This window comes from Oncorhynchus kisutch, linkage group LG7 (assembly GCF_002021735.2).
Source record: "Oncorhynchus kisutch isolate 150728-3 linkage group LG7, Okis_V2, whole genome shotgun sequence".
Classification (NCBI taxonomy): Eukaryota; Metazoa; Chordata; class Actinopteri; order Salmoniformes; family Salmonidae; genus Oncorhynchus; species Oncorhynchus kisutch.
The window spans coordinates 40474616-40600417 of record NC_034180.2 but is presented as its reverse complement, the minus strand read 5'-3'; the positions used below and the strand labels follow the sequence as shown (position 1 = coordinate 40600417).

General features: G+C 43.7%; 3 protein-coding genes and 2 long non-coding RNA genes across 11 annotated transcripts; 3 read left to right on the top strand and 2 right to left on the bottom strand.

The window, feature by feature from the left end:
• Nucleotides 1-7506: 7506 nt before the first annotated feature.
• Nucleotides 7507-29638, bottom strand: LOC109894616 (mitogen-activated protein kinase kinase kinase 7-like). The gene is made up of 15 exons (XM_020488227.2): nucleotides 29414-29638; nucleotides 29162-29258; nucleotides 27846-27956; nucleotides 27530-27595; nucleotides 27272-27317; nucleotides 26743-26881; nucleotides 17170-17294; nucleotides 16877-17005; nucleotides 16566-16696; nucleotides 16274-16361; nucleotides 15941-16074; nucleotides 15710-15866; nucleotides 15473-15534; nucleotides 15128-15243; nucleotides 7507-9987 (listed from the first exon to the last, which is right to left on the bottom strand). The coding sequence occupies exons 2-15, from the start codon at nucleotides 29225-29227 to the stop codon at nucleotides 9819-9821; spliced, it is 1539 nt and encodes a 512-aa protein (XP_020343816.1). The 5' UTR covers nucleotides 29228-29258; nucleotides 29414-29638; the 3' UTR covers nucleotides 7507-9818.
• Nucleotides 29639-29812: 174 nt separating this feature from the next.
• rab3gap2 (RAB3 GTPase activating protein subunit 2 (non-catalytic)) lies at nucleotides 29813-72128 on the top strand. 6 transcript variants are annotated; one of them, XM_031829102.1, is made up of 35 exons: nucleotides 29813-30381; nucleotides 31521-31603; nucleotides 31726-31846; nucleotides 32009-32090; nucleotides 33438-33485; nucleotides 33635-33710; nucleotides 33801-33902; nucleotides 34038-34137; nucleotides 38572-38592; nucleotides 38844-38942; nucleotides 39169-39317; nucleotides 39781-39860; nucleotides 40241-40330; nucleotides 40531-40670; nucleotides 41046-41241; nucleotides 41372-41515; nucleotides 43207-43289; nucleotides 43404-43468; nucleotides 43564-43654; nucleotides 43780-43907; nucleotides 44080-44293; nucleotides 44416-44513; nucleotides 44673-44778; nucleotides 44906-45066; nucleotides 45202-45376; nucleotides 45534-45707; nucleotides 45802-45908; nucleotides 47611-47677; nucleotides 47763-47833; nucleotides 68332-68367; nucleotides 68495-68569; nucleotides 68866-69081; nucleotides 69433-69714; nucleotides 70677-70841; nucleotides 71348-72127. In XM_031829102.1, exons 1-35 carry the CDS (start codon nucleotides 30273-30275, stop codon nucleotides 71498-71500), a joined length of 4107 nt encoding a protein of 1368 aa, XP_031684962.1. In that variant the 5' UTR covers nucleotides 29813-30272; the 3' UTR covers nucleotides 71501-72127. The 6 variants fall into 6 exon arrangements, with proteins under 6 accessions (XP_031684962.1, XP_031684959.1, XP_031684961.1 ...); XM_031829099.1 differs by having other exon boundaries at nucleotides 68495-68641; XM_031829101.1 differs by lacking the exon at nucleotides 38572-38592 and having other exon boundaries at nucleotides 38847-38942; nucleotides 68495-68641.
• Nucleotides 72129-72500: 372 nt separating this feature from the next.
• Nucleotides 72501-91029, bottom strand: iars2 (isoleucyl-tRNA synthetase 2, mitochondrial). 2 transcript variants are annotated; one of them, XM_031829105.1, is made up of 22 exons: nucleotides 90618-91029; nucleotides 90222-90344; nucleotides 89910-90063; nucleotides 89433-89581; nucleotides 89260-89309; nucleotides 87031-87231; nucleotides 86807-86922; nucleotides 86548-86717; nucleotides 85658-85748; nucleotides 85394-85545; nucleotides 82595-82755; nucleotides 82414-82516; nucleotides 82209-82302; nucleotides 81636-81716; nucleotides 80732-80834; nucleotides 80495-80597; nucleotides 80238-80363; nucleotides 79894-80132; nucleotides 79600-79745; nucleotides 79321-79511; nucleotides 79018-79162; nucleotides 72501-73246 (listed from the first exon to the last, which is right to left on the bottom strand). In XM_031829105.1, exons 1-22 carry the CDS (start codon nucleotides 90876-90878, stop codon nucleotides 73101-73103), a joined length of 3105 nt encoding a protein of 1034 aa, XP_031684965.1. In that variant the 5' UTR covers nucleotides 90879-91029; the 3' UTR covers nucleotides 72501-73100. The 2 variants fall into 2 exon arrangements, with proteins under 2 accessions (XP_031684965.1, XP_020343815.2); XM_020488226.2 differs by lacking the exon at nucleotides 81636-81716.
• A 2136-nt stretch (nucleotides 91030-93165) lies between these two features.
• LOC116374702 (uncharacterized) lies at nucleotides 93166-94854 on the top strand. Its single transcript, XR_004210655.1, has 2 exons — nucleotides 93166-93428; nucleotides 93946-94854. It is a non-coding gene; the product is annotated as an uncharacterized LOC116374702 (long non-coding RNA).
• Nucleotides 94855-108437: 13583 nt separating this feature from the next.
• LOC109894613 (uncharacterized) lies at nucleotides 108438-110902 on the top strand. Its single transcript, XR_002255892.2, has 2 exons — nucleotides 108438-108690; nucleotides 109404-110902. It is a non-coding gene; the product is annotated as an uncharacterized LOC109894613 (long non-coding RNA).
• The last annotated feature ends 14900 nt before the right edge of the window (nucleotides 110903-125802 follow it).

Sequence of the window (125802 nt, the reverse complement as noted above, 5' to 3'; positions counted from 1 at the left end):
CATTTCAGGCTTCAAACATAAAGATATAAAACTGTATTTTTTTGTGAAGAATCAACAACAAGTGGGACACAATCATGAAGTGGAACGACATTTATTGGATATTTCAAACTTTTTTAACAAATCAAAAACTGAAAAATTGGGCGTGCAAAATTATTCAGCCCACTTAAGTTAATACTTTGTAGCGCCACCTTTTGCTGCGATTACAGCTGTAAGTCGCTTGGGGTATGTCTCTATCAGTTTTGCACATCGAGAGACTGCCATTTTTTCCCATTCCTCCTTGCAAAACAGCTCGAGCTCAGTGAGGTTGGATGGAGAGCATTTGTGAACAGCAGTTTTCAGTTCTTTCCACAGATTCTCGATTGGATTCAGGTCTGGACTTTGACTTGGCCATTCTAACACCTGGATATGTTTATTTTTGAACCATTCTATTGTAGATTTTGCTTTATGTTTTGGATCATTGTCTTGTTGGAAGACAAATCTCCGTCCCAGTCTCAGGTCTTTTGCAGACTCCATCAGGTTTTCTTCCAGAATGGTCCTGTATTTGGCTCCATCCATCTTCCCATCAATTTTAACCATCTTCCCTGTCCCTGCTGAAGAAAAGCAGGCCCAAACCATGATGCTGCCACCACCATGTTTGACAGTGGGGATGGTGTGTTCAGGGTGATGAGCTGTGTTGCTTTTACGCCAAACATAACGTTTTGCATTGTTGCCAAAAAGTTCAATTTTTGGTTTCATCTGACCAGAGCACCTTCTTCCACATGTTTGGTGTGTCTCCCAGGTGGCTTGTGGCAAACTTTAAACAACACTTTTTATGGATATCTTTAAGAAATGGCTTTCTTCTTGCCACTCTTCCATAAAGGCCAGATTTGTGCAATATACGACTGATTGTTATCCTATGGACAGAGTCTCCCACCTCAGCTGTAGATCTCTGCAGTTCATCCAGAGTGATTATGGGCCTCTTGGCTGCATCTCTGATCAGTCTTCTCCTTGTATGAGCTGAAAGTTTAGAGGGACGGCCAGGTCTTGGTAGATTTGCAGTGGTCTGATACTCCTTCCATTTCAATATTATCGCTTGCACAGTGCTCCTCGGGATGTTTAAAGCTTGGGAAATCTTTTTGTATCCAAATCCGGCTTTAAACTTCTTCACAACAGTATCTCGGACTTGCCTGGTGTGTTCCTTGTTCTTCATGATGCTCTCTGCGCTTTTAACGGACCTCTGAGACTATCACAGGGCAGGTGCATTTATACGGAGACTTGATTACACACAGGTGGATTGTATTTATGATCATTAGTCATTTAGGTCAACATTGGATCATTCAGAGATCCTCACTGAACTTCTGGAGAGAGTTTGCTGCACTGAAAGTAAAGGGGCTGAATAATTTTGCATGCCCAATTTTTCAGTTTTTGATTTGTTAAAAAAGTTTGAAATATCCAATAAATGTCGTTCCACTTCATGATTGTGTCCCACTTGTTGTTGATTCTTCACAAACAAAATACAGTTTTATATCTTTATGTTTGAAGCCTGAAATGTGGCAAAAGGTCGCAAAGTTCAAGGGGGACGAATACTTTCGCAAGGCACTGTATGTGTGAAAACGTTTCATCACGGTTAAGACATTTACAGTGTCTTCAGAAAGTTTTGATTTATTCCACATTTTGTTGTGTTATATCCAGAATTCAAAATGGATTACATATCTGTTTTTTCCCGCCCATCTACTGTCACGGCCGTCGTAGCGAGGAGACCAAGGCGCAGCGTGGTATGCGTACATCACGCTCTGTATTATAAGAATGAACACTGAACAAAACTAACAAAACTAACCGTGACGCTATACAAAGAGTGCTGAACAGGCAACTACACATAGACAAGAACCCACAAATACCCTAGACAAAAAAAACGAATATACCCACCCTAGTCACACCCTGACCTGACCAAAATAATAAAGAAAACAAAGATAACTAAGGTCAGGGCGTGACAGTACAGGACTTACTGGACTCTGGAAGCGCACTGGAGGCCTGGTGCGTGGTGCCGGAACTGGTGGGACCAGGCTGGGGAGACCTCAGGGCGAGTGCGGAGAGGAGGCACAGGTTGTACTGGACTGTGGAGGCACACTGGAGATCTGCATCGTAGAGCTGGCACAATGCGTCCTGGCTGGTTGCTCACTTGAGCCCGGCAAGTGCGGGGCGCTAGCACAGGACGCATTGGGCTGTGCAGACGCACCTTAGACACAGTATACAGAGCCGGCGCAGGATATCCTGGTCCAAGGAGGTATACTGGAGACCAGGAGCACTGAGCCGGCACCATCCGTCCTGGCTGGATGCCCATTCTAGCCCAGCAACTGCGAGGAGCTGGAATAGAGCGCACCGGGCTAAGAATGTGAACTGGAGACACCGTGCGCATCTCTGCATAACACGATGCCTGACCAGTTACACGCTCCCCACGGTAAGCACGAGGAGTTGGCTCAGGTCTCCAACCTGACTCAGCCAATCTCCTTGTGTGCCCCCCAATTTATTTTTCTTGGGGGTGCCTCTCGGGCTTCCTTGCTAACTGTGTCCCTCGTATCGTCGCCGTTCCTCCTGTGCTGTCTTGTCCCCTGCCATTACCTCCTCCCAGGTCCAGGATGTCCTCCACTCATCTTTCTCCCCGGTCCAGGATGTCCACTCCTCATTTACACGCTGCTTGGTCCTTTTATGGTGGGTTCTTCTGTCACGGCTGTCGTAGCGAGGAGACCAAGGCACAGCGTGGTATGCGTATATTCTCTTTATTGTAAGAATGAACACTGAACAAAACTAACAAAATGAACCGTGACGCTATACAAAGAGTACTGAACAGGCAACTATACATAGACAAGAACCCACAAATACCCTAGATTCAATGGCTACCTAAATATGGTCCCCAATCAGAGACAACGATAAACAGCTGCCTCTGATTGGGAACCAATTCAGGCCACCATAGACATACAAATACCTAGACTTACGAAAACAAAAGTGAGAAAAATGCCTGCCATGGATGTTTCCCAGTTGCTTTGAATGTTCAAAATCATAGTGTCATTGGCAGTTTGAAGTGACTCAAAATGTTTTTCATATCCAATTCAAATCTGTTCTGCTTCCTGCAGTCTGAACAGCCAAAAAGCACAAGGAATCAGATATTTCAAACCACATTTCAAACCTCCTTCTTAAGTGGTTTGAAATCAGATTATAAATCAGATTCCTGGCCATGCAACTGATTTATTTGCTCTTAAGTGGTTTTTAGACTGCTATTTGGCATATCTTGTTGCTTGTTATCGACTCTGTTCACAGTTTGACAAGAACATGTGGTAGCTAGCTAACTAACTTGTTCATTATTTGCAGACAAATTGGTGAATGCTAGAGAGCTAAACAGCTGCCTAGCTAGCTCGTTGACTGCTGTGGCTTGTTTTGAAAGTTGGATCAATGTATCCTTTGAGGCTTTAAAAGTGTTCTTACACTGTGATTTTGAACACCTAAAGCAACTGGGAAACATCCATGGCAGGCATTGTTGTCAACGTATCAGCTTGCTAGCTACCTCACTTCTGAGCGATGGGAAGCATGAGCACCACAACCAATCATCCTACACCACTGCGCACACACCCACCATGACAATTAACGTAGCCATGTAAACAAATGACTGCTGGCTGAACACACACCAACCAGATTTAGTCACTTGCAGTTTGGGCAGTCAGTTTTTCAAAACGGATTTCAAAAACAAAACTGAGCATTTGAGCATTAAGCCTTTGAGCATTAAGGCCTGTGAACAAGGCTTTAGTCACCCACAGTGAAACATCCAGACAACCTATTTCAAGATAATTGTTCCAGGCTGTAAGACAGAATGTGTGAGTCTCCACCAGAACAAGAATCTCACCTGGACAAACAACAGAGCTACATTTCATATGAATGATCAATTATAGACAATCACTATTTCATTCATTATTTATGGCCATGTGTTACATAATTAGACAGATATGATTCAGAGGTTGAGAGAGTGTCCTCTCCTCTGCATTATGCAGAAACATAGGACTATTGGTTCAGTACGGAGGCTGCATTAGTCAGACAGAGAGAGCGTGATTTATAATATAGAGACAGCAGATCCCCAAGGAGCTGGCAAGCCATTACTTTTTATCAGGTTGCCACAGACTTGCTGCTGCTGGAGCCCATTTATTTTCCCTGGGTGGTATTCAGATCAGCCCACATTCTCAATGTCAAGTGGTATAAATAACCAAAGCTGATTCTATCTGCTCAACAGCAGGAAATGATGTACAAAGTGGTAATGCAAGAAGCCAGTGATGGGGATAATCACACAATTTACCTATGCTTCAAATGCAGTGTAAAATGGACAAGGAAGAAACACAGATTTTGCTTTGCTAGTCATGTCCCATATACGCTACTGCCAACAATGCATTTCTACAACAGATACTGGAGACAAAATAGACAGGGAGACACAAGTACACACAGTCAAACTGACAAGGCTCTCAGAAAACTAAACAACAGGAGACCATTGCCTACGTTTGAACATGACCTGATATTGAACAAGACATTTCTGCAAGTGAAAGAAAATAGGAGAGCTCTCGATTAAAGGAAGTGGAAGACTAGGCTTAGCCACACTGGGGGGCTTTGAGGAATTAGTCTGTCACCAAACCATACTGTCAATTCCCTCGTTTCCTCTACTCCTTTCTTTTTAAAGTAGAGATTACAGATGACACAGCAGTGACAGACAAGCTTGTTATTTGTCTTGATGGAAACATGTAGGATACATTCCTGCGTGGGCAGGTTGGTGGGTGGGGCCTTGGGTTCAAACTCTGTGCAAATGTTTAGTTTAAGACTGAATGATTGTATGGTCGCTTTCATACACAGAACTTGAAATTGAACAACCAAATCAAATTATTGCATCTAAGATTATCATACTCCAGTTTTGACCTAATCAAGCTACTGAAATATGATGGTAAATTTTGAAACACTTTCAAGTAACTTGGATTTGGAAACATTATGAACACAATATCTATCAAACATACTTCACAACATAATGTTGTAGTTTTTGGATATAACTTCATACTCGGAAACAAGTCAATGTAAGTATATTTATTCACCATGCAGGGTATATTCCTCAGGTTAAGGTCAGGCAGCTCATCATGCTGTAGCCACAACATTTACCTTCCAGAGAACAATATAACATTTACAGGAAAGAAACAACTGAATGCTCCATGTGATGAAGATACTGTAGTAGGTTTCTTACTTTAACTTTATTTTCACAGTAGCTAGCTTGGTGTAACAGGAATGCCAGGAATGACAGTGAGTGGGATCATCAGTCTTCTTAACCGTCACAAGCCAGTCATGTTAGTCACTAGTCAGTGATATAGCCGTCATCCTCACTGCACTGCAGACAAAGCAAACCCCATCTATTGTCACTGTGCTGTTTCAACTGGGAGACACAAAAACATACTTCAGAAACATAAAAATGCTTTCAGATTTTGTTCCATACCTTCCTCATATACTAAATTTACACTGAACAAAAATATAAACGCAATATGTAAAGTGTTGGTCCCATGTTTCATGAGCTGAGATAAAAGATCACAGAAATGTTCCATACGCAGAAAAATCTTATTTCTCTGAAATTTTGTGCACAAATTTGTTTACACCCCTGTTAGTGAGTATTTCTCCTTTGCCAAGATAATCCATCCACCTGACAGGTGTGGCATATCAAGAAGCTGATTAAACAGCATGATCATTACACAGGTGCAACTTGTGCTGGGGAAAATAAAAGGCTACACTAATATGTGCAGTTTTGTCACATAACATTGATGTAATGGTCGACGTATGAAGGAGAGGACCAAAGCGCAGCGTGGTAAGTGTTCATCTTGATATTTAACGTGAACACTGAAACAAAAACAATAAACAACAACGTGAAATAACTAAACTGAAACAGTACCGTTTGGACCAAACACTGACATAGATAACAAAACACCCACAACTCAAAAGTGAAACCAGGCTACCTAAGTATGATTCTCAATCAGGGACAACGATTGACAGGTGCCTCTGATTGAGAACCATACCAGGCCGAACACAGCAATCCCAAATCATAGAAAAAATAACATGTCACCAAACCCACCCAACTCACGCCCTGACCATACTAAAACAAAGACATAATAAAAGATCTAAGGTCAGAACGTGACAATTGATGTCTCAAGTTTTGAGAATGAGAGCAATTGGCATGCTGAATGGGGGGAATTTCTACCAGAGTTGTTGCCAGAGAATTTAATGTTAATTTCTCTACCACAAGCCACCTGGCAGTACGTCCAACCGGCCTCACAACCGCAGACCACGTGTAACCACGCCAGCCCAGGACCTGCACATTTGACTTCTTCACCTGCAGGATCGTCTGAGACCAGCCACCCAGACAGCTGATGAAACTGTGGGTTTGCACAACAGAATAATTTCTGCTCAAACTGTCAGAAACCAGGGAATCTCATCTGCATGATCGTCGTCCTCACCAGGGTCTTGTCCTGACTGCAGTTCGACGTCGTAACCGACTTCAGTGGGCAAATGCTCACCTTTGATGGCCACTGGCACGCTGAAGAAGTGTGCTCTTCACGGATGAATCCCGGTTTCAACTGTACCGGGCAGTTGGCAGACAGCGTGTACGGCGTCGTTAGAGTAAGTGGTTTGTTGATGTCAACGTTGTGAACAGAGTGCCTCATGGTGGCGTTGGGGTTATGGTATAGGCAGGCATAAAGTACGGACAACAAACAGAAGTGCATTTTATTGATGGGAATTTCAATGCACAGATACCGTGATGAGATCCTGAGGCCCATTGTTGTGCTATTCATCCAAAGGTATCACCTCATGTTTCAGCATGATAATGCACAGCCCATGTCGCAAGGATCTGTACACAATTCCTGGAAGCTGAAAATGTCCCAGTTCTTCTATACTCACCAGACATGTCACCCATTGAGGATGTTTGGGATGCTCTGGATCGACGTGTACGACAGCTTGTTCCAGCTCCTGACAATATCCAGCAACTTCGCACAGCCATTCCACAGGCCACAATCAACAGCCTGGTCAACTCTATGCGAAGGAGATGTGTCGCACTGCATGAGGCAAATGGTGGTCACACCAGATACTGACTGGTTTTCTGATCCACACCCCTACCTGTTTTGAAGGTATCGGTGACCAACAGATGCATATCTGTATTCCCAGTCATGTGAAATCCATAGATTAGGGCCTAATGAATTTATTTCAATTGACTAGTTCCTTATATGAACTGTAACTCAGTCAAATCTTTTAAATGGTTGCGTTTATATTTGTGTTCCGTGTAGCTTTAAAGGAGTTCATAACTTTACTCAGTAGGTTTGAGAAGCACACATGTGAACAGGGGCTACCAAAATGATTTGTTATGCATCAAGCGCATAACAGAGCACAAAACTGAAATAAAGGAGATTAAAAAACAGTGCTCAAAGGGTGTCACCAAGTGGTTTAAAGAAAGGGACAAGTCAATTGAAATAAAGGACATTTGTGCAGATATTATTCTACAGAATATACAGAATATACCAAAACCATTGAAATCGTAGATATTAGGAACTGTTTTATGCACTTAAGTATACAGGCATTTCCGATACACTGAGTGACACACAAAGTGCAAATTAAATCAAAAAGATATGCTAGGGCAACATTATATTAGCGATGTCCTTTATACAAATAATGTAAAAATAGCCTTTTCTTGTGTGCATTACCTTTTATTTGAGTACTTTTGAAATTCTTAGATATACAGTGAGCTCCAAATGTATTGGGACAGTGACATCTTTCATTTGAGGGTAAATCCATCCATATACGGTGAACCGTTTAGAAATTACAGCACTTTTTGTACATCGTCCCCCCATTTACAGTTCTATTGGGCACAAAATAACCTGAAACAACCAAAACAAAGATCAAATACATCCAACAAGTGACTCCAAAATGACACAACACATTATTTACCATTAATTTCTATTGGGCACAAAACAATCTGAAACACAACCAAAACAAACAGCTAATTATTTTCAACAAGTTTGTAGAGTCACAAGCTTGATGTAATGATTGTGTGCTAGGAATATGGGACCAAATACTAAACATTTGACTACTTTAATACACATACAAGTGAATTTGTCCCAATACTTTTGGTCCCCTAAAATGGGTGGGTGGGGGGTAAAAATTGATGTAATTTCTAAACGGTTCACCTGATATGAAAATAAATAAATACCCTCAAATTAAAGCTGACAGTCTGCACTTCAACCTCATAGTCATTGTGTCATTTCAAATCCAAAGTGCTGGAGTACAGAGCCAAAACAACAACAAATGTGTCAATGTCCCAATACGTTTTGAGCTCACTGTACATTCAAAAGTGCATTGACGACATCTGGTTTTGCAAGTCAAAATGCTATTTAAAAAAATACAGTACAGAAAGTGAGATATAGCCTAAGGCAACTTGTGAACACGCACGCGCACACAGAGGGCAAATAAAGCGAACAGAAGTGTATAACACATTTCTGGAAGTGCTAGAACAAGACCAAACACTTAGTCCACAACCAGCACATACACATTTAACACTATAGGGGTGGATACAAAAGTCAAATAATTGACTAAATGAACACAATATAAAAAAGAATACTTAGTGGTGGTGGCATTCTACATTTAGAGAATGAGAAAAGAAATATCTAAAACATCCAAGAAAGATCTCAAAACAAATGTAAAACTTTGCTGATTCACCGAACATGGAAAAGTATAGGCTATATAAAAATCATAAAAATGAAGATCCATTTAAAATAGTGTCCTTACTTCTCAATGAGCCAGTGCATATGAAAAGGGGAAAAGATATAAGAATGCCATAGAAATGTTAAAAGACGCAAATATATATGAAATGACAGCCTTTTGTGCATATCTTAGTCATCTCCATACAAAGCTAGCTGTCACAGAGAGGTCAGAGCCAGAGAAGAACAACAAGCTGAGCCACTTCTTTCAATACTAGCACCTCTACAACAGCCCTGGGGAGGGGACAGACATCTGCCGCAAGACAGGAAACACCTCAAGTCGTCTGAGGTGTTACTGCAAGTCATACACCTTAACAACACCAACAACACTCTGATACTTCCTGGAAGCCACACTAAGAGCATAAATTAAACGTAGGCACAGATCTAGGATCAGCTTGTCCTCCTCAAATCCTAACTTTAAACATTGGGGAGGGGAATACAAAACTGACCAAAGATCAATCTCTAGAGGCAACTGCATTAGGAGAAGATGTTACAGGGCCTCCAGGCTTCCCTTGTTCAACGAGTCCACTGTTCCTCTGGCAGAATAGAATAACGTCTTTGCGAGACATGCGTGCAAATGAACTGAGCTGTTAATGAGACATCTTGCACAATATTATTGTTGTACTGAATGCGGCAGAGTATCTTAACTGTACAGCGCATTGGGGAGCAAGGACCTGAGGGGAGACCTGCTGTGTGCAGTCTGCTGCTGACTGTGGATCAGTTGAGGATCTACAAAACATTCATAATAGTATGGCTTTCCTCTTTGGCCAATGATCCAAGAACAGTTTAAGAGCAACAGGGAAGTGTTAACAAATTGCCAGTCTCTTTAGCTGCTCATCCAAAAACAGTTGATGAGCAATATGAAGGATTCATAACAAATATGGTAGGTATATTTGGCTGCAGCTGATCCCAAAACAGCTGAGGGTCAACAGAAGAGACATCACAAAATGGCCACTTGACAGACAGTGTCTTCGGCTGCTGCTGATCTGAGGACAATTCTAGTGCAACAGGCACACATCAGGAGGCATTCTAACTCGTCTGTTGCTGACTCTGGATCCGCTCCAGCTTGTTCTTACAAACGTGGAAGTAGGTGGAGAGACTCTTGTTCTCGTCCAACAGTTTGTTATGTTCCTGAATCAGACGGGACGTGTTCTGCTGCTGCCTCTCATCCTGGTGCAGCTCAGAGATCAGCTCCTTCCTACACATCACCACCACAAAGGGAGAGAGAACATGTTTAGCGTTTAGGTAGCCTATATTCACTGTAACTGTACAATAAATGACTACACAGTAAAATACTATACAGTTTTGGAAACAAATTCTAATGAATTTACTCATGTTTAGAGTAACTGGTATCACAACAGATACAACAAGTAAACCAGTAAGTCATTAGTCACACTAGAGTACAGTGCCATCTGAGGTACAGTGTCTGCAAATTGAATGAACATCTTCTGTCAAAGCATAGGGAGGCTGGTAAATGTTTATTTATTTGAAATTGTGCAGGATGAAAACTCGAGATGCACCATCTCTTTTTCAAGAGTACCCCCCCCCCAAAAAAAAACGGTTCCAAGAATAATATGCAATTACTGTTTAACAATAATAACAATGAAATAATAATAATAAGGAACTGAAACTTACATTTACACCATAAAAAGTTGTTAACTACTAATAGGCCTAAAACGATTAAAAACAACTGCTACAACTACTAAGAAAACTAAATACCTATAATTAATATACATAAATAATGTGACTTAAGTGACTGTGAATATATACAGTGCCTTCAGAAAGTATTTATACCCCTTGACATATTCCACATTTTGTTGTGTTACAGCCTGAATTCAAAATTCTTATTTATTTTTTTAACCAGGTAGGCTAGTTGAGAACTAGTTCTCATTTACAACTGCGACCTGGCCAAGAGTAGAGCAAAGCAATTTGAAACATACAACAACACAGAGTTACACATGGAACAAACATACAGTCAATAATACAGTACAAAAGTCTATATACAGTGTGTGCAAATGTGGTAAGATAAGGGAGGTAAGGCAATAAATAGGCCATGGTGTTGAAGCAATTACAATATACCAATTAAACACTGGAGTGATTGATGTGCAGAAGATGAATGTGCAAGTAGAGATACTAGATACTATAAGATGTACTGTACAGTAGTGGCCAAAAGTTTTGAGAATGACACAAATATTAATTTTCACAAAGTAGAGATACTGGGGTGCAAAGGAGCAAGACAAATAAATAAATTCAGTATGGGGATGAGGTAGTTGGACCGGGTATATTACAGATGGGCTATGTACAGGTGCATTGATCTGTGAGCTTCAGTGATTTTTGCAGTTCGTTCCAGTCATTGGCAGCAGAGAACTGGAAGGAAAGGCGGCCAAAGGAGGAATTGGCTTTGGGGGTGACGAGTGAGATATACTTTCTGGAGCGAGTGTTACGGGTGGGTGCTGCTGTGGTGACCAGTGAGCTGAGATAAGGCAGGGCTTTATCTAGCAGAGACTTGTAAATGACCTGGAGCCAGTGGGTTTGACGACGAGTATGAAGCGAGGGCCAGCCAATGAGAGCGTACAGGTTGCAAGGGTGGGTAGTATATATGGGGCTTTGGTGACAAAACGGATGGCACTGTGATAGACTGCATCCAATTTGTTGAGTAGAGTGTTAGAGGCTATTTTGTAAATGACATCACCGAAGTCGTGGATCGGTAGGATGGTCAGTTTTACGAGGGTATGTTTGGCAGCATAAGTGAAGGATGCATTTTTGCGAAATAGGAAGCCGATTCTAGATTTAATTTTGGATTGGAGATGCTTAATGTGAGTCTGGAAGGAGAGTTTACAGTCTAACCAGACACCTAGGTATTTGTAGTTGTCCACATATTCTAAGTCTGAACTGTCCAGAGTAGTGATGCTGGATGGGTGGGCAGGTGCGGGCAGCGATCGGTTGAAGAGCATGCATTTAGTTTTACTAGCATTTAAGAGCAGTTGGAGGCCACGGAAGGAGAGTTGTATGGCATTGAAGCTTGTCTGGAGGTTGGACACAGTGTCCAAAGAAGGGCCAGACGTATACAGAATGGTGTCGTCTGTGTAGAGGTGGATCAGAGAATCACCAGCAGAAAGAGCGACATCATTGATGTATACAGAGAGTTGGTCCGAGAATTGAACCCTGTGGCGCCCCCATAGAGACTGCCAGAGGTCCAGACAACAGGCCCTCCGATTTGACACACTGAACTCTATCAGATAAGTAGTTGGTGAACCAGGTGAGGCAGTCATTTGAGAAACCAAAGCTGTTGAGTCTGCTGATAAGAATGTGGTGATTGACAGAGTCGAAAGCCTTGGCCAGGTCGATGAATACGACTGCACAGTAATGTCTCTTAGCGATGGCGGTCATGATATTGTTTAGGACCTTGAGCGTGGCTGAGGTGCACCCATGACCAGCTCTGAAACCAGATTGCATAGCGGAGAAGGTACGGTGGGATTCGAAATGGTCGGTTATCTGTTTGTTAACTTGGCCTTCGAAGACCTTAGAAATGTAGGGTAGAATAGATATATGTAGCAGTTTGGGTCAAGAGTGTCTCCCCCTTTGAAGAGGGGGATGATTGTGGCAGCTTTCCAATCTTCGGCAATCTCAGACGATCCGAAAGAGAGGTTGAACAGGCTAGTAATAGGGGTTGCAACAATTTCAGCAGATAATTTTAGAAAGAGAGGGTCCAGATTGTCTAGCCCGGTTGATTTGTAGGGGTCCAGATTTTGCAGCTCTTTCAGAACATCAGCTATCTGGATTTGGGTGAAGGAGAAATGGGGAGGCTTGGGCGAGTTGCTGTGGGGGGGTGCCGGGCAGTTGACCGGGGTAGGGGTAGCCAGGTGGAAAGCATGGCCAATGCTTATTAATTATAATGGATTTATCGGTGGTGACAGTGTTTCCTAGCCTCGGTGCAGTGGGCAGCTGGGAGGAGGTGATCTTATTCTCCATGGACTTTACAGTGTCCCAGAACTTATTTGAGTTTGTGCTACAGGATGCAAATTTCTGTTTAAAAAAGCTAGCCTTAGCTTTCCTATTGGTTCCTAACTTCCCTGAAAAGTTGCAAATCACGGGGGCTATTTGATGCTAATGCAGTACGCCACAGGATGTTTTTGTGCTGGTCAAGGGCAGTCAGTTCTGGAGTGAACCAAGGGCTATATCTGTTACTGGTTCTACATTTTTTGAATGGAGCATGCTTATTTAAGATGGTGAGGAAGGCACTTTTAAAGAATAACCAGGCATTCTCTACTGACGGGATGAGGTCAATATCATTCTAGGATACCCCGTCCAGGTCGATTAGAAAGGCCTGCTCGCTGAACTGTTTTAGGGAGCGTTTGACAGTGATGAGGGGTGGTCGTTTGACCGCAGACCCATTACGGATGCAGGCAATGAGGCAGTGATCGCTGAGATCTTGGTTGAAAACAGCAGAGGTGTATTTTGCGGGCAGGTTGGTTAGGATGATATCTATGAGGGTGCCCGTGTTAACGGATTTGTGGTTGTACCTGGTAGGTTCATTGATAATTTGTGTGAAATTGAGGGCATCAAGCTTAGATTGTAGGATGGCCGGGGTGTTAAGCATGTCCCAGTTTAGGTCACCTAGCAGCACGAACTCTGAAGATAGATGGGGGCAATCAAAAATGGATTCAACAGATTTTTTTCTCACCCATCTACCCATCTATGCACAATACCCCATAATGACAAAGTGAAAACATGTTTTTAGAAATGTTTGCAAATGTATTGAAAATGAAATACAGAAATAACTCATATAGATAAGTATTTCCCACCCCTTTTCTATGACACTCCAAATTGAGGTCAGGTGCAAACGATTTCTAGAGTTTCCAAGAGCACAATGGTCTCCATCATTGGGAAATTGAAAAAATATGGAACTACACAGACTCTGCCTAGAGCTAGCAGAAGGAGTTCAGGCAGGGAAGTGAGCAAGAACCCAATGACCACTGGCTAAGATGGGAGAACCTGCCAGAAGAAAGTCTCCACAGCACCAATCTGGGGGTTTTGGGAGAGTGGCCAGACAGAAGCCACTCCTGAGAAAAAGGCACATGACAGCACACCTGCAGTTTGCAAAAATTTACTTGAAAGACTCTTGAGATTATCAGGCAAAATATTCTGTGGTCTGATGAGACAAGAATTGTACTATTTGGCCTGAATGCACAGCACTATGTCTGGAGAAAAACAGCCACAGCTCTTCACCAGTCTCTCTACCGTGAAGCATGGTGGTGGAAACATCATGCTATGGGGATGCTTTTCAGTGGCAGGAAATGGAAGACGGGTAAGGATAGAGGGAACAATGAATCGAGCCAAATACAGGCATATACTTGGATAAGAACCTGCTTCAAAGTGCAAACAACTTTATACTGGGGCAACGATTTACGTTCCAACAGGACAATGACCCTAAGCATACAGCCAAAGCAATGCTGGAATGGCTTCTGAAAAAGATCTGAAAGTCCTTGAGTGGCCTAGCCAAAGCCCAGACTTGAATCTCAAAGAAAATCTGTGGAATGGATTGCTGTTCACTGCCACTCCCTATATAATTTAACAGATCTTGAGAACATCTGCAAGTAAGAATAGGAGAAAATCCCCAAATTCAGATGTGCAAAGCTGATACAGACATACCCAAGATGACTCAAAGCTGTAAATTGCCTCCAAACGTGCTTCTACAAAGTATTAACTCAGGGATGTGAATATTTACAGTACCAGTCTAAAGTTTTATACAAACCTACTCATTCTAGGGTTTTTCTTTATTTTTACTATTTTCTATATTGTAGAATATTAGTGAAGACATCAAAACTCTGAAATAACACATATGGAATAATTTAGTAACCAAAAATATTAATGTTACATTTGGAGGTGGAATCAATGTACCATTTGCCTCAATGTTTATGTTTTCTTCCATTAAGTTGATTGCTGGTCTAAGTATTAACAAATAAAATAAATTTGAGATTCTTCAAAGTAGCTTCACTTTTCCTTGATGACAGGTTTGCACACTCTTGGCATTCTCTCAACCAGCTTCATGAGGTAGTCAAATAAAGATGAACCCTGGAATAAGTATGTGTGTCCAAACTTTTGACTGGTACTGTATGTAAAACATATATTTCTGTATTTTACTTTCTTTTAAATTTGCTCAAATTAAAAAAGCATGTTTTTTTACTTTGTGAATATGGGGTATAGTGTGTAGATGGGTGAGAGAAAAAAAGCAATTTAATCGATTTTGAATTCAGGCTGTTCGACAACAAAATGAATAAGTCAAGGGGTATGAATACTTTCTGAAGGCACTGTATATATGGTAATATGTGACATACTTTCTTTGGGTGAGAAGGGTGATTTCAGTCTGCACTTTAAGGTACTCCTGGGCCATTCTGCAGTGCTGCTCAAACACAGCCATGGACTCTTTGGAGTTAGAGAATGGGGCCAGGGGCTAAACACAACCCAGAAACACACATCACCGTCATGCACTTACAATTTATCACATTGTTCTTATTGTAAATTACTTAACTTCTTTAACATATTTCAAGTAGAGGACACATGAAATCCCCGAAAAGGTAGTAAGTAAGCTTTTAGATAGTGTATCAAATGTGACTGGTTGGTTATCAGTATCAGTCAGTATTGAAGATGAATGGAGAAAGATCTCCCCATTCCTGCAGTACCTGCAGCTGGTGATCCAGTGTCAGATATGCCATGGGGATGGAGCTGTCCAAACCATTCATATCTGAAGACATAGAAAACATACTGGTAAGTATGACATGTTTACTGTATGTTGTATGGTACTGCCCCCTGGTGAACACTGCAGTGACAATGTGTCAGACATACAGTAGATTCCGGTCATATAACATATTCTGTAAGCTGGCTCTATTACGACAACCAAAAGTAAATAGGGCCCATACCTGTGGGACTGATAGAAACCCTCAGCTCTGGCCCCGATTGGCCAGCACATTGCCCTTTGATCTCAGTGGGGGCAGGACTCTGGGTACGCTCACGATCAGGCAGGCTCTCCACACTAGCCCTTCTGGACGAGGGCAGGCTGGGGCGTAATGTTCCCCCCTGAGAAGGAACATGAACAGCATGAACATTGGTATGGATGAGATAACTTAATACTCCAACTATATCTGCATCACCTTTGATTGTTTAAACTGAAGTGGAAATCTAGCTTCAATGCTTTTCAGGGTGTCATCTCTCCCTTGACAGTTTGTTCTGTGTTCCATGTTGCTTTCAGTTCGGTAGGTGTTGATAGTGTTGTCTGCATAGGAACCTACAGAAGAGACGATGGCGTTTTCAATCTGTTTTTACAGAAACTGCTGCAATAACAGAATCTTCTGAATTTCATGAATATGCATTTTGAAAGCAATTACTACATAGCACAATGTTAGTACAATGTAAAGTGATACTTGTCAACAACTGTTAATAAAATCCATCAACCTTCACAGAGTATTTAAATCTATGGGACTGGCCTGTGCTTGTGGCTGAGGATGAGCCACTCCTACTGTTGCCTGGACACTGGTGAGGGTACTGGAGAGGCTCATCAGATCCTGGGAAGTACTGCATACACATGGAGGAAGAGTACACAATGCTAAACAGGAATCGCAGATCTAAAATCAAACTCTCATAAACTGTGGAAGAGACACCATTTGATAATAACTAAGAAAGAAGCTGCAGGTTTTTACTAACATCTATGGGTTATTATTAGTGCTGTGAATGTGAAGTTCTGACCTCATGGGTCTGTGGGGTTTTCCAGTACTGTACCTTCATGAGGCTTGCCATGGTGTTCCTGACCTCCTCCATGGAGGGCCTCTGGGAAGGGTCTTTGTCCCAGCAGTGTGTCATCAGATTCTCGATGGGCTCCGGGAGGTCCTTTATCAGGGGGGGCCGAGTCCCTGATAACCCATACAAGAGAATGGCATGTCAGTGGGGGAATATAAATAGCCTAAAGTGGCTTCCTCTACTCATCTTCATCTAACAAACCTATAGTCCACTTCACTACACAGACATTTTGGGGTTTCGGTTTTATTCCTCTGTGTGTATGTAACTACACTAAGCGTCTATTAACCTCTCACCTCTGTGCACGGCCCACATGATGCAGAAGGCCGATCCTCCAATCTCGTCAAAGGGCTTTCTACGAGTGATCCCCTCCCACAAGATGATGCCCCAGCTGAACACATCACACTTCTCACTGTAGTTACTGCCTGGACAACAGAGTCACAGAGAGATACAGGTGAGTGAAGGAATACAGGTTAGAGTGAGATCCTAGATTGTTCTATTGGTGAAACAGAGAGACTTGGTGCTTGGTCCATTTTGGTCTTCTGCTTTTGAATGAAAGGAGGAAAACCCCTTGCTAAAGGTTACTTGCCTTCAAACACTTCTGGTGCCATCCAGGCTGCACTTCCTTTGTTGTTGGTCATGTGTGTCTGGATGTCACATGCTGTCCCAAAGTCGCAGATCTTCAACACTGTGCCACCCTGTACAAGTAGCAGACTGAAACACGTGGCTATGGTTTAGGTTCAGAGAGTACAACCTCATTAACCTCTAGAAGTCTAAGCTGTTGGGGGGAATTGTTTTGCGAAGGTGGCCTTAACATGGATCATTTAGCTACTTGATTTTGAATTTTGCCTTTACTACTACTACTACAGCCCATAGAAACACATTGAATAACACACACATTTTAAAAAAGACTGTCAAACAAATAAAACATAAGCAATAAGGTTTTGAAGTGTCTGTCCTATATCTAGGAGATATAAGAAAGCTCAGAAAATATTTTTGTTTTTTTGGACACATATTTAACCCCTTATTTTTTGTTGGCACAAAACTACCTCCATTTGTTTGTATGGGTTACCTTCAGACGAGTCCCATGGCACTTGCGGGGGTCATAGAGCAAACGTGAGTCTCTCCTTTCCATAGTGGGGTCATATTAGTTTGTAGCGCAAATGGTTCAGACGCTACAGACAGAAGTTGGCACATCAGCGTTACCAACTTCAGATGAGTCCAGTGACACTTGTGGGGGTCATAGAGCAATGAGAGTCTCCCCTTTCCATAGAGTGGTCATAATAGTTTGACGATACAGACATTTCGGACGCTTCTGACATTTTAGTGAGACTACCGATTTTCAGGATGTCTCATGATCTGAAAAACACAGCTGTAGCTCGGCCACTTTCCACCCCAGATGCAGAAGGCTGACATTGGTGGATGCAGTGGATTGAGACGCAGCCTATGCAAAAAAACTGATATCTCTAGCTTAAACTGACAGATTCTGATGGGATTTTAAAAAATGTTACTTAGATGTGTTAATAGACTCTTCAGGATTAAATATACAGTACCAGTCAAAAGTTTGGACACAGCTACTTATTCAAGGGTATTTCTTTATTATTTTTAAAACTATTTTCTACATTGTAGAAAAATATTGAAGACATCAAAACTATGGAATAACACATACAGAATCATGTAGTAACCAAAGAAAGTGTTAAACTAATCAAAACATATTTTAGATTCTTCAAAGTAGCCACCCTTTGCCTTGATGACAGCTTTGCACACTCTTGGCATTCTCTCAACCAGCTTCACCTGGAATGCTTTTCCAACAGTCTTGAAAGTGTTCCCACATATGGTGAGCACTTGTTGGTTGCTTTTCCTTCACTCTGCAGTCCAACTCATCCCAAACCATCTCAATTGGGTTGAGGTCGAGTGATTGTGGAGGCCAGGTCAGCTGATGCAACCCTCATCACTTTCCTTCTTGGTCAAATAGCCCTTACACAGCCTGGAGGTGTGTTGGGTCATTGTCCTGTTGAAAAAAACAAATGACAGCCCCACTAAGTGCAAACCAGATGGGACAGCGTATCGCTGCAAAATGCTGTGGTAGCCATGCTGGTTAAGGGTGCCTTCAATTCGAAATAAATCACTGACAGTATCACCAGCAAAGCACCCCCACACCATCACAGCTTCTCCTCCATGCTTCACGGTGGGAACCACCCCTGCAGAGATCATCCGTTCACCTACTCTGCGTCTCACAAAGACATGGCGACTGGAACCAAAAATCTCACATTTGGACCAAAGGACAGATTTGCACCGGTCTAATGTCCATTGCTCGTGTTTCTTGGCTCCAGCAAGTCTCTTCTTCTTATTGGTGTTGTCGTGATGTTGGTACCATTAATGCGATGACGATTATTTTATCAAATCAATTAACTATGTTTAATTATTACGATGATTAAACTAATCATGTAACAATGAACTCATTAGCAATCTGGGGTCACCACGGAAAGTTTGTTTAATGAGTTACCGTTTCCCAAATGAACTCTACAGATATAAATATATCGTTATACCAGTCATCCATTAATTATCATTATTACCTCAGTCTCATTCAGAACGTCGTTGACTTCAAATCTGCACCAACTCTAGTCTCCAGGATGAATCAGCGATACACAAATTGGCTTAATTATTTATTTACTAAATAAATAAATAACACAGAATTACATAAACACACACAGGATAGATTATACATTGGTTACTAACATGATGCAATGAAAAGTCCCCTAGTGGACTAACCCGATATGATGGCTGGTTACATAATTTTAATTTTTTTAAATTAATTTTTATTTAACCTTTTTTAAACTAGGCAAGTCAGTTAAAAACAAATTCTTATTTAAAATGACAGCCTACCGGGGAACAGTGGCAGAATTACAGATTTTTACCTTGTTAGCTCAGGGATTCGATCCAACAACCTTTTGGCTACTGGCCCAATGCTCTAACCACTAGGCTACCTGCCGCCCCAATGAAAGGGGATGGGAAACGAAAGAGCGGGAGGAAAGACAAAGGGATTCAACTATCATACATACAGTTGAATAATATGCTCATTGTAAATGTGGATATTTAGCACCCTAACAACCGCTCATTCGGATTTAGAAATACAAAGTACATATTTACGCTTGTATGTCTTTGTCGTCTCACTCGATCAGTCTGTGGAGAGTAGTTCATCAGAAAGTCTCTGGTTGTGTAAGTCTCTGGTTGTCCACCAGAGGTCACCATGTTCTTTGTAGTTGTAGTAGGTTGGTCTCAGAGTGTCTGATAGAACGCATCTTCCAGAGGTGTACCACAGGGTGTTCAGTGGGCCTTAGTCTTCACTCTGTTTGTTTAGAATAGATACCCCAGTTTGGGAATACCTGTTCTAGGGTTTGTGCAATGCCGTTGGGGGTACGCCAAATAAAAATGTGATTCACATATTTTTTTTAATAATGTTTGTTTTTTCCTTCACATTTTCAAACAGTATATTTATATTTTCCAACGGGGCTATACATTTGGGTGAGTTCTCTCTCACCTGAGTAGCCTCGTTTCACTGGCAAAAATCTAATTAAACCATATAGTGTTCAGTGTAATAACAACACAATGTCAAATATAGCTAGCCTCTTCAAATAATTAACATCCAATCACATTAACCGTAACTCTCTCGCGGGAAACATTCACTCTTGCACAGATATTTAGAAATGAAACATGACCATTTGAAAAATAAGTGACGGGAGTTTGAGTGAGAATAAAGACAACTTTCGAGTAGTAAGACATGTATAAAAGCAACAGATACCATTTTTTGTACATATTATTTTTATTTAACTAGGCAAGTCAGATTTTTACCTTGTCAGCTCGGGGATTCGATCTAGCAACATTTCGGTTACTGGCCCAATGCTCTAACCACTAGGCTACCTGCCACCACATTAACCGAGTGGCTAGGACAGGCAAGCTCCATACCATTGTGGAGGACGTCATTCTTCCTGCTTCCACGGATATGGCTGGGACAATGCTGGGGGAAAAGGCCCAAAAAACTATAGACAATGTCTTCATCAAACAACACTGTTTCACAACGCATCAGTGACATGGCAGGAGATGTTTTGAAACAATTGCTGCTTCGCATACAAGCCAGTGAATTATACGCATTACAGCTGGATGAGTCAACAGGCGTGGCGGACCTGGCACAGCTCCTGGTAAATGTCTGTTACGTTTATGGGGGGCCAATTAAGGAAGACACCCTTTTCTGCAAATCACAGAAAATCAGGACAACATGAGAGGATATTTTTAAAGTACTGGACATCTTTGTGACATCAAATGGACTTTGGTGGTCAAGACGTTTTGGTATCTGTACTGATGGTGCAAAAGCCATGTGCCACGCCCTGACCATAGAGAGCCTTTTATTCTCTATTTTGGTTAGGTCGTGGTGTGACTAGGGTGGGTAATCTAGTTTGTTTTATTTTTATGTTGGCCTGGTATGGTTCCCAATCAGAGGCAGCTGTTTAGCGTTGTCTCTGATTGGGGATCTTATTTAGGCAGCCATTTCCCCACATTTTTTTTGTGGGACCTTGTTTTTGTGTTGTTGCCTGTGAGCACTCTAGAACATCACGTTTAGTTTATCCTTTATTGTTTTTTTGCGGTTCACTTCAACTAAAATATGTCGAACTGATTTCCCACTGCGCTTTGGATCGAGTGTGATTAGGACGATCATGACAGAAGATCTCACCACAACAGGACCAAGCAACGTGCCCAGGAGGAGAAGGTATCCTGGGCTTGGGAGGAGATCAAGGAGAAGATATCCTGGATTTGGGAGGAATTTATGGCAGAAGACAAAAGCCCTCCTTGGAAGCAGACGCAAGGAGAGAAGGGAGGACAGCGACGACATTCGTGATGCACGACATTCGTGTTATCAGTCTGATGCCACATGAGTCAGCTCTCTGTACTTGTCCCGAGGAGCGTGCTATCAGTCTAGTAAAATCTGTCCCAGATCCACGCACCAGGTCTCCAGTATGCCTCCACAGCCCAGTACGTCCTGTGCCAGCTCCCCGCACTCGCAGTGCGACGTGTGTCATCGTTCAGGTACAATTTGTGCCGGCTCCATGCACCAGGTCTCCAGTGCACCTCCACAGCCCAGTACATCCTGTGCTAGCTCCCCGCACTCACTGTGGGAAGGTTGTCATCTGTTCTGTACCAATTGTGCCGGCTCCACGCACCAGGTCTCCAGTATGTCTCCCCAGTCCGGTACGTCCTGTGCCTGCTCCTTGCACTTGAAGTGGGTGTCACCTATGCCGTCTCCACGCAGTAGACCTCAAGTGCGCCTTCCCAGTCCGGTACGTCCTGTGTCTCATCCTCGTGCCACCTGTGCCGGCTAGATGTGCCACCTGTGCCGGCTAGATGCCCACCTGGACCCTCCCCTATAGAGTCAGGTTTTGCCGCACCTTTGGGGGGAACTGATTTCACGCTGCGCTTTGGTCCGAGTGTGATTACGACGATTGTGACACTATGACAGGGATACATAGTGGAGTGGTAACGCGCGTGCAAGCAGTTGCTCCCGACACCACTTGGGTAAACTGCCGCATCCACCGAGAGGCTCTTGCAGCCAAGGGAATGCCTGACAGCTTGAAAGACGTTTTGCACACTACAGTGAAAATGGTTAACTTTGTTAAAGCAAGGCCCCTGAACTCTTGTGTATTTTCTGCATTATGCAATGATATTGGCAGCGACCATGTAACGCTTTTACAACATACAGAAATATGCTGGTTATCAAGGGACAGAAATGTGATATGTGCTGGTTATCAATTCTTTTTTTGCTGAGTTTAGGATTTTACATGTATTTTTTTTCTCACCTTTATTTAACCAGGTAGGCTAGTTGAGAACAAGTTCTCATTTACAACTGAGACCTGGCCAAGATAAAGCAAAGCAGTTCAACACATACAACAACACAGATTACAGGGACTCTCCACAACTATATTCAATGTGCGGGACAAAATTGAGGCTATGATTAAGAAGTTGGAGCTATTTTCTGTCTGCATTAACAAGGACAACACGGGTCTTTCCATCATTGTATGATTTTTGTGTGCAAATGAACTCAAGCAATTACGCAGGTACTGTCCCGAAATGGATGACACAAACAACTGGTTTCTTTATCCCTTTCATGCCCTGCCTCCAGTCCACTTACGGATAGCTGAACAAGAGAGCCTCATCGAAAATGCAACAAGCAGTTCTATAAAAATGTAATTTAATCAGAAGCCACTGACAGATTTCTGGATTGGGCTGCACTCAGTTTCTTACCATGGCAAATTGCGCTGTTAAGACACTGACGCCCTTTACAACCACGTAACTATGTGAGAGTGGATTCTTGGCCCTCGCTAGCATGAAAACGAAATAAAGGCACAGACTGTGTGTGGAAAATGATTTAAGACTGAGACTCACTCCAATACAACGCAACATTGCAGAGTTGTGTGCATCCTTTCAAACACACCCTTATCATGAACCTGTATTGAGTTATTCACCATTTTTGATGAACAAATAAACTTTTATATGCAAGAGGGCTAAATAAAGAGCAAAATGAATGACAGGCTTACAATGATGGCAAAAAAAATACATTTGAGAGTGCGCTGACCCTGGTGCTGGAGGGGGTACGCAGCTGAATGTTGAATGTTTGAAGGGGTACGGGACTATAAAAAGTTTGGCAATGACTGCCCTAGAGATACCTATAGTGGTGAGAGAAAATTGTTCTTTGTCTCTCGTCTTCAGTCCAGTTTCCTAGGCTAACAGTGCATAAATAGCTGCAGAATGAATGCTCTCGTGTAGTCTTCTTCTTCGATTTTCAGAGGGTCTTACCATTTTCTGGTATTGTAGTTTCAAACCATTTTGCCATATCCAGCTCACGCTGTACTTTGGCTGGTCTTTAGTTTTAAACCATTTCTCAGCAGTTTAGCCACCGCTTCACGCTGTCTGGTCTGGTAGAGATTTTCTTCTTGTCTGTTGAAAGTTTCAGAGTTTCTAACCATTTCGTACCTTTCAGCTCACGCTGTTGGTCACGCTGGTCTAATGTAGTCTAACCATTTTACACGTCCGGTTTACCGTCCGTATACTGGTCTGTAGATATTCCAACCATTTCAACGTGTGGATGGTCCTCACGTTCTCTGGTCGAATGTACATTTTGTTAGAGGTCTTTTTATGCCTTTGCCTTGGAGGGCGGTTCCATCACGTTGCTAAAAGGTCTGTGCTCACGTGGGCGTGGTTACTAACTGGGTAAGCCTTTACATGAAAAACAACTCTTATTTAGAAGGCTAAAATCACAATTCATCTTCTCACAAATAGTTTCATATTTAATCATATATGTTCCACAACATTTAGATGTAAATCTGATAACTGGGACATATACATTTGTAGAGTTAACGTTATTTGGTTATACCATCCTTAAAGATATCAAACAACAACTTATTTGACGTGATTATTGTTTTGAGCTCCACAAACCGTTTTCCACATTCTTTTTTTTAGGAATAGTGTGTCATAATCCACATTCGGATGTTGTCGTTTTGGCGGGAGGAATCTCCTTGTAACAAAAGGGTTCTTTCCCCTCAATCCTGCAGAGCCCAAAGGCAGAGTTTCGGCAAGGTAATCTCAGCAAAAAAAGAAACGGCCCTTTTTCAGGACCCTTTCTTTCAAAGATAATTCGGAAAAATCCAAATTACTTCCCAGATCTTCATTGTAAAGGGTTTAAATACTGTTTCCCATGCTTGTTCAATGATCCATAAACAATTAATGAACATGCACCGGTGGAACGGTCATTAAGACACTAACAGCTTACAGATGGTAGGCAATTATGGTCACAGTTATGAAAACTTAGGACACTAAAGAGGCCTTTCTACTGAACACCAAAAGAAAGATGCCCAGGGTCCCTGCTCATCTGTGTGAACGTGCCTTAGGCATGCTGCAAGGAGGCCTGAGGACTGCAGATGTGGCCAGGGAAAAAAATTGCAATGTCCGTACTGTGAGACGCCTAAGACAGTGCTACAGGGAGACAGGAAGGACAGCTGATAATCCTCGCAGTAGCAGACCACGTGTAACAACACCTGCACAGGATCGGTACATCCGAACATCACACCTGCGGGACAGATACAGGATTGCAACAAAAACTGCCCGAATTACACCAGGAACACACAATCCCTCCATCAGTGCTCAGACTGTCCTCAATAGGCTGAGAGAGGCTGGACTGAGGGCTTGTAGGCCTGTTGTAAGGCAGGTCCTCACCAGACAACACCGGCAACAACGTCACCTATGGGCACAAACCCATCGTCGCTGGAACAGACAGGACTGGCAAAAAGTGCTTTTCACTGACGAGTCACGGTTTTGTCTCACCAGGGGTGATGGTCGGATTCACATTTATCATTGAAGGAATGAGCATTACACCAAGGCCTGTACTCTGGCGCGGGATCGATTTGTAGGTGGAGGGTCCGTCAGGTTCTGGGGTGGTGTGTCACAGCATCATCGGACTGAGCTTGTTGTCATTGCAGGCAATCTCAACGCTGTGTGTTACAGGGAAGACATTCCCCTCCCTCATGTGGTACCCTTCCTGCAGGCTCATCCTGACATGACCCTCCAGCATGACAATGCCACCAGCCATACTGCTTGTTCTGTGCGCGATTTCCTGCAAGGCAGGAATGTCAGTGTTCTGCCATGGCCAGCGAAGAGCCCGGATGTCAATCCCATTGAGCACGTCTGGGACCTGTTGGATCGGAGGGTGAGGGCTAGAACCATCCCCCCCCCCCCCAGAAATGTCTTGGTGGAAGAGTGGGGTAACATCTCACAGCAAGAACTGGCAAATCTGGTGCAGTCCATGAGGAGGAGATGCACTGCAGTACTGGTGGCCACACCAGACACTGTTACTTTTGATTTTGACCCCCCTTTGTTCAGGGACACATTATTCCATTTCTGTTGGTCACATGTCTGTGGAACTTGTTCAGTTTACGTCTCAGTTGTTGAATCTTGTTATGTTCATACAAATATTTACACATGTTAAGTTTGCTGAAAATAAACGCAGTTGACAGTGAGAGGACATTTATTTTTTTGCTGAGTTTATTTAGCTGTGGGAGAGAGAGGGCGCTGTAGAGCTGACCCCCTGTAACCTGATCCTTCGGATCTGCACAGGAAAGTCATGAGTGTCCTTTAGTTGTGGTTTCTTTGCAGCAGTTCGACCATGAAGGCCTGATTCACGCAGTCTCCTCTGAACAGTTGATGTTGAGATGTGTCTGTTACTGGAACTCTGTGAAGCATTTATTTGAGGTGCAGTTAACTCTAATGAACTTATCATCTGCAGCAGAGGTATCTCTGGGTCTTCCTTTCCTGTGGGTCTTCCTTTTCCAGACCCTTTCCTGGGTCTTCATGAGAGCCAGTTTCATCATAGCGTTTGATGGTTTTTGGAACTGCACTTGAAGAAACTTTAAAAGTTCTTAATTTTCCGAATTCACTGACCTTCATGTCTTAAAGTAATGATGGACTTTTCTTATTTGAGCTGTTCTTGACATAATGCACTAGGTCTTTTACCAAATAGGGCTATATTTTGTATACCAAACCTACCTTGTCACAACACAACTGATTGTCTCAAACACATTAAGGAAATAAATTCCACAAATTAACTTTTAACAAGGCATACCTGTTAATTGAAATGCATTCCAGGTGACTACCTCATGAAGCTGGTTGAGAGAATGCCAATGCACAAAGCTGTCATCAAGGCAAAGGGTGGTTAATTTGATGAATCTCAAATATATTTTGATTTGTTAAACACTTTTTTAGTTACTACAAGATTCCATGTGTCATTTCATAATTGTGATGTCTTCACTATTATTCTACAATGTAGAAATGAGTAAAAACCCTTGAATTGGTAGGTGTGTCCAAACTTTTGACTGGTACCATATATACATTTTTTTTAAGTACTGTAAACAGATTGCAAAATTCTGGTAACTTTGCCACAATTCCCTGGTTTTCCAGAAATCTTGGTTGGAGGACTCCTGAATTTTCTGCTTATTCCCTCGTAATTCCAGGGATCTTCCCACCAGGATTTCTGGAAAACTGAGGAAATTTGGGAAAGTTCCTGGAATTTTGCAACCCTGAAACAGGCAGTTAAGCAACAGCACAAACAAAAGGGCCATACTTGGGTGGTTTGAGGTCTCTGTGAATGAGGGCCTTGGGTTTCATGGCGTGGAGATAGGATACACCCTGAGCACACTGCAGACACCAGCTCATAGCGTGGGATGCACTGTACTGGGGCAAGGGCTCAGCTCCATGCAGCACTTGGAATGGACAGACAACACAGTCAAGAGAGAGAGAGAAAGAGAGAGAGAGAGAGAGAAAGAGAAAGAGAAAGAGAAAGAGAAAGAGAGAAAGTCGGGTGGGGCACACAGAACAGACAGAGATACATTATTAACATGGTAACTGGCACAGACCCTCACAGATGAGGATGGAACAATGACATACAGTAAGAATCCCTTGCACAAGACACCACACTGAACTAGACAGAAATATAGTGGGAGATTGATACACTGTTAAATGCACTTCGACTAAGATGAGGGATTCAAGCTATGGTTGGCAAATAGAAGTACTAACAATACACTTATTGAAATAGCTAAGAAATGACATGAAAGAAAATACTATGTTGAAATTAAGCTGAATTGATTTCTTACCATTGTATAAGGAGCCACCCTCAGCATATTCCATAACAAGACACACCTGTGTGAGAATGTTACAATCATTTTGATAAAAAGGGAAAAAACACTTAGTGTATGAGATTGCAAACATGGTGTTAATATAGAGGAAAATCTGTAGACCTATTAAATGAATAATAAATCACTAATAAATGAATAATTACGCATGGGCCTAAAGTATATAATTGAACACCAGGCAAATCATACTAAGAAGACAACTCTCCTGAATGTACTCACTGGATTATCACATGAGCCATAGAGCTTGACAATATTTGGGTGATTTACTCTGGAAAGCTGGCGGAGCTGGATGAAGAAGGAGACATGGATAAGTGAAACGACTCTCACTATCTTAACATTCATGTATTGCTTAATTTACATTGTACCTGGATATCATTTGACTGCTGCTACCTAATATCAAAAGAGTCCATAAATGTTAGCGGGAATTTTTATATTGGGATAACAAAACTTATTTCAACAATAGACTAGACCCCAAAAAACAGGGTTAAGCGAAAAACGATGCTTTACAGCAGGTAAGGAGAGGAGGTTCCTGTACCTCTACTACAAAAGCTTTCCTCTCAGATTCACTCTCTATGGTCTTGATGGCCACATCTTTGCCTTTCCATTTAGCCTTGAAGACAACTCCAAATGTCCCTCTGCCAACAACCTGGAGAAACACAAAGAAACAAATGTCACATAAAACACAGCAGCTCTAGTCTAGTAACATGCTTTCAAGGAAAATGTTGTGTTTTCACAATAATGTATATAAACCCTGGATTGCTGATGCTATGTATTGGCCAATGAGAGGCTTTGATGCAGCCAGAAGAAGCAGTCATCCATAGGAATGAATGGAATTCTACAGTATTTCAATTAAATGTTTCAAGGTCAAAAATATAGAGTAGCAGTCAAAAGTTTGGACACACCTACTCATTCAAGGGCTTTTCTTATTTTATACTATTTCCCACATTGTAGAATAATACTGAAGATGTAGAAAATGTAGAAAATAGTAAAAAGAATGAAAAACCCTGGTATGAGTAGGTGTCTAAACTTTCACCTTAGTACTGTATTTTTTATACGTTAAAGAAAATATTTCTATATTTTGTTTAATGTTTAACTTACATAGTACAATTTGAAACTATGCATTAAGGTGTCTGTAATAGAATAAATATGGAAAAAACAAATGTAGACATTAATAAATGCATTTCTATAGCTTCTAAAAATTTTTTTTTTACAATGGTGGGGTAGTGCCAAGATGGAGACGAGGTGGTATATATAAATAGTGAGTTTATAAATAATTGTGTTTTAATTTCTGTCCCTTCTGTGAGTCCTGGACAACGGGTCCTCTTCTAGGTTATAATTTGACATGTTGCTGAGTGGTGGTCGGTCTCTAAATTTTCTGTATAATCTACTAAAGCAATAAAGCCAGAGGAAGTATGGTATATGGCTAATATACCACGGCTAATGGCTGTTCTTAAGCACAACACAATGCGGAGTGCCTGGACACAGCCCTTAGCCGTGGTGTATTAGCCATATATCACAAACCCACGAGGTGCCTTACTGCTATTAAAACTGGTTATCAACGTAATTAGAGCAGTAAAAATAAATGCTTTGTCATACCCGTGGTATACGGTCTGATATACCATGGTTGTCAGCCAATCAGCATTCAGGGCTTGAACCACCCCGTTTATAAAAATCATTAGATACTGCTGGTGTTTTGAAAGAGGTAGCCTATCTTGGCTCCATAGTTGAAACTGACACAGAAGTGGCATGGATGATCACAACACTAAACTTCTATTCAACAAGGTTACTGTAATTTCCCCTCACAAAAGGCGAATTGTTTGGTACTATAGGCAGCTATCATACGACACTTACCTCTTCAACTTCTATGTCCTCATATTCTATTTCTTCGAAGGGATAGCCAGGAGGAGTCTCAAGCATCTTGAAGGCTGTAAGGATTCCGCAGAGCAAGCTAGAATACAACAGACTGTATTAGCATACTGTCTGCCGTTAAACTGACCAGTCAGTTACAGGATATATTTTCATGTTGCAGCGCTAGATATTTCATGCCACAAACTGGGTTGCACAACCCCTCCATAATAATTTCCATTCGCTGTTGAAACATACATCAGGAAGTAAGAAGCTGTCCACTCCAGCAAGCCGCTGTTTCGAACACTCAGGACGAAGAGTTACATTGTATCAAAAGCGATAAACTAGGACAAGCTGTTTATCATCATTATGTATGACGTTTTGTTAGATCCAACGTGGAAAAATCAAATGGCATGAACAGCAAATTAGAACGAGTTTGATAATGTCAGAGTCATAACAAATGCCGTTTGCGCAGTGAAATGTTCGCAGGCTTGTGGTGCATTCAAGAACAGTACACGGTTCATATTATGCAAAAGCCGGTGTGGTCCTCTCAAGATGCATCCCAGGTTTAAACCCCGTGTGAAAAGGCAGCACCAATAGATTTCACATATTATTATTTTACTGGCACCAATGTAATTATCGATTCAAGCCTGAAGGGTAGGCGTTTTTTGCTGTGTTGAATTGTCAACCTTTGCTGACCTTGAACAAAGCTCAATTTTATTTGTTGAACCTGCCTTCCTGAGCCATAGAGGGCGACGTACACGAAATCGTCTCTAAAAGTGCCTCGAGATTGTATTTTATGGTTAGCGATGTGTCATCACAATACAGTCAGTCATTGGTCATCACCAAAACACTTGAAGTAAAGGGTTGAAACGGTGCAAATATTAACGAAATCAACTGACAGCAACACCTTGTACATGTATTTGTTTACTAACATTCATGGAAACGATACATATTTCAACGCAAAGGATCCCTGAGGAGTCTTGTCTTCTTGATTAGCGCTAACTTCATCATACTGCAACGTTGTTGTTTCCCCGTTGGACTGCAGCTGCAAGCTAACGTTAGCTTAGCTGGCTAATTCCCTGTATCCCCTCTGCCTCGTCGGGACGGGGTCGAAATGTCCTGCTGCCTGCTCGAGTTCTGCCGGGTCCAAGAACTCAAAGCAGTCCGGGAGTTCTTGTTCCAGAACCAGCAAAACAACCCTTCTTTGGGGGACAAGAAAACAGGTAAGTTAACTAGCTAACGCTCAGCTCTGGGCGAGCTGCTAAATTGCTGGTTATGACCAACTTGTTTGATTGCTTTGAAAAAAAAAAGAGACGAGGTATACAAACAGCTAAATTTGCTATAGACTTGTATAAATTGTGTGTAAAAAAATTGAGACCAAATAATGGTTCACAAATTGCACAACTTGTTGACAATCCAGTTGAAATTAGACTGTAATTTGTTCTATGGGCTACGTCACTTGTCATCTCATGCCTGCAAAATCTGACAACTCTCTCTGACAACTCAAGTCGCAAATTTTGTTCCAGTGATCTAAGTGCTACAAATACCAGGGAGTGTAAAGAATGCACGTATTCCTATGTCTCTTTAAATCTTTGACCTGTCACATCATGAATAATAGAATTAGAGATTATAGCAGTTGATGAGCGCAAGGTGTAGTGCAGGTGAGACCTGGATAGCTGCAGTACCAGCGGGAGGCAGATGAAGATGGAAAGAGGGAGGAAGGAGGGGGGATTTGCCCTTTGTCATATGAGTCATCCTACAGGAGGGCGCTTGAACAGATTACCGCATGATGCTGGACAAAGGAAGACACACACTCACACACATAAGCATACATACACATACTCAAAGCCCTGAGCCATTGTACATGGATGTTGCAGTCAGACTGTGTCAACAGGAGTCCCACTGTCAATGCGAGTTCTGTTAATCTCTTTCCTTCCCCCACTTACTGATATTTATTGCATCTCCAACTTCATCCCTTCTCTCTTTGGGTCGGGGGAGGTCTCTTGTACTTGATGCTCAGCTTTCTCTCCGCCTTCTTTGTTAGTTTGCCCCTGCCAGTCCAAAGATGTGTGTACAAGTGTGTATCATGCATCACCTGATTTTAATAAATGTTTAGCTTTATAGCCTAACTATTATAATAATAATAATAATATATGCCATTTTGCAGACACCTTTATCCAAAGCGACTTAGTCATGTGTGCATACATTTTACTTATGGGTGGTCCCAGGAATCAAACCCACTGCCCTGGCATTAAAAGCACCATGCTCTACCAGCTGAGTTACAAAGAACCACTAACATTTTAACTGACAATTGACTCTGGATTGCACCACCTAATAGTTGTGATTGATCTCTCTCGCTCAGAGAATGAGCTGGCCTGGGACGACTCAGACTGGGGGTCATGGGATAACCCTGAGGCCAAAGAAGATGGCAGTGGCACCACCACGGTCAGTTTGTCTGTCTCTTACACTATTTATATTCTTTAACTGAAGACTAGCCTAAATCAGACAGCACCCTTCCATAGCCCTCTGTGATCTATAAGGTTTGGTCCTGTTGTTGTGTTCCTTAGGGGGTGGTGGAGGACAGTGCTGCAGGGAGTGCCCCCTGGCTGCAGGACTGTGTGGTTTCTCTGTCTCCCTGCTCAGACCTGATGGTCGTTGCCAAAGACCACAAGGCTGTGTTTCTCTCAGGTATGTGTCCCAAAACACAGACACGCATGTTAATGTACACACAAATGCTCTCTACCCTACCCTTATTAAAGCTACATGAAACAAAGTCAATGTCCTCAAATACATAAACATCTCCCCAATGACACATACACTGCTGTTGGCATTGTCTCCTCTTTCTTGCAGCGAAGTGGCGGACAGATGATGGCGGCCGAGAGGAGATGACCCTGGCTGTGTCCTGGAGTGGAACTCTCAGCACAGAGGAGGGGTGAGAGAACAGGGGGAGGAGGGAATGAGAGAACGGGGGGGAATACAGGGGGAGGAGGGGTTGGAGAGAACAGAAGGAGGAGTGGGGAGGGAGAGAGGGAGGAGGGGGGGAGAGAACAGGGGGGGGGGGAGAACGGAGGAGGAGTGGGAAGAGAACGGAGGAGGAGTGGGAAGAGAACGGAGGAGGAGTGGGAAGAGAACGGAGGAGGAGTGGGAAGAGAACGGAGGAGGAGTGGGAAGAGAACGGAGGGGGAGTGGGAAGAGAACGGAGGAGGAGTGGGAAGAGAACGGAGGGGGAGTGGGAAGAGAACGGAGGGGGAGTGGGAAGAGAACGGAGGGGGAGTGGGAAGAGAACGGAGGAGGAGTGGGAAGAGAACGGAGGAGGAGTGGGAAGAGAACGGAGGAGGAGTGGGAAGAGAACGGAGGAGGAGTGGGAAGAGAACGGAGGAGGAGTGGGAAGAGAACGGAGGAGGAGTGGGAAGAGAACGGAGGAGGAGTGGGAAGAGAACGGAGGAGGAGTGGGAAGAGAACGGAGGAGGAGTGGGAAGAGAACGAACAGAGGGAGGAGGAGGGCAGAACAGAGGGGGAGAACAGAGGGGGGAGAACAGAGGGGGGGAGAACAGAGGGGGGAGAACAGAGGGAGGAGAAACAGAGGGAGGAGAACAGAGGGAGGAGAACAGAGGGAGGAGAACAGAGGGAGGAGAACGGAGGGGGAGCGGGAGAGAACGGAGGAGGAGCGGGAAGAGAACGGGAGGAGGAGGGGGGGAGAGAACGGAGGAGGAGGGCGGGGGAGAGAACGGAGGAGGGCGGGGGAGAGAACGGAGGAGGAGGGAGGGGGGGAAGAGGATGGGCGGGGGAGAGAATGGAGGAGGGGCGGGGGAGAGAATGGAGGAGAGGGCGGGGGAAAGAGCGGGGGAGAGAACGGAGGAGGGTCGGGGGAGAGAACGGAGGAGGGGGGGGGGGGGGAGAACGGAGGGGGGGGAAGATAACGGATGAGGGGGAGGGGGGGAAGAGAACGGAGGAGGGGGGGGGAACGGGAGGAGGAGGGGGGGGGGGGGAAACGGAGGAGGAGGGGGGGGGAAGAGAACGGAGGAGGAGGGGGGGGGGGGTGGAAGAGAACGGAGGAGGAGCGGGGAAGAGAACGGAGGGAAAGAAACATAAGGGTGGATGAATGAGAGAGGGGGTTAGACTGAGAGAATGTGAGGAAAGGAAAGGACACAGAAAGAAGTCAAGATTAGATTCCAGATTCAATTCAATTGACTTTATTGACATGGCAAGTTCATTATTACTTAACATTGTAAAAGTATACATATTGACTGTGTGTGTGTGCGTGCCTGCCTCTTTACAGGGAGAGTGTGAGCAGTGTCATCTGTATACCTCTGGCCAGCCAGAAAAGGTATGCCATCTAGTATGTCCGACACTGTCTGTGTGTGTGTCCATCCTCCATGTATGATCACTTGTGTGTACATATCAATGTGTATGTAGGTTTGTGTTCTAATGATAAGTATTAACTCTGTCTGTCGGTCTGTCTGTGTGTGTGTTCAGGAGTTCCACAGGTCGGCCAGACTGGACTTGTATTGTAGTGGGCTTCTCATCTGGTTATGTTCGCTTCTACACAGAGGTGCAGTACAGCAGTATTGACTTGTTACCTGGAAGTCTGGCTGGTGTGTTAATGTTATTCTAACAGTGGTGTTTTGTGTGTTTTTGTCAGAGTGGGGTCCTACTCCTAGCCCAGCTGTTGAATGAGGATCCTGTCCTGAGGCTCAAGTGTCGCACCTACGAGATCCCCCGCCACCCTGGTGTCACCGAGCAGGTACGGCTGTAGCACACACCAAAACACTGATAGCTGTCTGGGCCTGGGTATCAAGGTTCTTTTCATGACACTTTGTATTTATGAATTTCTCGCTCTCTCACTCTCACTCTCACTCTCTCTCTCTCTCTCTCTTAGCATGAGGAGCTGAGCATTCTTTACCCAGCAGCCCTGGTCACTATTGATGGCTTCAGTCTCTTTCAGTCTCTACGCGCCTGCAGAAACCAGGTGGCTCGAGGTACTGCTCTGTGTGTGTGTTTTGTGTCTGTCGTGGTACTGCTCCGTGTGTGTTTTGTGTCTGTCGAGGTACTGCTCCGTGTGTGTGTTTTGTGTCTGTCGAGGTACTGCTCCGGGTGTGTGTTTTGTGTCTGTCGAGGTACTGCTCCGGGTGTGTGTTTTGTGTCTGTCGAGGTACTGCTCCGGGTGTGTGTTTTGTGTCTGTCGAGGTACTGCTCCGGGTGTGTGTTTTGTGTCTGTCGAGGTACTGCTCCGGGTGTGTGTTTTGTGTCTGTCGAGGTACTGCTCCGTGTGTGTGTTTTGTGTCTGTCGAGGTACTGCTCCGTGTGTGTGTTTTGTGTCTGTCGAGGTACTGCTCCGTGTGTGTGTTTTGTGTCTGTCGAGGTACTGCTCCGTGTGTGTGTGTTTTGTGTCTGTCGAGGTACTGCTCTGTGTGTGTGTGTTTTGTGTCTGTCGAGGTACTGCTCTGTGTGTGTGTGTTTTGTGTCTGTCGAGGTACTGCTCTGTGTGTGTGTGTTTTGTGTCTGTCGAGGTACTGCTCTGTGTGTGTGTGTTTTGTGTCTGTCGAGGTACTGCTCTGTGTGTGTGTGTTTTGTGTCTGTCGAGGTACTGCTCTGTGTGTGTGTGTTTTGTGTCTGTCGAGGTACTGCTCTGTGTGTGTGTTTTGTGTCTGTCGAGGTACTGTAGTAGCAGTAGAGGTACAGTGCTGTCAAAAAGGCTTTTCCCCTTTTTGACAGCAAATTAGAAATAATTTTCTCGATAAAAAAAAAAAATCTTTGATACTGAATGTTGTCAGATCTTCAACCATAACCTAATATTAGATAAAGGGAACCTGAGTTTACAAATAACAACAAAAATTGATACTTATTTTATTTATTTAATTAACATGAAACACCCAATTCCCCTGTGTGAAGAAGTCATTGCCCCCTTACACTCAATAACTGGTTGTGCCACCTTGAGCTGCAATGAATGCAGCCAAGTACTTCCTGTAGTTGTTGATCAGTCTCTCACATTGCTGTGGATTAATTTTTGGCTGTGGATTAATGTTCTGCTCGTTTAAAGTCCTGCCACAACATCTCAATTGGGATTAGGTCTGGACTAGAGGTCGACCGATTAATCGGACTGACCAATTAATTAGGGCCGATTTCAAGTGTTCATAACCATCGGAAATCTGTATTTTTGGGCACCGATTTTTATATATATATATATATATATTTATATTTAACTAAGCAGGTCAGTTGAGAACACATTCTTATTTTCAATGATTGCCTAGGAACGGTGGGTTAACTGCCTTGTTCAGGGGCAGAACGACAGATTTTCACCTCGTCAGCTCAGTGGATCCAATCTTGCAACCTTACAGTTAACTAGTCCAACGCTCTAACCACCTGTCTCTCATTGCACTCCATGAGGAGCCTGCATGTTACATGAATACAGTAGAAGCCAAGGTATGTTGCTAGCTAGCATTAAACTTATCTTATAAAAAACAATCAATCAATCATAATCACTAGTTATAACTACACATGGTTGATGATATTACTCATTTATCTAGCGTGTCCTGCGTTGCATATAATCGATGCAACGCTGGGGGATGATTTAACAAAAGCGCATTTGCGAAAAAAGCACAATCATTGGACAACTGTACCTAACCATAAACACCAATGCCTTTCTTAAAATCAATACACAGAAGTATATATTTTTTAACCTGCATATTTAGCTAAAAGAAATCCAGGTTAGCAGGCAATATTAACCAGGTGGAATTGTGTCACTTCTCTTGCGTTCATTGCACGCAGAGTCAGGGTATATGCAACAGTTTGGGCCGCCTGGCTCATTGCGAACTAATTTGCCAGAATTTTACGTAATTATGACATAACATTGAAGGTTGTGCAATGTAACAAGAATATTTAGACTTAGGGATGCTACCCGTTAGATAAAATATCGAACGGTCCCGTATTTCACTGAAATAATAAACATTTTGTTTTCAAAATTATAGTTTCCGGATTTGACCATATTAATGACCAAATGCTCATATTTCTGTGTGTTATGTTATAATTAAGTCTATGACTGATAGAGCAGTCTGACTGAGCGATGGTAGGCACCAGCAGGCTCGTAAGCATTCATTCAAACAGCACTTTAGTGCGTTTTGCCAGCAGCTCTTCGCAAGCACAGCGCTGTTTATGACTTCAAGCCTATCAACCTAATGGCTGGTGTAACCAATGTGAAATGGCTAGCTAGTTAGCGGGGTGCGCGTTAATAGCGTTTCAAACGTCACTCGGTCTGAGACTTGGAGTGGTTGTTCCCCTTGCTCTGCATGGGTTCGCGGCTTTTGTGGAGCGATGGGTAACGCTGCTTGGAGTGTGGCTGTTGTCGATGTGTTCCTGGTTCGAGCCCAGGTAGGGGCGAGGAGAGGGACGGAAGCTATACTGTTACACTAGCAATACTATAGTGCCTATAAAAACATCCAATAGTCAAAGGAATATGAAATACAAATGGTATAGAGAGAAATAGTCCTATAAATACTATATTAACTACAACCTAAAACCTCTTACCTTGGAATATTGAAGTCTCATGTTAAAAGGAACCACCAACTTTCATATGTTCTCATGTTCTGAGCAAGGAACTCAAACATGAGCTTTTTTACATGGCACATATTGCACTTACTTCTCCAACACTTTGTTTTGGCATTTTTTTAACCAAATTGAACATGTTTCATTATTTATTTGAGGCTAAATCGATGTTTATTGATGTATTATATTAAGTTAAAATAAGTGTTCATTCAGTATTATTGTAATTGTCATTATTACAAATACTTTTTTTATTTTTTATCGTCCGATTAATCGGTATCGGCTTTTTTTGGTCCTCCAATAATCGGCATCGGTGTTGAAAAATCATAATCGGTCGACCTCTAGTCTGGACTTTGACTAAGCCATTTCAAAACTTCAAAATTGTTACTTTTTAATAATTTTCATGTAGACTTGACTGTGTTTTGGATCATTGTCTTGCTACATGACCCAGCTGCCCTTCAGCTTCAGCTCACAGACAAATGACCTGACATTCTCCTATAGAATTCTCTGATACAGAGCAGAATGTATTCTTTATTCTTGACCGTTGGTATAAGGTTTTTACTGTGGAACGCAGTGTTTGGCTTTCGCCAGGCATAATGGGACCCATGTCTTCCAAAAACATATACTTTTTACTTATCTGTCCATAGAATATTCATCCTAGAGTTTTGATGATCATCCAGGTGTTTCCAGGTGCTTTTTGGCCATCTTGAGTCAACTTTTTGGATGAGATGAGTCCCATTTATGTCTGGCGAAAACCAACAACTGCATTGCACAGTTAGTTACGACAGTGCAGCAATATCTAACAAGTAATCTAACAATTCCGCAAAAATGACCTTGTACACACAAATCTAAGTAAAGGAATGGAATAAGTATAAGTATAAATATATGGATGAGCAATGACAGGGTGGCATAGGCTAAGATGCAATAGATGGTATAAAATACAGTATATACATATGAGATGAGTAATACAAGATATGTAAATATTATAAAAGTGGCATTATTAAAGTGACTAGTGATCTATTTATTAAAGTGGCCAATGATTTCAAGTCTGTATGTAGGCAGCAGCCTCTCTGTGTTAGTGATGGCACTGTGTTGCCATACCAACGGTAAATCATGGTGGTGGTAGTGTGATGGTTTGAGGATGCTTTGCTACCTTAGGACCTGGACAACTTGCCTGAATAGAAGGAACCATGAATTCTGCTCTGTATCAGAGAATTCTACAGGAGAATGTCAGGCCATCCGTCTGTAAGTTGAAGTGCAGCTGGGTCATGCAGCAAGACAATGATCCAAAACACACATTCAAGTCTACATGAACATGGTTAAAAAGCAACACATTTGGAATAGCCTAGTCAAAGTCTAGACCTAATCCCTATTGAGATGTTGTGGTAGGACTTGAAATAAGCAGTTTATTATTGAAAACCCACATATGTCACTGAGTTAAAGCAGTTCTGCATGGAAGACTGGGCCAAAATTCCTTCACAGTGACGTGAGAGACTGATCAACAACTACAGGAACCGTTTGGTTGGAGTCTTTGCAGCTAAAGGTGGCACAAACAGTTATTGAGTGTAAGGCAATTACACACAGGGGCATTGTGTGTTGCATAACTTTGTTTATAAAATATGTATGTCATTGTTGTGTTATTTGTACACTCATGTTCCCTTTATCTAAAATGAGGTTTTGGTTAAAGATCTGATAACATTCTGTATAACAAACTGCAACAGTAGAGAAAATGAGCAAGGGGAAATACTTTTTCACAGCGCTGTAGGTTAGTGTTCGTAGTTGTAAAACTAGTTGCAGTACCATAGTAATTGTGCTATAAAGGTTACATGATGTTTAATAGAACCATGTTCTCTATTTGCTGGCTGGGTTGACAGAGTTCGCCAGAAAGGATGCAGGTACTGACACACGTACAAAAGCTAGTATTTGACACTTAGAGTAGTACATGTAGTATTTTTGGGGGTATATTTTGTGTATTGTGGCTTGAGGTGATTTAGTCATTCTACACCATTTACTCAACTCTTTCCTTCATCTCCTCTTTCTCTGGCAACCCTCACTTCCTTAACCTCTTTCTCCAAACCCCTTCTCTTACTCATTATTCCTAACTTTCTGTGTCTTTACCTCTCTCTCTCCCTACTCACCCCCTCAGCAGCGGCAGCAGGCAGTGAGGTGGTCCATCCTCCTCCTCTGGCCTATAAGAAGTGGGGTCTACAGGATATGGACACCATCGTAGACCACAGCAGCGTGGGTGAGAGAGTCGAGGAGGGAGGGTCAGATGGGTGGAGGGGCACAGGGAGTGGATGGGGGGGGCTGGAGGGAGAGGGGCAGGAGGACAGGGAGTTGGGCAGGAGGACAGGTGCATGGTGAGCAGAAGTTGGAGAAGATCATGGATTCTGGTTGACAGACAGTGAAAGTGTAGCTATGTTCGCCATTATAACGGTACTCTCTCTCTCCGCCCCTCCCTCCCTTGTCAGGTATAATGACGCTGTGTGTGTTTGACCAGATGAAGAATGCGTCTATCCTGGGGGGTTTCCATGCCTCTGTGAAGGGCAGCCCCCCTGCCATGAGTCAGTACATAACTGTGGGGGGAGGACCCTACACAGGCTTCTACTATGCCATTGAGGTGTGTGTTGTCCATCTTTTTCTTCACCTCATGCCTGTCTATTTATCTCCTTGAGAGATTGGTAGTTACTCTTTAAGAAGTAAGCACAGTCGGCATTAGTTCAGACCAGTGGCAGTGATTTTTGACATTTCTATTCTCTCTAGAGCAGAGATGGGCAATAATTTTGGCTCGTGGGCCACATCAGGATTTCTAAATTCAGAGGAGGGACGTTATTTTGAAAAAGGGCAGTTATTTGAACATTTATAAAGGTCCATTATAATTTCGACATACTTTCTATCTAGCCTGTAGTGTTATTTTAACCTAAAATAGTTTACCCCCCACCCCCAAAAAATGGTTTTCACTCAAATCTCCCGCCGACTGGATTGCCTTATTTTTCCCACCCCTGCTGTAAACAGAGCGGTGATTTCCACCAAATCAGCACGAAAATGTCCAGTCATAAAATATTGTTTTTATCTCTCTCCAGGGTAGCTCCCAGCCTCTCCTCTCCCATGTGGCTCTGGCTGTGGCGAGCAAACTCACATCGGCCTTGTTCAGCGCCGCCAGGTGCGTGTGTGTTTTTCTTGGTGATTGTATGTATGAGTCTTTTCCCGGTTGTCAGTATCTTGGCCTCCTGCTCCCTTTAATCATGGTGAGTATTCCCTGTGGTGCTGTGTGTGGGTGTGTTGATACGGCTGGGCCTTCACTGAGCCATGCTACCTCTGATACAGCCACACAGGACACAAAGCAGCAACATCAATACACTGATATATAGCCTCTCTTCCCTGACAACTAATTAATTATAACTCTTTATGTCCTCTCCCTCTTCTCCCTCTGTCTATCTTCTGCGTGGCTTCTTTCTTTCTGCACTCTTTCTCTCCCCTTTCCTTCTCTCTCTCTCCTATCTTGCCTTTCTTTCACATTGATCTCTTTCGCTCTCTCGTCAGTGGGTGGCTGGGCTGGAAGAAACAGAGTGAGGAGGAGCCAACTCAGAAACAGAAGCCCAAGGTGGAGCCGGCCACGCCCATGGCAGTCAGGTGACCAACACCATCCCTTTTGTCAGAAGAACTAGGGAACTGTTTGTGCTGCACATGCAATCTACGCAGTCAAATTGCCAAGTTATCTTTTTATTAACTTTAACATGAATCAATTAGCCTTTTTTAAAAATTTTTTACATTTCTCACTTAACTGATTGGCTAGCCCAAACTCCTTCCTCCCTCTCGTGTCCCGCCCTCAGGTTTGGTCTCCCAGACTCGCGGCGCCACGGGGAGTTCATCTGTCTGTCCCCCTGTAACACTCTGGCTGGGGTCACGGACGACTTCGGCAGGGTCACGCTGCTTGACGTGGGGAGAGGCATAGCTATCCGCATGTGGAAGGGTGAAAGAGAATTCTCCCTTCAACACTCAACAGTAGGGCCGGAACGATATCAGTATCGTGGCAAGAAAACAAAATATGAAAACAAACATCATTATGTCATCCAGAGTCACATTAATTTATTTCCAAGCTATAGTACACAATATTCAACATATAGCAGGTTTTTAAAGGACCAAAGAGTTTGGTCTGCTTCTTGTTTTCATTTTTTCCATGGAAAAAATATTGCAATACTGGTATCATCACAGCCCAACTCATCAGCAAATGAATTATCTGGTTTAGTATAAAGACAGCTAATGTTGAGTAGGGTCTAGTGTTTGACTTGGAAAAAGGCCCTACTTATTTATCTAGTTATAATAACCTATTTCTGTGTTTTCCCAGGATACCGGGATGCCCAGCTGGGTTGGGTACAGGTGTCTGAGGGGCGGGGCGAGCGCGAGTCCTCACCCTCTGCGCCCCTCCCTCGGCGCCACGCCCAGTTCCTGGTCATCTATGCACCCAGGAGAGGCATCCTGGAGGTGTGGGGCACACAGCAGGGGCCCAGAGTAGGAGCCTTCACTGTAGGGAAACACTGCAGGTACACACTTACACACACACACACACACACACACACACACACACACTCCGTTCTAATCGTATGTTTCTAAAGCATTTGAACTACTTTAACCAGTAACCATTTCCTTCTCTCCTATGTGTGTATGTGTCAGGTTGCTGTATGCAGGCTACCGGCTGATGGGGGTGAACAGTGTGACTAGTCAGGGCTGGTTGCTCCACACACAGCAGGTGTGTCTGTTTGACCCTGCTACTGGAGCGCTACGCACTGTCACTGTCCCCTTCCATCTGGCCCTCAGGTGACTTTTCACACTAACACACACTTCGTAGTACAGTTGAGACATCTTGGGAAGATCAGGAGTACAATTCTTGTATTGTGAAAGATTCCACATATATAGTGCATTCGAAAAGTATTCAGACTCCTTGACTTTTACCACATTTTGTTACATTACAACCCTATTCTAAAATGAATAAAATCGTTTTTTAAATTTTTGCAAATTTATTACAAATAAAAAGCTGAAATATCACATTTACATAAGTATTCAGACCCTTTACTCAGTACTTTGTTGAAGCGCCTTTGGCAGCAATTACAGACAAGTTTTCTGGGGGGTATGACGCTACAAGCTTGGCACACCTGTATTTGGGGAGTTTCTCTCATCCTTCTCTGCAGATCCTCTCAAGCTCTGTCAGGTTGGATGGGGAGCGTTGCTGCACAGCTATTTTCAGGTCTCTCCAGAGATGTTCGATCGGGTTCCTGCCCGGGCTCTGGCTGGGCCACTCAAGGACATTCAGAGACCTGTCCCGAAGCCTCTCCTACATTGTCTTGGCTGTGTGCTTAGGGTCGTTGTCCTGTTGGAAGGTGAACCTTTGCCCAGTATGAGGTCCTCAGCACTCTGGAGCAGGTTTTCATCAAGGATCTCTCTGTACTTTGCTCCATTCATCTTTGCCTCGATCCTGACTAGTCTCCCAGTCCCTGTCACTGAAAAACCTCCCCACAGCATAATGCTGCCACCACCATGCTTCACTGTAGAGATGGTGCCAGGTTTTCTCCAGATGTAACACTTGGCATTCAGGCCAAAGAGTTCAATCTTGGTTTCATCAGACCAGAGAATCTTGTTTCTCATGGTCTGAGAGTCCTTTAAGTGCCTTTTGAAAACTCCATACGGGTTGTCATGTGCCTTTCACTGAGGAGTGATTTCCGTCTGGCCATTCTACCATAAAGGCCTGATTAGTGGAGTACCGGTAGAGATGGTTGTCCTTCTGGAAGGTTCTCCCACCTCCACAGATCAACTCTGGAGCTCTGTCAGAGGGACCTTTCTTGGTCACCACCCTGACCAAGGCCCTTCTCCACCGATTGCTCAGTTTGCCCGGGCGGCCAACTCTAGGAAGAGTCTAGGTGTTTCCAAACCTCTTCCATTTAAGAATGATGGTGACCACTTTGTTCTTGGGGACATTCAATGCTGCAGAAATTTTTTGGTACCCTTCCCCAAATCTGTGCCTCGACACAATCCTGTCTCGGAGCTCTACGGACAATTCCTTCGACCTCATGGCATAGTTTTTGCTCTGACATGCACCGTCAACTGTGAGACCTTTTATATAGACAGGTGTGTGCCTTTTCAAATCTTGTCCAATCAATTGAATTTACCCCAGGTGGACTCCAAGTTGTAGAAACATCTCAAGGATGATCAATGGAAACAGGATGCACCTGAGCTCAATTTCGAGTCTCACAGCAAAGGGTCTGAATACTTATGTAAATAAGGTATTTCAGTTTATTTTTTTATACATTTGCAAACATTTCTAAAAACCTGTTTTCTCTTCGTCAATATGTATAGATTGATAAGGATTTTTATTTATTTAATCAATATTAGAATAAGGCTGTAACGTAACAAAATGTGGAAAAAGTGAAGGGGTCTGAATACTTTCCGAATGCACCATACACAGCCTGTGTAGTTTTACCAAAGGGACATAATGATTATGTTCCCTATGTCAGTGATAAGAAGAGTGAGAGGGCGAAGGACATGCACCTGCTGAAGAGACTGACCACACTACTGAAGAGCAGAGAGGTGGAACCAGGTACGACAGAGATGGAGGGGGGAAATTAAAAGATGGGAGGATACCCTTTACGGAAGTATTTGAACAGGGCAAACCAGAAGAACTCTTTCTTACTTTTTGACCTCCTCTCTACAGATATCCTGGAGAGCGAGGCCCAGAGTGTACTGCTGGACATCAAACACCCTGCCGTTAAGAAACAGGTCAACACACACACACACACATGCATACATACATAGTGGGGTCAGTACACCCAGGGAATGTTGTGTACTACTACTTACTGCTCTCTGTCCTTTAGGCCCTGGAGTCTTTGCTAGCCAATAAGAATGCTCCAGTCTCCTGTCTGACCAACATCACCCGAGTCTTACTGGCCAGTCTCAAAGGGCAAGGTACTGTGTATTTCTGGATATGTATTGAGGTTGAATATTATTAAACCGTGTACAAATAGGTGTCTTAATGTCTGTGTGTGTGGGTTAATGCCTGTGTGTGTTGCCCGTGTGCTCTGTCCCTGCAGACCCTGAGGCGGTAGATGAAGGTTTGTTCCAGTTGTGTTCCTCCCAGCTGAAACTGCTGCAGCTCTACACAGACATCCAACAGCTCCACTCTACTGGGGAGGCCACCACAGACACACACACTGAACCTGTGAGTACAACAAACACCACTGGTTGTACAGCAGTCTGACACTGAATTAACTAGCTACATTCAAGGCAGTAAACGGCAGGCCATTGCTGAGTTGTCAGCAACACTCACCAATTTGGAATCTAGAACCGCTCTTCTATTTTCTCTTGTTCCACATCCGCCTCTTCCTTTTCAGACGGAGGTTGCAGGTATAGAGGAGGAGCTGGCCCGTGTCTCCCCTACCCTGCAGCGCTACGCAGAGCTCACATCCGGCTCCCGCCCCTCCGTCTCTTTCGCCCTGGACTCCCCCGACGCATCACTTCCTGTCCGGAGCTTTCTGTCCCAGATGGAGTGTGAGGGAGAGGAGATCAGAGTGGTGCCAGGGCCCAACGCAGACTGGACACAGCTTGGTAGAATGAAAACGCACACACACACGACACAAAGATGCGCACAGACACACGCACACACACACACTATTACCTATAAGTGTATTAGAGGTTAGTTTGTGTGTGTGTGTGTTTTTCCCCTGTAGGGAGCTTTCTGTTCTGGGGCTGTCTGACAGGAGAGAGCCCTCTACAGAAAGTCTGTACCACACTGCAGAAGACCGGCATCAGCCCACAGCAACTACTGGTGAGGAGAGGTGGGAGAGAGGGTGAAGAGGTGGTGGAGGAATAAGAGGAAGCCAATTCTAGAAAGGGAGGATTTGGGTATGGGAGGAAGAATGGACTGTTTGAAATAGAATGAAATGTTACTCATCCATCTTGTCTGTTCGTGTGTGTTTTCCCTCAGTCTCTGCTGCTGAGTGTATGGCTGCACAGAGAGAAGGAAGTATTGAAAAAAACAGAGGCCGTCAGACACCTACACACACTGCTCACTGCCCTCAGCTCCATGAAAGGTGTGTGAGCACATCTTATTTCCAATGTGGTCTGTGCTGTGATGACATTGAGTTAGCTTGTGGTTAGATGGTATGTGGCTAGACTCCCATTGACTTCTGTAGACTGCTGTGTTCCTCCTCTCCCTAGGTGCGGTGGAGGAGTCGTGGGACATGCAGTGTGTCTCCCCCTGGTGGCAGCAGGTGCGGTCTGCGTGTGTCCAGTCCCACAGTTCTGCTGCCGCTCTGTTGGCTGCAATAGTGGCTCACCGCGCTGCTAAAGCTAACATTACCATCCTGGCTGAAACCAAGGTCACACACCACACACACACACACATATAATCACCTGGCTCTGGCAAAGGAGAGGGTGAACACACACACCCTAGCGCACACACACACTGATATGTGTGCTTCGTCACTGACTCTGTGTGTGTGTGTGTGTATCAGTTCCAGTCGGAGTGGGAGGCGGTGTCGTTGGAGCTGGAGCAGTGGGCGGTGTGTGTGAGACAGCTGGAGGACGTGTTGTCCCTGCAGACACTGCTGTGTGTGCCTCCTCCTCAGGGAACACCAGGGAGCGCCACACCACACTGCTCAGTCAAAGCCCTGCTGGAGGGGGGCCGAGGTACTGGATACGTACTATAAGAAATAAAAAGTCCATAATCCCTGAAGGAATCTCAGATCTGAGAGGGTTGGGATTGGTGAGAGTGATACAATACAATCACATATACAGTAGATCAGTGATTACCTACGCTCTCTCTCTCCCCTTCGTCCTCTCTCAGGTGGTATAGCAGACAGCGTGGCTAAGTGGGTGTTCAGGCAGGACTTGGCCCCTGAGCGGCTGAAGGACATGCTGCAGAGGAGGGGGGAGGCCGAGAGCACGGAACAGTCCTCCCAGCCAGAGCAGGGGAAGGGAGAAAAGAGCCAGGAGGATGCAGCCTTCAACAGGGCAGCAGGTGAGTGTGTACTCCTGTGGTCACTAACCTGATTCCTTCATAGGGAAGTGTATTTGTTGTTGTTATATTAGTGCGTGTTCCTGTGGTCCTCCAGAGCTGCTGGTGTCTGTGTGTCAGCGTTTCCCAGACTCCCTCTCTCCTGACCTGCTGTTTGCCCACTGCTGCTGGGAGTACGTGGTGCAGTGGAACAAAGACCCAGAGGTGGGGCTCTGTACAGTACCGGCACACAGACTTTCACATCCAACACACTCACATCTATACACACAGACATCCATACATATCTATATACACACTCACATTTACACACACAGACATGCACATACATACACATCTACAGCAGTAAAAAGTTAGGACACTTCTTAAACAATGGTTTTTCTTTATTTGACTATTTTCTACATTGTAGAATAATAGTGAAGATGTCAAAACTATGAAATAACACATGGAATCATGTAGTAACCAAAAAAGTGTTAAACAAATGAAAGTATATTTTAGATTCTTCAAAGTAGCCACCCTTTGCCTTGATGACAGCCTTGCACACTCTTGGCATTCTCTCAACCAGCTTCACCTGGAATGCTTTTCCAACAGTCTTGAAGGAGTTCCCACATATGCTGAGGACTTGTTGGCTGCCTTTCCTTCCCTCTGCGGTCCAACTCATCCCAAACCATCTCAATTGGGTTGAGGTCGGGTGATTGTGGAGGCCAGGTCATCTGATGCCTCACTCTATCACTCTCCTTCTTGGTCAAATAGCCCTTATACAGCCTGGAGGTGTGTTTTGGGTCATTATCCTGTTTAAAAACAAATGATAGTCCCACTGAGCGCAAACCAGATGGGATGGCGTATTGCTGCAGAATGCTGTGGTAGCCATGCTGGATAAGTGTGCCTTCAATTCTAAATAAATCTGACCGTGTTACCAGCAAAGCACCCCCACACCATCACAGCTTCTCCTCCATGCTTCACGGTGGGAACCACACATGCAGAGATCATCCGTTCACCTACTCTGCGATTCACAAAGACAGAAATCTCAAATGTGGACTCATCAGACCAACGGGCAGACTTCCACCAGTCTAATGTCCATTGCTAGTGTTTCTTGGCCCAAGCAAGTCTTCTTCTTATTGGTGTCCTTTAGTAGTGGTTTCTTTGCAGCAATTCGACCATGAAGGCCTGAATCACGCAGTCTCCTCTGAACAGTTGATGTTGAGATGTCTGCTGCTTTTATTTGGCTGCAATATGAGGTAGAGAAATGTTAATGAACTTATCTTCTGCAGCAGAGGTAACTCTGGGTCTTCCATTCCTGTGGTGGTCTTCATGAGAGCCAGTTTCATCATAGCGCTTGGTGGTTTTTGCGACTGCACTTGAGTTCTTGAAATATTCCGCATTGACTGACCTTCATGTCTTAAAGTAATGATGGACTGTCGTTGAGCTGTTCTTGTCATAATATGGACTTGGTCTTTTACCAAATATGGCTATCTTCTGTATACCACCCCTATCTTGTCGCAACACAACTGATTTAGCTCAAACACATTAAGGAAAGAAATTCCACAAATTAACTTTTCTTTTAACAAGGCAAACCTGTTAATTGAATTCCATTCCAGGTGACTACCTCATGAAGCTGGTTGAGAGAATGCCAAGAGTGTGCAAAGCTGTGATCAAGGCAAAGGGTGGCTACTTTGAAGAATCTCAAATATAAAATATATTTTGATTAGTTTAAAACGTTTTTGGTTACTACATGATTCCATATGTGTTATTTCATAGTTTTGATGTCTTCACTAATATTCTACAATATAGAAAATAGTAAAAATAAAGAAAAGCCCTGGAATTAGTAGGTGTGTCCAAACTTTTGACTGGTACTGTATATACAGTTTGAGGTGTACAATCAAATGTTTTGTTGTCTCTCACTCTGTAGGAGGGGAGATATCTTAGTTGGGCGGTGGAACATCTGAAGCTAGTCTCAAGTCCTCACATCCAGCTGGGTGAGACTATGCTTCACGTTATGCAATATTCACTCAGTGTGTCCCTTCGTTTGTGCTATAAGATGGTTCTCTCTTTCTCCTGCAGGCATCTCTTCAATGATGTGGAACACGTTCATCGTTAAATGTTTCTCAGCTGCTGCTTTCCTTATAGAGAAGGTGAGCAGAATATTAGGGATGTAAGATCGTTCCCTTTCAACACGATTCGATATCTAGATGCACGGGCTCCGATACAGGAATGATACGTTTTAGTTTGAAAGGAATCGATGTGAATTGGTTTGCATAAACACATACATTTTCCATTACAAATTAAAATCTGCAGATGGATCTGAAGAGCTAGGACTCTGAGCTGTATCTGTCTGAGCTGACTTCTTTCTCTCTCTGTGTGTGTGTGTGCTATATCTGTCTGAGCTGACTTCTTTCTCTCTGTGTGTGTGTGCTATATCTGTCTGAGCTGACTTCTTTCTCTCTGTGTGTGTGTTATATCTGTCTGAGCTGACCTCTGTGTGTGTGTGTTATATCTGTCTGAGCTGACCTGTGTGTGTGTGTTATATCTGTCTGAGCTGACCTGTGTGTGTGTGTTATATCTGTCTGAGCTGACCTCTGTGTGTGTGTGTGTGTGTGTGTGTGTGTGTGTGTGTGTGTGTGTGTGTGTGTGTGTGTGTTATCTGTCTGAGCTGACTTTCTCTCTGTGTGTGTGTGTGTGTGTGTGTTATATCTGTCTGAGCTGACCTCTGTGTGTGTGTGTGTGTGTGTTGTGTGTGTTATCTGTCTGAGCTGACTTTCTCTCTGTGTGTGTGTTATCTGTCTGAGCTGACTTTCTCTCTGTGTGTGTTATCTGTCTGAGCTGACTTTCTCTCTGTGTGTGTGTTATCTGTCTGAGCTGACTTTCTCTCTGTGTGTGTGTGTGTGTGTGTGTGTGTGTTATCTGTCTGAGCTGACTTTCTCTCTGTGTGTGTGTGTGTGTGTGTTATCTGTCTGAGCTGACTTTCTCTCTGTGTGTGTGTGTGTTATCTGTCTGAGCTGACCTCTGTGTGTGTGTTATATCTGTCTGAGCTGACCTCTGTGTGTGTGTGTGTGTGTTATCTGTCTGAGCTGACCTCTGTGTGTGTGTGTTATATCTGTCTGAGCTGACCTCTGTGTGTGTGTTACATCTGTCTGAGCTGACCTCTGTGTGTGTGTTATATCTGTCTGAGCTGACCTCTGTGTGTGTGTGTTATCTGTCTGAGCTGACCTCTGTGTGTGTGTGTTATCTGTCTAAGCTGACCTCTGTGTGTGTGTGTTATCTGTCTGAGCTGACCTCTGTGTGTGTGTGTTATATCTGTCTGAGCTGACCTCTGTGTGTGTGTGTGTGTTATATCTGTCTGAGCTGACCTCTGTGTGTGTGTGTGTGTGTGTGTGTGTGTGTGTGTGTTATATCTGTCTGAGCTGACCTGTGTGTGTGTGTGTTATCTGTCTGAGCTGACCTCTCTGTGTGTGTGTGTGTGTGTGTTTTCTGTCTGAGCTGACCTCTCTGTGTGTGTGTGTGTTATATCTGTCTGAGCTGACCTCTGTGTGTGTGTGTGTGTGTGTGTGTGTGTGTGTTATATCTGTCTGAGCTGACCTCTGTGTGTGTGTGTGTGTGTGTGTTATATCTGTCTGAGCTGACCTCTGTGTGTGTGTGTGTGTTATATCTGTCTGAGCTGACCTCTGTGTGTGTGTGTGTGTTATATCTGTCTGAGCTGACCTCTCTGTGTGTGTGTGTGTTATATCTGTCTGAGCTGACCTCTGTGTGTGTGTGTGTGTGTTATATCTGTCTGAGCTGACCTCTGTGTGTGTGTGTGTGTGTGTGTTATATCTGTCTGAACTGACGTGTGTGTGTGTGTGTGTGTGTGTGTGTGTGTGTGTGTTATATCTGTCTGAGCTGACCTCTGTGTGTGTGTGTGTTATATCTGTCTGAGCTGACCTCTGTGTGTGTGTGTGTTATATCTGTCTGAGCTGACCTCTGTGTGTGTGTGTGTGTGTTATCTGTCTGAGCTGACCTCTGTGTGTGTGTGTGTGTTATCTGTCTGAGCTGACCTCTCTCTGTGTGTGTGTGTGTGTTATATCTGTCTGAGCTGACCTCTCTGTGTGTGTGTGTGTTATATCTGTCTGAGCTGACCTCTCTGTGTGTGTGTGTGTGTGTGTGTGTGTGTGTGTTATCTGTCTGAGCTGACTTTCTCTCTGTGTGTGTGTGTGTGTGTGTTATATCTGTCTGAGCTGACCTCTGTGTGTGTGTGTGTGTGTGTGTGTTGTGTGTGTTATCTGTCTGAGCTGACTTTCTCTCTTTGTGTGTGTTATCTGTCTGAGCTGACTTTCTCTCTGTGTGTGTGTGTGTGTTATCTGTCTGAGCTGACTTTCTCTCTGTGTGTGTGTTATCTGTCTGAGCTGACTTTCTCTCTGTGTGTGTGTGTGTGTGTGTTATCTGTCTGAGCTGACTTTCTCTCTGTGTGTGTGTGTGTGTGTGTGTTATATCTGTCTGAGCTGACCTGTGTGTGTGTGTGTGTGTGTGTGTTGTGTGTGTTATCTGTCTGAGCTGACTTTCTCTCTGTGTGTGTGTTATCTGTCTGAGCTGACTTTCTCTCTGTGTGTGTGTGTGTGTTATCTGTCTGAGCTGACTTTCTCTCTGTGTGTGTGTTATCTGTCTGAGCTGACTTTCTCTCTGTGTGTGTGTGTGTGTGTGTGTTATCTGTCTGAGCTGACTTTCTCTCTGTGTGTGTGTTATCTGTCTGAGCTGACTTTCTCTCTGTGTGTGTGTGTGTGTTATCTGTCTGAGCTGACTTTCTCTCTGTGTGTGTGTGTTATATCTGTCTGAGCTGACCTCTGTGTGTGTGTGTGTGTGTTATCTGTCTGAGCTGACCTCTGTGTGTGTGTGTGTGTGTGTGTGTGTGTTATCTGTCTGAGCTGACCTCTGTGTGTGTGTGTGTTATATCTGTCTGAGCTGACCTCTGTGTGTGTGTTACATCTGTCTGAGCTGACCTCTGTGTGTGTGTTATATCTGTCTGAGCTGACCTCTGTGTGTGTGTGTTATCTGTCTGAGCTGACCTCTGTGTGTGTGTGTTATCTGTCTGAGCTGACCTCTGTGTGTGTGTGTTATCTGTCTGAGCTGACCTCTGTGTGTGTGTGTTATATCTGTCTGAGCTGACCTCTGTGTGTGTGTGTGTGTTATATCTGTCTGAGCTGACCTCTGTGTGTGTGTGTGTGTGTGTTATATCTGTCTGAGCTGACCTGTGTGTGTGTGTGTTATCAGTCTGAGCTGACCTCTCTGTGTGTGTGTGTGTGTGTTTTCTGTCTGAGCTGACCTCTCTGTGTGTGTGTGTGTGTTATATCTGTCTGAGCTGACCTCTGTGTGTGTGTGTGTGTGTGTGTGTGTGTTATATCTGTCTGAGCTGACCTCTGTGTGTGTGTGTGTGTGTTATATCTGTCTGAGCTGACCTCTGTGTGTGTGTGTGTGTTATATCTGTCTGAGCTGACCTCTGTGTGTGTGTGTGTGTTATATCTGTCTGAGCTGACCTCTCTGTGTGTGTGTGTGTTATATCTGTCTGAGCTGACCTCTGTGTGTGTGTGTGTGTGTTATATCTGTCTGAGCTGACCTCTGTGTGTGTGTGTGTTATCTGTCTGAGCTGACCTCTCTCTGTGTGTGTGTGTGTGTTATATCTGTCTGAACTGACCTGTGTGTGTGTGTGTGTGTGTGTGTGTGTGTGTGTGTGTGTGTGTGTGTGTGTGTTATATCTGTCTGAGCTGACCTCTGTGTGTGTGTGTGTTATCTGTCTGAGCTGACCTCTGTGTGTGTGTGTGTTATCTGTCTGAGCTGACCTCTCTCTGTGTGTGTGTGTGTGTTATATCTGTCTGAGCTGACCTCTCTGTGTGTGTGTGTGTGTGTGTGTGTGTTATCTGTCTGAGCTGACTTTCTCTCTGTGTGTGTGTGTGTGTGTGTGTTATATCTGTCTGAGCTGACCTCTGTGTGTGTGTGTGTGTGTGTTGTGTGTGTTATCTGTCTGAGCTGACTTTCTCTCTTTGTGTGTGTTATCTGTCTGAGCTGACTTTCTCTCTGTGTGTGTGTGTGTGTTATCTGTCTGAGCTGACTTTCTCTCTGTGTGTGTGTGTTATCTGTCTGAGCTGACTTTCTCTCTGTGTGTGTGTGTGTGTGTGTGTGTGTTATCTGTCTGAGCTGACTTTCTCTCTGTGTGTGTGTTATCTGTCTGAGCTGACTTTCTCTCTGTGTGTGTGTGTGTGTGTGTGTTATCTGTCTGAGCTGACTTTCTCTCTGTGTGTGTGTGTTATATCTGTCTGAGCTGACCTCTGTGTGTGTGTGTGTGTTATCTGTCTGAGCTGACCTCTGTGTGTGTGTGTTACATCTGTCTGAGCTGACCTCTGTGTGTGTGTGTTACATCTGTCTGAGCTGACCTCTGTGTGTGTGTGTTACATCTGTCTGAGCTGACCTCTGTGTGTGTGTGTTATCTGTCTGAGCTGACCTCTGTGTGTGTGTGTTATCTGTCTGAGCTGACCTCTGTGTGTGTGTTATATCTGTCTGAGCTGACCTCTGTGTGTGTGTGTTATCTGTCTGAGCTGACCTCTGTGTGTGTGTTACATCTGTCTGAGCTGACCTCTGTGTGTGTGTGTTATCTGTCTGAGCTGACCTCTGTGTGTGTGTGTTATCTGTCTGAGCTGACCTCTGTGTGTGTGTGTTATATCTGTCTGAGCTGACCTCTGTGTGTGTGTGTGTTATATCTGTCTGAGCTGACCTCTGTGTGTGTGTTATCTGTCTGAGCTGACCTCTGTGTGTGTGTGTGTGTGTGTGTTATATCTGTCTGAGCTGACCTGTGTGTGTGTGTGGTGTTATCTGTCTGAGCTGACCTCTCTGTGTGTGTGTGTGTGTGTTTCTGTCTGAGCTGACCTCTCTGTGTTTGTATGTGTTATATCTGTCTGAGCTGACCTCTGTGTGTGTGTGTGTGTGTGTGTGTGTGTGTGTTATATCTGTCTGAGCTGACCTCTGTGTGTGTGTGTGTGTGTGTTATCTGTCTGAGCTGACCTCTGTGTGTGTGTGTGTGTGTGTGTGTGTGTGTGTGTGTGTGTGTTATATCTGTCTGAGCTGACCTCTCTGTGTGTGTGTGTGTTATATCTGTCTGAGCTGACCTCTGTGTGTGTGTGTGTGTGTGTGTGTGTGTTATATCTGTCTGAGCTGACCTCTCTGTGTGTGTGTGTGTGTGTTATATCTGTCTGAACTGACCTGTGTGTGTGTGTGTTATATCTGTCTGAGCTGACCTGTGTGTGTGTGTGTGTGTGTGTGTGTGTGTTATATCTGTCTGAGCTGACCTCTGTGTGTGTGTGTTATATCTGTCTGAGCTGACCTCTGTGTGTGTGTGTGTGTTATATCTGTCTGAGCTGACCTCTGTGTGTGTGTGTGTGTGTTATCTGTCTGAGCTGACCTCTGTGTGTGTGTGTGTTATCTGTCTGAGCTGACCTCTCTCTGTGTGTGTGTGTGTGTGTTATATCTGTCTGAGCTGACCTCTCTGTGTGTGTGTGTGTTATATCTGTCTGAGCTGACCTCTCTGTGTGTGTGTGTTGTGTGTGTGTGTGTTATATCTGTCTGAGCTGACCTCTGTGTGTGTGTGTGTGTTATATCTGTCTGAGCTGACCTCTCTGTGTGTGTGTGTGTGTGTGTTATATCTGTCTGAACTGACCTGTGTGTGTGTGTTATATCTGTCTGAGCTGACCTCTGTGTGTGTGTGTGGTGTGTTATATCTGTCTGAGCTGACCTCTGTGTGTGTGTGTGTGTGTGTGTGTGTTATATCTGTCTGAGCTGACCTCTGTGTGTGTGTGTGTTATATCTGTCTGAGCTGACCTCTGTGTGTGTGTGTGTTATATCTGTCTGAACTGACCTCTGTGTGTGTGTGTGTGTGTGTTATATCTGTCTGAGCTGACCTCTCTGTGTGTGTGTGTGTGTTATATCTGTCTGAGCTGACCTCTCTGTGTGTGTGTGTGTGTGTGTGGTGTTATATCTGTCTGAGCTGACCTCTGTGTGTGTGTGTGTGTGTTATATCTGTCTGAGCTGACCTCTCTGTGTGTGTGTGTGTGTGTGTTATATCTGTCTGAACTGACCTGTGTGTGTGTGTTATATCTGTCTGAGCTGACCTCTGTGTGTGTGTGTGTGTGTTATATCTGTCTGAGCTGACCTCTGTGTGTGTGTGTGTGTTATATCTGTCTGAGCTGACCTCTGTGTGTGTGTGTGTGGTTATATCTGTCTGAGCTGACCTCTCTGTGTGTGTGTGTGTTATATCTGTCTGAGCTGACCTCTCTGTGTGTGTGTGTGTGTGTTATATCTGTCTGAACTGACCTGTGTGTGTGTGTGTGTGTGTGTGTGTGTGTGTGTGTGTGTGTTATATCTGTCTGAGCTGACCTGTGTTGTGTGTGTGTGTGTTATATCTGTCTGAGCTGACCTCTGTGTGTGTGTGTTATATCTGTCTGAGCTGACCTCTGTGTGTGTGTGTTGTGTTATATCTGTCTGAGCTGACCTCTGTGTGTGTGTGTGTGTGTTATATCTGTCTGAGAGCTGACCTCTGTGTGTGTGTGTGTGTGTTATCTGTCTGAGCTGACCTCTGTGTGTGTTGTGTGTGTGTTATATCTCTGTCTGAGCTGACCTCTGTTGTGTGGTGTGTGTGTTATATCTGTCTGAGCTGACCTCTGTGTGGTGTGTGTGTGTGTTATATCTGTCTGAGCTGACCTCTCTGTGTGTGTGTGTTATATCTGTCTGAGCTGACCTCTCTGTGTGTGTGTGGTGTGTGTTATATCTGTCTGAACTGACCTGTGTGTGTGTGTGTGTGTGTGTGTTATATCTGTCTGAGCTGACCTCTCTGTGTGTGTGTGTGTGTTATATCTGTCTGAGCTGACCTCTCTGTGTGTGTGTGTTATATCTGTCTGAGCTGACCTCTGTGTGTGTGTGTGTTATATCTGTCTGAGCTGACCTCTCTGTGTGTGTGTGTGTGTGTGGTGTTATATCTGTCTGAACTGACCTGTGTGTGTGTGTGTGTGTGTTATATCTGTCTGAGCTGACCTCTGTGTGTGTGTGTGTTATATCTGTCTGAGCTGACCTCTGTGTGTGTGTGTGTTATATCTGTCTGAACTGACCTCTGTGTGTGTGTGTGTGTGTTATATCTGTCTGAGCTGACCTGTGTGTGTGTGTGTGTTATCTGTCTGAGCTGACCTCTGTGTGTGTGTTATATCTGTCTGAGCTGACCTCTGTGTGTGGTGTGTGTTTATATCTGTCTGAGCTGACCTCTGTGTGTGTGTGTGTTATATCTGTCTGAACTGACCTCTGTGTGTTGTGTGTGTGTTATATCTGTCTGAGCTGACCTCTGTGTGTGTGTGTGTGTTATATCTGTCTGAACTGACCTGTGTGTGTGTGTGTGTGTGTGTGTGTGTGTGTGTGTGTTATATCTGTCTGAGCTGACCTCTGTGTGTGTGTGTGTTATATCTGTCTGAGCTGACCTCTCTCTGTGTGTTGTGTGTGTGTTATATCTGTCTGAGCTGACCTCTCTGTGTGTGTGTGTGTTATATCTGTCTGAGCTGACCTCTCTGTGTGTGTGTGTGTGTGTGTGTGTGTGTGTGTTATCTGTCTGAGCTGACTTTCTCTCTCTGTGTGTGTGTGTGTGTGTGTTATATCTGTCTGAGCTGACCTCTGTGTGTGTGTGTGTGTGTGTGTGTTGTGTGTGTTATCTGTCTGAGCTGACTTTCTCTCTTTGTGTGTGTGTGTGTTATCTGTCTGAGCTGACTTTCTCTCTGTGTGTGTGTGTGTGTGTGTTATCTGTCTGAGCTGACTTTCTCTCTGTGTGTGTGTGTGTGTGTGTTATATCTGTCTGAGCTGACCTCTGTGTGGTGTGTGTGTGTGTGTGTGTTGTGTGTGTTATCTGTCTGAGCTGACTTTCTCTCTTTGTGTGTGTTATCTGTCTGAGCTGACTTTCTCTCTGTGTGTGTGTGTGTGTTATCTGTCTGAGCTGACTTTCTCTCTGTGTGTGTGTTATCTGTCTGAGCTGACTTTCTCTCTGGTGTTGTGTGTGTGTGTGTGTGTGTGTGTTACTCTGTCTGAGCTGACTTTCTCTCTGTGTGTGTGTTATCTGTCTGAGCTGACTTTCTCTCTGTGTGTGTGTGTGTGTGTGTGTTATCTGTCTGAGCTGACTTTCTCTCTGTGTGTGTGTTTATATCTGTCTGAGCTGACCTCTGTGTGTGTGTGTGTGTGTTATCTGTCTGAGCTGACTCTGTGTGTGTGTTATATCTGTCTGAGCCTGACCCTCGTGTGTGGTGTTGTTACATCTGTCTGAGCTGACCTCTGTGGTGTGTGTGTGTTACATGTGTCTGGAGGCTGACCTCTGATGTGTGGTGTGTGTTATCTTGTCTGAAGCTGACCTCTGTGTGTGTGTGTTATCTGTCTGAGCTGACGCTCGTGTTGTGTTTATATCTGTCTGAGCTTGACCTCCTGTGTGTGTGTGTATCTGTCTGAAGCTGACCTCTGTGTGGTGTGTTACATCTGTCCTGAGCTGACCTCTGTGTGTGTTGTGTTAATCTGTCTGAGCTGACCTCTGTGTGTGTGGTTATCTGTCTGAGCTGACCTCTGTGTGGTGTGTTATCTGTCTGAGCTGACCTCTGTGTGTGTGTGTTATCTGTCTGAGCTGACCTCTGTGTGTGTGTGTTATCTGTCTGAGCTGACCTCTGTGTGTGTGTGTGTTATATCTGTCTGAGCTGACCTCTGTGTGTGTGTGTTATCTGTCTGAGCTGACCTCTGTGTGTGTGTGTGTGTGTGTGTTATATCTGTCTGAGCTGACCTGTGTGTGTGTGTGTTATCTGTCTGAGCTGACCTCTCTGTGTGTGTGTGTGTTGTGTTTCTGTCTGAGCTGACCTCTCTGTGTTTGTGTGTGTTATATCTGTCTGAGCTGACCTCTGTGTGTGTGTGTGTGTGTGTGTGTGTGTGTGTGTTATATCTGTCTGAGCTGACCTCTCTGTGTGTGTGTGTGTTATATCTGTCTGAGCTGACCTCTGTGTGTGGTGTGGTGTGTGTGTTATATCTGTCTGAGCTGACCTCTCTGTGGGTGTGTGTGTGTCTTATATCTGTCTGAACTGATGTGTGGGTGTGTGTGTGTGTGTATATCTGTCTGAGCTGACCTGTGTGTGTGTGTGTGTGTGTTATATCTGTCTGAGCTGACCTCTGTGTGTGTGTGTTATATCTGTTGAGCTGACCTCTGTGTGTGTTATATCTGTCTGAGCTGACCTGTGTGTGTGTGTGTGTGTGTGTGGTGTGTTATCTGTCTGAGCTGACCTCTGTGTGTGTGGTGTTATCTGTCTGAGCTGACCTCTCTCTGTGTGTGGTGTGTGTGTTATATCTGTCTGAGCTGACCTCTCTGTGTGTGTGTGTATATCTGTCTGAGCTGACCTCTCTGTGGTGTGTGTGTGTGTGTGTTATATCTGTCTGAGCTGACCTCTGTGTGTGGTGTGTGTTATATCTGTCTGAGCTGACCTCTGTGTGGTGTGTTATATCTGTCTGAGCTGACCTCTCTGTGTGTGTGTGTGTGTGTGTTATATCTGTCTGAACTGACCTGTGTGTGTGTGTTATATCTGTCTGAGCTGACCTCTGTGTGTGTGTGTGTGTGTTATATCTGGAGCTGACTCTGTGTGGTGTGTGTGTTATATCTGTCTGAGCTGACCTCTGTGTGTGTGTGTGTGTGTTATATCTGTCTGAGCTGACCTCTCTGTGTGTGTGGTGTATATCTGTCTGAGCTGACCTTATGTGTGTGTGGTGTGTGTGTGTTATATCTGTCTGAACTGACCTGTGTGTGTGTGGTGTGGTGTGTGTGTGTGTGTGGTGTGGTGTTATATCGTCTGAGCTGACCTGTTGTGTGTGTGTGGGGGTGTTATATCTGTCTGAGCTGACATCTGTGTTGTGTGGTTATATCTGTCTGAGCTGACCTCTGTGTGTGTGTGTTGTGTGTTATATCTGTTGAGCTGACCTCTGTGTGTGTGTGTGCTGTGTGTGTGTTATCTGTCTGAGCTGACCTCTGTGTGTGTGTGTGTGTGTTATATCTGTCTGAGCTGACCTCTGTGTGTGTGTGTGTGTTATATCTGTCTGAGCTGACCTCTGTGTGTGTGTGTTGTGTGTGTATATCTGTCTGAGCTGACCTCTNGTGTTATATCTGTCTGAACTGACCTGTGTGTGTGGTGTGTGTGTGTTATATCTGTCTGAGCTGACCTCTGTGTTGTGTGTGTGTTATATCTGTCTGAGCTGACCTCTGTGTGTGTGTGTGTTTTATATCTGTCTGAACTGACCTCTGTGTGTTGTGTGGTGGGTTATACTGTCTGAGCTACCTGTGTGTGTGTGTGTGTTATCTGTCTGAGCTGACCTCTGGTGTGTGTGTTATATTCTGTCTGAGCTGACCTCATGTGTGTGTGTGTGTTATTATCTGTCTTAGCTGAGCCTCTGTGTTTTGTGTGTGTTATCTGTCTGAACTGACCTCTGTGTGTGTGTGTGTGTTTATATCTGTCCCTGAGCTGACCTCTGTTTGTTTGTGTGTGTTTTATATCTGTCTGAACTGACCTGTGTGTGTTGGTGTGTGTGTGTGTGTGTGTGTGTGTTATATCTGTCTGAGCTGACCTCTGTGTGTTGTGTGGTTATATCTGTCTGAGCTGACCTCTCTCTGTGTGTGTGTGTGTGTTATATCTGTCTGAGCTGACCTCTCTGTGTGTGTGTGGTGTTATATCTGTCTGAGCTGACCTCTCTGTGTGTGTGTGTGTGTGTGTGTGTTTGTGTGTGTTTATCTGTCTGAGCTGACCTTTCTCTCTGTGTGTGTGTGTGTGTGGTTTATCTGTCTGAGCTGACCTCTGTGGGTGTGTGTGATGTGTGTGTGTTGTGTGTTTTTATCTGTCTGAGCTGACTTTTCTCTTTGGTGTGTGTGTGTGTTATCTGTCTGAGCTGACTTTCTCTCTGTGTGTGTGTGTGTGTGTGTTACTCTGTCTGAGCTGACTTTCTCTCTGTGTGTGTGTGGTTGTGTGTTATATCTGTCTGAGCTGACCTCTGTGTGGTGTGTTTGTGTGTGTGTGGTGTTGTGTGTTTATCTGTCTGAGCTGACTTTCTCTCTTTGTGTGTGTTATCTGTCTGAGCTGACTTTCTCTCTGTGTTGTGTGTGTGTTTATCTGTCTGAGCTGACTTTTCTCTGTGTGTGTGTTTGGGATCTGTCTGAGCTGACTTTCTCCTGTGTGTGTGTGTGTGTGTGTTGTGTGGTTTATCTGTCTGAGCTGACTTTCTCTCTCTGTGTGTGTGTTATCTGTCTGAGCTGACTTTCTCTCTGTGTGTGTGTGTGGTGTGTGTGTTATCTGTCTGAGCTGACTTTCTCTCTGTGTGTGTGTGTTATATCTGTCTGAGCTGACCTCTGTGTGTGTGTGTGTGTGTTATCTGTCTGAGCTGACCTCTGTGTGTGTGTTATAACTGTCTGAGCTGACCTCTGTGTGTTGTGTTACATCTGTCTGAGCTGACCTCTGTGTGTGTGTGTTACATCTGTCTGAGCTGACTCTGTGTGTGTGTGTGTTATCTGTCTGAGCTGACCTCTGTGTGTTGTGTGTTTTCTGTCTGAGCTGACCTCTGTGTGTTGTGTTATATCTGTCTGAGCTGACCTCTGTGTGTGTGTGTGTTATCTGTCTGAGCTGACCTCTGTGTGTGTGTTTACATCTGTCTGAGCTGACCTCTGGTGTGTGTGTTTACATCTGTCTGAGCTGACCTCTGTGTGTGTGTGTTTATCTGTCTGAGCTGACCCCTGTGTGTGTTGTTGTTATCTGTCTGAGCTGACCTCTGTGTGTGTGTGTTATCTGTCTGAGCTGACCTCTGTGTGTGTGTGTTAGCTGTCTGAGCTGACCTCTGTGTGTGTGTGTGTTATATCTGTCTGAGCTGACCTCTGTGTGTGTGTGTTTATCTGTCTGAGCTGACCTCTGTGTGTGGTGTGTGTGGGTTGTGTTATATCTGTCTGAGCTGACCTGGTGGTGTGTGTGTGTGTTATCTGTCTGAGCTGACCTCTCTGTGTGTGTGTGTGTGTTTTCTCTGTCTGAGCTGACCTCTCTGTGTTTGTGTGTGTTTATATCTGTCTGAGCTGACCTCTGTGTGTGTGTTGTGTGTGTGTGTGTTTGGGTGTTATATCTGTCTGAGCTGACCTCTCTGGGTGTGTGGTGTGTTATATCTGTCTGAGCTGACCTCTGGTGTGTGTTGTGTGGTGTGTGTTATATCTGTCTGAGCTGACCTCTCTCTGTGTGTGTGTGTGGTCTTATATCTGTCTGAACTGACCTGTGTGTGTGTGTGTGTGGTGTTTTATATCTGTCTGAGCTGACCTGTGTGTGTGTGTGTGTGTGTTATATCTGTCTGAGCTGACCTCTGTGTGTGTGTGTTATATCTGTCTGAGCTGACCTCTGTGTGTGTGTATCGTCTGAGCTGACCTGTGTGTGTGTGTGTGTGTGTGTGTGTGTGTTATCTGTCTGAGCTGACCTCTGTGTGTTGTGTGTGTTATCTGTCTGAGCTGACCTCTCTCTGTGTGTGTGTGTGTGTGTTATATCTGTCTGAGCTGACCTCTCTGTGTGTGTGTGTGTTTATCTGTCTGAGCTGACCTCTCTGTGTGTGTGTGTGTGTGTGTGTGTATATCTGGTCTGAGCTGACCTCTGGTGTGTGTGTGTGTGTTATATCTGTCTGAGCTGACTCTGTGTGTGTGTGTTATATCTGTCTGAGCTGACCTCTCTGTGTGTGTGTTGTGTGTGTGTTATATCTGTCTGAACTGACCTGTGTGGTGTGTTATATCTGTCTGAGCGACCTCTGTGTGTGTGTGTGTTGTGTTATATCTGTCTGAGCTGACCTCTGTGTGTGTGTGTGTGTTATAATCTGTCTGAGCTGACCTCTGTGTGTGTGTGTGTGTGTTATATATCGTCTGAGCTGACCTCTCTGTGTGTGTGTGTGTTATATCTGTCTGAGCTGACCTCTCTGTGTGTGTGTGTGGTGTGTGTTATATCTGTCTGAACTGACCTGTGTGTGTGTGGTGTTGGTGTGTGTGTGTGTTGGTGTGTGTGTTGTATATCTGTCTGAGCTGACCTTGTGTGGTGTGTGTGTGTGTGTTATATCTGTCTGAGCGACCTCTGGTGTGTGTGTGTTTTATATCTGTCTGAGCTGACCTCTGTGTGTGTGTGTGTGTGTGTTATATCTGTCTGAGCTGACCTCTGTGTGTGTGTGTGTGTGTGTGTGTTATCTGTCTGAGCTGACCTCTGTGTGTGTGTGTGTGTGTTATATCTGTCTGAGCTGACCTCTGTGTGTGTGTGTGTTATATCTGTCTGAGCTGACCTCTGTGTGTGTGTGTGTGTGTTATATCTGTCTGAGCTGACCTCTCTGTGTGTGTGTGTGTGTGTTATATCTGTCTGAACTGACCTGTGTGTGTGTGTGTGTGTGTGTTATATCTGTCTGAGCTGACCTCTCTGTGTGTGTGTGTGTGTTATATCTGTCTGAGCTGACCTCTCTGTGTGTGTGTGTGTTATATCTGTCTGAGCTGACCTCTGTGTGTGTGTGTGTTAGATATGTCTGAGCTGACCTCTCTGTGTGTGTGTGTGTTGTGTTATATCTGTCTGAACTGACCTGTGTGTGTGTGTGTGTGTGTTATATCTGTCTGAGCTGACCTGTGTGTGTGTGTGTGTGTTATCTGTCTGAGCTGACCTCTGTGTGTGTGTTATATCTGTCTGAGCTGACCTCTGTGTGTGTGTTGTTATATCTGTCTGAGCTGACCTCTGTGTGATGGTGTGTTATATCTGTCGCAGAACTGACCCTCTGTAGTGTGTGTGTGTGTATTATATTCTGTCTGAGTGACCTCTGTGTGTGTGTGTGTGTTATATCTGTCTGAGCTGACCTCTCTGTGTGTGTGTGTGTTATATCTGTCTGAGCTGACCTCTGTGTGTGTGTGTGTGTGGTTATATTAGCTCGAGCTGACCTCTGTGTGTGTGGTGTGTGTGTGTTATATCTGTCGAAACTGACCTGTGTGTGTGTGTGTGTGTGTGTGTGTGTGTGTGTTATATCTGTTGAGCTGACCCTCTGTGTGTGTGTGTGTTATATCTGTCTGAGCTGACCTCTCTGTGGTGTGTGTGTGTGTTATATCTGTCTGAGCTGACCTCCTGTGTGTGTGTGTGTATATCTGTCTGAGCTGACCTCTCTGTGTGTGTGTGTGTGTGTGTGTTATCTGTCTGAGCTGACTTTCTCTCTGTGTGTGTGTGTGTGTTATATCTGTCTGAGATGACCTCTGTGTGTGGTGTGTGTGTGGTGTTGTGTGTGTTATCTGTCTGAGCTGACTTTCTCTCTGGTGTGTGTGTGTGTGTTATCTGTCTGAGCTGACTTTCCTCTCTTTGTGTGTGTTATCTGTCTGAGCTGACTTTCTCTCTGTGTGTGTGTGTGTGTTATCTGTTCTGAGCTGACTTTCCTCTCTGTGTGTGTGTTATCTGTCTGACGCTGACTTTCTCTCTGTGTGTGTGTGTGTTGGTGTGTGTGTGGTTATCTGTCTGAGCTGACTTTCTCTCTGTGTGTGTGTTATCTGTCTGAGCTGACTTCTCTCTGTGTGTGTGTGTGTGTGTGTGTTATCTGTCTGAGCTGACTTTCTCTCTGTGTGTGTGTGTTATATCTGTCTGAGCTGACCTCTGTGTGTGTGTGTGTGTTATCTGTCTGAGCTGACCTCTTGTGGTGTTATATCTGTCTGAGCTGACCTCTGTGTGTGTTACATCTGTCTGAGCTGACCTCTGTGTGTGTGTGTTACATCTGTCTGAGCTGACCTCTGTGTGTGTGTGTGTGTATCTGTCTGAGCTGACCCCTGTGTGTGTGTGTTTATCTGTCTGAGCTGGACCCTCTGTGTGTGTGTTATATCTGTCTGAGCTGACCTCTGTGTGTGTGTGTTATCTGTCTGAGCTGACCTCTGTGTGTGTGTTACATCTGTCTGAGCTGACCTGTGTGTGTGTGTTACATCTGTCTGAGCTGACCTCTGTGTGTGTGTGTTATCTGTCTGAGCTGACCTCTGTGTGTGTGTGTTATCTGTCTGAGCTGACCTCTGTGTGTGTGTGTTATCTGTCTGAGCTGACCTCTGTGTGTGTGTGTGTTATCTGTCTGAGCGACCCTCTGTGTGTGTTGTGTGTGTTATATCTGTTCTGAGCTGACCTCTGTGTGTGTGTGTTATCTGTCTGAGCTGACCTCTGTGTGGTTGTGTGTGTGTGTGTTATATCTGTCTGAGCTGACCTGTGTGTGTGTGTGTTATCTGTCTGAGCTGACCTCTCGTGTGTTGTGTGTGTGTGTTTTCTGTCTGAGCTGACCTCTCTGTGTTTGTGTGTGTTATATCTGTCTGAGCTGACCTCTGTGTGTGTGTGTGTGTGTGTGTGTGTGTTATATCTGTCTGAGCTGACCTCTGTGTGTGGTGTGTGTGTTATCTGTCTGAGCTGACCTCTGTGTGTGTGTGTGTGTGTGTGTGTTATATCTGTCTGAGCTGACCTCTCTGTGTGTGTGTGTGTTATATCTGTCTGAGCTGACCTCTGTTGTGTGTGTGTGTGTGTGTTATATCTGTCTGAGCTGACCTCTCTGTGTGGTGTGTGTGTGTTATATCTGTCTGAACTGACCTGTGGTGTGTGTGTGTGTGTGTGTGTTATATTCTGTCTGAGCTGACCTGTGTGTGTGTGTGTGTGTGTGTGTGTGTATATCTGTCTGAGCTGACCTCTGTGTGTGTGTGTTATATCTGTCTGAGCTGACCTCTCTTGTGTGGTGTGTGTATATCTGTCTGAGCTGACCTGTGTGTGTGTGTGTGTGTGTGGTGTTTATCTGTCTGAGCTGACCTCTGTGTGTGTGTGGTGTTATCTGTCTGAGCTGACCTCTCTCTGTTGTGTGGTGTGTGTGTGTTATATCTGTCTGAGCTGACCTCTCTGTGTGTGTGTGTGTTATATCTGTCTGAGCTGACCTCTCTGTGTGTGTGTGTGTGTGTGTGTTATATCTGTCTGAGCTGACCTCTGTGTGTGTGTGTGTGTTATATCTGTCTGAGCTGACCTGTGTGTGTGTGTGTGTGTGTTATATCTGTCTGAGCTGACCTCTCTGTGTGTTGTGTGTGTGTGTGTTATATCTGTCTGAACTGACCTGTGTGTGGTGTGTTATATCTGTCTGAGCTGACCTCTGTGTGTGTGTGTGTGTGTTATATCTGTCTGAGCTGACCTCTGTGTGTGTGTGTGTGTTATATCTTTCTGAGCTGACCTCTGTGTGTGTGGTGTGTGTGTGTGTTATATCTGTCTGAGCTGACCTCTCTGTGTGTGTGTGTGTTATATCTGTCTGAGCTGACCTCTCTGTGTGTGTGTGTGTGTTATATCTGTCTGAACTGACCTGTGTGTGTGTGTGTGTGTGTGTGTGTGTGTGTGTGTGTGTGTGTGTGTGTGTGTGTTATATCTGTCTGAGCTGACCTGTGGTGTGTGTGTGTGTGTTATATCTGTCTGAGCTGACCCTCTGTGTGTGTGTGTTATATCTGTCTGAGCTGACCTCTGTGTGTGTGTGTGTGTTATCTGTCTGAGCTGACCCTCTGTGTGTGTGTGTGTGTGTGGTGTTATATCTGTCTGAGCTGACCTCTGTGTGGTGTTGTGTGTGTTATATCTGTCTGAGCTGACCTCTGTGTGTGTGTGTGTGTGTTATATCTGTCTGAGCTGACCTCTCTGTGTGTGTGTGTGTTATATCTGTCTGAGCTGACCTCTCTGTGTGTGTGTGTGTGTGTTATATCTGTCTGAACTGACCTGTGTGTGTGTGTGTGTGTGTGTTATATCTGTCTGAGCTGACCTCTCTGTGTGTGTGTGTGTGTTATATCTGTCTGAGGCTGACCTCTCTGTGTGTGTGTGTGTTATATCTGTCTGAGCTGACCTCTGTGTGTGTGTGTGTTATATCTGTCTGAGCTGACCTCTCTGTGTGTGTGTGTGTGTGTGTTATATCTGTCTGAACTGACCTGTGGTGTGTGTGTGTGTGTGTTATATCTGTCTGAGCTGACCTCTGTGTGTGTGTGTGTGTGTGTGTGTGTGTGTGTGTGTGTTATATCTGTCTGAGCTGACCTCTGTGTGTGTGTGTGTTATATCTGTCTGAGCTGACCTCTGTGTGTGTGTGTGTTATATCTGTCTGAACTGACCTCTGTGTGTGTGTGTGTGTGTTATATCTGTCTGAGCTGACCTGTGTGTGTGTGTGTGTTATCTGTCTGAGCTGACCTCTGTGTGTGTGTTATATCTGTCTGAGCTGACCTCTGTGTGTGTGTGTGTGTTATATCTGTCTGAGCTGACCTCTGTGTGTGTGTGTGTTATATCTGTCTGAACTGACCTCTGTGTGTGTGTGTGTTATATCTGTCTGAGCTGACCTCTGTGTGTGTGTGTGTTATATCTGTCTGAGCTGACATCTGTGTGTGTGTTATATCTGTCTGAGCTGACCTCTGTGTGTGTGTTATATCTGTCTGAGCTGACCTCTGTGTGTGTGCTTGTGAGTTACAGTTCATATAAAGGAAAATTGAAAAAGTAATGAGGCTCTAATCTATGGATTTCACATGACTGGGAATACAGTTCTGCATCTGTTTGTCACAGATACACTATATGACCAAAAGTACACATGTTTGTCGAACATCTCATTCCAAAATCACAGGCATTAACATCGACTTTCCACTAGATGTTGGAACATTTCTGTGGGAACTTGCTTCCATTCAGCCACAAGAGCATTAGAGGTTCGGGCACAGGTCTTGGGCAATTAGGCCTGACTCGCAGTCAGTGTTTAAATTAATTCCAAAGGTGTTTGATGGGGTTGAGGTCAGGGCTCTGTGCAGGCCAGTCAAGTTCTTCCACACCGATCTCGACAAACATTTCTGTATGGACTATGCTTTCTGCACGGGGACATTGTCATGCTGAAACAGGAAAGCCCTTCCCCAAACTGTTGCCACAAAGTTGGAAGCACAGAATCATCTAGAATGCCACTGGAAATAAGGGGCCTGAACCATGAAAAATAGTCCCAGACCATAATTCCTCCTCCACCAAACTTTATAGTTGGCTGTATGCATTAGGGCAGGTAGTGTTTTCCTGGCAGCTTTCCTGGCAAACCCAGATGCGTCCTTCGGGCTGACAGAAATTTGACAAACTGACTTGTTAGAAAGGTGGCATCTTATGACGGTGTCACGTTGAAAGTCACTGAGCTCTTCAGTAAGGCACTTCTATTGTCAATGTTTGTCTATGGATATTGCATGGCTGTGTGCTTGGTTTTATACATCTGTCAGTAATGGGTGTGGCTGAAATAATAGCCGTTCCAATAATTTGAAGGGGTGTCCACATACTTTTGTACATATAGTGTACCTTTAAAAAAAAAAGTAGGTGCGTGGATCAGAACCAGTCAGTACCACCATTTGCCTCATGTGGCACAACACATCTTCACATAGAGGTGATCAGGCTGTTGATTGTAGCCTGTGGACTGTTATCCCACTCCTCTTTTAATGTCTGTGCAAAGTTTCTGAATGTGGTGGGAACTGGAACACGCTGTAGTACATGTCAAATCAGAGCATCTCAAACATGCTCATGTGTGTTGAGTATGCAGGCCATGGAAGAACTGGGACATTTTCAGCTTCCAGGAATTGCGTACAGGTCCTTGCGACATGGGGCCGTGCATTTTCATGCTGAGACGTGATGGCGGCAGATGAATGGCACGACAATGGGCCTCAAAATCTTTTATTTTATTTTATTGATGGCAATGTGAATGGACAGAGATACCGTGGTATCTCTGTCCATTCACATTGCCATCAATAAAATGCAATTGTGTTCGTTGTCCGTAGCTTATGCCTGCCCATACCACAACTCCACCGCCACCATACACGAGGTTTGCCGGGACAGTTGAAACCAGGATTAATCCGTGAAGAGCACACTTTTCAGCATGGGGCCGCTGTGCTGCATTTGTCCACTGAAGTCGGATACGACGCCGAACTGCAGTCAGGTCAAGACCCTGGTGAGGATGCAAGCACGCAGATGAGCTCCCCTGAGACGACTGTTTCTGACAGTTTGTGCCGAAATTATTCGATTAGCTGTCTGGGTGGCTGGTCTCAGACGATCCCGCAGGTGAAGAAGCCGGATGTAGAGGTCCTGGGCTGGCGTGGTTACACGTGGTCTGTGGTTGTGAGCAGTACCAAATAGTCTAAAACGACATTGGAGACGGCTTATGGTAGAGAAATTAACATTAACTTCTGGTGGACAGACATTCCTGCAGTCAGCATAGCAATTGCATTGTGTGACTACTGCACATTTTAGAGTGGCCTTTTATTGTCCCCAGCACATGATGCACCTGTGTAATTATCATGCTGTTTTTAATCAGCTTCTTGATATGCCACACCTGTCAAGTGGATGGATTATCTTGGCAAAGAGGAAATGCTCACTAACAGGGATGTAAACAAATGTGTGCACAACATTTGAGAGAAATAAGCTTTTTGTGCGTATTAAAAATATCTAGGATATTTTATTTCAGCTCTTGGAACATGGCACCAACACTTTACATGGTGTGTTTATATTTTTGTTCAGTATGTAAGGCTAAGCCACAAGGGAGACTGGGCACCTGCCACCCCACTATCAGATAAAGGGGGGGGAGGGGCAATGTTTGCTTTTTGTTCCCCACCACTGTTAAAATGAATATATAGCACAGCTTTTTGGATTTATTTTTTTGCCGAAATCCATACTTTTTCAAACTTTCAACAAAAACAACCATCGACTGTTTGCTCATTGCTGTTGCTCAGATGGCAACTCATCGCAAATGCGCATGTGCCAATTGAATCTCAACAAGGAAAAAGTAGGTAGTTGTATTTGATTAACATTTATTGAAAATGTATGGATTTCAGCAAACAAAGGCACACAACTACAGAGGACAGACATAGGTAGAAGGTAGGCGTTCGATAATTAAATGCATTTGAAGGATTGACCTTGGGCGAATCGATGGAGGTGGTCCTAGGTTCCACAAACCCAGGTCTCTGCTCCACTGTTTGTGGAGTCATCACAATCTTCCTTCACCATGGAGTGGAGTTTAGTCCACTATATCCAAATGAGAGTTGTCTCCAGCGGTAGCTTAGGCTATTCCAGTAAAATGCCGTTTTCAACAGCACCTTTGATAACAATAACCTTGAAATGACATCGTTTGAACTTGTCACTCAACTAATAAAGCACAAGCCATTTTAAACATTTGAATGCTGAAGGTGACAGGTGGCCGACCTCTCGTTGGGCAATGTGCACTTTGGCTAGGCTACTGATATTGATCAATGACTCAACACCGTTAAATGCTCGACACTGAAGGAGAGGAAATAAAGTAATATGAGCCATGTTGGTGAACCGGCGATACGTAACGTTTGAATAGAGTTTCTGACCGTTTCAGTCTCATCTTAAACATTTGAACCGGGGATCGATGCGTATCTGTGAATCCTTACATCCCTACAGAATATGTTCATCAGAACTCTCACATACAAAACAAACATTCTGTAGGGATGTAACCATTCAAATCAGTCCCCGGTGTGTCCTGATTCTGATCATGATTCTCTTCATAGTGCTCCAATTGATCGTCTGTTTGTGTTTTCTCTCCACAGGTGGGGAAGGCCCCTAAGGACCGCCTGTGTCGACGGGTAAGCAGCCCTGCCCTATTCAGCCTTACAGCTACATACCTCTCTGATTGGGACTTGTTGTGGTTGTTTTGGTTGTGTTGTTTTGGTTTTGAATAGACATGTAGATAACGTCTGTCTGTGTATTCAGGATGTGGGAATGGGAGACTGTGCCATGACAGCATTCCTGGGCTCCTGTGTTCAGCTGCTACAGATTCTGATGGAGGTACGGATCAAAAAAGATGGATGGATGCATACAGTTGGGCAGATTAAAATGTTTCCCTGCGTTGCAGCACAGGTAAAAAGCATGTGCTGCATGCAAGTGGGTATATGTGCATGTCACCATGCAAGAGAGTTTGTCACAGTGTACCATTACTGCAGCACGGGGATTTAGAATAATTATTTTTGAACTAAAGCATCTATAGTTGCACATAGACTGCGCTTTGGATGGTTTTAATAGTGATACTGGCAAGTGAGGCTGGTCCTTGGTTACTCTGAACCCCTCTCCCCTCTCTCCTCCAGGCAGACTCGGGGGTAGAAGAGGTGACTCCTCCCGAGCTCTGTGTGGAGGAGGTGTGGGGGGAAGCAGAGGGTCCTGCCTCCCTAGCAGAGCTAGCCCTGGAGCAGAAGGGAGTTCACTACCCCCTTGTACAACACCACTATCTCCTGGCCTCTCTACTCCACACTGCTATGACCTTCAGTCTCAGGGTCAAACCACTCAGCCTGTTCGACAGCAAGGTGAGACAAACACGTAGTGTAAACACATGCATAACACCTACAGCAGTGTTTCCCAACCCTCTCCTCTGGCCTCCCCAGATGTTTCACATGTTTGTTTTAACTCTAAACTGGCACACCTGATTCAATTAGTCACAGGCTTGATGATTAGTTGACTAATTGAGTTAGGTGTGCCAGTTTTTAGGGTTAAAACAAACAATGTCTGTGAGGCCCTGAGGAGAGGGTTGGGAAACACTGACCTACACTATGGCCCTGAGGAGAGGGTTGGGAAACACTGACCTACACTATGGCCCTGAGGAGAGGGTTGGGAAACACTGACCTACACTATACACTGCGAGTCTTTCCTTCTTCCAGGGTAAGAATGCCTTCTTTAGAGAGCTGTCGTCCATCCAGCTGATGCCCAGTGGAGACATGGACCCTGGCCTGGTCTCCCTCAGACAGGAGTTCCTGCTCAGGGTGTTGACAGGCTGGGTGACGACCCAGAGGGAGGCGGTGGAGGGGTCTGGGTCAGGGGACAAGACGTGGCCCTCTCTGTGTCTGGACCTGGGACTCCTGCTGCAGGTCAACCCGGACATCCTGCGCAGACATCTGGTGTGTGAGCTGTACAACCAGGGTCTGGACCCACGGGCAGAGCAGGTAGGTAGTCCTACACCAACAGGTCCCTCAATACACATCTGCTGGTAACTGGATAGAAACTGATACACATACTAACACATAAAACATAAACCCCCCAGTGAGTGTTTTGGGTACACCCATCTAGTACCGGGTTGGACTCCCCTATGCCTCCAGAACAGCCTGAATTCTTCAAGGTGTTGGAAATGTTCCACATGGATTTTGGTCCATGCTGACGCGATGGCATCATGCAGTTGCTGCAGATTGGACGTTGGTACATTCATGCTTCAAACAGCCTGTTCCTTCTCATTCCAAAGATGCTCTATTGGGTTGAGGTCTGGGGACTGACCAGGCCACTCAACTGAACTAAATGTTCTTCCACTCCTCAATTGTCCAGTGTTGGTGACCGTGTTCTCACTGGAGCCCTCTTGTTTTTCTCTAGTAGGAGTGGAACCCAGGGTGGTCGTCTGCTACAATAGCCCATCCCTGACAAGGATCGACGAGTTGTGCATTTCAGAGATGCCGCTCTGTACTTATGTACTGCACGGTTCTTGCCGTTCTCCTTCGACCTCTCTCAAGCTGTTTTCGCCCAAAGGACTGCTGTTGACTGGATGTTATGTCAGTCTCACCATTCTCTGTAAACCTGGGTGGCTGTTTCTGAGATGCTGGATCCAGAGTGCCTAGCATCAATGATCATACCACGCTCAGTCACTTAGGTCACTGGTTTTGCCCATTCTAACATTCAATAGAACAGTAACCGAATGCATCGACGTCGGTCTGCTTCATAAAACAAGCCACGGCTACGTGACTCACTGTCTGTAGGAGAGATCCATTTTTGTGAGCGGGTGGTGTACCTAAAACTATCCTATGAGTGTACATATTCGTACACTCATGTCACTTGTCATATTTAATAACTTTATACACACAATGAATATGATCACTCACACAAAATATGACATTGAAGCCTGTGGTGTGTGTGTTGTCAGGTGATGTTTGAGGTGGAGGATAAGGATGTGTTGGGTTCCCAGCTGTTGGTTCTAACAGGCCAGAGGCTGAGCTACTCCCTGCTCCACACCCAGACCCAGACCCGGCCCGCCATGGAGCTGCTGGCTCGCCTCCCCCCCACACTCTGCACCTGGCTCAAGGCTATGGTGAGATCAACCTCTGTGTTACCTTATACCATGTTATAACCACTGTAGAACACCTGGCTCAAGGCTATGGTGAGATCAACCTCTGTGTTACCTTATAACATGTTATAACCACTGTAGAACACCTGGTTCAAGGCTATGGTGAGATCAACCTCTGTGTTACCTTATAACATGTTATAACCACTGTAGAACACCTGGTTCAAGGCTATGGTGAGATCAACCTCTGTGTTACCTTATAACATGTTATAACCACTGTAGAACACCTGGCTCAAGGCTATGGTGAGATCAACCTCTGTGTTACCTTATAACCACTGTAGAACACCTGGTTCAAGCCTATAGTGAGACTTACCATGTTATGGCACCTTCATAACACTTAAGGCCATGGTGAGACCAGCTAGTCTTCCACGTCATCCTGTAACCACTGAACATCATCTTGTGTAACTAATTCAACCCCCTAGTTTTGTGTGAGTTACTGATGCTATTCATGTGTATCTGTGTGTTTTCCCCAGGACCCCAGTGAGCTGGGGTGCCCATCGGTGCCCCTGAGTCAGACCAGCAGGCTGGTGAGCCGCCTCATAGAGATCCTACCTGAGAACCACGGCCAGTACAGCCTGGCACTACACCTACTGGAGGCTGTGGAGGACCTGCAGAGAGACGACTGAGAAAGGGGGAGTAGAAGACCTGCAGAGAGAGGACAGAGAGGGGGAGAGAGGGAGTAGAAGCGAGGGAACTAGATGGGCTTCTGTGCATTTTCGTTCTTGCTTTTCTTGCTAGCATCCAATATAGGAGTGAGAGAGTGGTAGTGAACTGGTATATTACCTATCATGTACAGTACAGGAAGTAGAGGTACCCTGTTATGAGGGAGACTTGTGTTCAATTGAGAAAAAGGTTGAATCTAATTAAGTGTAAATGATAGGAGGGTAGGATGGGTTTTTAATTTAATTCAGTGCTCACTCATCTTACTCCAATTCAAATAAGTAACATTGTATTAGGTTGATCAATGTCCAAGTCTGTATTTCAGAATGGAATATGGGGGGCCTAGATGGAGTTGGATGTCACTTTTTGTCTCCCAGCTATACCTAGCAGCCCCAGTACTCTACCTTTTAACATACTTAAAACCCACTCAAAAGGGGGTTGCAGGGTGTGTGCCGTATGATTGTTCAGTAAGCATCCCTCCCTCAAATGTGATGTATGATACATGCTGCAGTACTGTTCTGTAGCTGTAATCTAGACACTGGCTGAGGGACCCCACTGGGGGCAGACAGCAGAATAAAAAAGTTTAATGCTCAGCATGGTTTCTCTCTCTCTGGGCCTGGGGTAAGAACAGTTAACACTGGTCATTTACAAAAATGGTAGCAGTACATGGCTGCGTTGAAAAATGGGGAGAGGTTGTGTTGTGGGTTAAATGCATCACTGCCCTTAATATGTCATGCATTGCGTCAAGCCACACACTAAATGGAGCAAACGTACTTTAATGTCTGTTCCAATAATTTTTGGGGGAAATGTGGCGTTCAGTACAAACCGCCATGGGATTCTCTCCAGACCATTCAGGTAGACTCAGATATTTGTACCCTACTGAATGACACCTTGGTTTTCAAAGGGTGATAGGAATCACTGGTTTAGGAGGATTTTTAGGAATATTGCACTTATTTGGCTTCCAAGTGTATTTTAATGATCATCCTTTATTTAATAGATTTCGTACAAGTGGACAGGAGAACTATACAGATCATTAAACATGAATACAAATAAAAAAACTAGGCGCTCAGTGTTGTACCATCCCCTATATATCCTAATACATACAATAATCAGACCCGATGACTTGATTCTCTTAGTAGGTATATTACTGCACTCTGTGCCTCATAGGAGGGGTCCAGGACTATCAATACATGTCCCTTTCTAGGAAACATCACTGATGTGCCCTTCTTTGGGAGAGGTGTCTTATGAACTCAAAAGTACTGCATAGCTCTTATGACAATTCCCTCTATCAAAATAAAATGTGTGCTTTGTTTTACGAAGCCTGTCTTGTAAACCATCCATCCTCACTGCATGCGGCAACATGCCAGAGTCAATGTCAGTTGAAGAGCTGAAGAAAGATAATGTCATTTAGGTAACTGCCAGACAGTCTGGCTGTCGCTGTTTCCCCTCTCAGTGCGTTGCTAAGCAGGGTCTTTCTTGGTTGACCCCTGGTTGTCTGGAGTCAGTTCAAGCAGACAGACCGGGTTAAACGGCAATTTGCTGGTTTTGATGGTGCGGACGGACTTGTCACTGCGCCCTAGTAAGGATGGTCTGGCAGCGGGGGCAGGGGCAGTCTGGAGAACTTGAGGTGTACCGCCGGCACCTTGGGCACCGGGCCATGGAGGTGGGCACTGCCGCTACTTGGTAAGCACTGTCCTCACGGATAACCCCACCTGATTGGACAGAGCGAAAATGTTGCTATGATTAGGGAGGTTAAAAGGTCATATTCATTAGTGCACACCAGACACCATATTAAAACGTTTCTTACTCGACAAGTTAAGGTTTGGTGTATAGTGAACACGAACCAGGTTACTGTATGACCCCTAAAATACTTGGCTGTTTTGAACAGACTATGATTGCGTTAAACTGACAGCCCAATTTTGATATTCTTTACACTAATTGGTGTTGAACAATCACATCAGCTCTTGTTTTTTTAGAGCTGATCTGATTTGTCAAAATACCAATTAGTGAAAACAAAGTTCAGAATTGGGCTGCTTATAAAAAAAAGAAGAAGCCTAAGGCAAAGATTCAATCAGATCAAGTGTTAACTGGCGATAGCAGACACCAGAATTGACTTAGATACTGATACCAGGTTCAGTATCACAATGCGAAAAAAGGCATATTAGCCAAAGTCAGAGAAACTGCTGTTTATTATCAGATTAGATTGTTTTAGAAAGACAGCCATGTATGCATTAATAAATCAACTACAATGGTAATAATTTATTTGAACGGTAAGTCACGATGTAGCCTTATTCACAATACAGGTGAATGAATGCATATTCAATAAGTGTGTGCATGCACTGAGCTATTGAGTTTGTTTTGGCTGATTTCATGGTGCTACAGATTACAAATAATTTGGCCTCCCTTAATAAAAAAAAAAGTATATAATAATAGCCAATCAGCATTGAGAAACTGAGTGAGCTCAACTGAATGGTTCTGGCACACCAAAACAAAAGTGTAAAGGGAAACCAGTTTGGACTTGGCTTCACATCAACCCAAACTTCATTGGCAGAAAAAAATGTAATTGTTGCCCTCTGGTGGCTAGCTAGCTAAAATTGGACATTTCCTAAATTAGCCATTGACGGATATAGGGAGTTGGATTTGTGGTTTTACTTCATTTTAAGTACTGGCCAATGAATATAACGGCAAATCTAATCCAACCATAAATTCATACATTGTGCCTCTGGCCTGGCCAGGTAGCCTAGGACAACAACTAAGTGTGTACTGTATGACAGAGTCATAAACCATTTTGGCAACATGAGAGGATGACATTTGTGTTTCTCTACTAGTAGAGTGAGTCAACTGTTTTTTCTACTTACGCACACACACAAATAAGTACCATGGACAGCCATGTGATCTCTTACGTTGATTGGACTAAATTGTTTTTGGAATCTTTTAGTTATCACTGCATTAGACTAAAGCACAAGTTATTTGATGTTGAAACGTTCACAAAGCATTTAGCTGAAATGGTGCTGGAATAGTGGAGCTCCTGTTTTCTTTGTGACTTGCGGTAACTCTCCATGGTTCTAAATCAATAGTTGTTTAGTAGTCGGAAATGTTAACTTGCTTTACCATGCTGTATGCTTTGTGGATGAAACCAGACAATATGCTTTGTGGACAAAACCGGACAATATGCTTTGTGGACTAAACCGGACAATATGCTTTGTGAACTAAACCGGACAATATGCTTTGTGGACTAAACCGGACAATATGCTTTGTGGACTAAACCGGACAATATGCTTTGTGGACTAAACCGGACAATATGCTTTGTGGACTAAACCGGACAATATGCTTTGTGGACTAAACCGGACAATATGCTTTGTGGACTAAACCGGATGTTGCTCTCTGGTTTTGATGAAACAAAGGTGTGGCTGAATTTATTCTGTCTCTTATAGTCTCTGACTTAGGCCTATATTATCACGGTGGGAAGGCATATGAACTAACAGGTTCTAGAGCAAACAATGCAATCACAACACACAGGTTGTAATCAGGGATGTAGTGGTAAGAAAAGGTGCAGGGGTAAACTAAAGAGAAGACGAACAACCACCGATATAAACCAAAACATTTTTACAACTGTATTGTTTGATTGCATTTTCATGCAGGTCTATTGGGAAGGCCTAATGTAATGACAAAATGCATATCACGTTCATATCCATAGTATCTCATGTAATTCAGTTCTGTATTGTAAACACCTAAAGTGCACCCGTATAAAAAGCCCTTTGTAGATTCAACTATGTTGTAGTCTATACTGCCCTACCAAGCAAAAAGGCAGTAACTGCTCATTTGGTCAAAAATTAGTTAAGTCATTTTTGCTAAATTAAATACATGCTTAAATATGTGGACAAGTATCCTGCCTCTATTGTATTGTGTTCTGGAGAAAAGCAGTAACTGCATAAAGTGACTGTGAAACCAAGGTAAATAAAAGCCTTTTCTCAGTTCCACACTATGAGCAGTTACTGCCTTTTTGCTTGGAAGGGCAGTATACCCATTTGAAGATGAACTTGTTATTGTGTTTGTTAAGATTAGATTCTCTGGGGACCACATTTACATTTCAGGGGACCCCACCAACCAAGTTTGGGAACCACTGTAACCTGTTTGCTTCCTGCATTGCAGCCTGCCTCAGCCTCACATTGTTTGTGTCACTACTATCTGTAAAGCAGTTTTATATTTCAATCAATTTTAGGTTCCACAGGCTGTCCCAACACAATGACATTAAAGTGCATTCTAACAGTAAAAGTTTACTCTAAAATATTGGATTCTATACCCATTTAAAGAGAAGTTATTTATATGTTTGATAATTTCAACTTTAGGGGACCCCGTATGAATCCCCGACCCCAAGTTTGGGAACCACTGTACTACTAACCCCTCTCTGCTTGTATCCGATCTGTGTCTCCTGCACCCAAGAAAGCAAAGTTAACTGAACTAAATGACTATCGCCCCGTAGCACTAACTTCTGTCACCATAAAGAGCTTTGAGAGACTAGTCAAGGATCATGTCACCTCTAACTTAGGCCGTCATTGTAAATCAGAATTTGATCTTAATTGACTTGCCTAGTTAAATAAAGGTTACATATAACTTACCTGACACCCTAGACCCACTTCAATTTGCTTACAGCCCCAATAGATTCACATACGATGCAATCGCCATCACACTGCACACTGCCCTATCCCATCTGGACAAGAGGAATACCTATGTAATAATGCTGTACATTGACTATAACTGAGCAATCAAACACCCTAGTACCCTCCAAGCTCATCATTACGCTTGAGGCCCTGGGTCTGAACCCAGCCCTCTGCAACTGGGACCTGGACTTCCTGATGGACCGCCCCCCCCCCAGGTGGTGAAGGTAAGAAACAACACCACTTCACTGATCCTCAACACTGGGGCCCCACAAGGGTGCATGCTCAGGCCCCTTCTGTACTTCCTGTTCACCCATGACTGCGTGGCTAAGCACTCCAACTCAAATCATCAAGTTTGCAGACAACACAACAGTAGTAGGCCTGATTACCAACAATGACGAGACAGCCTACAGGGAGGTGGTGAGGGCCCTGGGATTGTGGTGCCAGAATAATAAAACTGTCACCCAATGTCAACAAAACAAAGGAGCTGATTGTGGACTTCAGGACACAGCAGAGGGAGCACCCCCTATCCACATCGACGGGACCGCAGTGGAGGTGGAAAGCTTCAATTTCCTCAGCGTACACATCACTGACAAACTGAAATGGTCCACCAATACAGAGTGTGGTTCTTCAACCTCAGGAGACTGAAGAAATTAGACTTGGCACCTAAAACCCTAAAACTTTTACAGATGCACAATTGAGAGCATCCTGTATCACCATCTGGTACGGCAACTGCACCGCCCATAACCGCAGGGCTCTCCAGAGGGTGGTGTGGTCTTCCCAATGCAGGGGGCAAACTACCTGCCCTCCAGGACACCTACAACCACCTGAGCCTCTGCCTGTTCACCCTGCTATCATCTAGAAGGTGAGGTCAGTACAGGTACATCAAAGCTGCGACAGAGCCTGAAAAACAGCTTCTATCCCAAGGCCATCAGACTGTTAAACAGCCATCACTAGCACATTAGAGGCTGCTGCTGCCTTACATACATAGACTTGAAATCACTGGTCACTTTAATAATGTTTTCACATTTTTGCATTACTCATCTCATATGTACAGTGGGGCAAAAAAGTATTTAGTCAGCCACCAATCCACCATAATTTGCAAATAAATTCATTAAAAATCCTACAATGTGATTTTCTGGATTTTTTTTTCTCTCATTTTGTCTGTCATAGTTGAAGTGTACCTATGATGAAAATTACAGGCCTCATCTTTTTAAGTGGGAGAACTTGCACAATTGGTGGCTGACTAAATAATTTTTTGCCCCACTGTATATACTATTTTTAGTCTATGCCGCTCTGACATTGTTCATCCAAATATTTATATATTCTTAATTCCATTCCTTTACTTTAGATGTGTATATTGTTGTGAAATTGTGAGATATTACTGCACTGTTAGAAACACAAGCATTTCGCTACACCTGCAATAACATCTGCTAAACACGTATGTGACCAATAACATTTGCCACTTAGAATTATCAGCCCACCGAGTGAAGCATGAGATTGAACTTCACTCAACTTTCTAGAGCAGTGGTACCCAAAAAGGTAAATGCTTTTTCACAAATAAAAAAAGGTGTAAACAGTGTTTACCCTCCACTACATCACTGGTTGTAATATGGCTTTTTAGTTTTTATTTCTGGCTTGGCTTCCCGTGTGATTTTACCCACGTGACACTTCTGGAAAGTAACAGAAATTATAGTACCGAACCCTTTTCATATTCTAGTTTCAAAAAGTACAGAAGTTTCAGTATACCGTTCAACACTAGTCTGAGGTGTAAAAGCCCATTCCGGGTTGGCGATCCAGAGGCTCCGTAAGGTGGGTGTGATGCAATTTCGGAGTCTCTGGAGCCTCATCTCTGTGCGCCTCCCAAAATTTGTAACAATGTAGAGGGCTCCTTATAGCTCCGTATGTACATGATTAGTTGACGGTAGGTGGGGGCAGTAGGTCCTGTATAAACGCAATATAGGTGTAGGCCTAAAAGGTCAATCCGACACCTGCAGTGGCTGTACAGAATTTACTGCGATGCAGCCTCCGTAGAAGTAGTCAGAGCATACATACTTCTTGAGCTTCCCTGAGCAGAAATGTTGTGAAGGAAGTTGTCAAGAAGGTGAGTGTTTATACAGGACCTCCTGCCCCACCTACCATCAAATGTCAAACCCTCCTTACGGAGCCTCCGGATCACATTGCTAGAGCAAGTATGAATTGGCTATTAACTGTGTTGGAGCTGTCAAACTGGTAAGCAGCTTATCTTGATCAGTGTCATGAAGCCACACCCACCCCACTCGCGTTAGAAGTTCAGAATGACAAAGTCTAGGCTATATAGAAATAATGACGCTCAAATAAAAAAATCCTTCAACTAAATAATGAGGATTTGCATCATAATAAAGGTGTAGATTACATCTCACATTCTGGTGTTCAAACTTGGCTGCATGGGATTTCTTAATGTGACTCCGTGCAGCCAATGGAAAGGAGCTGCTTGTGGATTTGACAGCTCCAACGCAGTTCTACCTCCTACACTGCCAAAACAACCGCTTTGTGGATGTCAGCTAAAGCGGATATGATTGTATATAAAAACTTTTTTTTAAAGTAACCTTTATTTAACTAGGCAAGCCAGTTAAATTGTGCACCGCCCTATGGGGACTCCCAATCACTGCCGGATGTGATGCAGCTTGGATTCGAACCAGGGACTGCAGTGACGCCTCTTGCACTGAGATGCAGTGTCTTAGACCGCTGCACCACTCGGGGGCCCTATAGAACCCTGAGTTTCATTTTGGATTCAGCTACTACAGCATTGTAAATGTACTAGTGTTAGCTTAGCTGGGACTCACCCTCAAGGTTGATGAGGAAACTGCCGTTGCTGATGAGGGCATCAGCGGGCAGGTCTCTGGGCAGGGCACTAGTCAGAGTTGTCTGCGATGACATCATCAGCTCTGTTAGCTGAGAGTAAGAGGAAGTAGGTTCGTCTTGGAGAGACTGAGAAAGAGAGATTAGATAGGTAAAGTTTGTGGTAGCCAACTTGGAGTCGCTTTTCTGAGACCTGAAAGACCGTCCCTTCCATACAACTACATCTCAGCCGTTTGTGGTATAGTGATTATGAGGAGGACATCAGAGAGCGCATTCTGCCCCCTTACCTCAATGAGTTCAAACAGTAGGCCAGGCTCAATCTCTATGGTCAGCTCATACTCGGCTGCATTGCGTCCTGGGATAGAGGACAGGAAGGAATCCCTGATAGCGCATGCCCCCTCCACGGCTTCCTCCAATCCCGGCCTCCGCCACACAGGACTGCTCTTAATCCAGCCACTCCTGAACATGGTCTCCCCCTCTGAAGATAGAGACTTTCAGAGTCACACACACACACACACAGGTACATGCAGGCACGCACGCGCACACACAAACACACAAGGTCATACCGTTATGTCCTGGGGCGTGTAAGTAGACCTCTTCGGCCAGGTGAGGTAGGATAGGAGCGATGGAGCGCGTCACTCCGTCCAGAATCTCCTCTAGAACCGTCTGACAGGACCGCCGACCCAACGAGTCCTCAGGATCACAGTACAGCCTGGGAGAGGGAGAGAGTAACAGACTATTAATAGTGCCATATAGTAGCAATGACAGTCATTATAGTGTTGTCATAAGTGTAACAGAGTAGTAGTAGACAATGTAATAACAATAGCAGTGGTAGTAGTATTTAGCAAGAGTATCAGTACCTGTCCTTGATGATGCTGAAGTAGAACTTGGAGAGGTCTCTGGTGATGAAGGCTTGGAGCAGGCGGATGGCCCTGCCCGCACCAAAATCATTGTAGGCATCTGTCATCTTCATACTGTAGTTCCGTAGAAGGTGCAGTAGGTACTGGTCAATGTAGTGCATTTCTTTAGGGTCCACTGCCTGAGTACGAGGGTCAAAACCCTGCAGATTCCCTAGCAAGAACTTCAGGGTATTCCTCAACTAGAACGAGACGAGGAAGAGTTATTACAGCAGTGTGGAGAAGCAGGTAACGAGACTCCTACACAGACTGACAGACCCACAGATAGTAGACACCATGACACTCACCTTATTGATGCTGTCTCTGGCTGAGTTGAGCACGTTGGGGCCGATCTGGACCTCAGAGAAGACGTTGGACTCTGCCACCCACCAACGCAACACATCCACTCCATAGGCAGGAGACACACTGGGGTCCTGGGAGAAATAGAGGGAAAGAGATAGGAGAGTGGGGTAGGGTGAAAGCCTTTAAGGACTAACACTGTTGACCAACCCCGGGAGTGTGTATGTTTCTCCAGAAAGGTTAGGTCTCATCCACAGCCTCTCACCTCCCCCCCGTGGATGACTGTATCGGGGTCTACTACGTTGCCTAAAGACTTGGACATCTTCTCTCCTTTCTCGCTTATCACAAAGTCATGTATCATCAGAGCCCTGAGAGAGAAAGAGAGAGAAAGTCATGCATTATCAGAGCCCTGAGAGAGAAAGTTATGAATACAGATTCTTCTCTGGCTTTCTTACGGACACATTTACAACAAGCACACAAATCTAAAAAGCATTTCACTGACTTGTAGGGAGCCCTTTTCTGCACAGCAACACTGGTGAGCAGAGAGGACTGGAACCAACCTCCTATCTGGTCCTTTCCCTCCACATACACATCAGCCCTCGAGTCTGATGAGAGAGAGAGCGAGCAAGCGGAAAAACATGTTTAGTTCTTTGCAGTGTTTTGTTCTTAACCAATTCATGCGAACAGAGAGGAAAGCCAGATGGTTAGTATCAGGGGAACGTCACTGACTTTGTCCACAAGAGGTAGGACAAGTCTAGAGGGACAGAGACCACAGCCACTGGTAGTGAGGACATTGAGACAATGCATGACGAGTATACCAAGATTGTGCAACCATGCCTTGACCAATGCCCTGCGTGAAAGTGGTAGCGACAGACATTCCACCTTGGCCAGCCTTGGGAGAGACAGTACAGAAACATTACATGGCGAGGCAGCCTTCCAAAGCCACGGGGTACTGTAGAGGTTAGAGAGCGGCTTAGAGACCGTAGTGCTCCTGCCTTAGACAATAGCACAGGTACAGCCACCAGGCTTTCAGGGGGAGAGCCTCCCTTGCTGCCAAAGAGAGAGACTGCTGACTAAACAGAGAGTGCAGTCAGGGAGTGAATCTTATAGATAACCAATCTTTAAGGTGCTCAGCTCCCAAACAAGGTGATCAGATTCCCACATGCTGAGGAGAGAAGGGGAAGAGAGCAGGAGCGAGTCAGAGAGAGAGAGGGGGGGGGGGGGGGGATAGTGAGAGACAGAAACAGAAATCAATAGAAAAAAGGAAATATAGAGAAGAGATGGAGAGGAAGTAAGAGGGATGAGTAGAAGAGAGGGGGGGGTGAGTAGAAGAGGGGGGGAAGGAGGGATGAGTAGAAGAGGGGGGGGGGGGGGGGGAGTAGAAGAGGGGTCTGGGGGTTATTAACCTGGCACCAGGGGTTTGCGTAGGGAGGAAGGGAGCCAGCTGAGCCGTGACTCAGAGTCAGTGTCACTCTCCTCCTTCATTTCTGAAAACACAACACAACCACTCACATGGACAACATGGGTAAACCTTGGGAAATTGTGTGGCTGTATGTTGGATGTCAGTCTTGCCAAATGCCACAACAAGAACAATATCCAAACAAATGAAAGTCTTCCTTATTATGTGACTATAGAACACTTCAGTAAGGTGTGTTCCAGAGAGGGATAAAGCTAATGGCTGATGTACAAGGACTACACACGCTTCATATTAGATAGAAGTTATTTCTAATGCATAAACAATTCACAATAAGCCATGTGCCAGAGAGAGATAGCATCACCAGGCAGTTTGTACAGTATTCAATAACTGGTTAGTGTAGTAAGGACACTTAGAAAGTTGTGATTTAGCTAGGCCTAGCTAAGAAAACAACCTTCAGACACAGCCTTGAATTCTAAGAAAACACAAGCGTAATCGCTAGTGTAAGAATACTTGGCAGATGTCGTACGTAGCTTCGCCAGGTTAGCTAAACACAGAGCCTCACCTTCAAGAACAGCAGCCCAGGAGGTTCCACTGTCAAACCAGATGTCCAACACATCATCTCCACGCTCGTAGTCTGTTACCTCTCCTGCTTTACTCTGACAAACACACACATACGTTAATCTTCACACACACAAGGTGCTAAAATCCTCTTTTAATCATACAACCATATTCACTGACTTGTGAGTGAAAGTGCTGAGGTGACTCACCTTCTTGAGCACCTCTGGTGGCAATAGAGATTCCAGGGGCAGCTCCCACCAGCAGTCACTGCCCTTCTCTGAGAACAGCTGGGTCACATGGGATACAGTGTGCCTTTAGGGGGAGAGAGCAGGGGTCAGAGCGGGGTGGCGTTGTGTGTGTGTGTGTGTATGTTTGTGGGTGTGTAGTTACTTGTTAATGAGAGGCTCTCCTGTCTCCTTGTGGTAGAACACAGGTATGGGCACACCCCAGCTCCTCTGGCGTGAGATACACCAGTACGGTCTTCTGTCCAGGTGGGCCAACAGACTGCCCCTCGCCGATTCTGGGATCACACGCACCTTAGCCAGCACTTCCTACACACAGTCATAAAGACACAACTAAATGTTTTAGTCAAATATTCTCTCTTTTTGGGCTTCTTGCAGTCTAAAAAATGATTAGTAATTATGTTCCGGCCCCCTGATCATCCGCTGAAGAAGAAAAAAATCATCCCGCAGCTGAATTTAGTTGATCCCTGCTCTATAAGAAGAATCATTCTCAGTTTCTAAGAGTCTAACTTACTGAGTGGGACCTGTTCTAAGTGTATGCGAGTGAGAATCATCACCTGTTTGAAAGAATCCCTCTCAATGTATCGCAGTGAGAACAGATTCATCTCTAGGGGTGATAGACAGGCTTTAAGAGATGTACAACGTGAGACAAAAAGACAGATACTGGTGGACAAGGAGGCAAACAAGCAAAGGGTGGAGAGGAGCCTCACCTCAGGAAACGCAAGGGTGGAGAGGAGCCTCTCCTCAGGAAACGCAAGGGTGGAGAGGAGCCTCTCCTCAGGAAACGCAAGGGTGGAGAGGACCCTCTCCTCAGGAAACGCAAGGGTGGAGAGGACCCTCTCCTCAGGAAACGCAAGGGTGGAGAGGACCCTCTCCTCAGGAAACGCAAGGGTGGAGAGGACCCTCTCCTCAGGAAACGCAAGGGTGGAGAGGACCCTCTCCTCAGGAAACGCAAGGGTGGAGAGGACCCTCTCCTCAGGAAACGCAAGGGTGGAGAGGAGCCTCTCCTCAGGAAACACAAGGGTGGAGAGGAGCCTCTCCTCAGGAAACACAAGGGTGGAGAGGAGCCTCTCCTCAGGAAACGCAAGGGTGGAGAGGACCCTCTCCTCAGGAAACACAAGGGTGGAGAGGAGCCTCTCCTCAGGAAACGCAAGGGTGGAGAGGACCCTCTCCTCAGGAAACGCAAGGGTAGCCTGGCATGGCATTAAATCCATGGCTAGTGCCCCCCATATAGGCAGGGGAACAACCAGTGCTGACTTTGGGGGACATGAGCGCCAGAACATGGATAATGAACTGAATGTTTTCTTCTCAAGATTTGAATCAGACAACTTTGTGTCGGAAGTAAAACAAATGGAAACATCATTCCAAATGTTTGAGGGAGTTGTTGTTCAACAGTCTGATGTTCTTAAGTTGTTCAGGGGATGTAACACATACAAAAGCCCAGACAAAATAAGTGGACATGTGTTAAAGCACTGTGCTGAACAACTGGCTGGTGCTTTTACAGACATTTTCCAATCCTCACTCAACCAGCAACACGTTCCAGTGTTGTGGAAAAAAATCATTCCTAAAGCATCTAATCCTTCTGTGCTGAATGACTATCGCCCTGTCGCTTTGACATCCCTAGGTATGAAATGCCTTGAAGCTCCTCGACCCATTTCAGTTTGCCTATTAGTTGAACAGAGGAGTTGATGATGCCATTCTTACCCTCCTTAACATGGTCTATAGACATCTAGAGGGTGTATTAACATGGTCTATAGACATCTAGAGGGTGCCAAATCCCATGTCAGGGTTCTGTTTGTTGACTTTTCTTCTGCCTTCAACACCAGCCTTACATTCTGGCACAGAGACTCATTCGGGACTTCTCCTTAGACGGGGGGCTGGTTTTGTGGCTGTTGGACTTCCTGAGCCAACGCTCACAGCGAGTCAAAATAGGTCCCCATGTGTCGGATATACGCAATACCAACACAGGCTCTCAGGTATGTGTTTTGTCCCCACTTCTGTACATCTTGTACACTAATAGTTGTACTAGTTCCCATCCTGACAGACATCTCGTTAAGTTCGCTGATGACACTGCCTTGATCAGCCTGTTGCATGATGACGAGGAACATCATGGCCCGGTCCTAGATGACTTTGTAGAGTGGTGTGAGGAATCACACTTGGTCCTCAATACCAACAAGACCAAAGAGATGTGCATAGACTTCAGGAAGCGCACAACACCTACCTCTGCAACATCTATCAGAGGTCAGAATATAGAATTCATAGAGGAATATAAATATCTGGGTGTTTTTTTGGACAATAAGCTTCATTGGAGTAAATGTGCAGACCTAGACCTGATCTACATAGAGTCAACAGAGACTGTACTATACTGACTCTGTTTTACAAATCCTTTATTGAGAGTATTTGAACTTTTTGTATTGTTTGTTGGTTGGTTGGTTGGTTTGGCAATGCCACCGTCAGCCAGAGAAACATGCTGAGAAGGATTATTACCACAGCAAGCAAGGTACTTGGAGTCAAACAGACAGGCCTGGATGAGATCTTTAAGGTCAGGGACATCTGTAAGGCTCACAAAATTATATTAGACCCAAGCCACCCCCTGTACCTGGACTTTGAACTACTCCCCTCTGGGCGCAGGTATAGGGCACCCCTCAGCAGGGAAAACAGAACGAGACAATCATTTGTGCCAGGTGTGATATCCCTCCTAAATAGCTCGGGGACTGTTCCCATTGACCCCGTAAGGCCAGCAGGCTAGTCTTTCCTTCTTTTTAATCTTTTATTTCTTACTATTATTATTATTATTATTGGTGTGTAAATGTTATGTTGTTTTGTCAATCGTGTTTTGTATTTCAACACCACTTTGAATGTGTACATGACACTGCAACAGAATTTCCCCATGGGGACAATAAAGTCAGTAAGTAAGTAAGAGTTATCCCCAGTGTGTGATTCCTACCTTGGCCTTGTCTTTAAGGCTGGCGATGTCAATGAACCACTGTTTGCTGGGCCTGATGACTACAGGCTCTTTACTCCTCCAGTCGTACGGGTAACTGTGGACACACTCCTCCTCCTTCACTAGAGAACCGACAGCCTTCAGCATGGAGATCACTGACATGCACACAAAACACGCACAAAAGCTTGTACAAAGAGAGCAAGAGGTTGAACTAGACAATACAAGTTAAGCATTATCCTCCCTGTCTCTCTCACAGTTTCTTCCTACCTGCATCGTTGCCCTCCCCCATCACAGACAGACTCTGTAGCTCAGGCCCAGCCAGCTCAGTGAACCTGCCTTCCTCATCCACGATACACTCCTAGAACAGAGGAAACACACACAGCCATACAGATTAGGGGTGGGTAATTGAAATGATTTTACTATTCGAATAATATCATGACGTTCAGATATACAGAGTCGAAATTCTCATTGTTATATAAAGAGTTACACAAAAAAAATGATAGACAATCGACCAATCAGAACGACACAAATGCACACGGCAGAGGTAAACAGAGGCCATGCTGCTTTTCATCAGTAGTTTGGCTAACAGCAACAGTGAACGAGAAGTGTGATTTTCATTAAGATATAACTGATTGTTACAAAAAGTGTTTCTGGTGAGTGTTTTGCGTTGATCTGTGTCAGGTATTGTAGAAACTCTTAGATGAGCGCCTGTAATTGCTATTTGAAGTGGGGCGATAGCAATGTAATGCACCATTATAAAAACTACACTCAAAAGTTTGCAGTTTAATTAAATTAGGAATTTCAAATGTAGTGGTTATTAAACTCTTTGGTATATCATTGCAAGTAAAAATGTCACAAGGATAATGTAATTTAGACAAAAGCTTTTTCATTGTTAAAATAGTCCTGAAATTGGTTCACTCTGAAAATGAACACCCACTCAAGTAATCGAATACTAACATCCGTTCAGACATTTGATTAACCCCAGGAAGAGCTAATGGGAATCCTTAATAGAAATACAAACCGTGCCCATCTCTAGGACAGATGTCATTGGAAGTTCATGATGGCTTTTAGCCTGGAAGCCAGAATGTTTTTGAAGTTAACCAACTGATATTGTTCTGTCAATCCCATTGATATATTAGTCAACTAAAGGAACGCACCACTGATAGTTTAAAGTGGGAGGCCACACTGTAGTCCTCCATCCCATGGGCAGGAGCTGTGTGAACCAATCCCGTTCCTTTGCCCATGGTCACAAAATTAGCTGGAAGCAATGGAACCTCCTTCCTGGGAATGGTGGGATGCTGGCAGACTCCTCCCTCAAGTTCTGTACCTGGAGGTGGGGATGGGAAGAGAAAGTGACAGAGTGACATGACAATGTTTATGTGTCTGTCTGTCTGTCTGTCTGTGTGTCCAGTTTACCTGTGAAAGTGCCCACAGTCTCCAGCTCTGTGCTCAGCAGTGTTGCCAGGCTGGAAACGCGCTCAGTGGCCACTAGGAGGAGCTGTGAGCTGTCTCTCCTCTTCACTACTGAGTACCTGTGTGTGAGATATTAAAACACATTTACAAAAGGTGGGAGTTATACTGTATAGTACTGAAGGTGCAGGTAGGTGTGTGAGGGGATGTCTGTTGACAGTAGTACTTACTGGGCATTTGGCATAAAGCAGACAGCCTGGTTGGCTGGGATGGTCCATGGTTGGGTGGTCCACACCAACACAGAAATGCTGCCCAACTCCCCTACAGCTTCCGCCATCTTAGGGGGCAGGGTGGCCAGGGCAAAGGTGGCATAGATTGCTTTGCTCACGTGCTGTGGGTTATACTCCAACTCTGCCTCCGCAAGAGCTGTCCTGGGGGGGTGGGGGGGGGGGGGCGAGAGAGAAAATTAGAGGTAAGGAGGAGGAGAATGAAAGGAGGGGTGGGGGGGAGAGACGCAGCAGAGATACACTACATGGCCAAAAGAATGTGGACACCTGTTCGCTGAACATCTCATTCCAAGACCATGGGCATGAATATAGAGTTGATCCCCCCTTTGCTGCTATAACAGCCTCCACTCTTCTAGGAAGGTTTTCCACTAGATGTTGGAACATTGCTGCGGGGACTTGCTTCCATTCATCCACAAGAGTTTTAGTGAGGTCAGGTACTGATGTTGGGCGATTAGGCCTGGCTCACAGTCGGCGTTCCAATTCATCCCAAAGGTGTTTGATGGGATTGAGGTCAGGGTTCTGTGCAGGTCAGTCAAGTTCTTCCACACCAATCTCAACAAACCATTTCTGTATGGACTTCGCTTTGTGCACGGGATTTTCATTGTCATGCTGAAACAGGAAAGGGCCTTTCCCAAATTGTTGCCAGAAAGTTGGAAGCACAGAATCATCAAGAATGTCATTGTTTGCTGTAGCATTAAGATTTATCTTAACTAGAACTAAGGGGCCTAGCCCAAACCACGAAAAACAGCCTTGAATAACAGCCTCAACATTATTCCTCCATCACCAAACTTTACAGTTGGCACTATGCTGACATCCGCCAGGTGCATGCCATTGGTAGATTCGGAAAATAGCTGAATCCACTAATTTGAAGGGCCGCTTACAATCTTTTCTATGGAGGAATAATTGTCTATGGAGATTCGTCTGTCAGAGTGTCAAATGCTGAAGCGTGATTCATTACTCCAGAGAATGTGTTTCCACTGCTCCAGAGTCCAACGGCGGCAAGATTTACATCATCCCAGCCGATGCTTGACATTGCGCATGGTGATCATAGTTACTGATCAATTCATTTATAATTAGAAGTTTTTGTTATCTGTTTTAAAAACTTTTTTATTTTTGTACTCATGTACGATATCCTAACCGCCATCGATAAAAGTCAGTACTGTGCAGCCGTCTTCATTGACTTGGCCAAGGCTTTCAACTGTGTCAAACACCACATTCTTATCGGCAGACTCAATAGCCTTGGCTTCTCAAATGACTGCCTCGTCTGGTTAACCAACTACTTCTCAGATAGAGTTCAGTGTGTCAAATCGGAGGGCCTGTTGTCTGGACCTCTGGCAGTCTGTGGGGGTGCCACAGGGTTCAATTCTCTGGCCGACTTCTCTCTCTCTCTGTAGAGATCAATGATGTCGCTCTTACTTCTGGTGATTCTCTGATCCACCTCTACGCAGACGACACCATTCTGTATACATCTGGCCCTTTTTAGGAGACTGTGCTAAAAAATAAATAAAACGAGCTTCAACGCCATACAACACTCCTTCCATGGCCTCCAACTGCATTTAACTGCTAGTAAAACTAAGTGCATGCTCTTCAACAAATTGCTGCCCACACACTCCCGCCCGACTAGCATCATTACTCTGGAAGGTTCTGACCTAGAATATGTGGACAACTACAAATACCTAGGTGTCTGGCTAGACTGTAAACTCTCCATACAAACTCACATTAAGCATCTCCAATCCAAAATTAAATCTAGAATCGGCTTCCTATTGCCCAACAACGCATCGATCACTCATGCTGCCAAACATACCCTCGTAAAACGGACTATCCTACTGATCCTCGACAATGTCATTGAAAGGTAGCCTAGTGGTCAGAGCGTTGGTCTAGTAACCGGAAGGTTGCTAGATCGAATCCCAGAGCTGACAAGGTAAACATTTGTTTTTCTGCCCCTGAACAAGGCAGTTAACCCACTGTTCCTAGGCCGTCAATGTAAATAAGAATTTGTTCTTAACTGACTTGCCTAGTTAAATAAATAAAATACACCTGTCAGCAATGGGTGTGGCTGAAATAGCCAAATCCACTAATTTGAAGGGGTATCCACATACACTACATGGCCAAAAGTATGTGGAAGAGCTATGTAGCAGAGACTATATCCAGAAGCCACTAAGTGCTGCCTACCTGGAGGAAGGAGACCAGAAAACTGGCTTGTAGTCCTGGTAGATCAGACCCTAGAAATTACAACACAAGAACAAACAGTTATCTCCTGGGGGAGAGAGAGCAAGCAAGTGAAAGAATGAGTGTCAGATCTTCTGGAGAGGCAGGCTGACCCAAATTGATAGAATATATCCCACCTTGCTGTGCATGTCCTGGAAGACCTTAAGCTGAGCTGCCTCATAAGTCCCATCAAAGGTGTAGTAGCACTTATCCCAGTCCGCCATCACACCCCAGCGCTGGAAGGCAGCGCGCTGACGAGCGATCGCCCCCTCCGCAAACTCCCGAGCTGGAGAGCAGAGGGACCACAGTTCATCAACAGACACACACACAGCTGATTTTCTGGTGTCATACATACATAGGGGGATATCAGATTCTATTAAATCAATAGGCAGAGCTGTTTTTGTGTTTCAGTGAACCACAGTAATTTTGTCTGAGACCTGAATATTTGTGTAAGCGAATGCCTACGCTTTTAACAGCCTACACTTTCAGCTCAATAGGCTAACATGATCCTTGCCAGGTCTTGCTGGTGACCTGGGTTTAATACCTAGTCAGTTCCATCCATCCACAATAAGTGACCAGTAATGTATCAGCTGTCTGTTCCCTGCCCCACTGACCTTTCTGTCTTATCTGCAGAGGGCTCAGTCCACTGGTTCCCAGCTCTCCCAGTGCCTTCAGTTCAATGGGCAGCCCATGGCAGTCCCAGCCTGGGACATAGTGAACCTGTTTCCCCCTCAGCATCTCAAAGCGGTTCTGGATGTCTTTGAGGATCTGGAACACACAACACCAAAGAATCATGATGATAAAAGCCTCGTCTTGCCAGTGAGAGCCATCACGAATTAATCTCTGTTCTGGGTTCAAGTCCAGTTGAGAAATATTGCACAGCTGGATTCTCTGCTAAATGACTCAAATGTAGCAAATAACAACACCTTATTGAGGGCATGTCCCACATGTGGGTCCCCGTTGGCGTATGGGGGGCCATCGTGGAGACAGTATTCCTTCTTGGCCTTCCTCTCTCTCTGCCATGAGTAGAGTTCTGCAAAGCCACACTCCTAGACACAGACAGAATCAATACACTGACATATTACTGTCAAGTCTATAGTCATAACACAGGCACAGAGCTGAATTTCAGACACAGTCTCATTGAGAACGGTTAGTTAGTTAGCTAACCAAAATGAGTCTTGCAGTGGCTAGTAAACCTCTTGTTTGTTTATCTGACATTCATTAGCAATCGGTCACACGCACCCGTTTCGAAACATGTGGCTCACTGGTAAGCTATCTAGTTAGTATGACATTAGCATGCTAGACTAGAGCACTCGTCTTACCTGTTGTATCTGTACCTCCCGGTCTATGAGATTCTGTCCGGTTAGTTTCATGGGGAATTCAGTACGGGGAAGCAACACACTGTCGCGGTACGGCCCAGCACCCTGGGCGGCTGCAGGGTGAACCGTACCGTCGGTGGAGCTGACATTTTGACAACGGCTGGTGTTGAAGGAGAGTGCGGGGTGGAGAAGGGCGCCTCTCCGAACACTCGTTCCCCATCTCGCTACGCTCTGGCTCACTGCTGAAATGCGGCACAGCAGCATGGAGAGGCAAACACTTCGTACTATTCTACCTACCAAAATTCTAAAACAGGTTTGTTGTTGTGATCGATCTGATTGCGACCTCTTAGAGCATTGGATCGCTTTTTTCTTGTTTTCCGGAAGTACTGGACGTAACACACTACTACGGAAACTGAAAGGACAAATTACTTGTCTTCTTCGATTAGGTTCAACGGCGGTTGGCATCCAATAAATGTTGCATTACCGCCACCTACTAAACTGGAGTATAACTCCCTTATACTTTGCTTAAATTTGTGTGTTTTTTTATCTAAAAAATATATTTTAAAAAATACCCTACCATCTAACACTACACAAACAAAAATAATAAATGCCATACTCCACTATTTAAATGCATTTAGTCCTACTTCAGGCCAACAGCCTGAAAGGATGGGACACTACCACTTGACACACCCTGTGTCTCGCACACACAAATACCTCTCCGCAGCTGCAACCACAATCTCTATTTTCTGCGACTTACGTCCCATCCTTGCTGTACAGTTGATAACCATTACTATAAATGCCAAAAGTCCAATCTTACTGAAACATATATCACTTGTTGGCCCATCCCTCTGTACTGGTTCAGATCTACTACTCACACCACTCCTCTCAGATCCCTCTCCCTTGACCAAATATTTTTCTACTTTCTTAACTGCCTCAGCATATGACAACTTCTGTACTACTCTATCCCTGGAAACCTGAACCTGCCTCTCTCGCACAGGACATGTCTGATCCCCAGCCCCATGGGCACCCCTACAATTAACACATACCACCACTTTCCACAATGCTACACATTCCTTTGTCTCATGCCCTTCTGCACACTTCTCACACCTAGGAACCTCCCTCCTACAGACTGCTGCCACATGCCCATAAGCTTGACACCTGTAACAACGTAATGTAGTCAGCATAAAAGCTCATACAGGATCATTTATATATCCTAACATCACTGTTGGGCAAAGACTCAACAAAACTGAAGAGAACAGACAATGATTTCTGTTTCTCCACACATGCCACCCTGTCTGCGTCGCACCAAACGACAAGCATCGCAAACACCGGGAATCTTCCCCTTCAGTTGGTCAGCTTTCACATTTACCGCTACCCCAGTAATGACTCATTTCAATGGCGCCCTATTTTTTGAGAGCAAAACAATTCACATCTCTTGCCCCCTTTCATTTAACACAGAGCGCCTGCTCCCTCTGACCAGCAGAAATACATACACATTTTCACAATACAACTTTTGGTTAGCCTCACCAATTCCACAGCCACCAACTCTGTTTTTATTGACCCTGAAACCTCAAATGGATCGGCCAATAGGCAAGGGTCCACTTTTTCCAAAAACTTCACAGACTAATCTTTATCCTGACCCTCCGTGCAAGCCTCGGGCCCCGACAACTTCCTCACACCTACCACCTCCAATACTTCGCCCTCACTCACTTCTCCTCCTGTCCAACTCTCTCTGCTTAAACTTTCTACCATTCTTCTTTAACAAACCATCTTTTTCCCCATCATTTAACTGACCCAAGCTCACCCTCTTCCTCCCTCTCTCTCTCTCTCTCTTAGACCTCTGACTCTCTTTTTCCCTCCATTCCTCCTCCATATTCCAAGTATAACTCTCCTTGTGATAATACTGCACTTCTCCTGACAAACATCTTGTTCTTGCATTGTCAAGGGACGCCATTTAACCGGCTGTCACAATCTCCATACAATCAGCACGAACCCCTCGGAATGTAGCTCTCAACAGTGCATCGAACATGTAAAGGCCAAATTAGTTGTCATTGTGGTAGATAGTTTATATTTACCGCTACACCTGTTTTTGTGTAAAACATTTATTTGACGTTTTATCATCAGGCTATAACATAATAGCCAATATTTTCAACATCATAAACTACCTATAGGCCTAGTGTAGAAAATGCCCCCATTATGTTCAGGGAGGACAACAGGTGATAAACTCAGAGGAGAGATCATAATAGTATCAAGCTCTTCAAATTATAAACTTGTGAATTAATAGGCATATTCACTGACCATGATATATAGGCCTAAAAAAAGACAGTGATTAAAAACACAAAGGTTATTATTTGAATTGCTGACAGTAAATCAAAGACGCTGTAAAGCACGTGTCAACCTCATTCCAGGATGGGGCCGAGTATCTGCGGTTCGCCCCTCCCTTGTATTTGATTGATGAAATAAAGTCGCTACACTAATTAGCAAGGAACTCCCCTCACCTGGTTGTCTATGTCCTAATTGAAAGGCCAGGACCATGTTTTATGGGAGGCTTAGGGTAAATTGTAGGTTTCCATTGGAGGGGCAAACTAGACAGGTGGTTATGGGGACGAGCCCTGTTGACCTGAAGTCACAATCAGTGGGGGTATAAAATCCCCTGGATTTACACTCTACTCATTTACCGTGAGTGGGGAAAATAGCCATAGACAGAAAGGTTACGCTACTCACCTAATTGAGGCTAAGAAAGAACCTGACAACATGACTAAAATGGTATTCACTTACATTGGCTTCCTTCTCCTTGCCATGCAGTTATCACAAGTAAGATACTTTTTTTCTGAAATTATTTGCAATGTTTGATTTGTGAAATATACACACTTTATTTAATTACACTGACGTTAGGCCTACCCAACATTCTGGGGAGTAGGCTAGGTATTCTGAAAGGTCAAATGGCATAGGCTATTGCATATAGTTTACAAATAGACGCGTTCTCAGTGACACGCTAATGATGACGTGGATAATTGGCCTCGGGTGTTTCCAGTGTGACTATAATGTTTAATCTAACGTGCCTTTAATAATGAGACGAGCGCAATGTCAAACGGTAATGCCTTCAGATACTGAATCCAAGATAAAGGTAATTTATGGGGAAAACTGCCTCTTTCATAAGGTGATGGCACGTAATTGTAAGTTCTCAATTAAACATATTGCCTGCCATAGGGTAACTTCACACTTTTTTGCGTTAAATTTGTCGGACGAAAGTGATTTAAATTGGGAAAATGTTTTTTTTTCTATACGTGAAGTTTGTTGCCACTGACGCACCCCTATGCTCATGTTTCAGGTCTTCTCACAAAACATTAGGCGTAGGCCTACAACAAGGTCCCCGGCGATGACTGTGAACACTACCAAAGTTGACGGCGGCGCACGTTCCAATATGACCAAGGTACCCGATGTTGTCACTACCACCAACATCACCATTCCCAAAGGAGCCTGCGTGTCCTTGCAGTCCAGTGCGTTGACGCTGCTCATTCTCATGTTGGCGGGTTCGCTCCTACAGGGCCGCTTATAGAGGGTTCATCTGCACTAAACGCACTGCCACGAATACAATCAGTGGAACAGAACACCTTTCTACTGATGGGAATTATTTGGATCACACCTCCCGGGCTATTTCAACCCAGTATAGGTAGGCATACACTCCCTGCTTACTGGCCCTATGGTGTGGTACCCTCAATGGCAGCAGGCCATGAGGATGTACTGAAATCTGCTTTTTGACTCTGTTGGTTCCAGTGTCCAGACAGCAGGCTGTCGTTTTGGACTGTTTTGTAACTTCCAAAGCTAAATGTTTGCTGTGCCTGGGAAATCAACTGCATATAATGTTGGTTGAGATGAGTTCTGTAATTAATGTAACCTATATTTTGTCTTCTCTGGCACTTGAGTCCAAGCTCCAACCTGGGTTTGAACCAGTGACCATCTGAACACAACTGCCGCTCACTGTTAACCAGCTAGTCACTTCACACCTGTTACACTTGCTATTTCTACTCCTGAAACTGCAATGTATACTTTGTCAAAGGCTTGAAATACTCTTGTGATTTGTAGAATAGCTACATTTTATGTTAAGTTCTCGACTTTTGATTTTAACTTAAGCGGTGATGTAATATGCTTAGATTTATTTTGTATTGCCAGATTTAATAAAGCTATGACATTTACAATTAATATTCAATGTTGTACAATAAAACAAATAACACTACTACCTGTCAATTCTGAAACTTGTTTACTGTCAAATGGAAATCCATACTTTAGCATGGTGTCGAAATAAGACTTGAGCACTTTTTCCCATCAACTAAAATTACTTTTTGGTCTTTGGCTGGCTGTGAGATTCTTGTGGCTGATGGCTCAAGCTTTATTTTCATGACCCTTTGACCGTAGGCCTACATAAAGGCTGCTACGCAACATGGCCAGAAGTATGTAGACAAACCTTCAAATTGGTCTATTGGCTAGTTCAGCCACCGTGCATGCAGTCTTACTAAAACAACTTAGCAGCAGAATGACCTGTACTGAAGAGCTCAGTGACTTTGAATGTGGCACTGTCCTCAGATACCACCTTGCCGATAAGTATTAATTTTCTTTCCTACTATAGCTGCCCTGATTAAGTGTTATGGTGGCGCTATAATGTCTAAAAGCAACAATGGCTCAGTGTTAGGCCACACAGAATGGGATTTCTACACGCCACACAGAATGGGATTTCTACACGCCACACGGCGTGTAGAAATAATCTCCGTTTCACTAGGGTTCCAAAATTGAATTTTCAATTATTCGGGAAACGAGAAGTTGTAGACTAAAGGCAATTTATAAATAAAGGATGACCCTTAATCTACTGAAGAACCATTTTGGCTTTAAGTATTATGCATGAGTGTAGCTTTTAGTGAGGTTTAAAGCATTCATATTTAATTTTAGCCCCCAACACATAAATAGGCACATTTAATTTTGTCCAAATAAAACATTTTTTTGCTCATGATTAAAAAAGGAGTCTGGGGTAGGCAGCACCATTAAGTAAACTGTTATAGGACAAAAGTTCATAAATGTGATTTCCCCCCCCCCCCCCCCCCCCATTAATAGACAAGTCGTACTTTATCAAATACCTCTCCATGGTTGCAGAATCATATACATTTTTGCAAACTTTCTATTGAAATTGATTATGGTAAGTTCATTATTTTTTGAGATTTGAATACCAAGTCTACTTCAGCACCCATTTCATTGGTAAATGCTGTCTTAACGAACCAATATGTACTCTTCTCATTAGGTTTTAGTCCAGAAAGGCTAGAAAAGTTATCAAGATCTTCCATGAGACTGTGCAGGGATCCAGTTTGAGGACTTAAGAACACTTGAGTCATCGGCATACATTGACATTTGTTTTTATCACCTGGATTTTTAACCCCTTAATGTTCTTGTTGGATCACATTTGAATGGCTAGCATTTCAATGGCCATAAATATATATGGAGTCAACAGACAACCTTGTTTTACTCCTTTTAAAAGCTCAATACTTAGAAGTAACCATTATATACTATTTTACATCTGGGGTTGCTGTACATAACTTTAACCCATTTGTATAAGAGATTCAACAAAATGAAAGTAATCCAGGCATATATATACATTCTAGTCGTACTTTATCAAACACCTTTTCAAAATCTCCTTTGAAGACCAGGCCTGGTATCTTTGTTTCATAATCTTCAATTGTTTCAAGTAATTGTTGAATATTACAGTTGAAGTCGGAAGTTTACATACTCTTAGGATGGAGTCATTAAAACTTGTTTTTCAACCACTCCACAAATTTCTTGTTAACAAACTATAGTTTGTTTTGGCAAGTCGGTTAGGACATCTACATTGTGCATGACACAAGTAATTTTTCCAACAATTGTTTACAGACAGATTATTTAACTTAATTCACTGTATCACAATTCCATTGGGTCAGAAGTCTACATATAATAAGTTGAACAGCTTGGGAAATTCCAGAAAATTTTGTCATGGCTTTAGATGCTTCTGATAGGCTAATTGACATTATTTAGGTCAATTGGAGGTGTACCTGTGGATGTATTTCAAGGCCTACCTTCAAACTCAGTGCCTCTTTGCTTGACATCATGGGAAAATCAAAAGAAATCAGCCAAGGCCTCAGACATCTTTTTGTAGACCCCCATGGGACACCACCATGGGACCACGCAGCCGTCATACAGCTCAGGAAGGAGACGCGTTCAGTCTCCTAGAGATGAACGTACCCCACAGGTACACCCCCAAAATGACTTAACGACAACAAAGTCAAGGTATTGGAGTGGCCAAAGCCCTGACCTCAATCACATAGAAAATGTGTGGGCAGAACTGAAAAAGCGTGTGCGAGCAAGGAGGCCTACAAACCTGACTGAGTTACACCAGCTCTGTCAGGAGGAATGGGCCAAAATTCACCCATCTTATTGTGGGAAGCTTGTGGAAGGTTATCTGTAACATTTGACCCAAGTTAAACAATTTAAAGGCAATGCTACCAAATACTAATTGAGTGTATGTAAACTTCTGACCCACTGGGAATGTGCTGAAATAAATAAAAGCTGAAATAAATAATTCTCGCTACTATTATTCTGACATTTCACATTCTTAAAATAAAGTGGTGATCCTAACCAACCTAAAACGGAATATTTTGTAGGATTAAATATCAGGAATTGTGAAAAACTGAGTTTAAATGTATTTGGCTAAGGTGTATGTAAACTTAAACTTTATCTCCAGTATATCGTCCACGTAAAAAACGTGTCTGATCAGGACGAACAATATCTGGGAAAACCACTTTTTTTCTATGTGCTATGCATTTTGCCAGGATTTTTACATCACATTATAAGAGGCCTCCAGTTCTTTTAAATGGACTGGATCTTTATACTACTACCTGTGTAATGTTTTAGTAGTAATGAAATCAGACCTTGATGAATACCTGAAAGTCTGCTATTTTTGTAGGTGTAATTAAAACATGCCAATAATGGATCTTTGAGTACATAAAAAAAGGTCTGATATACCTATACTCATATACCATCAAGCCCTCGTGTTTTTCCAGACTGAAAATATTTTATTGCCTCAAAGTTCCTCTTCTATGAGTTGGCCTTCATACAGGTCTTTCTGTAAAGTTGTTAATTTTACATTATTATTATTATTATTAGGTAAGATATCCTTAAGTTATCATCATTCTGTGGATATAGAGGAAACTGAAAAGAGAACATGTTTAATATTTTGCTTCCTCTTTCAAAATATGATTTGAATCATGGATGACTATTTGCAACGCATTTCAGCATATTTTTGGTAGCATTTCTATGTTAAATTCAATAAACATTTTGTGCATTTTTCCACCCTGTTGTAAGTCAGGTCCTCACCAGACATCACCGGCAACAACGTTGCCTATGGGCACAAACCCACCGTCCCTGGACCAGACAGGACTGGCAAAAAGTGCTCTTCACTCGTTACACCGAGGCCTGTACTCTGGAGCGGGATCGATTTGGAGGTGGAGTGTCTGTCATGGTCTGAGGCGGTGTGTCACAGCATCATCGGACTGAGCTTGTTATCATTGCAGGCAATCTCAATGCTGTGCGTTAAAGGGAAGATTCTTCTCCCTCATGTGGTACCCTTCCTGCAGGCTCATCCTGACATGACCCTCCAGCATGACAATGCCACGAACCATACTGCTCGTTCTGTGCGTGATTTCCTGCAAGACAGGAATGTCAGTGTTCTGCCATAGCCAACGAAGAGCCCGGATGTCAATCCCATTGAGCACGTCTGGGACCTGTTGGATCGAGGGTGAGGGCAAGGGCCATTCCCCCCAGAAATGTCCAGGAACTTGCAGGTGCCTTGGTGGAAGAGTGGGGTAACATCTCACAGCAAGAACTGGCAAATCTTGTGCAGTCCATGAGAAGGAGATGCACTGCAGTACTTAATGCAGCTGGTGGCCACACCAGATACTGATTGTTACTTTTGATTTTGACCCCCCTTTTGTTCCGGGACACATTATTCAATTTCTGTTAGTCATATGTCTGTGGAACTTGTTCAGTTTATGTCTCAGTTGTTGAGTCTTATGTTCATACAAATATTTACACATGTTAAGTTTGCTGAAAATAAGAGTGAGAGCAGGTTTCTTTTTTTGCTGAATTTATAATCTGGACTGTTACTTTTTCTATAGCAAAGAAAACAAGTGGTAGCATATGTGACATGATTCAGGAAACTTGGCGTATGTCGCTTGTCACGACTTCATAAGAGAGCTTTTCGAAAGTAAATCTTTTTTTCAAAATGTGTTTTTTTGACAGAAATGCTTTCTAGAACATGTGAACTTTCATGTGCCTTAATATCAAACTTGTATGTTATCTGTAAATAGGAATAAATTACAAGCAGAGTTGGTTTCGCCACAGAGAAAGGGATCAACCTTCCCGCTAGCCATGATTGGCTGAGAATGAGTGGGTTGGACATGCTGAGAGATGAGTTTGGATTGGTCTGTGGTGTTGCATCTTGTGTCTATAAAATGAGCTGCTCGTAATGCGTAGATAATCCTTTCTACTGCAGTTTTTTCGAAAGATATAACGTTAGCCATAGAGAACTGCAAATATGTTGCTTCTGCTCTCAATAACATTGCTACCCTGAATGTATCAGGCACTATTGACAAAAGTTAGTTGGAAAAAGTTGTGATGCACTACTTTCTGGAGGACGATCATGCCATGATGACTCTCTCTTACTCTGAAAATGAATCAGACGATGAGGAAATCCCTGATTTAGGTAAAAACGTTACATGTCTAAACAAAAGACACAAAGTTAAAGCTTGCTGTTAGCTAGCTAACGTTAGCTGAGGTTAGACGGCTGGCTTGCTAACGTTACTCTTATGGATTGGGATTTGAGTTCATTTTTTAGCTAGCTAATGTTAAATGTCTAAACAAAAAGACTCCAGGTGAAAGCTTGCTGTTAGCTAGCTAACATTAGCGGAGGTTAGATAGCTGGCTTGCTAACGTTACTCTATTGATTGGGATTTTATTTCTTTTTTTTATTTAGGTAATGTTAAAATGACATGTCTAAATAAAAGACCCCAAGCTAAGGCTTGCTGGTTACACCTGAAGTATGAGGACTTGCTGCGAGTGGTGAATTTCATCAACAACTATGCAGAGGACAATGCAGTAATATTACGAGGATGCCACCCAGGACACAAACACCTAAGACAGGGAATTTTTACTAGGATTAAATGTCAGAAATGGTGAAACTGAGTTTAAATGTATTTGGCTAAGATGTAAGACTTCAGTTGAAGTCGGAAGTTTACATACACATTAGCCAAATACAATTAAACTCAGTTTTTCACAAAATCCCTATCTTAGGTCAGTTAGGATCACCACTTTATTTTAAGAATGTGAAATGTCAGAATAATAGTAGAGAGAATGAGTTATTTCAGTTTTGAATTCTATCATCACATTCCCAGTGTTTCAGAAGTTTACATACACTCAATTAGTATTTAGTAGCATTGCCTTTAAATTGTTTAACTTGGGTCAAACGTTTCGGGTAGCCTTCCACAAGCTTCCCACAATAAGTTGGGTGAATTTTGGCCCATTCCTCCTGACAGAGCTGGAGTAACTGAGTCAGGTTTGTAGGCCTCCTCCTTTTCAATTCTGCCCACAAATGTTCCATAGGTTTGAGGTCAGGGCTTTGTGATGGCCACTCCAATACCTTGACTTTGTTGTCCTTAAGCCATTTTGCCACAACTTTGGAAGTATGCTTGGGGTCATTATCCATTTGGAAGATCCATTTGCGACCAAGCTTTAACTTCCTGACTGATGTCTTGAGATGTTGCTTCAGTCTATCCACATAATTTTCCTACCTCATGAAGCCATCTATTTTGTGAAGTGCACCAGTCCCTCCTGCAGCAAAACACCTCCACAACATGATGCTGCCACCGCCGTGCTTCACGGTTGGGATGGTGTTCTTCGGCTTGCAAGTCTCCCCTTTTTTACTCCAAACATAACGATGATCATTATGGCCAAACAGTTATATTTTTGCGTCATCAGACCAGAGGACATTTCTCCAAAAAGCGTGATCTTTGTCCCCATGTGCAGTTGCAAACCGTAGTCTGGCTTTTTTTATGGCAGGTTTGGAGAAGTTGCTTCTTCCTTGCTGAGTGGCCTTTCAGGTTATGTCGATATAGGACTCATTTTACTGTGGATATAGGTACTTTTGTACCAGTTTCCTCCAGCATCTTCACAAGGTCCTTTGCTGCTGTTCTGGGATTTATTTGCACTTTTCACACCAAAGTACATTCATCTCTAGGAGACAGAACGCGTCTCCTTCCTGAGCGGTCTGATGGCTGCGTGGTCCCATGGTGTTTATCCTTGCATACTACTGTTTGTACAGATGAACATGGTACCTTCAGGCATTTGGAAATTGCTCCCAAGGATTAACCAGACTTGTGGAGGTCCACAATTTTTTTTTCCGAGGTCTTGGCTGATTTCTTTTGATTTTCCCATGATGTCAAACGAAGAGGCACCGAGTTTGAAGGTAGGCCTTGAAATACATCCACAGGTACACCTCCAATTGACCTCCAATTAGTCTAGCAGAAGCTTCTAAAGCCATGACATCATTTTTTGGAATTCTCCAAGCTGTTTAAAGGCACGGTCAACTTAGTGTATTTAAACATCTGACCCACTGGAATTGTGATACAGGGATATATAAGTGAAATAATCTGTCTGTAAACAATTTTTGGAAAAATGACTTGTGTCATGCACAAAGTAGATGTCCTAACCAACTTGCCAAAACTATAGTTTGTTAACAAGACATTTGTGGAGTCGTTGAAAAACAAGTTTTAATGACTCCAACTTAAGCGTATGTAAACTTCCAACTTCAACTGTACTTGATGAAGGCATGTCATCCAGCAAAGGCAGCACAGTCATCAACTACATGCACCATTTATTCACCAACTGCGGAGTTGGGGAAACACGTGTACATCTGCATTGTGATAACTGTAGTGGCCAAAACAAGAACAAGTTTGTGCTCTGGTATTGTCTGGCGGACCATGCACAAGCTCCACCACAGTCTGGACCTTCACTTCCTGATCACAGGCCACACCAAGTTTGCCCCCGACTGGTGCTTCGGGCTCATCAAGCAGTACTTTAGAAAGACCAGAGTGAACACTTTGTCTGAGATTGCTGGTGTTGTGAAGGACAGCACTGTGACAGGGGTCAACATCCCACAGCTGGTTGGACTGGAGGATGGTACAGTGCTGTTGGAAAGCTATGGCTTGCAACAACACTTGACTCCGTACTTCAGGCCACTGCCACAGACCAGCAGACCAGCACTTCAGGTGAATATCGTTTTCATTGCATTGTATGAGGTTATTCTTATCTTAACTTGGGAGGTGAATTGATGTTGTGCAAGGTTGTAATGTGTTCTCATTTTTTATTTTTTAGTTATTTCCTGTTTTACAGCTTCAATGCTCTGGAGCCTGGTGGTGTTGTCGCCAAGGAGCATTCAGACTCAGTCGGGACCAGGTTTCAGCTGCTGCGCAATGCTGACATCCTTCGTCCCTGAGATGGTCTGCCTTTTCATGCACCATCTGGACTGGACACAGCTAGACAAACTTGTCTTTTTGAGAAGATCAAGGAGACATCACATGACCAGCACCAAAGTCAAGGGTAGGGCAGAAACAGGCTCCCCGAATATAGATTCCCTTGTTCATTTGTGGTTCGGACAGAACAGTCTTCAGTACTATCTGCAGTGCCTCTATTCACATGACTACTAACACACGTTGCTGCTACTATTCATTTTTATCGCACTGCTCAGCCACTTTACCCCTGATTGTATGCATTTAACTACCTCATTTATCACTGATATTGTTCTTGAACATACTGTATATTTTAGTTACATTGACACTATCTATTTCTGATGTTGCTACTATGCAAGTAACCATTTGGCTGTACCATTTACACCTTCTGTAGAGACCATCCACTTAGCAAGACAGCAAAATATTGATATATATAAAATGAACATTGATATGTGTGATCGTAACATGATTTTGTGACATACCACAACAATATAATGTGACTGTATCCACCGCATAAATATATGGGGCATGCATCTGTTTATGTACTGTACATGTGCACCTTATGCAGGTTTCAACTCAGGATGCATGGCCTTAACTTATGTATGGATTACTATGTGATAAGTGCATGTGTAACAGTATATAAAGTATGCTAATGTACTGGTGTGAACGCATTTGGGCAGTGGGGTAAAAGTACTTAATTAGTACTTTAAAATATTTTTACTTAAGTCGTTTTTTGTGGTGTCTGTACATTACTTTACTATTTATATTTTTGGCAACTTTTACATCACTACATTCGTAAAGAAAATAATGTACTTTTTACTCGATACATTTTCCTGGACACCCAAAAGTACTCGTTACATTTTGACAGGAAAATTGTCCAATCCACACACATCCACATCAAGAGAACATCCCTACTGCATCTGATCTGGCAGACTCACTAAACACAAATGCTTTGTTTGTAAATGATGTCTGGATTTTGGAGTGTGCCCCTGGCTATCCGTCAATTAAAAAATATATATACAAAAAAAAGAATACAATTGTGCCGTCTGGTTTAATATAAGGCATTTGAAATGATTTGTACTTTTACTCAAGTATGACCATTTAGTATTTTTTCCACCACTGGATGTGGCTGGTGGTTATAGCATTTCTTTCACACAACCCATCAATTTAGACAAGTGTGTCTGGGTAAGTGTCATCTAACATTTATAACATATTTTTATCTGGACACTTTCTGTCTTTCTGTTTACCTGGAAGTGCTCCTTATTGTAGGCTACTACCAATTTCAGTCTTAATATTTACTACACTACTCACTGTTTAGCACATGACCTTTTTTTGGGGGGGGGCTGGCTTAAGAGTGTGTGAACAATGCTGAATGGGTGTAGACAAAGGAGAGCTCATCAGTAGATACCTAAACTTTCAAGGGCCCTTTTCTCAAAAGTGAGTTTACAAGTTTATCAACTTTCAAAGCAGAATTACTTTCCCATTGTTCCTCAAAATGCAGTGTATAACATGCAATTTCTTAGGTCTGAGTCTCTGCTTTTATCCAATGTTAAAAATGTCAAATTTAGCTTCATAAGACTGATTTGAGCTGGTCAGTCACATATGCTTTTTGCCCGTCTCTATAACAAGGGTTAGGTCTATATCCTCACATACCCCTCAAATCCAACCCTGCTTTTCACCAAAATAAATCTCCACAGAAATGTATAGCCAAAGGATTGCATGGTGACTGATTGTGTCAATCCGGTGAAGTGGGGAAAAAACGAGGTCAAATCATGACATCAGGTATGAGAAAGATGCCAGAGTTTCTGAGTTGGAATAGTTGGATGAGCGTTCAAAACAAAAAATCCCAGTCTGAGCTCCCTTTTATCCAGAGTTCTCAGTTGTCTTGAACGCACTGTCGGAAGTCAGAGATGACCGACTTCCAAGTTGTTTTGAAGGCTCCACTAGAGACTACCTCTTGTTTCTGAATAGGGCTACCTCCAACAAATAAGCCCTTGTGTCTGTATTGATGTGAGAAATAGGCATATCTACACAGTAATGGTGGCTGGCTGCGATATCAACTAGCCTAATAAATTTGTACTGAGGTGATAGCCCAATTTTAGCTAAAATGACAAATTAAATTCATTAGATTACTCTGGCAATAAAAAATAGGTACAAAAATGTACATGTGGAAGTTTCAAATCAAATCACATTTTATTAGTCACACGTGCCGAATAGAACAGGTGTAGGTAGACCTTACAGTGAAACACTTACTTACGAGCCCCTAACCAACAATGCAGTAACATAAAAAAAAGAATAAGAATAAGAAATAAAAGTAACAAGTGATTAAAGAGCAGCAGTAAAATAACAATAGCGAGACTATATACAGGGGAGTACCGGTACAGGGTCATTGTGCAGGGGCACCGGTTAGTTGAGGTAATATGTACAGTGGGGCAAAAAAGTATTTAGTCAGCCACCAATTGTGCAAGTTCTCCCACTTAAAAAGATGAGAGGCCTGTAATTTTCATCATAGGTACACTTCAACTATGACAGACAAAATGAGGGAAAAAAATCCAGAAAATCACATTGTAGGATTTTTTATGAATTTATTTGCAAATTATGGTGGAAAATAAGTATTCACCATTTTCAATGCAACCTTGAAACATACAAATTAGGGGATTCTAGCAACTCCCAAAACTGTCTATAGAATTCAACTGACAGGCCATCAGGACCAGGTGATTTTCCTTTTTTCATTTAATTCAGAACCTCTAATTTCTTCTATTGACCCAGGTGAATCGGAAACTGAGTGGAAATCATCCTCAATCACAATCTTGTCGTAGCTAGCTAGCTAGCATGCCTGCCATCTTTTGTGAGGCTTGGATATTCCGTCTTCTGTTGTCTTTCTGTCGTGTTCTTCCCATTCAACTTGACAAAAACAAACTAAACTTGCCATATGTAGCTAAAACAAGTTATAGTTAGTTTCTTGCTACATTGATAGCCAATATTAGACTGTTAACCACCTAACCCTCAAAGTTGCTTGGACAATAGAGAAAATGCTCCCTTTCACAGTGACGCCATCTTGGCTCCCCCGAAAATGCCTTTATCGAGGTTATTTCCTTAACAGGGGATGTCAGTGGTCAGCATGTGGGAGAAGTCGGGGCTCAGGGATGATAGACACGTTACCCACTGGTAATTATGAGTTGTAGGGGCATTCAAGTGATTGGGCTAAATTTAATTAGATCTACAAGGATAATTGATTGATCTGCCAGTATTTTTTATTTAGAGATTCCGGTAAACTCTGTTGTTTTTCATGTTTTACCAATTATTATTATTATTCCCCATGGCAGCCAATTGTTTTTTCTTAAGAAAGAAAAAACATTTTTTTCTTAGTTTTCAGTTGGCTTTGGCCGAGACCACACCATTTTTCCTTTGCAGGGAGAAACATTGCTTTTGACCAAATATTTCACATTTATAATATTCCTGTTGCTATTGTTATATGTAAATACAAGTAATTTGTTTGTAGAGTGTTAACCTTCTTCACCAGTTCTCTTACCATTTTTACCATTATGTGATTAGCTTACCAGTTGGTGTATCGGTAGGCCTAATGTTAATTATCCTGAGAGGAATTATGGTCTGTTGTTTTTCTCTTACTATAAATTGTTATTGTTAATTATTTAAAGTAATAGTAATGTCAGCATCCACGATGGCAGATACAGCAGCCTCGGCGACTGGAGGGCTACATAGTCAACCACGCACGCACTCTAACAACATCTTCAAGGGGACATGCCCAACGAGGTGAGGGTGAGCCCTCCCCAACAGGTCATCTTTAGGCAAGCCACGCCACCAAAGAAGAAGACCTGGAAGAGGATTCTGATGAAGATGAAGGGGATCATCACCAACCTCAACAAAGTGAACTGTTGCAAAATCAGCAAAATGCAGAGAGCGCTGAGTCTGAGAGCTCAGATGAGGATTCTTATCCAGTAGTCATCAACAGGCCACGTAGGGATGAAGAGAGCCGACAGATTAGCACACAGCTAGTATCAGATAATATTGAGAAACGTGGTCTGACTGATAGAAACTTCACTGTGAAGGAGTGCCAGCCAGTCCTCAGGGAGAGCCCAGAGAGGAGGGGGTAAATATGGAAACAGCTGAGGGCTCAGAGACTCAAATCATCTCATGATGAAGTGGACACTGATTCATTGGGGTCACCCATGACCTTGCCCCGCCGTTCAGCCTGGCAGAGGAGGCCCAGAGACATTCTAACCTATAACACTTTAAGGCTGCCAAGCTCTTATCAGGATACCAACTAGAGATGCTCAGATGTGTATATATTTTCTTGTTTACCTTTACTAATCCAAGTATGATAATATTTAGTGGGGGTTGCGTCTTTGCCCATAAAGGTAAACTGGGCATGTCTATATAGTTATATGGCTGTTAGCCCAGTTTTCCCTGGTGTTCTCAAGACCAGAACATAGATCCTCTGTGTTTGTTTTGAGGCCAGTGAAATGTTTGGGCCAACATTTCGTTTTTGCAGGGGGGTGTTTTAAGGGGCTTAATACAGTTGTATTCCAGCCACTAGGGGGTACTCTGGTGAAACCCATGGGTAATAAAGACATATAGTTTAAGTGAATTGGGGAGAGGAAGAAAAATGAACAAAAAGTGCTGTAAATTGCTGTTACTTGTGCTGGCATGATTAAAAGTAAAGTAAACAATACCTTTGGTGTTGTGGTTTATATTATAAGCTCATAGAAAGGGTAACACTAGCAAAACAGTCCTGTAGCGTAGCATTCACATCATCTGACCATTCTTCAATTCACTACTGAAGGGACATATGAATGAAATAGTATTGTGGTAAATAGTTTATATTTACCGGAAGAGGTCGATATAAGAGTATTTCTTTGTTGCCATTTATCAGGCAAATTATATTTTATTTTGAACATAATAAGCTAGACTACCTATAGGCCTACTATTGTAGAAAATGTCCCCATCACATTCAGGGAGGACAACCGTGATAAACTCTGAGGAGGAGAGACCATAATGGTATCAAGCTTTTCAAATTATAAACCTGTTATAATATTCACTGACCGTTAAATAAAAAATGCAGGCCATTTGTGTTACTGATGTCACAACCTAAGATGTAAAGGAAGAGGCCTAATGCGGCATTCATAATCAAGTGTGAATGTGGTAATTACCAGTTGTGAAGTCGTAGACACCAGTTGGATGCATTCACATGCTTTGAATTCGTTTGGCTAATGGCCAATAAACTGTGTCAACCATAAACTAAAAGTAGGCTGCAGCTATCATAATCGCAAACCAATTATAGTTACATTTATCAAGGTAATTTCCTAAGTACATGGCATCAGAGGTCTGCATGTGGAAGAAATTGGAGCTCAGGGAATTATAGACAAGTTTCCACTTGTAATTACAAGTTGGAGGGGCGTTCATGTGGATTCCCACTTGGTTATGAATGCAGCATCAGTGGTGTGGTTTATGGGAGGTTTCAAATAAACTCATAAAGTTAAATAGACATCCCATCATTGTCCCATTCTGGCATCTGTGAAAGCACAGGCAGCACCATTGAGGCCATCTCCATTTTGAATTAGTCAATGTTCTTAAACTACTACTTCTGAGTTGGCAAGCAAACATAAAGGGTGCGTACTGCCACCAGGAGTGTGATGTTTGAACAAAAAGCCAAGGTTGGCGATATACTGCCGCCTGCAGTTATGTAATGTTTGCTCATGAAATCAAATCCAATTTTATTGGTCACATACACATATTTAGCAGATGTTATTGTGGGTGTAGTGAAACGCTTGTGTTCCTAGCTCCAACAGTGCAGTAATATCTAACAATTCACAACAACACACACAAATCTAAAGAATTCACAACAACACACACAAATCAAAAGAATAGAGTTGAGAAATATATAAATATTAGGATGAGCAATGTTGGAGTGGCGTTAACTGAAATACAGTAGAATATAATAAATACACATGAAATTAGCAAAGCAGTATGTAAACATTATTAAAGTGACTAGTGTTCCATTATTAAGTGACCAGTGATTCCATGTCTATAGGGCAGCAGCCTCTAAGGTGCAGGGTTGAGTAACCAGGTGGTAGCCGGCGAGTGATGAGTGTAATTTATTGGCTGATCCCGCCTGCCGACCTGTATAGAATTATGTGATCCCTTCCATAACCTATAGGATGTCCCTCCCAGTTGACTACTTAAAAATGGTGAAAGTCCTCAATAGCGCTTGGGGGACTAGAGTCCTCTATCTATCTCTATGGATAGGGGGACAGGGAGACTGGATAGGCAGTTGGTTTTGGGGATTCGCACTGTTGACCCGACGTCACAATCGGTGGGGGTTATAAAAATCCCCTGAATTTATACTGCAGTCATTCGCAGTGAGAAAAGCCATAGACAAAGCAGTCACACCGTACATAATTGGAACAGAGACAGCCAACAAAATGACGACCGTTTACATTGGATTCCTTCTCCTTGCCATGCTTTTTTCATCACAGGTAAGAGTGTTTCTTCTAACAAAACTCGTTGCATGTTTGATTTTAAGTCTACTCAGTTTTCATTAGGATAACGTTACCTACCTACCCATTCTGGAAAGTAAAGGCATTTCAACAGGTGCAACATTCAAAATGGCTATTCCGTTTTTTACGGTTTCAATCTAAATGTTGGATTTACTTAATGTATTTTCTCATTGACAAACTAATGATGGCGCGGGTAATTGGCCTCCAGATGTTTTCAGTTAGTCATTTAGAATATTTGGCGATCTAGTGTGCCATAATTTGAGTCAAGAGACATGACACCGTAATGCCTCCTTTCAGATAGTCTTGACGTGAATTGACTTCAGATAGGTTTATGTAATTTGAGAGCGACTATTTTTCTCTCCCCTGCGAAATTCAACTGCAGGATATTGTCCGTCACCCTATAGGCCTAGACTAGGGAAACGCATTTCCCAAAAGGTGATGCCACTCAACACCAATAACATGCGTATTAATTTAAATACATTATGTTAAAACATATTGCCATAGGATTGTCTTATGCCACACCCATTTCTGTGTGCCTAAATCTAAACTTTGTGTTTTTGCTCTTTGAAATGAGTTGGATGGAAGTGATTAGATGTATTGTCCCTATTGTCAAATGTTTCAGATTAACTTTTTATGTTTCTCCCATCTGGCCAATGCCCAGTCAGTGACGTGCCCCTCTGCTCTTGTTTTAGGTACATGCGCAAAACACTACCACACCGTCCCTTCCTACGAATGTGACCAAAGCTGACTTCACGAGTTCCTGGATGCTCAACGTCAGTACCACGAACGTCAGTACCACGAACGTCAGTACCACGAACGTCAGTACCACGAACGTCAGTACCACGAACGTCAGTACCACGAACGTCAGTACCACGAACGTCAGTACCACGAACGTCTCCATTCCTCAAGGAGCCAGTGTGACCTTGCAGTCCAGTGCATTCACGCTCCTCATCCCTGTGGTGGGCTCGCTCCTACAGGGCTGCTTCTAGAGGGTTCATCTGCACTGAACAAAAGCCAAGACTAACATCGGCAGCCTAGATGTGCAAATGTTTTACAAAGAGCACATTAATTCTCGGAAGGTAGCCATTTGCGCACCTAAGCTGTGGGATTCGGTGGCACGGGCAAAAACACTTCTTTGTGCTCGCACCTCCTGGCTGCTTCAAACCGTAGGCCTACACTCTGCTCACTGGCCCCAAGCCCATGGCTTGGCAACAAGCTGTCTCACTGCAGAATGGGGCCATTTGTCCATATACCTTTTTGAGGTTTAGGCATTAATTCACAAATGGGTAAGGTTTGGGATAGGGTTAAGTCATTTAAAGTGCCTAGCACTGGGATTGAACACATGACTAATTAATGGTAATAGTGCTCACCGTTGCCCCTTGTGGCCAATTTTGAAGTAATCTCCTGACATCCTGCTTACCTGGAAAGATGTCTGATTTTGCAGTGGTTCTTTAGTGACCTGTCTGTTGCCTCCATGGAGGCAGGCCATGAGGCTCTATTAAACTCTATTCTTTGACTCAATATTGTGTAATTGCAGACCGCAATTCATGGGGTTTCTGGATATCAGGAGAAGCACATTGGTGCCTGCTTTTCCTGGTAAAACACCCTGAATTTGTCAGTTCTGGTGTTGAGACCGTTTCTTGACATTTGTTTACATGGCAGGTAAGGATAATTAACGTGGCCGGTTAGGTGACTTGGTGTGCCAGGTTAGGAGAATGAGGTAAAGGGTTAGCTTTAGATACTGTTGTCCCCAACGTGAACTACATGGCCACGGACCAGAGGTGCGCGTCAATGGGTGTAACTTGATTTCAAGTTACCTTTGCTTCACTTGGTCCCACTGTTCCTGATTTCAGACAGCAGAGTTTAACTTGTGTACATTTTGGCTGTGCCTGGGGAAATCATCAACTGTTTGAGGTGCATTGGAAAATAACAGCCTATATTTGTCTGATCTGTGGCACTTATGTCCTTAACAGTGCTATTCTTAATCCTGCAACTGCAATGGATACTTTGTCAGAGGCTTGATGTAGCCTACACTTGTGATGAACTTATTGAATTTTATATTGTAAACATGTGACTTATGTAAGTCAGTGATGCTTTTAGATCTCTTTGTATGTCAGGTTCAATAAAGCTTTGAAATGTATTTGTCATGATTAATATTTAATATCCTTGTAGAATAAAATATGACATTTAATATAACTGACTTATCCTGTCAATTCCAAAGCTTGGCATTCATTGGCTTTTCCGTCTGTCTTACAAATCCAATGCAGCAGGTCTTTCTCAAATGACTGGATAACAATTGTGTGCCTTACAGAGTTTTCTATTGGCTGCTTAGCAAAGGGCAATTTTTGCTCGAACTGTTGGGGAAAAATCTGTTAATGGGTCACCATAGAAATCCATGCAGTCTTCAAATGGCACTTATACCAACTTCTGTGGCAAGGTGTAACATTAAGTATTCAGACCCCTTGACTTAAACAAGTTAGGCTTATAAAATTCATTAAATATTTTGGATACTCTACACTTGGTTTGACTGTCAACGATGTGAAAACTGGTTTAGACATTTTCTTTGCCACAAATCCCTTGCAATAGTATTTGCAATTGAGCTCTGGTGCATCCTGTTTCTACAACTTGGAGTCCACCTGTGGTATTGATTGGACATTATTTGGAAAAGGCACACCTAAGGTCCCACAGTTCACTGCATGTCAGAGCAAAAACCAAGCCATGAAGTTAAAGGAAATGTCTAGAGCTTTGAGGAAAGGATTGGGTCTAGGCACAGATCTGGGGAAGGTTACCAAAACATTCCTGCAGCATTGTAGTCCCACAGTGGCCTCAATTAAATGATAGTTTGGAACCAAGGCTCTTCCTAGAGCTGGCTGCCCGGCCAAACTGAGAAACCTGGGGGAGAAGGGCCTTGGTCAGGGAGGTGACCAAGAACCTGACGATCACTCTGACAGCTCCAGTGTTCCTCTGTGGAGCTGGGAGATTCTTCCAGAAGGACAACCATCTCTGCAGCACTTCACCAATCAGGCCTTTTATGATAGGGGCCCGACAGAAGCCACTCTTCAGTAAAAGGCACATGACAGCCCTCTTGGAGTTTGCCAAAAGGCACCTAAAGACATCCAGACCATGGGAAACAAGATTCTGTGGTATGAAACTAAGATTGAATGCAGTGTCACATCTGGAGAAACACTGGCTCCATCCATATAGTGAAGCATGGTGGTGGCAGCGTCAGGCTGTGGGGATGTTTTTCAGTAGCACTGACTGGGAGACTAGTGAGGATTGAGGGAAAGATGAATGGAGCAAAGTACAGAGATCCTTTATGAAAACCTGCTCAGGGCCTCAGACTGGGTCGAAGGTTCACCTTCAACAGTTCAACGACCCTAAGCACACAGCCAAGACCACGCAGGAGTGGCTTCGGGACAAGTCTCAATGTCCTTGAGTGGCCCTGCCTGAGCCCGGACTTGAATCCGACCGAACATCTCTGGAGAGACCTGAAAATAGCTGTGCAGCGACGCTCTCCATCGTGCTTGAGAGGATCTTCAGAGAAGAATGGGAGAAACTTCCCAAATACAGGTGTGCTAAACTTTAGCGTCATACCCAAGGAGACTTAAGGCTGTAATCGCTGCCAAAAGTGCTTCAACAAAGTACAGAGTATAGGGTCTGAATACTTATGAAAATGTCATATATAGTTTTTTTTATACATTTGCAAACATTTATAAAAAACTGTTTTTGCTTTGTCATTATTGGGGTATTGTGTGTAGATTGATGAGAAAACCCCCACAATTTTTAGAATAAGGCTGTAACGTAACAAAATGTTGAAAAAGTCAAGTAGTCTGAATACTTTCCCGAATGAACTCTATCTAGGCCTCCCAGTGGTTTGAGTTAAAAACTGGTTTGACTGTCCACCTCATGTCCTTATTTTAGCATTTGCCATTCAAGGGCAGCCATTTTTCAGCCATCTCAAACAATGTGACCAATTTAATTTGGTGGCCTACTTGGCACCACTTTCATGACTCTTAACATGCTTACTGGCTGTCTGCATTTTGTATAGCAGGTTGTTAATTGTTATGAATCTTGCCCTGGAGGCAGAATTGAGCGATTTTTGGCTGCAAAGTCAAAATTGGCGACAGCGTAAAAATGTATGCAAACAAAAATGACCTTTTTGGTTTTAATTTAAGATGAGGGTTAGGTTTAAAATCAGATTTTTATGATTGTGGCTGTGCCAGTTATCAACCACTGCGGAGCTGCCTCCAGTGTGAGATTCATGACAAATGCCAACCTGCTTTTGTATATTTGATCTAAATCAAAGAAGTGGGATTCTGAATTTTTCAAATCCTTCCACTATCTTGATTTTGGGTCTCGCTTTTTGGCTCTTGTCCAAAGGAAGGGTAAACTACATTCTAAATCACTTGACAAGATTCATATTGTTTCTTCAGATTTAGAAGCGGAGCCTGAAGTTCTTTCCAATGGTTAATTTAAATGACAAGATTTTGATTGTGGTAATTTAAGATTTGTTTCAATCAAATAGTTGTGTCCCTCTGCTCCCTGTAAGAAAATCATCTTATCAGTCACTTAAACCACCCAACCCTAGGATTATATGCATCAACCAAACATGTTCATCTCCTTAGTTTCCAGTAATCCTGCTTTAGATCACAGTGAAGCTCTGTAAAGGTTGTGTACTGTATTGGTTGGCAACAAGACAAGTGCTGATGGTGCACCAGGGGAATTGTGTTTAGTATGAAGTGTTTGAGGTGGAGTTATTTAATTCAGAGTCAGAACATTTTTGCCGTTCATAGGGATGGGAAATGAAAGGGGGGATACCTAGTCAGTTGTACCACTGAATGCATTCAACTGAAATGTGTCTTCTGCATTTAACCCAACCCCTCTGAATCAGAGAAGTGCGGGGGCTGCCATAATTGACATCCACATCTTTGGTGCCTGGGAAACGGTGGGTTAACTGCCATGCTCAGGGGCAGAATGACACATTTGCACCTTGTCAGCTCAGGGATTTGATCCAGGAACCTTTTGGTTACTGGCCCAACAGTCTAACCACTAGGCTACCTGCCAGATGTGTGGTAGTGTTGCTCAAGAAACAAAAAGATCACGTGTCAAGATGAAACACTCTGACAATTCTACATGAGCCTTGCTAACAGGGCCTGGTAAGTGAGGATCATCAAGCATCAGTGTTCCCTCTCAAAATCACTTTCATACAGTCTGCGCTTTGCATGCAGTCATTTTCTGAGGAAGGAATTTGCATTGATTTACATCCATTTGTCTTCATTTGCATCCCATCTCCTACCTGCATGCAGTAGCGGTGTTTTGGTAAAATCACTGGGGAAGCCAGTGACAACTAAAAGATACCAAAAACCATTTAGTCCAGTCAACATAAGCTAAATATGATGTGGCTGTCCATGGTTCTGATTTTTGTTTGCGTGTGTGTGCGTGTTCATGCAAGTAGAAAACATGTTGACTCACCCTACTTGTAGAGAAACGCCAATGCCATCTTCCCCTCTTTCATGTTGACAAAATGATCTATCACTTACAGTAAACACTATTATTTTTTGTTGTCCTAGGCTAACTGGCTAAAATGCTTGCTCGCTAACCTAACATCCATTCATGGTAAACGTTAGCTAGTTAACATTAGCCTTCTACATCTAGCTACATATTGAACTTCCATTCTCTCAGGCCGGGGGCACAACAATGTATGAATTAATAGTTGGATCAGAGTTGCCGTTATAATCATTGGCCAGTACAGAGAATTAAGTAAACCCACAAGTCCAAATCCCTATCTCCATCTATGGCTAATTAAAGAAAGGGCCAATTTTAGCTAGCTGGCTGGCCACCGGAGGACAACAACACAACTAGTTGCAAAAATTCACATTTTTCTGTCAATGACATATGCTCTCAATGGGATTCGATAGGAGTGACGCCAAATCCAAGCTGGCTTCCCGTGACACTTTGTTTTGGTGCGCCAGGACCATTCACAGTTGAGCTCGCTCAGTTTAGCTCAATGCTGATTGGAAAATATGTTATACTTTTTTCGTCAAGGGAACCCAGATCCGCTGGCTTCCCTTGCTGTCAAAGCTATGGGCGCGTAAACAATGTCATACTCGTTTGGACCAGACAGCATCAGATAGATGGCTGAGACAGGGACGCTGTTTCGCTCCCTCGGATGCTTTCTCCTGTGAGATACATTTAGCCTAAAGGAATATTATGAAACACAGAGAGACAAAAGATAAATTATACATACGTATTTGGGGGAAGCCTGGCTTCCATTGGCATCCATGACGACATGCCACTGCCTGCATGGTGTTTACTGTTGTAGTTAGCATTGAGGTAAAGTAGGCTGTTTCTATAAACATCTATAAAAGAACAGCAGGGAAGCTCTCATACCTCTTGGTCTTACATGATGATTATGGCCGTAGCATTTTAGAAAGGCAACATGTGAAGTGACGTTGGAGGCTAGAAAACACAGAAGGGATGACTGGCAGGTGATATGTATAAAGGTCCTGTAAGTTATTATGAGTCTTTAAAATCTAACTTGGTGGTATCCAAGACAGATAAAACATTGAACTATGAAAATGTATCCACTCACTACTTTAAGTCGCTCTGGATAAGAGCGTCTGCTAAGTGTAAAAATGTAACCCTTATCCATGCACGTCACAGACCTGAGTGGTATACTATGCAGCAAGGTACAGTAGATCTATTCAGGCTTTTATAAAGCAAGCTAGCTTCAGTTAGCTTCACATTCCCGCTCAGGCTATATCCGTATTACGGAGGTGGATATTGATCGTGCACCCACCGCTGGGTTCGTAACTGCACGTTCATGTTGCACATGGCTATTCTAATGCCGAACACTTCATTGAGACAATGCTGAACCATCATTCCATGGGTGAGTCAGTGCCACATTTTCTTTTGTGACAAAATCAAAAAGTTATCTTGCAAATTCAGCAGGCTATGGTGTGAAATAGGGTGTTAGAAGTGCAGTCTTTCTTTTACTAGGTGTATCATTAATGCCATCTTTAATGCCATTAATCAATGCTTTATCCAGCCAGGTCACCCGTGATACAAATCATTATTCGACGACCATCCATGTCTGAGGACGCCGGGAGATGATGTAGAAACCGGCCACTAGGGGCAACACTGAGCACTGGTACCGTCAAGTAGGTTTCAGTTTTGCTAGGGCATTGTGGACAGGGATGACAGATGGGCATCTACCTCTGATTCGAAAGGTTGCATGTTCAATTCCAGCAATACAACATTTTGTTTTAAGCCTATCCCAAACCTTAACCATTTGGAGTTCATGCCTAACCTTAAGATTTCTGAATTAATGCCTAAACTTAACCTTAAACCCTTCGAAATTTGACATTTGCAACAACTTTGAAATTTGACTTTTGATAAACATGGATGAATGTCTAATTCTGACGTGAGACAGAGCTAGCTGGCTTTATCAATGCAGGAGTCCTTTCCCCCCCACTCCTATAGATCAAATAATTGTATTAGGTCATGCAAAAGTTTTACTCTGGTGAATTTTCAAATGCAATCTGTCATTACTAAATGTGTAATGTGATAGGTGTTTTAACATGACTATTTTAACACAAAAAACATTTGTTTAATACAATATTTAATAAGTCATCTTCCTCAAGTGAAGGGGATGATATCTTTGCGAGAGGAAGATAATCTGAATTAATGTGTCCTCAACTGGCAGCTCAGACACTTGAAATCAATGGATCAATGAAGTTAGCCTGTCCCAGAGTAGGTTAGTTCTGATGGATTCATTGCCATAGAAATGTACCTGGCTTAAAGGTGAGCCACATTCGTGTGACCGGTTATCCTGAGTTGAACTCAGAGTTGACCAAAGTTACCTCAGTAAATCCTCAACCTAATTCATATTACAGGGCTCAGTTCCACTCACTTGAAAATGTGTTACTGTGCCTCAGTGGTGAAACATTATCACTTCTTTACCACTCTGTGGTGTGAAAACAAACAGCAATTGGAGGCTTGAACCAAACGCCTGACAACTTTTCATTATTTGAAAGGCTACGATGGAGCATTAGAACCAGTGTGAACCAGATTTGCTTTTGTGGGCATGTTGGGGAGGTAAACCATTCTGAAAGGTCAACTGATAGGATCAGGGAGCAAACAACCATGATTCCAATGCAATTAAAATGCATGACCCAGTGAAATGTTTTAACATAAAAAGGCATCAATCACTTCCTATAGAATGCTACGTGCCTCTTCATTTTACTGAAGGTATGTCCACATAAGCATAAATCACGCATCATTTTATGGTTGTTATTAGAATCCCCATTCGCCAACGCCAGTGGTGACAGCTAGTCTTCCTGGGGTCCCATCACATAAAAAAAAATACAGACAAAAAGACTACAATTTACATACATACACAGCTGAAGTCGAAAGTTTACATACACCTTAGCCAAATACATTTAAACTCTGTTTCACAATTCCTGACATTAAATCCTAGTAAACATTCCCTGTTTTAGGTCAGTTAGGATCACCACTTTATTTTAAGAATGTGAAGTGTCAATAATAGTAGAGAGAATTATTTATTTCAGATTTTATTTCTTTCATCACATTCCCAGTGGGTCAGAAGTTTACATACGCTCAATTAGTATTTGGTAGCATTGCCTTTAAATTGTTTAACTCGGGTCAAATGTTTCAGGTAGCCTTCCACAAGCTTCCCACAATAAGTTTGGTGAATTTACTTGTTTCCTCCAGTATCTTCACAAGGTCCTTTGCTGTTATTCTGGGATTGATTTGCACATAATTACGTTCATCTCTAGGAGACAGAACGCATCTCCTTCCTGAGCAGTATGGCTGCTGCGTGGTCCCATCGTGTTTATACTGGTGTACTATTGTTTGTACAGATGAACGTGGTAACTTCAGGGATTTGGAAATTGCTCCCAAGGATGAACCAGACTTGTGGAGGTCTACAAATTTTCTTCTGAGGTCTTGGCTGATTTCGAAGGTAAGCCTTGAAATACATCCACAGGTACACCTCCAATGGACTCAAATTATGTCAATTAGCCTATTAGAAGCTTCTAAAGCCATGACATCATTTTCTGGAATTGTCTAAGCTGTTTAAAGGCACGGTCAACTTAGTGTATGTAAACTTCTGACCCACTGGAATTGTGATACTGTGAATTATAAGTGAAATAATCTGTCTGTAAACAATTGTTGGAAAAATGACTTGTGTGATGCACAAAGTAGATGTCCCTAATCGACTTGCCAAAACTATAGTTTGTTAACAAGAAATTTGTGGAGTGGTTGAAAAACGAGTTTCAATGACTCCAACCCAAGTGTATGCAAACCTCCGACTTCAACTGTGTGTGTATATATACAGTGGGGCAAAAAAGTATTTAGTCAGCCACCAATTGTGCAAGTTCTCCCACTTAAAAAGATGAGAGAGGCCTGTAATTTTCATCATAGGTACACTTCAACTATTACAGACAAAATTAGAAAAAAAATCCAGAAAATCACATTGTAGGATTTTTTATGAATTTATTTGCAAATTATGGTGGAAAATAAGTATTTGGTCAATAACAAAAGTTTATCTCAATACTTTGTTATATACCCTTTGTTGTCAATGACAGAGGTCAAACGTTTTCTGTAAGTCTTCACAAGGTTTTCACACACTGTTGCTAGTATTTTGGCCCATTCCTCCATGCAGATGTCAACCACCTCCAACAACTAGGGTTGCTCATCAGTCACCCATGGTCACCCACCATGGATGTCCTTTAGGTGGTGGACCATTCTTGACACAGGAAACGGTTGAGCTTGAAAAACCCAACAACATTGCCTACTAACATACCCTGTTCAAAGTCACTTAAATCTTTTGTCTTGCCCATTCACCCTCTGAATGGCACACATACACAATCCATTCTCAAATGTCTCAAGGCTAAAAAACAATTGTTTAACCTGTATCCTTCCATTCATCTACACTGTTTGAAGTGAATTTACCATGAATAAGAGATCATGGCTTTCACCTGGATTCACCTGGTCAGTCTATGTCATGGAGAGAGCAGGTGTTCTTATTGTTTTGTACACAAAGTGTATATTGTTTTTTGTATGTGTTGGGCTTTAGCTGAGATTATTCTTTACAGGGTCAAGTATATTTGTCCAGGCCTCAATTGTTCCTTGACTAGCACCATTCATTCTCGCTGTTGATAATTCTAATAACTCAGAACGAAACAGAGCAGGCATTACCTGTTATTATGGCTGAGGGATTGGCATATAGTATTTTAATCATATTAATGAAATTGTAGCCCCGCCCCATGTGTTCCAAAACTGGACAAAGATATGACCATTCTAGTCTATCAAAAGCTTTTTTCTGCGTGGAGAGACAGAACTGCCCAAGGAGCTTTGGTTTCTGATGAAGCGTGTAAGATATGTAATATCTTATCTGAGGATAATCGTTTTTTAACAAACTCGCTTTGGTTCGGATGTACCAATTTGGGTATGCATGTTTTGAGATGGGAGGACAGAAGTTTTGAAAATAGTTTAATATCTGTGTTTATCAAAGTGAGAGCACTGGGTGGCATCCTTTTTTAAAACAAAAGCGAAATTAGTGCAGTATTTACATCCCTTTCAAATGAATCTTTGTGAACGGCTGTGTTGATCATTTTAAGTAACAGTGGACCTAAATTTTTTAAATACAGAGTACCTCAGGAGGAATACCGTCACAACCAGGTGATTTTCATTTATTCCTGTTATCCAATGACCTTTTGAGTTCACAGAGAGATATTTGGGCTCCTAGCAAGCCAGCTTCCTCAGTAAAGAGAAGAGGAGAGATCTCATATCTTTTAAAAAGGACTCATTTTACATTTACTGTACAATTGACATTTTTGTAATTTTTATCCAGAGAGACTTACAGTTAGTGCATTCATCGTAAGATAGCTAGGTGGGGAAACCACATATCACAGGCATAGTAAGTACACATTTCCTCAAAGTAGTTACAATAATTACAATATTTTTCTTTCATTATTAGGTATTTTATGCATGAATGATGGCTCACAGTTTGTTGTTGGTATTTCATGTTTGAGTTTGCTCACTTTGCCATTGAAATAGTCATTCAAATAATTGGTCATATCGAAAGGTTTTGTGATGAATGAGCCTTGAGCCTTGGGGCGGCAGGGTAGCCTAGTGGTTAGAGCGTTGGACTAGTAACCGGAAGGTTGTGAGTTCAAACCCCCGAGCTGACAAGGTACAAATCTGTCGTTCTACCCCTGAACAGGCAGTTAACCCACTGTTCCCAGGCCGTCATTGAAAATAAGAATTTGTTCTTAACTGACTTGCCTGGTTAAATAAAGGTTAAAAAAATAAAAAATAAAATGAAGTTGAATTAGCATTTCTGCCCATAATTTCATGTAAAGTACTCCAAAGTGTTTTTCCAACATACAATTATATGATTTCTCATAGTTCATAGACACAGTAAATATGAATGATGCCAATGTGAATATTACACATTGGCTTGAAGTTAGAATTCAGGTCTCAGTGAATAATAATATTTGTTTAACCCGGTGCCCAATATAAACTCAGCAAAAAAAGAAACATCCTTTCACTGTCAACTGCGTTTATTTTCAGCAAACTTAACGTGTAAATATTTGTATGACCACAACAAGATTCAACAACATGAACTGAACAAGTTCCACAGACATGTGACTAACAGAAATTGAATAATGTGTCCCTGAACAAATGGGGGGTCAAAATCAAAAGTAATAGTCAGTATCTGGTGTGGCCACCAGCTGCATTAACTACTGCAGTGCATCTCCTCCTCATGGACTGCACCAGATTTGCCAGTTCATGCTGTGAGATGTTACCCCACTTTTCCACCAAGGCACCTGCAAGTTCCTGGACATTTCTGGTTGGAATGGCCCTAACTCCCACCCGCCGATCCAACAGGTTCCAGACATGCTCAATGGGATTGACATCCGGGCTCTTCGCTGGCCACGGCAGAACACTGACATTCCTGTCTTGCAGGAAATTATGCACAGAACGAGCAGTATGGCTGGTGGCATTGTCTTGCTGGAGGGTCATGTCAGAATGAGCCTGCTTGAAGGGTACCACATGAGGGAGGAGGATGTCTTCCCTGTAACGCACAGCGTTGAGATTGCCTGCAATGACAACAAGCTCAGTCTGATGATGATGTGATACACTGCCTCAGACCGTGATGGACCCTCCACCTCCAAATCGATCCCGCTCCAGAGTACAGGCTTTGCTGTAACGCTCATTCCTTCGACGATAAATGCGAATCCGACCATCACCCCTGGTGAGACAAAACTATGAATTGTCAGTGAAGAGCACTTTTTGCCAGTCCTGTCTGTTCCAGCGACGGTGGGTTTGTGCCCATAGGCGACGTTGTTACCGGTGATGTCTAGTGAGGTCCTGCCTTACAACAGGCCTACAAGCCCTCAGTCCAGCCTCTCTCAGCCTATTGCGGACAGTCTGAGCACTGATGGAGGGATTGTGTGTTCCTGGTGTAACTCGGGCAGTTGTTGTTGCCATCCTGTACCTGTCCCGCAGGTGTGATGTTTGGATGTACCAATCATGTGCAGGTGTTGTTACACGTGGTCTGCCACTGCGAGGACTTTCAGCTGTCTGTCCTGTCTCCCTGTAGCGCTCTCTTAGGCATCTCACAGTACGGACATTGCAATGTATTGCTCTGGCCACATCTATAGTCCTCGTGTCTCCTTGCAGCATGCCTAAGGCACGTTCACGCAGATGACCAGGGACCCTGGGCATCTTTCTTTTGGTGTTTTCCAGAGTCAGTAGAAAGGCCTCTTTAGTGTCCTACGTTTTCATAACTGTGACCTTAATTGCCTACCGTCTGTAAGCTGTTAGTGTCTTAACGATCGTTCCACAGGTGCATGTTCATTAATTGTTTATGGTTCATTGAACAAACATGGAAACAGTGTTTAAACCCTTTACAATGAAGATCTGGGAAGTAATTTGGATTTTTACGAATTATCTTTGAAAGACAGGGTCCTGAAAAAGGGACGTTTCTTTTTTTGCTGAGTTTATAAGCCATGTATTAATCAACATGCTAAGGGTCTTGGTAAGGAAACTCTCCAAAAAGAGGCTTCTTTTTTTTCGTTCTTCAAATCCTCTGTCTGCAAAACTTTGAGAGGAGATGAGGTCTGATCTGGATTTTGTGTCAGTAATCCGCTCTTACCCTCAATCACATTTAGATGCTCAAGTTATGGTCACTGGGAGAGCTCACTGTAAGATGCACAGTCAGCAAGTGGGGCTCACATGTTAGTGTTTTCCTGTTGCTCTTGGTGACATAGGAGAAACAAAAACACCTCTATAATTTACATAGGCCGGTGTCGTGTCTTTGGCTATGCCGGATTAAGTGATATGACATGCTATTCTATAAATTCCTTTCTCTGTAATTAATATTACCTGATTGAGCTAATCATGTAAATGTAATTAACTAGAGAGTCGGGCACCACAAAATAATATTTATAGAGCTGTTATCTTCCGAATAAACTCTTAAAGACCTAGTAATATTTTACATCAATAGCAGTCAATATTAATCGTCATCTTAATTCAGTCTCATCTGAAAGTTGTAAATTCTTGGTTATCTGCACTAATCCTGGCTAACAAGTTGAATCAGCAATACAAAATTGGGTTTAATTATTTATTCACTAAATACCTAACTAATCACACAGAATTACACATGCACATATTTAAGTCATAACTTGATTACAAATTACGTCATAAAGGAAAACGTCCCTAGCGGGCGGAACAGATATGACAGCTGGTTACACAAAAGAAAAGGGGCTGGGTTTGATTGAAAGAGCGGGAAGACTGAGGAACAAAGGGTGAAGCTGTGCTATCATAAATACAGTTTCTTATGCATTCTAAATTACCGCCCATTTGGAAAAGGAAAATGCAATAAATATTTACTCTGAGCTGCGCTTCGGCAGGTTGGTGGTAGATGGAAGGCCGTGTTGCCCAACCAAGTCCTTTGTCCCTTGAAGAATGTCTCTGCTGGTAAATTGAATATGTTGTAGTAACGAAAGATACGAGGATACAGGGTCCTTGAGCCAGAAATCCGCATTCCAGAAATCACCAGCGTCATCAAAAAGCTACAGTGCTGTATGTTTGTCATGCACATTCTGTGATGATTTTGTCTATGTTGCTACAGTGCCTAGGGCTGTTATAGTGACCGTATTACTGGCACACTGGCGGTCACGAGTCATGACGGCAGTCAAACGCCTACCTGGCTGGCATGAAAATTAACCACAGGAAAAGCTTCCTCTATTCACGGGATGCTCTGTATGTTCCTTCCTAACCCTTGTTTGCAGCGGCTGTTGCTAACTCAACGGCTAGGAGGTATCACTTCTGTAGTGAATAAGAGTTCAAAATTCATACCATTCGCAACCAAAGCTCACGCTGATGTTGGCTTCGTTCTGTAGTTATTATCTGAACCATTCTGATATAGGACCGTGGTCCTCACATCCTCGGAACAGGAGGTTACATTGTCGTCAAGGGCTTATATAGGAAGGGAGGGCATATGGCCTGAGGGACACTATGTACTCTCACCACTTGACGAAAGATACGAGGATACAGGGTCCTTGAGCCAGAAATCCGCATTCCAGAAATCACCAGCGTCATCAAAAAGCTACAGTGCTGTATGTTTGTCATGCACATTCTGTGATGATTTTGTCTATGTTGCTACAGTGCCTAGGGCTGTTATAGTGACCGTATTACTGGCACACTGGCGGTCACGAGTCATGACGGCAGTCAAACGCCTACCTGGCTGGCATGAAAATGAACCACAGGAAAAGCTTCATCTATTCACGGGATGCTCTGTATGTTCCTTCCTAACCCTCGTTTGCAGCGGCTGTTGCTAACTCAACGGCTAGGAGGTATCACTTCTGTAGTGAATAAGAGTTCAAAATTCATACCATTCGCAACCAAAGCTCACGCTGATGTTGGCTTCGTTCTGTAGTTATTATCTGAACCATTCTGATATAGGACCGTCGTCCTCACATCCTCGGAACAGGAGGTTACATTGTCGTCAAGGGCTTATATAGGAAGGGAGAGGAGGGCGTGTTTGAAAAGTTGTATAGCCCATGTCCCTTCACAGGGGCGGGCCACTGATTGAGCAGAGCCCTATCTTATGAAAACCCAAATCTCACATTTTAGAAGCTAAAATCACATTTCATCCCACCACGAATCATTTCATATTCAAACATTTAAATTGAACAACAATTCCATGTGAATCCGATAACTCTGATGTGTAGACTTTCCACTGTAGAGTTTGTCATCTTATCATTGATGAGAATGTCTCAGATGACAACCGAACTGACATCATTAATTAAGTACCACCACACATGTTCAATTGGTCTGATTACCAGAATATAGTTCAGTTCCCTCCACCTTCTAATGTTCCCAGAATCTCTATGTTAACCAAGGGTTTTGCAAATGTAACATCAGTAGGGTAGAGAGAGGAAAAAGGGGGGAAGAGGTATTTATGACTGTCATAAACCTACCCCCCAGGACAACGTCATGACACCGGTTAATAATTGAATGTGAGGAGACCCGTGTTTCCCCCAGTCACTACTTCCCTGGTTTGCCCCTCTGGACAGAACAAGGTCCCTTTTGGACCTGACCTGCACTCCCAAATACAGAAACAGCTACCCCATTTACAAATAAACACACATAAACACAGACACACACGCACCATGCATTCTGACCCCCAGTTTTCATCACTGTGGGAACTTCATCCCTCCCTGATTGCATAATAAAAGCCCCATTGTCCCTCCAAGGCTCCCATCTTATGTTTCACAGGTAAACTCATTCGGGAGACGTGAAGAGAGGGTTTGGCCACTCTTTCACTATAGTCACCACTGCATGACCCCTTCAATCCAGTGTGTGTTCCACTCTCCTTAACCCGCAGACCCCCCCGCCCCCCACCTGAAACCTATAGAGAAACCTGAGTGGTGGTGTGGGGGGTTGTGGTTGGAAGGTGGAGAGTGGGGAAAGAGTAAAGGTTGGGGATTAAAAGCAAGTGAATGGAAGAGAGAGAAAAAGGGGAGGGGAAGGGGAATGGGGGCAGAGGAAGGGTGGAGGGGGTTTGAGAGGTATGTTATCAGAGTGGGTAGAGGGCAGGTGAGGGCATATGGCCTGAGGGACACTATGTACTCTCACCACTTGACGAAAGATACGAGGATACAGGGTCCTTGAGCCAGAAATCCGCATTCCAGAAATCACCAGCGTCATCAAAAAGCTACAGTGCTGTATGTTTGTCATGCACATTCTGTGATGATTTTGTCTATGTTGCTACAGTGCCTAGGGCTGTTATAGTGACCGTATTACTGGCACACTGGCGGTCACGAGTCATGACGGCAGTCAAACGCCTACCTGGCTGGCATGAAAATGAACCACAGGAAAAGCTTCCTCTATTCACAATTTAAGTTAATAGATTTTTAAAATCCCCCCATGCCCCTGTCCCGAGACAGGTTCATGATAATGGTCCAGTCTAAATCAAAACTAATTTCACACATATTAATTAGTATACTGTATATCTATATAAGGTCCCACAGTTGACAGTGCATGTCAGAGCAAAAACCAAGCCATGAGGTCGAAGGAATTGTCCGTAGAGTACCGAGACAGAATTGTATCGAGGCACAGATCTGGGGAAGGGTACCAAAACATTTCAAAATCAAATCAAATCAAATTTTATTTGTCACATACACATGGTTAGCAGATGTTAATGCGAGTGTAGCGAAATGCTTGTGCTTCTAGTTCCGACAATGCAGTAATAACGAACAAGTAATCTAACTAACAATTCCAAAAAACTACTGTCTTATACACAGTGTAAGGGGATAAAGAATATGTACATAAGGATATATGAATGAGTGATGGTACAGAGCAGCATAGGCAAGATACAGTAGATGAACAGGCATTGGCTCGGGTGGTTGATGTCCTTGATGATCTTTATGGCCTTCCTGTAGCATCGGGTGGTGTAGGTGTCCTGGAGGGCAGGTAGTTTGCCCCCGGTGATGCGTTGTGCAGACCTCACTACCCTCTGGAGAGCCTTACGGTTGAGGTCGGTGCAGTTGCCGT

Excerpts from the sequence above, each read along its gene's own strand:
- LOC109894616 (XM_020488227.2), bottom strand. The coding sequence starts at position 29,227 with ATGCTTGAGACTCCTCCTGGCTATCCCTTCGAAGAAATAGAATATGAG. Across the intron at positions 27,318-27,529 it reads ATGGCTCATGTGATAATCCA|GTGTGTCTTGTTATGGAATA; the intron begins GTGAGTACATTC and ends ATTCTCACACAG. Across the intron at positions 15,535-15,709 it reads GGTTTCTATCAGTCCCACAG|ATATGAATGGTTTGGACAGC; the intron begins GTATGGGCCCTA and ends CTATGTCTTCAG.
- rab3gap2 (XM_031829099.1), top strand. The coding sequence starts at position 30,273 with ATGTCCTGCTGCCTGCTCGAGTTCTGCCGGGTCCAAGAACTCAAAGCA. Across the intron at positions 31,847-32,008 it reads CAAGGCTGTGTTTCTCTCAG|CGAAGTGGCGGACAGATGAT; the intron begins GTATGTGTCCCA and ends TCTTTCTTGCAG. Across the intron at positions 45,909-47,610 it reads AGTGGAACAAAGACCCAGAG|GAGGGGAGATATCTTAGTTG; the intron begins GTGGGGCTCTGT and ends CTCACTCTGTAG.
- iars2 (XM_031829105.1), bottom strand. The coding sequence starts at position 90,878 with ATGCTGCTGTGCCGCATTTCAGCAGTGAGCCAGAGCGTAGCGAGATGG. Across the intron at positions 90,064-90,221 it reads TGGGACATGCCCTCAATAAG|ATCCTCAAAGACATCCAGAA; the intron begins GTGTTGTTATTT and ends TGTGTGTTCCAG. Across the intron at positions 79,746-79,893 it reads TTCAGCATCATCAAGGACAG|GCTGTACTGTGATCCTGAGG; the intron begins GTACTGATACTC and ends TCCCTCTCCCAG.